The sequence below is a fragment of the Myotis myotis genome, unplaced genomic scaffold, assembly GCF_014108235.1.
Source record: "Myotis myotis isolate mMyoMyo1 unplaced genomic scaffold, mMyoMyo1.p scaffold_m19_p_6, whole genome shotgun sequence".
NCBI lineage: Eukaryota > Metazoa > Chordata > Mammalia > Chiroptera > Vespertilionidae > Myotis > Myotis myotis.
This window is the reverse complement of record NW_023416368.1, coordinates 21,149,825-21,273,532: the sequence shown is the minus strand read 5'-3', so window position 1 is coordinate 21,273,532 and position 123,708 is coordinate 21,149,825. Positions and strand designations below refer to the sequence as shown.

Sequence of the window (123,708 nt, the reverse complement as noted above, 5' to 3'; positions counted from 1 at the left end):
CCAGAGAAGCTCTCAGTACCTCTGCTCTGTTTTTCCTGTAAATAGAATCTAAATCGAAAGCTCCAGAGGGGCAAGGAGGCACGGCTGGATTCTTCTCCAAGTCCCATGCAGACCTGGCGCAGTGTCCATCCCAACAACAACAGTAATAACAGTAACAAGAAGCAGGAGCTGCCACTATGAGCCATTACAATGTGTCCAGAACCCCACTAGATGAGAAGCAATTCTCTCCTTTAATCCTACAGCAGCATTGTGAAGTAGGTATTCTCACCCATTTTATAAATTAGGAAGTGAGCCTAGACAGGCTAAATGATTTGCCAAGACCAGTGATGGCGAACCTATGACACGCGTACTCATTTTTTTGGTTGATTTTTCTCTGTTAAATGGCATTTAAATATATAAAATAAATATCAAAAATATGTCTTTGTTTTACTATGGTTGCAAATATCAAAAAATTTCTATATGTGACACGGCACCAGAGTTAAGTTAGGGTTTTTCAAAATGCTGACACGCCGAGCTCAAAAGGTTCGCCATCACTGGCCAAGACCATGTTCTTAGAGAGTGACTGAGTCATGGTTCACCCCAGGTCGGACCTCAAAGCTCCACACCCTAATGTTCCGCCGTACGATCTGAAGTGACCTTTGGTAAATAGCGCCTGGCCCAGTGCCGTCATTTTACAGATAAGGAGGAGGTCTAGAAGAGTGGGGCAGTGAAGAGTGTGGGCACAGGCCAGGGTGCCCGGGTTCCGATCCCCACGCTGCCCCTTTCTCTCTGCAGGACCCTGACCAAGTTACTTAACTGACCTTTCCAGGTTTCAGTTCCATCCTCTGTAAAACAGATATAGTCAGAGTGTGTCATAGACCGTGACAATCCTTGTTGGCTACCCTTAAAATCTAGAGAGACTTGAAGGGAGGACACCCCCCAGTCCAGTGATAGGCGAGTCCCCCAGAAAGCTCCCTGGGTGCAGGACCATTACCCTTGGCCCTGGGTGTCCAGGGGAGATGAGGGAGAGAGGAATTCCATGGGAGGTCCCGCCCAGTGTGTTTCAAAGAAAACCATCTCCCACACAGGCCCAACTGTGTGCTGCTTATCTTGCCAAGGAATCTGAGTCAAAAAGAGGAGCCGTTTGAATTCTTCATGGATGGATGTGAAGTCCTGGGTCTGCAGTAACTCCTTAGTGACTTTGAGCAAGCCCCTTCTCAAGCTCTCCTGGCTTCAGGCTTCTCACTCACTGAATAAAAGGTCAATGAGATGATCTCTGAAGCCCCATGGCTCCTCCTCTTTTTAACCTTAAAATCCTTAATTTGAAATAAAGTCAGAGGTAAGATGAGCACAGAGACACAAACTTCGAGGCTGGATCTTGGAAATGACCAAACACAGGCTCCTGGTTTAGCCAGTACAGCAATAAATGGGAACTGCATGGGCCTTGCTATCGCGGGGCAAACATTGTCTTAGGTGAGAATGTGTTAGAGCAGGGGTCCTCAAACTTTTTAAACAGGGGGCCAGTTCACTGTCCCTCAGACCGTTGGAGGGCAGGACTATAGTTTAAAAAAAACTATGAACAAATTCCTATGCACACTGCACATATCTTATTTTGAAGTAAAAAAACAAAACGGGAACAAATACAATATTTGTATTTGCATGTGGCCCGCGGGCCATAGTTTGAGGACCCCTGTGTTAGAGGAATCGATCCCTTGGACTACACGGGTTTGAACTGCATGGGTCAACTTATACGTGGATTTTTAAAACCTGCACAGTTCAAACCGTATTGCTCAAGAGTCCACTGTATGCCATATGACCTGGTTGTGAATCTTTCATGCCAAGTGTTTACTGGGCATCTGCTGGATTCTGGGTCCTGAGATAAAGAAAAGAAAAAGGCAGGCATGGTCCCCGGCCCCCAGGACTTACTTATTGTGGTAACGGGTGTTAGGAAGGAGGCTGTAACAGGGATCTGGGATGGCCTCCTGGAGGAGGTGACCTTTAAGCTGAGATCTGAAGGATGAGTACGAGTTGGCCCTGGCAGAGGGCTATGGGGAGAGCTGCATTCAAGGGATTTACCCCCGGAGATCAAAGAGGTCTTTGTCAGAGCTGCCAGTAGACTCCCACACAACGCTGGACTCTTAGAAGAAGGAGCCGAGTGCTCAACCAAGTGCTCGATGCTAACATGTCCAGGAATGAGGCAGACTGCCATCCTGTCTACTGAGTTAACACACGAAGCAAAGCACCACCTCACCTCGGTGGTATCCTGCCAGAAACACACAACCTGAATCTAGGCATGAAAACATGTCAGACAAGCCCACATGGAGGGACATTCCTGTAAAGTATTTGGCCTGTACCCTTCAAAAACATCCGCATCATGGAAAACAAAGACAGACTGGGGGACTCCTACAGATTCAAGGAGACAAGAGACAGGGCTTCCATTGAGACGACTGGCCAAAAGGAATAGGACTGTTCATTAGATAATAGTATTGTGCCAGTGTTACATTTCCTGAATTTGATCTTGTACTGTGGATACTTAAGATCTTTTCCTGGTCTGGAAATACACAACAAAGAGCCCAAGGTTAAAAGGGCATTTCTCTGCAATTGACTCCCAAATGGATCTGAAAGAATGGAGACATAAAGCAAGTGTGGCAAGATATAAACAACTGATGAATTTAGATGAAAGGTATACAGTTCTCTGTACTATTTTTAAAATTCAACTCTTAAGTTTTTCCCCCCAAATAAAAAGTCATAAATAAGTAAATAAATAAAAAGAAGCACCAAGTCATCACCAGCTCAGTCATAGTGGCCAGCAGCTCCCCCATCCCAGTGGGCTTTGCAGTCAGAACGCCTCCCCCCCCCCCCCCAAATAATGCCTCCCTGCTATGGGGAAGAGGGTACCTCTTCTGTGTTGGGGACGTTGGTGAGCTTTTTAGAGTGTGCGACGTGGCCCACCACGCCCATGTCCAGAGGGAATACAATCTCGGAGTCGGGCACCACCAGACACTCCTCAAGGACAGCATCTTTGTGGACATTGAAGAGGCGGGTGGCTAGCTCCGCGATGCCATTTCGGGCCCTGTACATGAACAGGCTCATGCGGTCTGCCTGCAGGAGGAAGCACAGCTTCTTCATGACATTGAAGATGCATTTCTCGGCCTGCAAGTTCTCCTGGAAGTCCCGCAGGAGGTCGAAGATGATTTCACTCTCCTCCACACTGCTCAGCGGGTGGTAGCTGCTGAAGTCCACGGCTGCCTCCTTGGCCCCCAGCAAGTCTGAGATGACCTTAGCTCGGTAGCGGAGGTCGTAATACTGTTTGGCAAAGCCGACATTTGAGTCCAGAAACTTCTCCACCTCCTCTTCCGTCACCTCGTCCATGGCCGGGAAGTTCGATGGTTACTTCCGTGGAGGGGCTGAGGCTGGCCTTCTGAGGACAGTTTGGTCGTCTGCGGCAAAACTGAGTCAGGATGCGTTCTGCTCCACCGCGACTTCTCTGGGTCTTGTCTGCAAATCTCACAGATGTGGCTGCATAGGACAGGGAGTGAGCTTGGGAGATTAAATCATTAATATTCCCCAAGAAGAAGGATTACGAGGATCAGAGTGTTCCAGATGCCGCTGGGCCCCAGATGGGAGAAGGTGAGAGTTCTCTCTTCACCTTGGCCCACTAATAACTGAGAAGAGATTTTTGCACAGAGCAGGAAGTGAGCTTAACTAAAAAAACAGACATTGAAGCAGACGCTGCAGAGTAGGTGGCACAGGGACCATCTACTCCTACAGATTTGTTTTCTCTGCCCTGTGTAGTGTTTCTCAACAGTTGACAGCATCCTTCAATTACTGCTTAGATGTGTTTGGCTTCTCTTGGCGAATCGGAAGACGTAGTAATTGTGTTCTCTTTCCTCCATGGCAGGAATGGTTAGAGCTGAGAGGCACTGCCCACCCAGCTCCCATCCCCCAGCACCTCACCCCTCCTCTCCATGGCCCCTTCCCCAGAGCCTCCCTCTCCAATTTGGAGCTTCAGGCTGCATTGCTAACCACTAAGACAGCTTCTCTCATGTATATTGTGGATCTGGCGCCTCTGGGCCCCTATTTCACAATCTCTGCATCAAAGTCTTTCCCAGCTTTAGATTTCAACGATTCTCTTATTTTCAAATTCAAAGGAGCCTCATAAATACAACAGCAGGACAGAGATATTATAAGAAGGCAGTTCCCAAGTTGCTAAAGGTGGAATTTTGGGAGTTAGACCTGGAACTGAGTCTGGGCCTGTCATTTGCTACCTGTATAAAGTATTTAATTTGTCCTAGACCTCACTTTGATTATCTGTAAAATCAAAGTTATTTTAGAGGGCTGTTGTGGAGATTAAATGAGATAATATGCTGAATGGTGCAAAGCTATGCACCCAGTGTTTATTAAGTTGAAGCATATGAAATTGCCCCCCTTGGACCCTTCTTATCCTACACAAGTGGCAATTTCATACTGTTCAATTTAATAGGAATCATCTAATCATTATTAGTTATCATAACTATCCAAGATTAACTGGATTACCCTGTCATTGAAGATATGGGAGAGAGAATTCAGACATCATTACTTAAATAAGAAGCTGAATCTAGGGATAGAAAGTTAGTAAGGAAGCTGTTGCAACCTTTCCAGAAATATGAGGAACTGGCCTGGGATGGAGCTTAAGAGAATGGAGGGAAGGAAGTGGGTACAGAAGCAAGAAGAGCGTGAAAGGCACAGTGGCTGACTGGGGTAGTGAGAAACAGTGGGTAACTTGGGCCCCAGTGGTAAACTTGGCACTGAGTGTCCCCCTTCAGGACATTTCTCTGGCATTAAATGTTGATTTAGCCTCTATGTCAGTGGTTCTCAACCTGTGGGTCGTGACCCCTTTGGCAGTCAAATGACCCTTTCACAGGGGTCGCCTAAGACCATCCTGCATATCAGATATTTACATTACGATTCATAACAGTAGCAACATTACAGTTATGAAGTAGCAACGAAAATAATTTTATGGCTGGGTCACAACATGAGGAACTGTATTTAAAGGGCAAGAAGGTTGAGAACCACTGAGCTAACCCTTAGGATTGCTCGAACAGCCTGCTTGGTCTGCCCCCTCATTTTATACTACCTTGGTGCACTCCCATATTTCATTTGTTTTTACTCTTAACCTGGAGTTGATAGAAGTTCCTAATAGTTCAGCCACCTGTTGACTTGGTGACTTTTTGCAGTTACTTGGGTCTGTCCCTGGAGTGTGGTGAGTCTGTGAAGTTCTCCTTGTTTTACCGTAAGGGTCTAACCTAAGTTAATAGATGAGCCATGTACTAAAAGTTTGTCTTTATGTGCATTTTAACCTCTGTGCATTTTTCGAAAGCTCTGATTCTAAAAGGGATCTGTAACTCAAAAGCAGTTAAGAACTTTGGGGAGTCCTAAAAAATTAGGTAAAATTGGCTCCTAAAAACAAGCTTTGTGATTATACTAGTAGAAAGGCAACAGGTAGAAGGGTATACTTGGGCTTTAGGACTGGAGTGAGCTGAGTTTGAATCCTCTCCTGTAATTTAAAAACTTAGACATTGGGCAAATTACTTAATCTCTGGTTTCAATTTTCTCATTTGCTAATAATGATTAACAATGATATTTATTTTAGAGAATTGTTGTGAGGATTAGAGGCAGTATATGTATTGACTTTGGTTGATGGACAGTTTGCAATAAATGTAGCCACTAATAATGATAATGTAAGCTAAGCATACTTATAATGTAAGGTAAGCAGTGATATTTTGTAACAAGCAGAAGTAATGCAAATATATTTCCCTTTGTTTTGGGGGATCCTCGCCCAATGCTATTTTTCCATTGCTTTCAGATAGAGTGGAAGGGAAGTGGGGGGAGAGAGAGAAACATCGATGTGAGAGACACACATTGATTCGTTGCCTCCCACATGCACCCCTACCAGGGCCCAGGATCAAGTCTGCAACCAAGGTACATGCCCTTGACCAGGAATTGAACCCATGACCCTTTGGTCTGCAGGCCAACGCTCCAACCACTGACCCAAACTAGCTAGGGCTATTTTCCTTTTTTTTTTTAAACCAAAACTTTTATTATTTTTCTCTTTGGAAAGTAATACATCTTTGTGTTGTAGAAAATTGAGAAAATGCAGGTAAATAAAAAGAATGATTACCACTCAGAAAAATATTTTGATATACATCTTTCTTTCCCAATCATCTACACTAATAAAAGAGAAACATGCAAATTGGTGTCACTCCGCTATGCCCACCAGCCAATCAGATGAGTATGCAAATTAAACCAACAAAGATGGTGGTTAATTTGCATACGCAGGCATGGAGCAAAGACTGGAGACAACGTAGAAGGAAGCCAAGCGCTACAGAAGGGAGCGAAGCTGCAGAGAAGCAAGCGGGGCGGCGGAGGTGGGAGGGAAGCCTGCCTCTGTGGGTTTCGCTCCCTTCTCTGCTTTGCTCTGGCCGCAGGAAGCCCTATTCTTGCAGGAATCTTCCTGCAATGGGCCTCTAGTCTAAATAAAATTTTTAAAACAAAACTATGACTGTGCAATATATATTTTGTTTGTTGAATAACATATGTAAACATTTCTGTGCATTATATATTCTTTTACTATGTGATTTTTAATGGCCCCATAGATTTCTATTGGGTGACTGTAACATAATTTATTTAACACACATCAACTATTGGTTATTTAGCCTGTTTCTAATATTGATGTTCTTAATGAACATTTGTGTTGTTAAATCTTTACACACTTGCTTGGTTATATTCTTTTTTTTAATTGATATTTAGAGAGAGAGAGAAGAAAAGAGAGGAAGATGGAGTGAGAGAAACATCAGTGTGAGGGCAAAACATCAATTGGAGGGAACATATGTGATACTTTCAACAATAAAGATTTTAAAATTAATTAATTAACTAATTAATTAAAACATCAATTGGCTGCCTCTTGCACGCCCCTCACTGGGAATCAAGCCGGCAGCCTGGGCATGTGCCCTGAACGGAAATGGAACCAGCATTCCTCAGTGCATGGGACAATACCCAACCAACTGAGCCACACTGGCCAGGGCTGATTATATTCTTGTCTTCTTAATAAAAAACTTGTTCAGAAAGACAGAATAGTTTCACTACTAATTCTTTAAGAAGTTGTTCTGGCTATTTAAAAATATGAGAGTTTAAGTAAAAAAAATAATGGGAAAGTCAATATTTTAATGCAAAGATCATGTTCCATTTTGAATGGCCATCTCCCATAGAACCTAGCACATATCTCTGAAAGAACAAATCTGGGACCCCAGCTTGTGATAGCCAGGAAATGTCAAATAACAGATCACTTTCTGTACCTAAATATTTGTGACGAGAGTGAATTCTGCTCCACCCCAGGTATAAGAGTCGCATTTCCTTTCTTTCTCCAAATCAAATGTTGTATGTTCCAAACGCCCACAATTCTAGCAGAATATTCAATCCTGATAATTATGGTGACCGCTGCCTCACCCCAGGGTCATGTGAAGGGCTGTTGGTCTAACTCAGTCCAACCAGGAAAAAGCCCTCTGGCCTTCAGTCCACCCTGCTACCACGAATGTGCCCCTTGTCCAAGCTGGTATGGACCCTGGCAGGCCAACAGTTCTGCTCCTCACTGGGCTCAGGGGTTGATTGTTATGGCTCCAGCTTCCCATGTCAGGGAGAGGCACAGATCCTTGCCACTCAAAGACCCTGAAAAACCTAGGCCCCATCTCAATCTTGGGGAGGCTTTCAAAAACCTCCTTTCCCCTGATTACATGGCTCTCCTGCCTTTCCCCCTCCAGGACAATCAGCCTAACTTCCCTCAAAGGTCCAAAGCAGGAGGGGATCTCTTTTTGAGCCTGAGAGTGGTTGCTTCCTGCCCTGCCACACAGTGGCCCTGAGAGGCAAGAGATCTAGAAGGGCCAAGCCCCCTCTGGGGATTGGGACCGAGGTGGCAGAGGAAAAATACCCATAATCATTCAAAGTACTATTTGTAATATATTTATAGAAAAGAAAACAACATGAATGTCCCAAATCAATGACAGTACACCCAAACAATGGAATACCATGCAGCTACTGTGGCCAAAGATGACTACAGCAATATTTCCCATACCACATGTTCTTCTTACAATGTGGCTTTGACACTTCTCCCATTGAGACTTGGGGTCTATTGCCCTCCCCTGAAATCAGGTGGGCTTTTACAACTTTCAACCAACAATGTGCAATAGAAGTGAGGCTATGTGACGTCTGAGACTAGATCGTAAGAGGCTATGCAGCATCCTCTTTGCTTGCTGGAATGTTGGCTCTTGAGGCCTTTAGCTGTCATTTAAGCACAGACTGCCCTGAAATTTCCATGGTGTGAGGAAGCTCAAACTAGCCCACACAGAGAGACACAAAGAGAAGCCCTAAGACTACCTGCCGAGAGATGTCCAGACAGCCTTCAGCTGCTTCATCCCTCATTCTCTGTCCCAATTCTAGCCACTCTCTCACTATAGCTCTATGCGACACCACCAATCAAGCTTTTACCAAATTCCTGACCCACAGAAACCACGATAAATAACAGAATGCTTATTGTTGTTAAAAGCCACTAAGTTTTGGAGTGATTTGTTACTCAGCAATAGATAGCCAGAAAGCAATTCTGTATGCTCTGACATGGAACATCATCAAGGTATAATATTAAATTTTTAAAATTGTAGGATAGTGTATATTGAATGTCCCCTTTGTGTGTGTGTGTGTGTGTGTGTGTGTGTGTGTGTGTGTGTGTGTGTATTCTTGTATATGCATAGATCGCTGGTTTGCCAACTGTGGGTGTTCATTAGAATCTCCTGGGAGCAGGGGGACTTAAAAATATTACCAATGCTTGACCCCACTCTACACCAATTCAATCATAATATCTGGGGATGGGACCCAAACATTGTTATCTTTTAAAAGGTCTCCAAGAGCCCTGGCCCGTATTGCTCAGTTGGTTGAGTGTCATCCCATGCCCCAAAAGGTTGCCAGGTTAGATTATTTGACAGGGCATATGCCGGGTCTCAGACTTGATCCCCAGTAGGGGGGCATGCAGGAGACAGCCAATGGATGTTTCTCTCTCCCTCTCCCTTTCTCTCTCTCTAAAAATCAATTAAAAATTTTTAAAAAAGTCTCCAAGAGATTCTGATGTGCAGCCAGAATTGAGAATTCTGATATAGAATAACCTGGAAGGCACCATAGGAAACTGATGCTGTGTTTGCCTCCGGAAAGGGACACTGGGCAGAAAGGGACACTGGGGTAAGAATGGGAAGTGTTGGAGGGAGATTTACTTTTCACTGTAAACACTGATTTTTTAAATTTGTTTCATCTGCTTGCACGTGTTACCTGTTTCCAAGAACAATAAGTGTGTGTGTGTGTGTGTGTGTGTGTGTGTGTGCGTGTTTAAGGAAAGCACGTAGAGCAGTGAGAATGAATCAGAATAGCAAATTAGGAATAACCCATTCAATCATGGGAGTCAGTTTGGGGCCCACTATTTTGGGGCCTCAGAGGAAGTGACTGTCCTTGGGAATCCTGAAGTGGCCTCTGTCCTGAAATGACTTATTTGCTGGCCCAAACACCCCCCACTTACCACACCATTAGTTTCTCATTAGAAAGCAGTTTGGGACAGAGTAATGGCTATAAAATGTGAGCCTCCGGCTGCCAGTCACCCCTGTGAACAGGAGGAAAAATACTCAGGCTTAGATGGGAGGGATAAAGAGACCTGGGTTCTGGTTGGCTGGGGTGCTGACCTGCTGTTATCAAGGAAAAGCAGATTACTAGCCAGCTCTCCATTAGCAGGGATTTGGTTTTCTGTTTCACCTTAGATTCCCACTGCAGAGAGCTGGGGCTTTGATCAAGGTAAAGTAGGAGTGGCAGGCCACAGTTCAGTTCCATGGAGTCCCAGGGATGTGTACATGGGGAGATGGGGGGGAGGGGAGCATGGCACTAAATAGCAGCCTGGGTGGCTGACTGGAAGGGAGATAGGCTGACCCAAAGCTTCCTCTCTGGAACCATCCTGGCATTGGGTCATTGACAGCGCCCAGTTCTAAAGGCCACCTCAAAATCACTACTTATCCATTGCATGACCTTATTAAGTAATTTAATATTCAGAGCCTCAGTTTCCTCATCTGTAATATAGATTAAATCATCTGAAATAAGAGAAAGAAAATAACCATTATTAAATTGAGCCAGTCTTTATCGGTGTCTATTCCAGGCAAACATGGGGGTGGATTCTTCCATTTGAATAACACCGTGAGTGTAGTGGGTAAGAGTGGGCTTTGCAGTCAGATGTAAATAGGTTAAAATCATGCTATTGTCACTTATTAACTGTGGGAACTAGGGCAAGTCACCTAACATCTCTGAGTCTCATTTCCTCACCTATAAGGAAGATCATAATACAACACCTCCTTTTGTCAAAAAGCTGCTGTGAGGATTAAATAAGATAGTGAATGTGAAGAGTTTGTGCATCCATAAGTAAATATCCAGAAACTGGCAGCTGTTGCCATTCTGCTTATCTTGCAGCTTATAGGTGTGGACACAGTACTTTCCATCTTGTCTTACTTGACCCTCAAGACTCTGGAGGCAGGCTCTATAAAAGGTGAGAACACTGATGTCCATTGAAAAGAAGTGATTTGTCTCCAGTCATAAGCGGTAGAGTCAGGAGTGAACCCGGGTGTTCGGTTTCCTGATATGGCTTCTGGCTCTGGAAGCTCTGTATCTGGTGGGTGACAGAAACTTGAGGATCATCTCTAGATAAGAAAGGGAGTTCCTTAAATGACTGTGACGAGGTTCACTGGAAAGGGAAGGAAAGGAAGTTAACCATTTTGCTTCCTTCACAAGTCTTCTTCTTTTACCACCCAGTGGGCTTCCATAGGCTATAAACAAGAATGAATAACTTAATATATATACTCAACATCAAAATCAAATAAAAGTCATGTTTTGGGCCCTAAATTTAGAATGCCATATCTATGTTTAAATTAAAAGCAGGTACACCGGGGAAAATATAAAGATTCTTCAAAGAAAACTTGAAAACACACTCCAGTGCACTCTTGGGTCAACAGTGAAAAAGACTGTCAGGCTGAACAGTTGACTAATGACGACGCTCGTTGAGATGTCTGCTCTTAGCTATGTTTTCAAAAGCATCCAAGTCATTCTGCTGGTAAATTGTCAAATCTGCCTGGAATTACTGTTAGGTTCCAGTCATAGCTGTCTATTCATGAAAAGCTAAAAACAAACAAACAAACAAAACCCATAAAACTAACAATAAACTTTGGCCTTTGAATTTGAATGAATATATATATATATATTCATTCTCTCTCTATATAGAATATATATATTGAATATAGATAATATACATATATATATATATTAGTCAGAGAGTGGACAGTTCCGGCTGATTAAAACAAGATTAAATCAAGAGGGCATAATAGGATGTGACTGGCAGAGAATGTGTCGCTGAGGGGGGAGGCCTTAGGCTGAGACCTGAGACCCAGGAAGAAACCAGGTACCCAAAGCTCACAGGCCCCCGCAGAGGTCCGGAGGGGGGGGGGGCGGGGGGGGCGGAGCCAGAGGACATCCAGTACCTTAAAGATAACAGGGACGCCGAAACCGGTTTGGCTCAGTGGATAGAGCGTCAGCCTGCGGACTGGGAGGTCCCGGGTTCGATTCCGGTCAAGGGCATGTACCTGGGTTGCGGGCACATCCCCGGTGGGGGATGTGCAGGAGGCAGCTGATCGATGTTTCTCTCTCATCGATGTTTCTAACTCTCTCTATCTCTCTCCCTTCCTCTCTGTGAAAAACCAATAAAATATATTTAAAAAAAAAAAAAAAAAGATAACAGGGACGATTTTAGTTTATCTGTAAATGTCAAGGAAAGCCACTGAGGGCTTTAAAAGGGAATTGGAATGACATTTTATATTTATTTTACCTTTTTTTTTTTTTCCATTTTAAAAAGAGCCTCTGGCTCTTGGGCCCTTGGATGGAGAATAAGTTACATTCGGGTAGGAAAATCTAACTTTCTAGGCGGCCTTTCCCATTCAGGGCCTCCATTTCCCCGTCTGTAAAGGGGTTTGGGAAGGAACCGGGTCCCACGGCGTCAGAGACCCGCAAACGCGGAGCACTTTCCGGCTCCGGGCAGCGCGCTCCCGCGCCGTTCGGGACAGTTCTCCCCGCCACACCCCCGGGTTAAGGTGGAGACGCCGGGAACACCCACTTACGGACTCACCACCGCGGGAAGCAGCAGGGACCGCCCCAGAATCCGGGACGCGTGGCCTTCCAGCCAGGACAGCCAATCGCGAGGAGGAGAGCGGCGGGGGGGCGGCACCCCCTCCAGCCCGGCCCGGTCATTGGCCGGCGGCCGCGTCTCCTGCCAGCGGTGCCACGTGACTGCTACGGCCTGGGCGTTCGCTCAGGATTAGCTCTCCGCACCCCTCGGCGGCTACCAGGTCTCCGCGCCCCCGGGTCCCGGCCCCCGGCCGGCCGGGCCCCGCCTCCTCGGGCCCGGAAGATGGGCGGGGAAGGGGACGAGCCGGTAAAAGGGAGGCTGGCTCCGGGCCGGCAGCCACTGCCCGCGCGGTCGTGTGCCCTCGGCTCCGCACCGCGGAGGACGCTGCGCGGGGCCTCATCGCGCGGGGCGGCCCGGACCTGAGAGGTGAGAAGAGGGGAGGGGACGCGAGCAGGGCGGGGGGCCGGGGAGCGATGCCGGCCTCCACGCGGCCAGCCGGCTGCCCTTAGGGTGGTCCCGGCCTGGGCCCCAGGCGTGCTGGGAGGAGGCCCGGACCAGCTGTCGCCGTGGGCGTCGCGGGCAGCCCGCGGTCGGGGTTGTTCCGTGGGTGGGCAGAGGCGGGGCAGGGCAAGTGTCAAAGCCCCGCTCCCCCGCCGGCCGGCGCCTCCGGCTGAGTGCTTGGCTCCTCCCTCCAGCCCACGCGTCGCACCGAGTGCCCCAAGCACGTCGCAGTCACAGATAAAAGAGTTGCGCTTCGGTCGGGTCCTCGTCAAGCCACGTCGAACCCAGATTTCCGGGAGCAGAACCCAGGAGAATGAGCTGCCACCACTAACCCTCTTTCTCCTCCCCCACAAACGGGCGACTGAGACCTGGACACCAGAGAGGACTTGATTATCTTGGTCTTTAAAATCACACACCTGGTTAAGTATAAATCAGGACCTGAATGGGCTTCTTGGAGATTCATAGACTCACTTGAAATTCTCTCGTGGATGGATGGGGACCAGGGCCTTGCCTAGAATTACACAGCAGATCCTGTGCAGAGCTAGGGCTTGTACTCCCCAACTCAGAGAACGGCAGACGGGGCCCTTTCCTTGCACGGATTGGGGACTATGGAGAGTTAGAAGCATTCAAGACTTAAACTCCTTTCTGGTACCTGTTCTATTACCACCACCCCTCTCCTCTTCCCCTCCCTCCCCGCCACTCCCACACCTTTGTCCCTAGGGCTCTGTATGTGAAATCTGGAACTAATGTGATTATCCAATAGTGGGTTAAGCAGAAGTTCTTGTTTTTGAAAATTGAGTCGAGCCCTAGCTGGTTTGGCTCAGTTCATGGAGCGGGGTGGGTGGACTGAAGGGTCAGGGGCATAGGGGAGGCAACTAATTGATGTGTCTCTCTCACATCCATGGTTTTTTCTCTCTCTCTCCCTCCTTCCCTCCCACTCTCTCTAAAAATCAATGGGAAAATATCCTGGGTGAGGATTAACATACACACAAAAAAATAATAAATAAATAAATAAATAAATAAATAATTGAGTCAAGAAATGGAGAGTTAAACCTGTTGGAAATGAGCCCTTTTTTTTGCCCCTTCATGACTCTCAAGGGTCAGAGACTAGTAGCTATCATTTATTGAGCAAATGCTATATGTCAGGCACTGTGCTAGGTACATTACTTGTGTTAGCTTTTTAACACGCCTGCAAGTAAGTGATGCTGTCCCCATTTTACAGGTGAGAAATTGATGCTGAGTAAAATAAAGTTTTTCACCCAGTTCCATATTGCTGTTAGACAGTATAGCTGGGATCTGTCTGACTCCAGATCATACCCAGTATTTCTCCAAGTTTGGCCTTCAGCTCACTGGCTCAGAATCATCCAGGCTGCAGAGTCTTAGATCTCATCTCTGGACTTGCCTGGGAACCTGCATTTTAATAGATCTCTGGTTTAATATAGTAAGTACAGTACTATAATTTGCTGCCTCCTAGGGGAAGATCTGGAAATGACACAGGACTTTGCAGAGATCTAGATGAGATTTACTAGGGGTGATTTTTTTAAAATATATTTTTTATATTTTATTGATTTTTTACAGAGGGAGAGGGACAGAGAGTTAGAAACATTGTTGAGAGAGAAACATCAATTCAGCTGCCTCCTGCACACTCCCTATTGGGTTTGTGCCTGCAACCGAAATTGAACCCGGGACCCTTCAGTCCACAGACCGACACTCTATCCACTGAGCCAAACTGGCTAGGGCTAGGGGTGATTTTTGATTATTGACATAACTTTTAGTGAGCATAAACCCCCCAGGCAGATACTTGCTAAACTGTATAACGTCTTGACACAAGCTTGGTTATTGTGTGTGGAGGGTGGACAGAGAGGGGTAACTCCTTTTTACAAGACATTTCTTTCATTTATTCATTCAACAGTATTTGCTAAGAATTTAATAAAACAGCAGGTTATTGCTCTCATGGGAAAGATAGGAAAAAAAAGTAAATGCATGGTAGGCAATGATGAGAGGGTCAGGGAGAAAAATAGAGCAAAGTAAAGGAGATAGGAGTGGAAGGCAGGGATGTGCCCAGGCGGGCAGTGTGGTGGTGGCAGCAGTAGTGCTATTTTATATATCGTGTCTAGCAAGGAACTGATTAAGGCAGCATTTGAGAAAAATTCTAGCATTCCAGTTAGAGGGGCAGCCAAAGTAAGTGGAAACAAGAGCCTGCTTGCCTTGTTTGACTATTGCCTGGGATACAAGTTATTCTAACCAAAATGTAGCTACAGACGTAAATTTTACAACATTGTTCCTAATGGAAAAATAAAATGAAAATATTACCAATGCAGGTGTGTAATATGAAAGGTCAAAGTAACTATTCTTAACCTTTTACCAAACCTATGTCAAGCAGTGTGCTCCCTTCACCAATTAAAATTAACCATAATCCAGAAATGAGTTGAGAACTTGGCCACCGTATGTGCCCTTTTTTCTCCTATTGACCCTTTATAACCCACCCCCTGCCATGGGGCCATGTGGTATTTTAGAGAGTTAAGCTTGGAAATTGGAAGATGAGGTTTGGGAATCTGGTTCTACCAGTTGAGCAAGTGACTAAACTTTGACTTTGCTCATATTAGAGATAGGAATTCATACACTGTTCTCAGATTTATTAAGGAGGCAAATGGGAGGTGTATTTGAAATCTTTTTGAAAGCAGGGAATTATTGTGCATGTAACTAGCCTTTATAATAAAACCCTAATATGCACATCGACTGAACGGTGGAACGACCAGTCGCTATTATGTGCACTGACCACCAGTTGGCAGACGCTCAATGCAGGAGCTGCTCCCTGGTGGTCAGTGCACTCCCACATGGGGAGCGCCACTCAGCCAGAAACCGGGCTCACAGCTGACAAGCACAGTGGCAGTGGCGGGAGCCTCTCCTGCCTCTGCGGCAGCACTAAGGACCCCTCAGGGAATGTCTGACTGCCTCGGGGAATGTCCTGGACTGCTAGAGGGCACTGGCCGAGCTGAGGGACTTCCCACCACCCCCCCCCACACACACAGTGCACCTGGCCTCTGGTTCTATATAATAAAAGCCTAATATGCTAATTGTCTGGCCTTACGACCTTTCAACCAGTCGCTATGGCACACACTGACCATTAGGGGGCAGATGCTCCAACCGGTAGGTTAGCTTGCTGCTGGGGTCCAGCCAATTGGGACTGGGAAAGATGTCCTGAACATACCCTGGAGCCCTCCTGTAGTCTCTTCCTGTCCCAGTCGTGCATTGATGGGGTCCCTCAGCCTGGCCTGTGCCCTCTCGCAATCTGGGACCCCACGGGGGATGTTAAGAGAGCCGGTTTCGGCCCGATCCCTGCAGGTCAGACTGAGGGACCTCACTGGTGCACGAATTCGTGCACCAGGCCTCTAGTTTAATATATTTGATCATGATTTTACATTAAGTTATTTTCTTCTTGGGTATTTTATTATTTTGTCTTATATTGGGCTTTATACTAGAATCAGTATGTCATAGTGCTTGTAGTACTGATATAAGCCCTATGGTGGCTCTTTTTGCATCACACATAAATGAACAGTGCTAATAATTTGTGATAAGAGAATATAAGGAAGATTTTTTGTCTTCATTATATTTACTTGAAACTTCACTAAAACTTCAGCAATATACAGATACATAGCCATACATATCAGGTGTGAGGCATCGTGTTAGTGCTGGGTTATGTGGAAATGAGAATGACTTGGTGTCTGTCCTTGAGTGTATACTCTAGTTCAGTGATGGCGAACCTTTTGAGCTCAGCGTGTCAGCATTTTGAAAAACCCTAACTTAACTCTGGTACCGTGTCACATATAGAAATTTTTTGATATTTGCAACCATAGTAAAACAAAGACTTATATTTTTGATATTTATTTTATATATTTGAATGCCATTTAACAAAGAAAAATCAACCAAAAAAATGAGTTCATGTGTCACCTCTGACACGTGTGTCATAGGTTCGCCATCACTGCTCTAGTTACTCTAGTGTGAGAGACACGTAAACTTAAGTGCTAAATAGTTATATGTTACGTTTTTCTTATGTCCCTTTTGCATATCTTAGGTTTGGAAAAGACTTTTGACCCACAAATCACCAAGAGTTGTCCAAAACAGAATGACAGGACATAAGTGCACTAGAGAGTGGCCTGAAAGTAGGAAGTGAGAAGAGAGTTACAGATTGGTTGCATTGAGGAATGAAGACCTGTGTGTATCCACCAATCTGATTGACTTGCTCAGGGTATGTAGCCATCTATATCTATTATTTTTTTCCTTATATACTTTAAAAACTATCAGAGTAGCTATTATTTTACTTTAGTTTAGTGGGATGACCCTTCATCCTAAACAAAATTAATGTGTGTGGTTTTACGTATCTTGTGTCCTTAAATGGGTCTTGGGTCCTGGATTATGACATTTTGGTAATATTACGTTTATAGAACCTCACAAGGTCCTATTTTTCTGTCAGTTCCAAAACAGAAAACTTCCTGAGTCCTCCATCTAGTATATTTTATCTCTTTCTGGCTATAGTCATAAATTTGTTTATTCATTCAAACATTTTGTAAGCCTGTTCTCTGAGAGTTACAATATTTCATTCATTGATTATTACAATGATGAACAAGATGTCCTTTCCTCCCAGAGCTGGAGAGAATCCTACTGAACAAATACAAGAGTGTAGTTAGTACTATAACGGAGTGCAGAATGCTTTGGGACAGAGAGGATATAATGATTCATTTGGGCCAGGAGAGATTGGTCAGTGCTTTGTATAAGAGGTTGAATTTTAAATGGGTTTTAACAATGATTAGGATCTTGACAGGCAGAGAGGTGGATGGCCATGCTAAGTTAAGCAAGCAGCTAATACAGAGACACTGATTTGTGAATTATTTGGTAAACAGTGTAATACTTTGAGAACCTCTTGCTTTTTCCTCTTCGTTTACTCTTATTACAAGATTTTTCTGTTGTTATAGTTGCCCCTTCTTTTTGGTTCATTTTATTTTCTTCGCTTTCCTATAGTTACTAGTGGAAGGTCTTATGGCACTAGTTCTGTAGTTTAGGACCCAGAGATGCAGGACTACCTAGTTACCCTCCAAGTAGAAGTACAGAGCAGCATTATATCTCCCTTCAGTGTGTGTACTTAGAACAGTAAAGTGAATCTTTATTTGCATGAACACGGCAGATATGACTCTATACTAAAAGAAAGTAGAATAGACCAAAACTTTCCAGAGCATATATCGGACACTTGCCCAGTCAGCCCACCCAGGCTCTTGACATTCATATGCTTTAATAATCTTGTATCAGCTTCTCTATCTTCTTTCCTACCAAGCAAAGGAGTGTTGTTCAAAGACCTAAATGCATTCTGCCCTAGTTTCTTTTAAAAAAAAAACAACACATTTATTTTTACTCTTTCACTTGCTTTTTCTTCTTTATGTTTTTTTTTTTATTCAAGAGAAACATCAAAAATGTTTTATTCAAAGTAATGTCCATCTCTAGCTACACATTTCCCCCATATTTCAGGTAATTTGTGGATACCGTCCCAATAGAACTTTTCTTGTTTTGAGGCAAACCATTCAGAGACCCAATTTTCCACTTCTTTGTATGTTTTGAAGTGCTGCTCAGAAAGTGCGTGTGCCATCGATCGGAACAAGTGATAATCTGAAGGAGCAAGGTCTGGTGAAGGGGGTGGGTTAATACTTCCCAGGCAAGATCTTTTAATGTGTCTTTAACTGGTTTTAAAGTGTGTGATGGTGCATCATCATGAAGCAAAACTACTTTGCCGTGTCTTCTGGCCCATTCTGATCATTTCACGATCAAAATGTGGTTCAATTTGATTATTTGTTGTTAGTAGCAATCAGTATTAATGGTTTCACCTGGTTTTAGAAGCTCATAATACACCACACCTTTCTGATCTCACCAAACGCAGAGCATTGTCTTCTTTCCGAAGCGATTTGGCCTTACAGTCAATGTTGATGGTTGACCTGGATCAACCCATGATTTTGTGCATTTGGGATTCTCAAAATAAATCCACTTTTCATCACCAGTCACAATTCAATGCAAAAAAGAGTTTCGTGCCATTGAAGCAACATTTTGCTGATGACTTTTCGGTTTTCCATTTGTCTTTCGTTCAGTTTATGTGGCATCCATTTTCATTCCTTTAAAATCTTTCCTATTGCTTGTAAATGACCAGAAATTGTTTGCTGAGCAACGTTTAATCTTTCTGCAAGTTGTTTTCGAGTTTGACACGCATCTTCATCCAATAATGCTTGTAATTGTTGGTCTTCAAACTTTTTCGGTTGGCCTGGATGTTCTTTGTCTTTCACATCAAAATCATCACTTTTAACGTGTTTAAACCAGCGTTCATAAGTATCTTGAGATGGAGCATGTTTACTATAAGCTTCCTGAAGTATTCAGCAGCACTTTTCTTCAAAATAAAGTAATGAATTAAAACTTCCCACAAATGCTCTTTTTTTGGCATGAAATCCAACATTTTTAAGTGTAAAAATATCTATGATGTTAAAACCTTCAGCAAATTTGACATATGAAGTTTTGAAGCTTGTTGTCAATACAACAAAATAGCATACATATCAAATCGCATATATATCAACATATGTGTAACTCCATCTATTGAAAAAAAATCCACATTGTTAACCAGTACACCTAGTAAATATCCCAAATTTAATGCCCTCGCAGTGGCCATGCCTATTCTAGCCAATGACCTGTTCCCAGATGTGACTGATAACCAAGTATCTTCCTGATATAACCCTAACTTTACTTGGCATGTCTATCTTTGCCGGGGTCCAACCCCAGCAGGTCCAGGGGTCCCCAAAGGTGTGGACGGAGTCGGCGAAGAGGGAAAGACTCAGAGGCAGCGTTCAGATGATCAGCAGCCTAGCCAGGATCTCTAGCCAGGATCTCCAGCCAAGTTCTGGTCTGGATCTCCAGCCAAGTTCTGGTCTGGATCTCCAGCCAAGTTCTGTTCAGGATCTCCAGCGAAGTTCTGGTCAGGATCTCCAGTGAAGTTCTGGTTAGGATCTCCAGCCAGGTTCTGTGTCCATGTTCTCTTGCTAGTTTCTCCATCCAGGTTCTCCAGGTTCTCCAGCTAGGTTCTGTAGCCATGTTCCCTCACTAGGTTCTCCAGCCAGGTTCTGTCCAGGTTCTCCAGCCAGGTTCAGTCACCAGGTTCTCTTGCCATGTTCTATCCAGGTTCTGTAGCCAGGTTCTGTCTCTAGGTTCTTCAGCCAGGTTCTCTCGCTAGGTTCTGTCTCTAGGTTCTGTGGCCAGTTTCTGTCCAGGATCTTTTGCCATGTTCTCTCGCTAGGTTCTGTCTCTAGGTTCTGTCTCCAGTTTCTGTCCAGGATCTTTTGCCATGTTCTCTCCAGCGAAGTTCTTCTGTCTCTAGGTTCTGTGCCTAGGTTCTGTGTCTTATGTTTATTTTCAACAATTAGGAAGTTATTTAAAGAGCCGCCCTCCTTTCCCCCACTCACTCCCCCCAAAAAAACAACAAGACCATCTTCCTTGTTTTAGGGACTTGCAGGTAGGGATGAAGGTTTGGGACCAGATCCTATTTGCAGTATATCTGGGTGTGAAAAACCTGAAAAGATAATTGATAGCATACAGAAAGGAGGAAATAGGCTACCCTGATACCTTTTCTGAAGGGAAAAACTATAGGGGGAACCAGGCAGGGATGGAAAAGAATCCTTAAATGATTTTTACTCTCAGTAAGTCCTGTATCCAGTGAATTATTTGCTTTGACTTGGCTGTTTATGGTCTGGTTCTTTTTTTTTTTAATCAAGACAAATGAGGCTCAACTAAATGTGACTGTAAGATACCTAACCTCAAAACTGAACTCCTTTTAACTCTCATGAATGACAAGTAGGGCTGTTAAAATGTTGAGCATTGAGAATTACTTAATGAAGTAACTCTGGTATTTTCTCTGGGGTAGGAGGCTAAAGCATCTGTCTTCAGAAATGTCTTCGGAAAATACAGAGCAACATGACCTTTCACTTGAAGGAAAAGACCAATACAGTCCTCCATCTGTGATCCATGTGGAGCTTGAAAAGGAATCAAGTACTGACTTCCAGCAACTTGAAGCCACAAATCAATGCAGACATTATCCTAGGATCCACATGGAGCCTCAAGAGAAATCAAATACTAACTTAAAGCAATTCATCATCAAAAAACTACAGAAGAGTTGCCAGTGCAGCCCAAGCAAAGCAAAACATACGATTTTTGGTTTCCTTCCCTTTTTGCAGTGGCTCCCAAAATATGACCTGAAGAAAAACATTTTAGGAGATGTGATGTCCGGCTTAATTGTGGGCATCTTGTTGGTGCCCCAATCGATTGCTTACTCCCTTTTAGCTGGCCAAGAACCCATCTATGGTCTGTACACATCTTTTTTTGCAAGCATCATTTATTTTCTATTCGGGACTTCCCGTCACATCTCTGTGGGCATTTTTGGAATACTGTGCCTTATGATTGGTGAGGTAGTTGACCGAGAACTACACAGAGCTGGCTTTGACACTGCCCATATTGCCCTGTCATTAGGAACGGTTTCGAATGGGAGCATATCATTAAACCAGACATCAGACAGGATATGTGACAGAAGTTGTTACGCAATTACAGTGGGCAGCACCGTAACCTTTATGGCTGGAGTTTATCAGGTAAGAAACAATGGGATGAGATTGGTGGTTTCTGGCCAAAGAAATCACTATGCATGAAATCTCAGATCTGAAAGGGATCTTAGCTATCACAATAATTAAAACTATTATTTATTGAATGCTCAAGATATGTGAGGAGTAAAGCCAAAATTCAAACCCTGGTTTGACTCTCTAGAAAGATAAAGCTGCTTCTCTTTTCTCAACTCTAGGCTGCCCCTTAACCAATGAATTTCAATCAACCAGATTTTAATTATTTGACTGTAAAAATTTAGACCAGAAAGGGACCTCAGACCACCTAATACAACTCCTTGATTTTATATCTTAAGAAAAATTGCTTTGCTTGAGATTATGCAGGTTGGTTATTGGCAGAGTCAGCATTAACAGGCAGGCAGGAATGGTAACAGAATGGGGATTAGGAGAGGAGGAGTGCAGGGGTTTTTCAAACTATAGATGACCACCCGCTCTTTCCTATAGAATTGTTAAGATAGTAATTCTCTTGGATTGTTGCACAGGAAAAAGTTGAACACTATATTATATTATCAACCAGGAGAAAGGATTAGAAATGGAATTCTTCTTGGGTCTCCTATAGAATCCACTAATCTGCCATTGTCATCATGCCCCTGCCTTCTGGCATCAGGAGTCAGTGCCAACATTACATCTCTATTACAGGCATTTGGAACCAATAAGGGAAGGGGAAGAGTAGCTCGCTTTATTTGGTGCTTGGATGAAGCGGAGAGGTGGTGTACAGAGAGTTGTTTTAGGAGTTTAAGAAGGTAGGAATCCTAAGTTATTGTCTCATCTAGGCTAATGAGTGATAATGTGCTTAGTCCTCTGAGTGTCAGTAAAATGAGCCCTGTCTCTAAAACGAGAGGATTGACATATGAGTGTGTTTTTCTCTAGCTCTGATATTCTGTGATGCTCTGATATGTCTCCATGCAAAAAAAATGCCAGGGTAATACAGGATTTAGTGACTCTTTTCCATTTATATTTAACACTTGTATATCCTTCCTTCCAGGTAGCGATGGGCTTCTTTCAAGTGGGCTTTGTTTCCGTCTACCTCTCAGATGCCTTGCTGAGTGGATTTGTCACTGGTGCCTCCTTCACTGTTCTTACATCTCAGGCCAAGTATCTCCTTGGGCTCAGCCTTCCTCGGAGTGGTGGCGTGGGCTCACTCATCACTACTTGGATACATATCTTCAGAAACATCCATAAGACCAATCTCTGTGATCTCATCACCAGCCTTTTGTGCCTTTTGGTTCTTTTGCCAACCAAAGAACTCAATGAGCGCTTCAAGTCCAAGCTTAAGGCACCGATTCCTACTGAACTCCTTGTTGTTGTGGCAGCGACATTAGCCTCTCATTTTGGAAAACTAAATGAGAAATACAATACCAGCGTTGCTGGACATATTCCCACTGGGTTTATGCCACCCAAAGCACCGGACTGGAACTTAATTCCTAATGTGGCTACAGATGCAATAGCTATGTCTATCATTGGTTTTGCTATCACTGTATCACTTTCTGAGATGTTTGCCAAGAAACATGGCTATACAGTCAGAGCTAACCAGGAAATGTATGCCATTGGCTTTTGCAATATCATCCCTTCCTTCTTCCACTGTTTTACTACTAGTGCAGCTCTTGCAAAGACGTTGGTTAAAGAATCAACAGGCTGCCAAACTCAGCTTTCTAGTGTAGTGACAGCTCTGGTTCTTTTGTTGGTTCTCCTGGTAATAGCTCCTTTATTCTATTCCCTTCAGAAAAGTGTCCTTGGTGTGATCACTATTGTAAATCTCCGGGGAGCTTTATGTAAATTTAAGGATCTGCCCAAGATGTGGAGGGTTAGCAGAATGGATACAGTTATCTGGTTTGTTACTATGCTGTCCACTGCACTGATAAGTACTGAAATAGGCCTGCTTATAGGTGTTTGTTTTTCTATGTTTTGTGTCATCCTCCGTACTCAGAAGCCGGAGAGTTCATTGCTTGGCTTAGTGGAAGAATCGGAAATTTTTGAATCCACATCTGCTTACAAAAACCTTCAGGTTAACCCGGGCATCAAGATTTTCCGCTTTGTAGCCCCTCTCTACTACATAAACAAAGAATGTTTTAAATCTGCTTTATACAAAAAAACTCTCAACCCAATCTTAGTAAAGGCAGCTCAGAAGAAGGCAGCAAAGAGAAAGATAAAAAAGGAAACAGTGACTGTCAGTGGAATTCAGGATGAAGTTTCAGTGAAACTTTCCTGTGATCCCTTGGAACTCCATACCATAGTGATTGACTGCAGTGCAATCCAATTTTTAGATACAGCAGGGATCCATACGCTGAAAGAAGTTCGCAGAGATTATGAAGCCATTGGCATACAAGTTCTGCTGGCTCAATGCAATCCCTCTGTGAAGGATTCCTTGGTCCGGGGAGAGTATTGCAAAAAGGAAGATGAAAGCTTCTTTTATAGTGTACATGAAGCGATAGCTTTTGCAGAAGAATGTCAAAATCAGAAAGGAATATGTTTTCCCAATGGTCTGAGTCTTTCCAGTGATCAGCTGGATAAATAGATGAAAAGAAGAAAAATGTCTAGCCAATAGCAACTTGCATACTTGAAATTTTATACTATTGGCTAGACATTATTCTTCCTTCGAAGCTGATGGCCTTCGTAGATACAAAGCAGAGCTTCGTAGATAGTGCAGCAGAGCTAATACTTGGGCAGAATCAGAAAGAAGAAAACATTGTGGTTTTAAGCTTTCTTGCAAATAGGGAGTGCTCTTGGAATTACATGTCTATTGAATTGAACTGTGAAGTAGCCCTTAAACTTAATGATCATCTTTTTTTTAAAAAAAAAATAGTTTTATTGATTTTTTTAGAGAGAGAGGAAGGGAAAGGGAGAGAGAAATAGAAACATTGAACGTGAAAAACAGATCGGATGCCTTCGGCACGCCCCCTACTGGGGGTCAAGTCAGCAACCTGGGCATGTGCCCTGACCAGGAATTGAACCAGTGACTTCTTGGTGCATGGAACAACACTCAACTAACTGAGCCACACTGCCCAGGCATGACCATCCTCTTTGAGGAGATAGGCATGTGGACTCTTCCTTCTCCAGGAGGTAAAGGAGTGGAGTTGGCATTTACATGAGATATGCTCTAGCCTATATGATATGGCTCTTTGGAGAGAGAGTGGAAAGGAGGCAGGGAAAGAATTGTTGTGTCTGGTATTGTACCAACAGATCAAGAGGCCTCTGGAGCACAAGGTAATAGCTATTCAAGTTTTTTTCTTATTTATACTTCTCCATACCCAGTTTCTGCTCCCCAGATGGCAGTGAGATCTCTGACTTTTAGTAGGAAAGTACTATTCCTTTCCTAAAGGCAGGAAACCATAGGCACAGACCCATCAGGCGACTGATGGTTGAGCATGTTTGTGAAATCCTACCAGCTAACTTCACATTATACAGAACATTCTTTGTAAATCAGTTGTTTTCGTCATACCTTTTTGTTTAGGGTAAGTAGGTAAGCAAAGAGCTCTTCATAATCAGCAAAAATAATGAGAATCCCCCCCCTGACTTTTCTGTGATCTCTGTCTCTGTTTCTGATTATTTCTCAACTTAAAAATTGAGTCCAGGAGTTATAATGATAAATTCAGGGTCTTTCTAGTCATCAGTTGGATAAGTAGATGAAAAGAAGAAAAATGTCTAGCCAATAGCAACTTGCATACTTGAAATTTTTGTGATCCTTATTAATGTTTTAAATGAATTTTTTTCCTTTATGTAGTGCTATAGATGAGCTATAGGTTCTTTTTGCACCAATGCAGATAATTCCTTAGCTTTCAGTAATTTAGTGTATTTTCCATGGCATCTGTCCTAAACTGCTATGTCTCATTACCAGTGACAAGCTTGCCAGATAAAAGGCAGAATGCTGACTCTGCAATTCTATACAGTATTTTAAATGAGCTCGAGGCAAACTGTTAAGGACAGATTACAAATAGGAATGATTGACAGTTTCCCTTAAGAATTTGTTACTTAGCAGTGATTTCTTTGCTTCCCATGGCATTTTAGCAAGGGTCAGTTGGGGATTGATAGTCTTTCTGAAATAGAAGTGCATGCAGTAAGCATTAGCTTTGTTTTCACTAAAACATGTACAAATTAATTATTGATGTTCCTTTGGAAGCGTCTGTGCCTTCTTTTCTGTTGGTTAATCATTTGTTTTAATCTTTCTTGCCTTCCTCCCCAAAGCTAGGTTTGAATCCAGACCATTATAGCTGTCTAATGCTGCCTGACAGAGTAGAGTACATGTTTAAGACGACTCTATAATTTAGCAAACACTAGCACAGTAAAAAAAAAGTCCAAAAAATTTGAAAAACTCCTTAGCAAAATGGAGTAACAGAATTTGACCTTTACCTAACCTTTCTCTTCATATGTGGATATGAACAATTCTGGAGCTTTGTGCATTTAGCAAAGTCTTGAATTGTGCTCTGATTAGTACAGTGGGGCCTTGACTTACGAGTGTCCCGACTAACGAGTTTTTTTGAGATATGAGCCGTCTCTCGGCCAATTTTTTGCTTTGAGTTGCAAGCTCAAAAAAATTCAGGTTACAAGCCAACTTCAGATACCCCACCGCTAGTTGGCGCAGTGAACGTCACAGTAATTTGACATAGGAGTAATTTGAGTTATGAGCTCCGTCACGGAACGAATTAAACTCGTAAGTCAAGGCCCCACTGTACCTCTTCCACTCAGACAAACGAGATTCTACTTTTGGTAACTAATTGTAAAAACATTTAAGATTTCTCAAGAATGTATACCTTACCCTTTCTGCGTGGGTAGAGTTTGGCTTATACATACATGTCTTAAAAATTTTTTGCTGGTATTTAAAGAAATCAAACGTGAAACCAAAGCTTAATTCACTAGCAAAACCAATGTTTTCATTTCCTTTGCTTTCTTGCTCAAAGCCTTGGATTTTCAGTTCACTATGCGATATTTTACAAGTTTTATTGATACAAAAATACCTTGCTTACTCTAGACTTCAGTGTCTAAATGAACATTTTCTCATTGCTTATTGACAAACGTACAAAATTCTGAATATCTTAAAATGGTCATTTAATTGAAATGTATTGTGTACATACTTAATGGTTAAAACTTTACAACCTTATTTATTTTTAAATTTGCTACAATAAGAGGAGTGGAGGGTACCCATGCACAGAGAGACGAAGGATTGACATTCAGGAGAGGGGTGAAAGGAGTAGATCATTGAAAAGACCACCGCTGACTAAATAAGGGAGAAAACAGAGGCATTCAGTTGAATAGGATCCAATCCCTGGTTAACCCCACACAACAGTAGGGAGGTCAGGATTAGAAGCCACACCTTAGTTTGAGAGCAAGGTCAAAACTGGGTTCTGTTTCTAGAAGGAGAGGGGCACAGATTCACCAAAGATGAGACAGTTGAGAAGCATGCATTAGCCAGCGTTGGGGCAAAAGCCCAGGTTGACCTACTGTGGAGCACTAGTGACTATAGTACTATCCGTGCCTCTGATGGCAGTAAAATGGACAGATGTCTAGTTGACAGTTACTTTAAAAAATTTTTCATTAGGACCAAAGGAAAACAAGATTTAGGTAGACTGACTTAGCTTTTAAACAATAGTAGACATTGAAGCCAAATTTGTCACTAAATTTACAGTATGGTAAATGGTGGTCTTTAAATGTATATTGTGTTCTCTTAGTAATTTGGGTGTTAGCTCTGCTCTTAGAAAAGGGCTGCAGTGAATTTCTTGGGAACTTAAAATTAAATCTAGGAATTATAATGATAAATTCCAGGTCTGTGAGCCTTATTAAAGTTTTTAATGAATTGTTTTCCTCTCTGTAGTGGTATAGATGAACTATAAGTTCTTTTTGCATCAATGTAGATAATTCCTCAAACACTTCCTGAAGACCTATGCAGAACTCTAGAGTTCTGTGCCGGGTGCTGGGACTCTGATACTAAATCCAGTAGGCGAACCATGTGGTAACTCAGTGACACAAGTGGCACTTGGAGGTGCTTTATGGAGGAGCTGAACTGAGCCTGGACAGAGGTCTTAGCAGGAGGCAGGCAGTTGAGGCAAAGAAGGAGGCAGGGATGCCTCCGTCTATTCAGGGAATGATTCCACAGTGACGTAGTAAAAACTCAATCAATAGGATTTAGACTTTGCTTAATTTTTCTGTTCTTTGATGTTTCTCTCCCCCAATGTTTTCTTTATCTGTTATAGTGATGCCTTATTTGAAACTGGGCTTAAAAACTGCAAAAGGAGGAAATTGGATCTAGAAAGCTTATAGGCTCTGAAGTAATTTGGCTTTTTTTTTTTAATAAAGATTTTTTGTGTGTTTGTTTCAGATTAAGTTTATTTAGGAAGTTACAGAGGTAATAGAAGTGAGCCAGCGGGGCTACCTGGGCTCAGGAAACATGTTGCAGAAGCAAAATAAGGGCCCTTGGAGCTCAGGAGAAAGAAAGGCAAAGGTAACTGCCTGGTGGGGGGAGGGAGGAAGGAAAAGGCTCAGGCATGCTCCCAAGAGGAGAGCGCTGGTAGAAAGATTTTAGATAATCATAAATGGAATCATTAATTTGAGTGCTAATAACAAGAATGAAAATTATAATGGAACAGCCCAAAATAATATACCAGCTGGTTTGTTATCCTAGCCTATTATTAAAGTAAAATTCTATTTAAAGGTACATTTTAGTTTTTTTAAAAAAATATTTTAGTAACTAGGAATGGAGAATTTGGATGTGGGAGTGGTGGAGATTTATTTTTATAAGGTAATTTTTATCCTGACAAGGATTATTTTTTTAAAAGTATTTTGCACTTTAAATTTTAAAGTAAATGTTAAATAAGCATTATATTAGATTGTAGGGTGTTTGGTATGTATTTTCTTTTCCTCTTAGTGATGTAAAATAGGAAGGATATATTGAATTATGAAAACTGGAATAATGACACCAAATACCTTTACTGGAGATAGTATGTTTGTAAGTCTACACTGGAACCAGGCATATAACCTTTCTTTGGACTTGAATTATGACTGAAAAAGGCCATATAATCACAATCTTACTACAAAATACCAGTGACTAAATTTCTAACTGAAGGTTTTTTAGTTGTCAAACAGACAAGCAGCATAAGCCAGAAAAGATTTTTTAATTGCAGGTTTAATAAACTTATTTTAAGAAGTTCTCTTCCACTGCCACATTCTCCATCCCTAAAATAGTAAGATAATACTTGGAGTGAAAAAGCTGTTATCTTTTCATTCAAATCAGTTGGGAAATTACTGTTTGAATTCTGATGCTGCCATGATTTCTCAAAAATTAGTGTGAACAGATCAATCTTTATAAAATGCTACCTTTTGTCTCCTTGCAATTTTATACACAAATTAAGACAATAACAGGGTGATATATGAGTTAACTCAAATTCTGAGTCTTGTCACTTCACTAAAAAAGTATACTGCCTTTTTTTTTTTCAATTATTCAAGGTTAATGACTTTTAGGAATATGTTTTATACCACATATATCTTTTTTTAATTAAAGCAAGTGCCTTGATGCTGTTACACATAAATCATGTTTAACCCTCTATGGCAGTGGGGGGGTGGGTGTCCGGCCCAAGGTCCGTATAAGGCCTGCGAAATCATTTGATCTGGCCCTGCCAAAACATTAGGGGTGAATTAATTAAATATGGCAGGCTAATTTTTAAGTTGGTAATTTTGTAGGGCCTGCAAATGATGTTATAAATATCCAAATGGCCCTTGGCAGAATAAAGGTTCCCCACCTCTATAGAATGAGAATGAGTTATTGATGATTGCAGCCTATTGTAGGAGAGGGGGAGTTGGTTAATAGCAGATCCTTTTTCTCTGGAAGTATATGTTCATGATGTTTACTACATAAGATCCTATATGTGTTATGTCATTTGCTAATAAATTGTTATACTAATTAAATATTCTGTGTCTAAATTATTTAAGTGCAAGGTGGGGTTCTAACTAAGAAGTACACCAGTGAGCTTTAAAATACCATTTCTTTACCTTTGGAGAGTGATTCAGTCATTAATTTTTCTCAACTGTAACAAGAGGATCTGTCCTTATAGAAAGCCATAAAGCATAAAGAAACCCAATTCTTTTCCTTTTTGCTTGTGATCCTGATGAGTAGGTCAACACTTTGGGTACTAATTTTTCCATCAATGAAGAGGAAAGGAGGACTAGACTGTTTGAGGACCCTTCCAGTTTTCATGTTACGTGACTCCTAAATCTAACTCATGTTTTACTACTGCCCAACCTCTGCATTTTGGTAAGTGAATTTGAGTCACATTTTTTTCATCAGTCAATTGAAGCTAACATCTTATACTGATTAAGAGAATTGGGAGTGGAATTCCTAACTAGAGCGCAACACTTTGTGAGCAATAATCTGCACCCCCATCATCTCCCCAAACCTGCAGTGAAGCCTCTTCCCAGATGTCCTCCCCTTTCTACATCTCTCACCTCTTTGGAAGAAGTAGAAGTGTGGATAAAGGGATAAGGACAGTTCTCAGTCTTCCTTTTGCAGTACTTTTCCTCTCAATCTCTACTTTAAGAGAAATTACAAGTGACTGCTCCTAAGGTATCTTCAGTTGGCTAAATTGTCTCCTTTATGTAGTCTACCTCTGCCCTCTGGTGGCCAGAATATGCTACCACCATCTATTTCAAAGAACTGGCCTCAGCATGAAGTTCTTCAGTAGGTCTGCAACATTGGAATTACATTATCTGAGCCTATTTGTCCTTTTGTATTATGGTTTTCTTGAAATACTAATAAATGAAACAGTGTTTGAGATATAATAGGCAGTCAATAACTCTTAGTTTCCTTTTTTTTTTTTTTGCTGCAAAAAACTTTATTAATATTTGGCTCAAAACATGGGAGAGTTAAAAGGATACCTAATGGTTTCAGGGAGAGGTTCAAACAAGAAGCCAGACACTATCGGGATGCAGAGGGGTCCTCAAAGGCCTCTAGGTTCTAAAGGTTCCTAGTCATCCTTGAGGGTGAGCCATTTGAAAGGATGCTCAACCTGCTCAGCCTTGGGGCTGGCCAGCCTATGGAGGTTAGTCAGGTGGTCACCCATCTTCCGGATGATTTTCACCTCCTCATCCAGGAAGTGGTTCTTCAGGAAGTCACAGAGATGAAGGTCTGTGCTGGTAGAACACAGGGTATGCAGATCCAAAAGGGCCTCGTTCAGGTTTTTCTCCAAGGACATGGCAGCTTCCATGGCATCCTAAGTTTTACCCCACTCATCTTGAGAAGGCTTCTGCACCTTCTGGAAGAAGGCCTTGCCACCACGCTGGTTTTGCATCTTTAAGAGACAGTCAGCACCCTTGTGCTTTTCCTCAGCCAACTCACAGAAGAAATGGCCCATGCCCTCCAGAGCCATATCTTGGTGGCTGAAATAGAAGCTCAGAGAGAGGTAGGTGTAGAAGGCTTGCAGATGCAGGTTGACCAGACAATTGAAAGCAGCCTCCACCCTGGTGGAATAATTCTGACAAATTTGGGAGCTCATGGCTGCTTGGCAATAAGAAGCTCAAAAAAACGATGTTGGCTGGTCTCAGGGACTGAGGATGGCTGAGATGGTTCTGAAGGAGGTAACTGAAAAAGAGGTTGGTGGGTGGTCAGAGGCTAGAAGAAGGAGTGTCCCTGTTTCTTTTCTGCCCAAACACTGTTGAGGCAAGAAACAGAGCCAGGGGACCCTGAGGTCACTGCCAATTTCCTTCTTTTTAATTAAAGAGTCCTTAGGAATAGGGCAAAGAAAACTCCTAGAGTTTTCTATTATCAGGCTGGGTGGTTCTGGAACACAACACCAAGGTCTGTTAGTGTTAGAAAGGGCTGGTATGTGCCCTGATCATTGATAGTGCAGGGAGAGGATTGCTGAAAGGAGTTTCCCCCATGTTTGAAGGGTCCAGCTGTCCCTTCCAAACCCTGGAACTTTCAAACAGTAGCAAAAGAAAAGAAAGGGCCAGTAAGGCAGGTCCCTGTCTCTAGATGGTATTGGTAAAGTTCTAGACAAGGATGGATAGTAATGACAATAGTATTTATAGAACACTTAGTCTGTGTCAAGTATACCTTTTTATTCTCATGACAGCACAGTTGAGGTAAGTGGCTAATCCCAGAATATTGGCTTATGGAGTATATTGATCAATGGGGGCAAAGCTAAGTCCTCAAGAAATAAAGGGGAGGAAGGTGGTGGCCAGCAGTGAGGGAGAGAGTGTGAGTGACTGAGGGAGCGAAAGGGGAGTGTGTGGATGTGTGGGGTGTGTGTGTGTGTGTGTGTGTGTGTGTGTGTGTATGAGGGAGGGACAGTTAGATCCTGCAGGACTTTCACGGGCTGGTGGACCGGACTCTCCTAGATGGACAGCCCCTGCTACCACTGAAATCACTTCTGGGGTGGCCAGCTCTGACAGAAACTACGCCATCTTAAAGGGGAGAGCTGCTGTGACTAGGAGCCCCGCCTCAGCATCACCCAGACGGGCCTCAGATGCCATCCCTGACCTTACAGGCACTCTGGCCAAAGACCAGCTACCTCATGTGCAGAACCACGGACACCAGGACTCCAGCCTCCCTGGACATGGGTTCCTGTGGGTCCCGGAGTGCGCCTCCCTCCTGCCTGCCCACTGCATCATTCCTGGGCATTGTGCAACCCGCCGGTGAGTTTCGAACTGTGCCCCCTGTCTGCCAAGCCCACAGCATTGGCCCCAGCCCTGTGCATCCTGCCAGCAAGCCTTGGACCGATGGTAGCAAAAATGGGAATAACCCCCAAAGGAAAGAAAAGGAGGAATTGCCAGAAAGGGAACTAAATGAAATAGAGGCATGCAATATGTCAGAAAAAGAATTCAGAGTAATGGTCATACAGTTCATAAACCAGATGAGAAAATCAACAACTTATGTAAGAATCAAGAGGAAATCAAGAGTGATATAGCGACAATAAAAAAACACGATGGAAGGTTTCAACAGTAGACTAGAGGAAGGGGAGGACCAAACTAGTGAGTTAGAAGATAGGGCAGAGAAACACGCCCAATCTGAACAGCAATTGAAGAAAAAAATTAGAAAGCAGGAGGAGAGTCTAAAGGAGTTTTTGGGACAACATGAAACAAGTAACATATGTGTGATAGGGGTGCCAGGATGACAAGAAGAGGAGCAAGGATTAGAAAACCTATTTGAAGAAATAATGAAAGAAAACTTTCCTGATTTGGGGAAGAAAAACGTCACACAAGCACAGAGAGTCCCAAACAAGATGAACCCCAAAAGATCCACACCAAGAAATGTAATTACAATGGCAAACGTTAATGACAAAGAAAGAATCTTAGGGGCTGCAAGAGAGAGACAGAAAGTTACAAAGGAACTCCCATTAGACTATCAAATGATTTTTCAACAAAAACACATCAGGTCAGAATGGAATGGAATGAAGTATACAAAGCATTGCACAGAAAGGGGCTGAACCCAAGAATACTCTATCCAGCAAGGCTATCATTCAAAATTGAAGGGGAAATCAGGAGCTTCACAGACAGAAAAACGCTAAGGAAGTTTATGACTACTGAGCCAGCAATGCAAAAAATGCTAAAGGGACTATTGTAAAAAGAAGAAATAGAAAGTCAAGAAGGAACACAGGCACAAAGAATAAAAGTGGCTACAAATAAGGACCTATCAATAATAACCTTAAACGTAAATGGAATAAATGTTCCAATCAAAAGATATCGTGTGGCTGAATGGATAAGGAAGTATGACCCATACATATGCTGTCTACAAGAGACTCACCTCAGAACAAGGGACTCACACAGACTGAAAGTAAAAGGAATGGAAAAATATATTTCAGGCAAATGGAAATGATAAAAAAGCTGGGGTAGCAGTACTTATATCCGACAAAATAGACCTCAAAGTGAAGGCCATAACAAGAGATAAGGAGGGCCACTTCATAATACTAAAGAGATTGATACAACAAGAGGATATAACTCTGGTAAATATATATGCTCCCAATGCAGGAGCACCCAAATACATTAAAAAATAATAATAAATTTTTTATAAAAAACTTCTGGAAGATATCAAAGGAGAGATCGGTAGCAATACAATCATAGTAGGGGACTTTAATACCCCATTGACATTACTGGATAAATCCTCTAGATCAGCGGTTCTCAACCTGTGGGTCACGACCCCTTTGGGGGTCGAATGACCCTTTCACAGGGGTCGCCTAAACCATCGGAAAACACATATATAATTACATATTGTTTTTGTGATTAATCACTATGCTTTAATTATGTTCAATTTGTAACAATGAAATTGGGGGTCACCACAACATGAGGAACTGTATTAAAGGGTCACAGCATTAGGAAGGTTGAGAACCACTTCTCTAAACAAAAAATCAGCAAAGAAACAGCAATCCTAAATGACTCAGTAGATCAGATAGACTTAATTGACATCTTCAGAACATTTTACCCCCAAGCTACAGAATATACTTCTCAAGTGCACATGGGACATTTTCAGAGATTGGTCTATCTCTGAAAGTCTATCTCTGATAGACCAATCTCTGAAAATGTCCCATGTGCACTTGAGAAGTATATTCTGGCAAAGTCTTTCTAAATTCAAGAAGATTGAAATATCAAGCACCTTCTCAGATCACAATGGCATTATATTAGAAATCAACTACAATAAAACCAATAAAAAAAATTCAAATACTTGGAGGCTAAATAGCATGCTATTAAACAATGATTGGGTTACCAAAGAGATCAAAGAAGAAATCAGAAACATCCTGGAAACAAATGAAATGAAAACAATACAATCCAAAATCTATGGGACACAGTGAAAGCAGTCCTGAGAGGGAAGTGCATAGCACTACAGGCCTACCTCAAAAAATAAGAAAAACTTGTAATAAATTACCTAACTCTACAACTTAAAGAATTAGAAAGAGAGCAGCAAGAAATGCCCAGAGTGAGCAGAAGGAAGGAAATAATAAAGATCAGAGCAGAAATAAATGACATAGAGACCAAATAAACAGTACGAAAAATCAATAAAACTAAGAGCTGGTTCTTTGAAAGGATCAACAATATTGATGAATCCCTAGCCAGGCTCAACAAGAAGCAGAGAGACAGGACCCCAATAAACAAAATCAGAAGTGAAAGAGGCAAAATAACAACAGAAGCCTCAGAAATACAAAGGATTGTAAAAAAAAAATACTATGAACAACTCTATTCCAACAAACTGGTCAACCTAGAAGAAATTGACATATTCCTAGAAAAATACAACCTTCCAAAACTCAATCAGGAAGAATCAAAAACTCTGAATAGGCCGATAACTATGGAGGAAATTGAAGCAGTCATCAAAAAACTTCCAGCAAACAAAAGCCCTGGGCCAGACAGCTTCACAGCGGAGTTTTACTGAACATTTAAAGAACTAAAACCTATCCTCCTCAGACTAGTCCAAAAAATTCAAGAGGAAGGAACACTTCCAAGCTCTTTCTATGAAGCCAACATTATCCTAATCCCAAAACCATAAAGACACTACAAAGAAAGAGAATTAAAAGCCAATGTTTCTGATGAATATAGATACTAAAATCCTCAACAAAATTCTAGCAAATTGGATCCAGCATTACATTAGAAAGATCATACACGTATGACCAAGTGGGATTTATTCCAGGGTGCAAGGACAGTCCAATATCCACAATTCAATAAACATGGTATATCACATAAACAAACAGATAAGAATCATGCCCTAGCCAGTTTGGCTCAGTGGATAGAGCGCAGGCCTGCAAACTGAAAGGTCCCAGGTTTGATTCCGGTCAAGGGCACATGCCTGGGTTGTGGGCTCGATCCCCAGTGGGAGACTTGCAGGAGGCAGCTGATCCATGATTCTCTCTCATCATGGATATTTCTCTCTCTCCCTCTTCCTTCTTCTCTGAAATCAATAAAAATATTTTTAAAAAATCTTCAATGAATCATCTTGAAAAAAAAAAAAGAATCACATAGTCATAGCAATTGATGCAGAAAAAGCATTTGACAAAATCCAACATCCTTTCTTGATAAAAACCCTCAGCAAAGTGGGAATATAGGTATCATATCTCAACATAATAAAAGCCTTATATGACACAACTACAGCCAACATAATACTCAATGGCAAAAACTAAAACCATTTCCCCTAAGAACAGGAACAAGACAGGGATGCCCACTTTCACCAATCCTGTTCAACATAGTACTGGAAGTGCTAGCCATAGCAATTACACAAGAAGAAGAAATAAAAGGTATCCAAATTGGAAAAGAAGTAAAACTGTCATTATTCACAGATGACACGATATTGTACATAGAAAATCCTAAAGACTCCATAAAAAAAACTATTAGACCTATGAATTTGGCAATGTAGCAAGATACAAAATTAACACTCAGAAATCAATGGCTTTTTTATACACCAATAATGAACTTACAGAAAGAGAGATTTTAAAAAATCCCATTTACCATTGCAACAACAACAAAAATGAAGATACCTATGAATAAACTTAACTAAGGAGGTAAAAGACCTGCACAGTGGGGCCTTGACTTACGAGTGTCCCAACTAACGAGTTTTTCGAGATACGAGCTGTCTCTCGGCCAATTTTTTGCTTTGAGTTGCGAGCTAAAATTCGGATTACGAGCCAGCTTCAGATACCCCACCGCTAGTTGGCACAGCGAACGTCACAGTGAACGCCACAACATCAGCCCAGCATCATGTGTCTCACTCATTCACTTTAAATGGTTAGCTCTTAGTTGAAGCATCAGTGTTGTGCTCGCAGTTATTTTGCAAAACTTCGTTTTTTCAACCATGGATCTGAAGAAAGTAAGCGCGAAGGACAGTGCTAAGAAGAAGAAGTGGATGATGTGCATTGAATTAAAGAAAGAAATTACCGAAAAACATGACCAAGGTGCGCGTGTAATCAACTTGGCGAAGCAGTACGAGCGTAGCACTTCTACGATCTGCACCATACTGAAGCAGAAGGGTGTCAATACAGGCTACAACTCCAGCCAAGGGCGTTAAAATAATTTCTAAACAGCAGACATCTATCCATGAAAATATGGAGAGCTGTTAATGGTGTGGTTAACGGAGAAGCAGCTCTCAGGAGATACCGTGATGAAGGCTATAATCTGCGAGAAGGCACGAGCTATTTACGCTGATTTGCTGCAGCAGACCCCAGGCCCTTCAATGGACGAGGCATCGGGCGAGCCGTTTAAAGCCAGTCGGGGCTGGTTGAAAATTTTAAAAAGAGGACCGGCATTCACTCCGTTGTCAGACATGGTGAGGAGGTTATCTCTATAAGTGAGATAAAGGAAATGTTGGGAATGTGGGAGAAACTTTCAGACTTTATTCAAAAGAAACACCCAGAAAAAATTGCAACTGGGTGTGCGATGGAGCTATTTAATGACACCTGCCTAACTCATTTCAGAAATATTCTGAAAGGGAGGATAAAACAGATCTCATTGAACAGGTTTTTATCGAAAGCTCCTGTAGATGAAAGTGATGAAAGCGTGGCAAAAAGGGCAAAAATCAGCAAATAAGGTTCAGTTATTCAGTTATTCAGTTCAGCCTTTCTCCTCCAACTCCATCAGCATCTTTAAGTCGTTTGATCTCCAAGGCAAATGCTGTACATTAAACTTAATAAAATAAGTTTATTGCACTACAGTCTATTGTTCAGTATTGTGTTTTTATACAATATTCGTCATTTTAAAATACATTTTTCTTATTTAAAAACATTTAACAAAACAACTGCGGTGTTTTTTTGGGTGTCCAGAACGGATTAATGGCATTTCAATTCATTGTAATGGTGAAAATTGATTTGACATACGAGTAATTTGAGTTATGAGCTCCGTCACGGAACGAATTAAACTCGTAAGTCAAGGCCCCACTGTATTTGGAAAACTACAAGACACTGAAAAAAGAGATAGAGGAAGACATAAACAAATGGAAGAATATACCATATTCATGGATTGGTAGAATCAACATCATTAAAATGTCCAGACTACCCAAAGCAATCTATAGATTCAATGCGATCCTCATTAAAATACCAACAGCATATTTTACAGAACAAGCTCTCCAAAAATTCATATGGAATAAAAAAAGAGCTTGAATAGCCACAGAAATCCTGAGAAGAACAAAGTAGGAGGGATCTCAGTACCAGATATCAAGCTATATTATAAAGCCACTGTCCTCAAAACTGCCTGGTACTGGCACAGGAACAGACATATAGACCAATGGAACAGAACAGAGAACCCAGAAATTGACCCAAGCCAGTATGCTCAATTAATATTAGGAGGCAAGAGCATACAATGGAGTCAAAACAGTCTCTTCAATAAATGGTGTTGGGAAAATTGGATAGATACATGCAAAAAAATAAAAAATAAAAAAATAAACTTGACCACCAACTTACACTATACACAAACATAAACTCAAAATGGATAAAGGACTTAAATGTAAGGTGGGAAACCATAAAAATCTTAGAGGAAACCACAGACACCAAAATCTCAGACATATATTGTAGCAATACCTTCACCAATATAGCACCTAGGGTAACGGAAATTAAAGAGAAAATAAACAAATGGGACTACATCAAAATAAAAAGCTTCTGCACAGCAAAAGAAATCATCAACAAAACAATAAGAAGACTCACTGCATGGGAGAACATATATGCCAATGTTATCTCTGATAAGGGCCTAATCTCCAAAATTTACAGGGAACTCATACAACTTAACAAGAGGAAGATAAACAATCCAATTAAAAATGGGCAAAGGACACTTTCCGAAAGAAGACATACAGAAGGCCAAGAGACATATGAAAAATTGCTCAAAGTCACTAATCATCCAAGAGATGCAAATCAAAATGACAATGAGGTACCATCTCACACTTGTCAGAATGGCTATCATCAACAAATCAACACACAACAAGTGCTGGCGAGGATATAGAGAAAAAGGAAGCCTCATGCACTGTTGGTGGGAATGCAGACTGGTGCAGCCACTGTGGAAAACAGTATGGAGTTTCCTCAAAAAATTAAAAATGGAAATCCCATTTGACCCAGTAATCCCACTTCCATGTTCGTAGCAGCACAATTTACAATTGCTAAGATTTGGAAACAGCCTGAGTGCCCATCAGCAGATGAGTGAATTAGAAAACTGTGGTACATCTACACAATGGAATACTATGCTGCTGTGAAAAAGAAGGAACTCTTACCATTTGCAATAGCATGGATGGACCTGGAGAGCATTATGCTAAGCAAAATAAGCCAGTCGGAGAAAGATAAATACCACATGATCTCACTCATTTGTAGACTATAATGAATAACATAAAATGATGAACAATAATAGAGACAGAGAAGCATTGAACTGACTGTCAAATCTCAGAGGGAAGGCAGGGGTGGGGGGTGAGTGGGGTGTAAGAGATCAACCAAAGAACTTGTATGCATACATATAAGTATTACCAATAGACACAGACACTAGGGGGGTGAGGGCATGTGCTGGGGGGTGGGAGTGGCTGGGGAGAGGTCAATGGGGAAAAAAATAATATTGTAATAGGTATGTATGTACAGGCCGGGGTGGGGGGGATACTTGAAATATCAGGGGGACCACTCTGTAAAGTATATGATTGTCTAATCACTATGTTGTACACCTAAAACTAATACAGAATAATATTGAATGTGAAAAAAAATAAAAACATCCCCATTTGCCAAAAAAAGAAAATCAAACCAAAAATTACTTTTTTGAGAATTAAATAAAAAAAGTCCCCAAGTGGAGTTAATGAGACCAGAGGGGCAGGGAGAAGCCAGAGAGGGCATGACAAAGACAGCAGATTAAAAAGGATTAATAACCTCTCAGTTTAAAAAACAATGCATCAAACAAAACCCTAATGCCCAGTAGAATCAAAGGTTTAGCCAATGTAAACCTGACTGCAAAAGCTCTCTTTTGGATATCATTTCCATCTACTGGGCTCTAATTCATATGATAGGTGAAATGAGTTAAGAATGTCAGTTATTTTTTAAAGCAAATTTAAGCATATATTTACTGAATACTACTAATGCAAAGCACTTAGACACCTTTAATACTAAAATCTTGTGTGTATAAATGGAGACTCCTGCAATGATGTTCATTGGAAGGAAACAGTTTAACTTTATATATTAGAATTCTTCATTATCAAAGAACATGCTATAACCTGGATTAGAATAATATATTAGGCAATGATATTCATAGAAACTTTCTGCAAATTCTTCTAAATAGAGGAAACACTACCTTATCTCCAAGTCATTTTCTAGTAGAATCAATGCTTCATACAAATTAAAAAGGTGGCTTTGCATATTACAGGTATGTATCAATGTATACACAAGTGTTTATTGAAGTACCTGTGATGTGCCCAGCACTGTATTAGACACCATTAAGGTCACAAAAGACTAACTGATCCCTGCTCTCATGGAGCTTTCAGTCTAGATCAGCAGTTCTTAGCCTGTGGGTCGCAACCCCTTTGGTGGTCGAACGACCCTTTCACAGGGGTCGCCTAAGACCATCCTGCATATCAGATATTAACATTACGATTCATAACAGTAGCAACATTACAGTTATGAAGTAGCAACGAAAAAAATTTTATGGTTGGGTCACAACATGAGGAACTGTATTTAAAGGGCCAGAAGGTTGAGAACCACTGGAGATAAAGAGCCACAGAACATTGATAAAACATTTAAGTGCTTAACTGAGTGGTAGAGACAAAAAGTGCTGAGGAATTGAGGGAAAGAAGGGTAAAGTAAGTACTAGAATCTCAAGAATGCTGGAAGAAAGAGGACTCACATTCTTTAAGAATGTGTGGCCTAGCTTGGTAGAGAGAAGGACCAGGCAGCCTGGCAAAGGCAAACTCAATGGAGTGAAAGGACATAAACACGATCCAGCTGTAGCAGTTTTGGTAATTGCTTGCTTAGACCTTTTATCATGAGACTCCTCAAAGGACAAGAAAAACTGTTGTGGCATTATGCTGACTGCCTCTTCTGAGGAATGGCTTCTACCACCACCTCCACACATCTGTCTATCTATTCATGGCATCCTCTATGTGTTAAGTATTGTGTTCCATGCCAGCCATACAGAAATGAAGTATAGTGCCCACCTTTGAGGAGCTTACAGGGAAAAAGAGAAGAAAAAACTGAAGTGTATGGAATGCTATCAGAAAGGTTACAAAGTACTATGACTAGAGCAGCCGTGGGCAAACTATGGCCCGTTTGAAATGAATAAAACTAAAAAAAAAAAAAAGACCGTACCCTTTTATGTAATGATGTTTACTTTGAATTTATATTAGTTCACACAAACACTCCATCCATGCTTTTGTTCCGACCCTCCGGTCCAGTGTAAGAACCCATTGTGGCCCTCGAGTCAAAAAGTTTGCCCACCGCTGGACTAGAGCATAGAAGTAGGGATGATCAACTGGGTAAGGATATTTCCTTCATGAGCTAGAAGGAAATATATGTAAAGGCAATGAAGTACTATAGAAAAAAATAAGTCCTTGAACACAAAAATCACAGAAAGGCCTAAAAAGGAATTTAGGTTGATAATGGGACAATTGGAGGCCCTTATGAGTTAATTTTTAAAAATGATATGATCAGAGCTGTACTTTACAAAGAGTCCTTTGATTGCAAAGTGGAGAACCTAATGGGTAAAGTCCAGTTTCCTAAGAAGTGGCGCTAAATCTAAAGGCTAGTCTAGCAGGCCACGTAGAGTTTGGAATGTTCATTTGAGTCCACAGGATCTTAAGCAAGAAGAAAGATGACTGCTGTGTGAAAAATAGAACTGAAGGTGTCGCGGAAAAAGCAGGGAGACCCGTTAGAAGGCTGCTGCAGGAGACCAGATGTGGGATAATGCTGGCTTGGATTAGAGTAATTGTGGAGATGGGAGGAAGTAGTCATTTCAGGGCTATGTTTTTGCAGATCTTGCTGATGGACTAGATGTGAAGTGCATGAGTCAGGGATAACGCCCAGATTTCTGGCTTGAGCACTGAGCAATCCAGTGGATGGTGGTGCCACTTACTGAGACGAGAACCAGTTATTGAGGATCTACTTCATAAACATAATTTGTTATTTTACATGCTTAGTGCAGCTTATGGTACATGTGGCAGGATTGGAATTCAATCCCAGGTAAGGCTCACCAGTGTTCTTAATACTATAGAGTGTTATATAGCTTGTTCTGGGAATTGACATGGACAGAGAATGAACCAAGAGGCAAACCAAAGTGTTGCAGGTCCAAAACCAAGAAATTTGATTTATAGTATAAGAGAACAAAAAGACTCTGGAGGGTTGTTTAAAAAATATATATATATATATTGATTTTTCAGAGAGGAAGGGAGAGGGACAGAGAGCCAGAAACATCAATGAGAGAGACGCATCGACCAGCTGCCTCCTGCACACCCCCCACTGGGGACGTACCCACAACCAAGGTACATGCCCTTGACTGGAATCAAACCCAGGACCCTCCAGTCCGCAGGCTGACGTTCTATCCACTGAGCCAAGCCGGTCAGGGCTCTGGAGGGTTTTAAGCAGGGAGTGGCTAATCAGATTACAGTGCAAAAAGCTCAGTCTGGCTATCGTGTAGAGAATAGAGTGTAGAGGGACAAGAGGGAGGTGGGAAGAAATTGCATCAGTCCAGGCAGGAAGGCTATGATGGTGACTAGGAGAAGCTTGGGTGACAGTGGTAGCTAGACAAGAGTAGGCATTTTGGAAACACATTTGCAAGATAGCGATGGTAGTGGGTGGGTGGAAGTGGAAGAGGGCATAGAGGGCATAAATGGTGTTGGAGAAAAATAAAATCTATACTAATAAAAGGGTAATATGCTAATTAGACCGGGAGACCTTCCGGACAAAGCCATGGTGGCGGGCCAAGGCAGAGGTGGTTAGGGGCAATCAGGCCAGGAGGGGAGGGCAGTTGGGGGTGATCAGGCTAGCAGGGAGGGGGACAGTTGGGGGCGAGCAGGCTGGTAGGCAGAGTGGTTAGGGGCGAACAGGCAGGCAGGCAAGCGAGCGGTCAGGAGCCAGCGATCCTGGATTATGAGAGGGATGTCCGACTGCTGGTTTAGGCCTGATCCCTGTGGGCAGTCGGACATCCCCCAAGGGGTCCCAGATTGGAGAGGGTGCAGGCCGGGCTAAGTGACTCCCCCCCCCATTCACCCCCCCACACACACACACACGAATTTCATGCACTGGGCCACTAGTAAATATATTAAAAAGATAGTGAGGAACGTGCAGGGACTTGTACAAATGTGGGACAATCATCTGAGACATGGGCGGGAAAGGACAATACAATCCACATCTGATTCCGGAGCCTCCCCATAGGGTCCTTCAGTTCAGTTTGAAGCACTCCAGAAAACTCACAACCGTAACTGTGTGGGGAGCGGGGACAGGGATGGGTTGAGGGCAGAACGCCACAGTGAGGAGGACGGCTTGGTGCAACACTAAGGAGAACCCTATCCTGAAGGAGCCGGGACTGACTGAGGAGTGAATCCTTCACTCTCCGCACAGCCCCGCCCAGTTACCTGAAAGCCCTACGTCAATGCCTGGGGGCCGGGCAGCAGGGACCTCCCACAGCGGGCGACCGTAGCTTCCTCCTCCTTCCAGAACTTCCGGCCGGAAGCAGTCCGTCCGCGTTAGCGGCCCCCTCTACATCTATTAGCAGTTCCTACGGGCCCGCCCCTCAGCTGGGGCTGGACTGCTGCGCTTGCGCAAGGGGTGCACGCATGCACTCCGGTGGCCGCTTCCGGTGCGCCGCGAGGGCCGCCGGGACGGGTCTCCCAGGCGATTCGAGGTTACTGTTGCTGCTACTGCTGCTCCTACTGCTACAGCTGCTGTCGCCCCCAGCGCCAACCTGGTGCCGCGGCGACGCCCGCGTTTCTGCTGTCTTCCTCGGGCTCCCCGGGGCCTGACCCCGGGGCCCTCTGCAGGCGTCGCTGAAGAGCCTGCGGAGTAACCTGTGCTCCCACACCTGCCCTCCAAGACCTCCTATCGCGACTCGGAGGAGGAGGAGCAGCGAAAGGGACTGTCGCGACTCCGCGCCGTGTGTCGCCGGGCGGGGCCGCGGGGCCTGGGCTCCTCCAGCCCCCGGGATGCGCGCGCGAGCCCTCGCCTCCACTTCCTTGTTGCCACTGTCACGACTGGAGCCGCCTCTCGCCGACAGCGGGGAGCGCGAGGGCGCGGGCCAGCCCGCTCGTCGAGCCCCCGGGCCGGGTGCCTCCGGGAATGTGAGCCGCGCGGCGTCCACGCTCCTCGGGGTAAGTCCCGCCCTTGAGCGCCGCGCTGCACCGCGCCGCGACCGGCGAGGCGACCTCGAGCTGGGTGGGGTGGCTCCGGTGCCCCGTGCCTTCTGCAGAGTAGGAGCTGTGAGCCGTAGTCTCCCGCATTCGCATTCGGTACCTTTGGGATATGTGGGACGCAGAGAGGGGAAGGAACTCATCCAGAGTCAAACCGTGTCCATAGCTGAGCCGTCAGCGCTGTCGCACGAGGTTGGGAGGAGGGTATGATGGGGCAGTGGAAGTGTTTCGCAAATTTCAAGGACTGCCCGTAACTCTGCTTTGCAGGTGAGAAAACTGAGACTTAGAGTAAGTAGATTGCCCAAGGTCATAGAGCTCTGCGGGCGCTGTTAAAATGTGTAACTGAAATTAGAATCCTGTTTTTCTGCCCTTCCAAGCCCTTGGTTTTAACCTTTATATTGTCCTGCATTTTTTTTTTTTTTTTTGGGTGGGGGAGGCATTGCTGTACTGAGGCCTAGGATCTGGGTGCTAAAACCCTATGTGATCTCTTGCAATTATTGCTTTTCTCTGCAAGACTCTGCAGGGCTGAGAAATCAGTTAAGGGCAAAAAAGTACGGTACCCACATAGCTCTGGTTTGAACTCTAGCTTCCCTTACCCATTGAAGGCACTGGCCTCTTACTTACCCAGCCAAATTGCGGGTTATGTTCTCTTTCACTATGACAGACAGTATGTAGGGGTGTGTGTGTGTTTTATAATGGGGAGGGAAATAATTTAGAGATGACACAGAACTAGAAATAACTTTGGGAATAGAATAATGACTTCTTATCCTAGAGTATATCTTTAAAATTATAGGTGAAATATTTTTTTGTCTGTATTTTCTACGAAAGAGGTTTTTAGCTTTCACAGCATTCTCAAAGGGGTTCTTGCCTCCCGAAAAGTTAGGAGCCATTGATTCTTTATGTCTCACTTGAGGAACAAACTGAAATTTACGGTTTGTCAGAGATGACATAGTTAGAGCTCTAGACTTGGATCCAGGTCTCCTGACTCAACATGCTGTGCTGTCTTTTTCATTATACCCCATATGGTACTTATCATTTGCGTAGGGAGGGCTAAATGAGATGTGAGTGGGCTTGGTAATGCACAGATCAGCCCTGGGTTTACTAGCACAACTCCTTCTTCCCAGAATCCTAAATTCTCTGCAAAAATTGACAGATTTTTAGGAGCAAGAATGTTATTTCTTTCTCATAAAATGCACTTGGTTTTTGGGAACCTTTCTGCCTCCAAGGATTGAGTCTCGTGGGTGAAACTCCAACTTAGAATGTAGTAGCCACAGCTAACTCATTACGCTGTTGTATGTCTTTCTTTTACCAGGAAAAGCTGTTGGTAGATTTTCTGTTTCTTAGACCAGTGGCAGAAAGCTAATGTTGGCCTGTCAGATTACTCTTTACACCGGTGCTACCCAATGCCGTACCTACTATTTAAGTTAATTACAATTAAAACAAGATTAATTCCTTAATCATACCAGCTATATTCCGGATGGTCATTAGCCATAAGTGGCTACCATATTGGAGAGCACAAATAATAGGACATTTCTGTCATCGCAGAAGGTCTGTTGAACTGTGCTGGTTTAGAGGGTTGCCAGTGGAGGTGGGGAGTAGTGTAGTATAATGAAAGAAGGCCTAGGTAATTGGGTTTTTGAATTGAAAAAAAAAATCTGTCATGCAAGTCCTATTTGCTACGGTGGCCTTGGGCAGGTCATTACCACCTTGGCCAAAGATTATTCATCTTTCATAATGAACCCTTTCTTTTGTACAGCAGTCGACTATTCTCAGGTAGGATTGTAGCTATGATGTCCTTGAGCCTATCCAGTAAAAATCTGTAGTAAGGTGGGTGAGATATCTTTTTTTATCCATGAGAACTGAACCTGCAGCTAAAGGACCCGCCCGAAGTCACACAAGTTGGCAGAGTGTAAAGAAATCTCTCATATACAGTGGGGCCTTGACTTACGAGTTTAATTCGTTCCGAGACCGAGCTCGTTAAGGAGCTCCTTAACTCAAATTACTCTATCAACTCAATGCAAAAAATCAGCCGAGAGATAGCTGGTATCTCAAAAACTCGTTAGTCGGGAAACTCGTAAGTCAAGGCCCCACTGTATAGGCACTTACTGCATGTTTGAATGAATGACTGAGTGAATGAAGCAGTTTGCTTAAGTTGATGAAGCATGAGGAAGGGAACTTCTGACTCCTGGCCACGTATTCTTTTTACCTGTTACTATATGGGATTCTTATAACGTGGCACTAAAATCTTTGAGCCGAAGCTTTACTGTGAGTATCCCATCAGTGAAAGGGCTAAAAGTTAGTGTTCCCACATTTGTCTGGTCAAAGGACTCACCTGGGGCGCTCGTTAAGCATGCAAATTTTCATACCCTCTAGAGATTCTGATTCAGCAGGCCAGGGGGAATCCTGAAATCTGTATCTAATAAGCACCCCCCAGGAATTTCTTAGACCTACTGAGTTTGGGAAATGACTCAGCCTTACGGCCCTGGCAGAGCTAAGGAGTCATTTGCTGTTCCCTTTAAGGTGGATTCTTGAAACATATTTGTGTTTGACTGTCTCCTAGCCATGGATTCATCATATGATGGTACTGAGGTAACTGTTGTGATGGAGGAAATTGAGGAATCCTACTGTTACACCTCCCCTGGGCCACCCAAGAAGAAGAAAAAGTATAAAATACATGGAGAAAAAGCCAAGAAACCCAGGTTAGTCAACATGTTTTGGTAGCTGGCATTTATGAACAGTAGCTGCTTGGAGAGCTATGTTGAGGAAGACTTTAAAGCTGCCATATTAACTGAGAGTGCCATGTCAGTAGAAGTCTCTGGATGGGCATTGGGGTTGTGGGAAAGGGAGATGGGGAGTGGGGATGGGAGACTGATGCCAGCAGTTGCCATTCCTGGCTAGATTTTGGTCACGTTTCCAGGCTGTCAGAAGAAATTGTACCATACCAATGGTGGAAGCTATGTACAGCAGGTCCTCGAATAACATCAGTTTCTTCAGTGTCGTTTCATTATACCACTGATGGGATGCTATAGGGCAGCGGTTCTCAGTCTGTGGGTTGCGACTCCTTTGGCGGTTGAACGACCCTTTCACAGGGGTTGCCTAAGACCATCCTGCATATCAGATATTTACATTACGATTCATAACAGTAGCAACATTACAGTGATGGAGTAGCAACGAAAATAATTTTATGGTTGGGTCACAACATGAGGAACTGTATTTAAAGGGCCAGAAGGTTGAGAACCACTGCTATAGGGACTTAACTCTTGTTTATATCAATTAGCCTATGATAAATTTGGTTTCATTTTACATTGTTTTGTCACAATTCCAAGAACCTGTCAGTGTTCTTGGGAAGATTTACTGTACAAAATAACCATGTTATTTATTATTACCATTGTTACTATTTAAATATTTAAAATAAAGCATGAATAAAAACGTGGCATTATAAATAGTACCAAGATACCTATAAAAACTATTCAAATTATAACTCTGTTTCCCTCTTAATTGTGAATACTTCTAACTTCGTGCTGCATTGGGTCACTGTGATAATTCTACTTGCTTCCCTCTCTCAGCCTGAGATGACCAAAGTCTGTAAAGGCAGTGAGTGGTGGTCTGACTATGTAATCAGCCCCCTAACTAACCTTCCTGAGGGTGGAATGACAGGGCAGCTGTGTCTGTCTTTGCTCATATTGGGTTTTAACGCCAGTCATCCTGCAGAAAAAGGTCCATGGAAGTAAACCAGACAAGCCTTTGCTTCCTGGCTTCTACAGAGATAAACCTCTGATGCACCATCTAGGGGTCTTATTTAAATGTTTCTTTGCTCCAGTTCTTATTTAGTTAAATGCTTTGAAATGAAATACTGAGTTTTGTGTCTACCTCTTCACTGTTCAAAACTAGTTAAATGAGGGAAAACCTTAAGAAGTCATTACTTCCTCAGGTCGGCTTACCTTCTGTACTATTATGACATCTACCTGAAAGTTCAGCAGGAGCTCCCCCACCTCCCACAGTCTGAGATCAATAAGAAGATTAGCGAGAGTTGGAGGCTTCTCAGCGTGGCTGAAAGGAGTTACTACTTGGAGAAAGCCAAACTAGAGAAAGAAGGTTTGGATCCTGTAAGTAATTTTTCCCCCAATTTATTTCTCCTTTGGTTCAATGATAAAGGCCTAAGGGAGATCAACCCCTGTTCCCCTGTTTCCTCTTCTTGGGACTTTGAATTGAATTGAGTCATTTTTCTTTTGTCTAATATTGCCTGCTTTAATTTTGATGATATGTACTCTTTTGTCCTCTGGTTGCAGCAGTACATGGAGATGGCATTTTCTGAGTTATCTGCAGCGAGCCTTAGATTCCTTTTCTGAATTTTAGCATATCTTGGAGCCCTTTTATTCTTATGGGTAATAAATATTTTCCTTTATACAGGGCAAAGGTAGGTTTACAATTGGTATGGAAAAATATAATACCAGAATAAACTCTGTTTCATGTACTTACAACTGTAAATCTACTTTTGCCCACCCCCTATTGGCATTTCTCCTACATCAAGAATGGTCATGTTATAAGTTGAACATAATATAATTAATTTGTGTTCTAATGATTACTGTCAGGTATAATGATCAGCATTTGGGCTCTGTGTTTAGAGATAGGTATAGTAGCTTTGTATAATATCATCACTGATGGCTCTGAACTTTGCTAGAAGCAGAAATGCAAGGTTAAAGCAGAAAATGATGAAGGAGAATGAAGGTTTGAGTGCATAGATTAAAGAATGAGCAGGGAAGCGTTTGGGTTTGTGTCCCTCAGCCATTCTGTTATTCTAGTTCACAATAACAAAATTCACTGACAACTGTTAACACCGCTATGTTTTTAAAAACTAAAATTCCTTTAGGAAAATAACCTTGTTATTGCTTGCTGAGACCTTTTAACTTTAACTCCATTTTTTTAATTGAAACAATTGTCTCTAACTTCTTTTTTATAATGTAAAGCAGAGGTTCCCCAGGAATGCAACTGTTTGGCAGAACAGGCTGTATTTTTCCTTAGTGGAGCTCATTCCACTGCCAATTAGATATTTTGTCCTTATTGGCTTGGCATTCCTCTTCCATGAACAGCTTTGTGTTACCTATAGTGTTGACGATGTCACTGTGTACTTCCTCCTCCAGATAATTTGTTTATGAACTGTGGATCTGGGAAACAATCACTGCGGGGGAGTGGGGTTGGGGGAGAGGAAGCCGAGGCTAGAAGAAGTACACATACTCCCTTTGGTTTACCCATTATAAAGTCAACAATCTTTTAGCCCATGATACCAAAAAATTTTCACCTAATCTGTAGTGATTTTTTTTTGCGGGGGGGTTAATTCTCACCTGAGGATATTTTTCTATTGCTTTTCAGAGAGAGTGGAAGTGAGGGAGGGAGGGAGGGAAAGAGGGAGGAAGGAAGAGAGAGAGACATCAATGTGAGAGAGACACATCAGCTGGCTGTCTCCTGCATGTATCCTCACAGGAGGCGGAGAACGAACCTGCAACCCAGGTACGTGCCCTTGACCAGGAATTGAAGCTGAGACCTTTCGGTGCTCAGGCCGGTGCTCTATTCACTGAACCACACCAGCCAGGGATAGAGTAGAGATATGGTTCTTAAAAAGACATTACTGTAGGTCTTATTAAGACGTTAAAAAACATAAAATAAATCCTCTGCAGTGATTCTTTGTTATCCATTTTTAATTTATATCTACCATTATTTTACCTCTGCCACCAGAACATGAATAGATTAGCTCTGATACTGACTAGCTGTGACCTGGGAAGAACCACTTAACCTTTTGAGTTTTGGTTTTCTCATTTGTAAAATGGAGATAATTGTATCTGCTCACAGGGTTTTAAGTAGATAATGTAAAGCACCTCGCTGAGTTCTTGGCACATGCTGACTCAGTCAATAAATATCACTCTTTAGTAGATTAAATGTCCAGTGACCATATAATAAGAAAAGGTGGCATTTAATGAGCATCTGGACCAGCGGTTCTCAACCTGTGGGTCGCGACCCCTTTGGCAGTCGGACGACCCTTTCACAGGGGTCGCCTAAGACCATCCTGCATACCAGATATTTACATTACGATTCATAACAGTAGCAACATTACAGTTATGAAGTAGCAACGAAAATAATTTTATGGTTGGGTCACAACATGAGGAACTGTATTTAAAGGGCCAGAAGGTTGAGAACCATTGATCTGGACTATGCCAAGACTGGTGAGGCTTTAGGTCAAGGGTGGGGAACCTTTTTTCTGCGAAGAGCCATTTGGATATTTATGACATTATTCATGGGCCATACAAAAGTATCACCTTAAAAATTAGCCTGCTATATTTGGTCAAACATTTAATTAGCTCACCCCTAATGCCTTGGCAGGGCCAAACCAAATGATTTCAAGAGCTTTATAAGGCCCACGGGCTGGACGTTCCCCACCCCTGCTTTATGTGCTGTGTTTGACCTCACCCACATTGCCTGGTGTGAAGGTGAGACCCTCTGCCTGCATACTTTGAAAGCGTATCAGCGTACTTGTGGCATGCTGTCTCCTCAGCAGCCCCTCAGGTCTCCTACCAAGGGGTAGAGGCCATAGTTCCAGTGTTATTCCTTCCAGTTTGTAAGATGAGTGTCTTTTAGGCCAGTGGTCACCAGCTGGTGGTCCGGGAGGTCCAAAAGGTTGGTGAGCGCTGATTTAGGCCATCCTGATTTCTCTATCCTTGAATCTGTTGATTAAGTCCAGACCATCCTGTGCATTTGCCATTAGTTAGTTTTGTTCTCCTGACCTGTCTGCTTCAAAGGATGACTTGAGAATATCATTTCTCCATTATCTCTTCAGTAAAGGTTCCATAAAGGATTCGGTCTATCTGCTTTGCTGTTTCATCTGAGTGCTTCCTTTGTACCTTAAGTGGACTCATTGACTATTGCTTTTGATTTAAGATCCTTTTGTAATTGACTTAGTGTTTCTTTTAAAGTTGCTTCTGAAATATTTTTTGTTCCATTTCAGTTCTCACTTAACTATTCACTTTGAGCTTTTCTATTTTTCTTATTGGGTAACTTTCAGTTTAAATTGAAAAAGAGGAAAAAACCACAAAAAGGAAAAAACGCACAAAAGCACCCTTTTCTTGGTGCCAATTAGTCATTCAGGGTTGTGCTTCTAGTAATACCTGGTTTCCCTTAGTGGAGCCTGTCTGTCACTGCCATTTAGATATTTTGTCCTTATTGGCTTGGCATTCTTCTTCCAGGAACAGCTTTGTGTTACCTACAATATTGGAGATGCCACTGTGAGTCTGGGAAACAGTCCTTGTGGGGGGGAGAGGAGGCAGAACATTTTAGTAGACCTGGCCTGGAGTTCCAGCTTTTTACTTACTAGTTTTGTGTTTTGGGAAAGGTTACCTCCTTGAGCTTCAATTACTTCATTGCCATGTGGGAATAATAGTATCTAACTTAATAGTGTTGTTTTTAAGGTTAGGAAATTATTTTCTGAATTTGAAGATCCTAGGTCAGTGTTAATATTGTATTCTTTCCCCCACCCCCAATGTATTTAGGCCCTTGTCAGATAACCCCTCCCAAAAGCACGTTCTCTCATGAGGCCTTGTTAGCTCCATGGTCTCTTCATCCTCTTCTTTGTAATTTGGGAGAAACCAACAATGTTTGGACTCTTGCTGCCGTGAGTTCCAACTAGGCCTTGACTTGTAATTTAAGCTTTTTGCTTTTTTTATTGCACATTATAAATTCTGTTGTTTAAATTTTCTGTTACTGTGGAATCCTAAAGTATCAGAGATGAAAAGGAACTCATAATTAGCCAGATTCAGATCCCTCATTTTACAGTTTGGGGAGCTAGTCCAAAAAAGGGGAACGGATTTGCTTGAGACTGTGCCAAACATGGGGTTCCCATTCACAGTTTTGGATGCCAAGATCAGTGCCCTTTTAATCCATGTTCTCAGTCTCCTGTGTGAATGAGCAAGGAAACTATATTGGTTAAAGGGAGATTCAAATGAAGATGGCATTGCTGTTATAGAGGCTGAACCTATCTAAATCTTAAGTCAAGAGAGTAGAGTCTTTCTGGTCCCTTTTGCAGGGAGAAGAAAAAGCTGAGATACGTATATCCATGTTACCTTACTCCATTTATCTTTGCTTGTCTCCTTTTTCCTGACTTCCTCATCTTCAGAACTCTAAGCTCTCTACACTGACCGCTGTGGTTCCGGACATCCCAGGTTTCCGCAAGATCCTACCCCGCTCGGATTACATCATCATCCCCAAGAGCAGCCTGCAGGAGGACCGGAGCTGCCCTCAGCTGGAACTGTGTGTGGCCCAGAACCAGGTCTCCTCCAAGGGACCATCTCTCGTGTCCAACACAGCCCTGGAGACAGTGCCCAGCCATGCAGGCATGGCAGAGCAGTGCATGGCTGTGGAGGCCCTCGCTGAGGAGGTGGGAGCCCTTGCCCAGCCGGGTGCTGTACAGGAGATCACCACCTCAGAGATCCTCAGCCAGGATGTGCTCCTGGAGGAGGCTTCCCTGGAGGTAGGGGAGAGCCACCAGCCTTACCAGACAAGCCTGGTGATTGAAGAGACCTTAGTGAATGGCTCACCAGACCTCCCCACCGGAAGCCTGGCTGTGCCTCAGCCCCAGGTGGGGGAGAGCATGTCAGTGGTAACAGTCATGAGGGTAAGTGGCTTTGGTACTGATGTCTTTTACTTCCTCGAGAATTACTAAAAATTCACAGCCAGCACCCTGCCGTGTGACTCTGGAGATATGGACTGGAGAGAGCTGCTGACGGGGCATTTCTAGTGGGACTGGAGTCCTCCTGAACCTTCTTGCCCCTGGGCTTGATCCAAGTTGTTTCCTGTTTCTCAGGCAAGTTGCTAGCTCCTCTTGCCCAGCATAGGTGGAACTTTCCCCATATGAGGTAGTACATAATACTTTAGCAGGAAGGAGGAAATGGTATGTGGGCTACCCATGAGATAAAGCCAGGGTCTGTCAGGTTTAGTATCAGTCAGGATTTTATGTTTCCTGAAGATTGTTTCAACAAACAAAGTGGCACCTTGAACTGTGTAGGAGATTTCCACATGGTCTTCATGGGTGCGGGGTAGGTAGGAAGAAGGGGGAGTTCTCTTCAGGTTGATGGGACTAATCATTGAGGAAGAAGAGGCAAGTCTCTCTCCAGAACTTACATGTTATGCCCAAGTGAGGGGAAAGAGCAGTATCAGTGATCCCACAGCCTGGACCCCTGAAGTAGGAAGATGCCATCATGCCCTTTGTTACACTTGGTAGGATGGTATCCTCAGAGGCAGGACCAGCATGCTGCAGCCCCTGTGGCCTGTAAAGGTGAGAGCAGGTACCTCTGCAGAAGAATCCATGCCAGGCCTGAATCCATTTTATTGTTTGTTGCCTCAGTGCTGCTTATGATAACGAAGCATGCACTGGCCAGTAAGGACATTGGATAGGGTCAGAGGGTTGGGTTCGTTCACTAACTGCTTATGTGATCTTAGGAGATCTAAGTCTCTGAGAACCGTTTTTTTTTGTTTTTTTTATCTGTAAAATGAGGATAGTATGTTCCCTGTGGTAATGTTTCTTTCCTACTTTTATTTGCTCTTAAGTAAACTTCTTATTTTGAGACAATTGTAGATTCTTTATTTTTTTAAATAAGCACATTGTGGTTATTGGACTCGATCTGATCTTGGTGTTGGGGGAGGTCCTCGGTGTTCTTCACTCTCTCTCTCTCCATGTGCCCACAGGATTCCAGTGAGAGTAGCTCCTCTGCGCCAGCCACACAGTTCATCATGCTGCCTCTTCCTGCCTACTCGGTTGTGGAAAACCCCACCTCCATCAAACTGGTCAGTGTGTGGGGATTGATGGAGGCTAGGCCTCCAGAACAGTTCTCTTCCAGGTAGTTTCCTAGGAGTCTTAGACCTTCGGACGCTGGGACTGGCGAAGTTCTCAGAGATTATCTGGTCATTCAGGGTGTTGGTGGCCAAGCTGCAATCCAAAGCTTGGTCTTTTTTCCTGGTGCCACACCACTTCACACTCATTCTTGCCCTGTTGTTACCATTATCATAATCACCTTTTCCTGGATGTCCTGAAAGAGGTAGCCAGGTGGCAGCTGGGTGTTTTCTCAAGGGAGGTTTTCGGTTTTTTTGGGCCAGGCTAGGGAAGCTGGGATTGATAGCTGAATACAAACTCATAAGTGACAGAACAAATCTGACAGGGAATGTTTTCTTTCCAGCATTAATTTAGAAATGGTTCATAGCTAATTTCTACTTATAACTGCCATGTAACAGCCCATTGTAATACAGTCTGTAGAAAGGGAAATCAGTAGGGATGGTGAGAGCCAGTGGCCGAGTATATCCATATGCAAATAAAATTGACCCTTGGACAGCAAAGTTGACCACCTGTACAACTTTGAAAATCTAGGTATAACTCAAGCAAGTCTGCCCTCTGCATACTTGGATGGCCAACCAGGTATCAAAAATAGTACTTAAATTCTGGGTTCTACCGGAGTTCCCTCTTTTTTTAGTGACCATGGTCTACTTTTTTTTTTTTATCTCTGAACCCTAGGTTCCCTGATTTTTAACTAATAAGAATGAAGATGAAGCACATTCTTTGAAGTATTCAGAGCCATAGGGTGCAGCTGGGTGCGTGGAAATCGTGGACCAAGAATTAGAGAGATCTGGTTTCTAGGTTTACCTCTGCCCTTGAGTTACTACTATTTGAGGCAAAGCATTTAACTACTCTGAACCTCAGTAGGAATGAACTTGAGAGCATTGTTAAGAGCATTATATGAGATACTATGTAAAGTGTTCAGCACTGTGTGATTCCCTGCTCAATTAATAGCAACCACTCTTATCACAAGAAAAAAAATTATAATTATGTGTACTCATGGGTATTAACTAGATTTATTGTGGTAATTGTTTTTGCAACATACACAAATATTGATCATTATGTTAGACATCTGAAACTAATATGTCGGTTATATATCAATTTTAAAAATAGCAGCTATTACGATCTTTATTTTTCTGGTGCCTAACTATAACCTTGGACAGCTCTCTTTTCTCATTTGAACTCATTTGCTCCATTTCTTTTTTTTTTTTTTAATATATTTTATTGATTTTTTACAGAGAGGAAGGGAGAGGGATAGAGAGTTAGAAACATTGATGAGAGAGAAACATTGATCAGCTGCCTCCTGCACACCCCCTACTGGGGATGTGCCCACAACCAAGGTACATGCCCTTGACCGGAATCGAACCTGGGACCTTTCAGTCCACAGGCCGACGCTCTATCCGCTGAGCCAAACCGGTTACGGCTGCTCCATTTCTAAAAAGTACACTAGTTGTAGCTAGTCAGACCTTTCCAACTCCAACCATTTATACCATGAACTAGAGGCCCGGTGCACGAAATTCATGCAAGAGTAGGCCTTCTTCCCCACCTCCCCCCTCCCCCCGGCTGCCAGCACCGGCTTCCTTCGGAGCCCCGGCTTCATCTGGACGGTCGTCCAGAAGGAAGTCCGGTCTAATTAAGCATATTACACTTTTATTATTATAGATTGCCTATCCTTCTACAAGCTGCTATCCTGCTGGCATTGTTGTGGTGATAATGGTCATCAGGATCTGAGAGAGGTTAGACTGTGGTGTTGATTCTGACCCCCCCCCCCTTTTTTTTTTACAGACCACTACATACACCCGCCGAGGCCATGGGACGTGCACCAGCCCAGGTTGCTCCTTTACATATGTCACAAGGCACAAGCCACCTAAGTGCCCTACCTGTGGTAACTTCCTAGGAGGGAAGTGGATCCCAAAGGTAAAATCTATTGGCCATTGCTGATTTGGAAGTCCACAAAGTAGATTTTCCTTCAGAACAGATAACTTTAAAAATTAATGTTTATTTTCATTTTCTGACCATACAAGTAAGTCAATTTCATTGTAGACTGTTTTAAAAAGAAAGAATAAAATGTTACCCATAAGCTTATGCCATCCAAAGAAAAGCTATTATTAGTTAATATTTTGGTCTTTTTGTGTGTGAATATATAAGTTCTGTATCTTGCCTTTTTTCATATAATATATTATGCCTTTAAATATTCTTCAAAAACGTTTTCTGTAATGGTTTTATAATTTCCCATGGATGACTATCCCATGTTAATTTATTCATTTTCTATTAGGGTTAAATTTTTAACAGCCCATTCTTTACACTGACTGTTCTTGCTATTTAGATGTGTAGCGCACATTTTCTCACTCCTTAGCTCAAAGTCCTTTTAATCTGTGCTCCTATTAAAAGTGGAGGTACTTAACTAATACTCAAGATCTTTCATAGTCTAACTTTCCAAACATATACCATTTCTCTAGATAATTGATGCTTTGTAAATACATGAGCATCAAAGCTATGCCCTGTGAAGTTCAGTTCAGCACATGTTGTATGCTTGGCATTTAACTATATAAATCATACATGCTTGTCACATTTTTATATTAGACTGTAAATTATTCAGGGCCCAAAAGACTAAAATAGTCAGGGATGGTTTTATAGAGGGGATGGTCTAGATCAGTAGAATTTGGGTAGATAGAAAAGGAAAAAGGGCATTGTCTTTGTGAAAATAGCTTAGGCTGGGATTGTGTTTGTAATGTGTTTAACTCAGCATAGTCCAGGTTTATTTGTGTAGATAAAACTTATATTGCAGTATACTTATTAAGTTTATCTGGGGCAATTTCCACACAACATCTCCTTGAAAAATACTGGGATGATGATTTTTGCCCTCTGGCTCCGTGTTGAAGCTCAGGATAATACCAGTTCCAGGAAACAGGCCAGGATAATAGGTAGGAAAACAGTCCTGGAGTTAGCTTCCTCAGTTCAAACCTCTGCTTCCCAAGTTTTTAGCTATGCAACCTTGGGCAAGTCATTTTATGTTTCTACTCTTGATTTAGGTTTCCTTTCATTTGTAACTATAAGTAAACAACATTACCTAACTCATTAGGGTTGTTGCAGGAGTCCAGTGAGATTATGCATGGAAAATGGATGACACATTCGTGGCATTATTAAATCCTCAGTGAGGCTTCATTCCTGTCGTCGTCATTGGCAGCAATATAATTATTGTCTCTATTATTGTTAGTAATTCGATCTTTCAAGGGGCAGGAAGGATCTAGTGCTAGTGTGTCTCAGGAGGTTTTGTCCAGTGTCTTGTGCGTACTTCTGGTGTGCCTCTGTGAAGCCATCCCATTTATTCCCACCCTAGTTAGTCTTCCCAAAACGTACTTCCCCAGTGGTAGTAGGGAGATTGAATTGGATAGTAGTCGAACCTTCCTTGGCCTTTCTTCACTCATGCACAGAAGGTCTGTCTGTTGACCTTATTTCCTATGCTTTTGCATGGAACAATCTTAATGACCCTGTGCCCTTCACTTGAGATTATGTTTTTACTTGGCTTTCTTTTCTTTTTCATTTTATGTCTTTTTTCCCACCTTTGATTAAAATAACTTTGAGCCTTGGTTCTCTTTCTGAGATGAAACTCATGACATGAAGACAGTTGGTTTTTTTATCTACTTGTCCTCATATTGACTTGCTAAGTCAGAAGTTTTCCCCAAAGGTTTTTCCGAGTTACTGTGTAAAGGGTAGATTCTATGATTTCTAAACCTCATAGGAATGAATAAGTGAGTACAAGAAGAAAAAGAGTAACATTTTAGCATTAATGTACTTTGAATTTTGGAGTTAAAAGTGACTTTGGTTATCAGCTAGTTCAACTCCAAGGTTTCAGCTGAGGGGAAATAGATTCAAGGGAAGTGACTTGTTAAGTTCACTAATTATGCCAGCGCCTTTTCTTCCACTAAAACACACTTTTTAAGCATTGCTAACATTTTTTAGTTCTGATTTTTTGAAGCAAGTATAAATAGTTTCTAAAAGCTCCAAATGTGTCCACACCAGTCAGGAAACGACTCAACCTTTTCTCGTATTGTTCTGGAGCTCATACTGGCTAAAATTAGCCCCAAAAATGTGTGGCATGGTTCCCAGTGAGTTGGATGGAACAGAGGATGGTATAAAAGGCTCTGTAGCTCAGCGCCTCACTCCTTTGTTCTCTGATGGTGCTAATTGAGGTCTCTGAGTGGGCAACTGGTAGTATTTGCCTTTCATCTTGAAAGAAAGGTGACGTCTAAAAAGGGGAGGCTGAGTAAGGAAACCTGAGATCACCAACTAGAATTTTAGCTTATTGCTTAAGTTATCCAGTTTTCCTGCCAAGGATCTTTGTCTAAAATAGTCTACTTAAGTGGGCAGTGTTTTGCTCAAAGATCTCATCTTAGAAGCTTAGTTTAACTTGTCTCCTATTTTTCTGCAGACTTTTCCCTCTTTAGCAGTCAGTAAGCCCTGTATCCTTTACTCATCCTTATGCGCCAGTGGGTGTTAGAATCTGAGAATGCTTTATGGAGATTTCTTAAAGTTCTTAGCTAGAGGTGACATGCTGCCTGAGGGGCTTTGGAAGGGTGAGTGGTTTTTGCAAATCAGTCACTGGAAGGTAGTGATAAAATTTAATGACAGCACAGATGCTGGTGGAGTGGGGTCATCTGAAAGGTTATCTTGCTGCTGTTGACAAACACTGAGAACCCAACTCTCTTATTTTATAACTAGAGGCCTGGTGCATGCCATTTGTGCACTGGGGCACGGGGCCGGGGGGGAGGGTCCCTCAGCCCGGCCTGCGCCCTCTCACAGTCTGGGACCCCTCGCTCCTTACTGCTTGCCTGCTCGCTCGCTGCTCCTTAGTGCTGCCACAGAGGCAGGAGAGGCTGCCCACCACAGTCACTGTGCTCACCAGCCGTGAGCCCAGCTTCTAGCTGAGTGGTGCTCCGCCTGTGGGAGCACACTGACCACCAGGGGACAGCTCCTGCATTGAACCTCGGCCCCCTGGTGGTCATTGCGCATCATAGTGACCAGTCCTTCCTCCATTTGGTCGATTTGCATAATAGCCTTTTATAGGATGAGGAAATGAGGCTTCAGATAGAGCTTGCCTTGGGCCACTTGAGTAATTAGGAGTGAAGCTGAGCTTAGATGGAACCCAGCTTTTATGTTTCATGTCTCCTAGTTTACAGTGCCTTTCACTACACACATAAAAGAAAGAAACCTTTCTGAGACCTTTCCTGGAGACAAGTACTATTTAAAAAATTTTTTTAGAGTGTGTATGTATATAATTATAGGGTGGAGCAAAGTAGGTTCCCAATTGTGAGTATGTGAATCACAGAGTTTATTCTTATATTATTTAGTCATTATTATATTACTTTCCATATGAACAACTGTAAACCTACTTTTGCTCCACCCTGTGTATACATGTATGTATATATGCTGATTGCATAAAAGCTAAAGCACCAAGGAATTTTTAAAAGTAGTTCTGAGATAGAAGCTGGTATTTTTAGTGATTTTGAATATTTTCTAGCCCATAAATAATAAGTATATGAGTTATATTGACCCAGGGAGGAGTTTGTAGCATATGTGTAAGTCAGGCTTAATATTCACCTGGAAGAATTTGGGACAAAAGATAGACTTTTCCCCAACAAAGTTAGAGGCCTCCAGTCTGTCTCTGTAGATTGTGAGCACATTGGGATTAACTGAATCTCATGAAGGGACCACCAAGATAAACAAATTAGGACTTCCGGGCCCAGTATGATAGTGTGCCAGCCTCTTCCTACACATAGAGGAAAGTAGGCTTTGAACAGTCAAAGGTCAAGGTAAAAAATGTCAGTGTTTGTTTGCTGAAACCTAAAGAGGCATGCCAGTAAGAAGTTTGTGAGGAGAAGAGCTTTATCCTAACTCGGGCATTAAATACTGTAGTGAAAGGGACCTGGAATCATATGACTTAGATTCAGGCCAGTTTCATACTTGGGACCTTACATTAGTTTCCACCTCTCTCTGGCCTCTGCTTCCTTATCTGTTGCCCATACATTATTGTTATGAGGATCAAATGAGAGAATATTTGTGAATGTGTTGTCAGTTGTCAAGTGGCATATGCATACAAGGTATTTTTATTTTTTCTAGGAAAAGCCAGCCAAAGTCAAAGTGGAATTGGCTTCTGGCATCTCCTCCAAAGGCTCTGTGGTTAAAAGAAATCAGCAGCCTGTCCTCACTGAGCAAAATGCCTCTAAGGAAACCACCTCCCAACTGACTCTGGAGAACTCGGAAGCTGTAAGCCAGCTCTTAAGTGTAGCTCTTCCAAGAGAAGTGGGTGAGGAGAATGAGTGGGAAGAAGTGATCATCTCAGATGCCCATGTTTTGGTCAAGGAATCTCCTGGGAATCGTGGTACAGCAGTCACTAAGACGCCAGTGGTCAAGAGTGGTGTGCAGCCTGAGGTCTCTCTGAGAACAACCGAGAATGACAGTCCTAGCCCAGACATGCCACCACCAGCCGAGGGGACCAGCACTTCCAGTCCACTTCCTGCTTCTAAAAAACTTACAGGGTAAACCACTGTGTTTATACATTATAGGATTGCCTTTAGAGTAACTCATGTTTGTTTTGTTCCATGCCCTTACAGCATTCCTGAGAGGCCACAGAGCCATTAATGGCTCCTATTTTGGAGGTACAAAAACCAAGGCCTAGAAACATGGAATGATATACCTTTCCTCTTATACTCTGCTGTCAGGTTCCTTATACATCTCTTCCTGTCAGTTTCCCTAAAGCCATTATCAGGGTCTTGTTGGTACAGGCTATGGGCAATATTATAAACTATTCAGTCCTGATACTGGATTGGAAAGAGAAGCTCTGTTAAGGCTACCTTACAGAATGATTCCTGTCATGGTGGTCAGAGAACTCAGTTGTTTGTGACTGTCCCTGGCTTCCATTTGACCTGGGCATAGTCACTTCATGCCTCTTTGTTCAGTTCTCTCCTCTGAAAAATCTTGAATTGAGTATTGAAAAAAATCTTATCCTCAGTGGCTGACTATATGGACGGAAAAAGATTGTAGGCCTTGCAGATGGGAGAAAGTCCATAAGTGTCAGCTTATCCCCCCAACCCCCCTTTACCTCTTTTTTTAAAAAAATCTTTATTCAGATTATTACATTTGTTCCTCTTTTTTTCCCCCCCATAACTTCCCTCCATCCAGTTCCCACCCCACCCTCCCTCACTCCCCATCCACTGTCCTCATCCATAGGTGCACAATTTTTGTCCAGTCTCTTCCCGCATCCCCCTCACCCCTTTCCCCCCCAAGAATAGCCAGTCCATTCCCTTTCTATGCCCCTGATTCTATTATAATCACCAGTTCATTCTGTTCATCAGATTATTCACTTGATTTTCAGATTCACTTGTTGATAGATGTATATTTGTTGTTCATAATTTGTATCTTTACCTTTTTCTTCTTCCTCTTCTTAAAGGATACCTTTCAGCATTTCATATAATCCTGGTTTGGTGGTGATGAACTCCTTTAGCTTTTTCTTATCTGTGAAACTCTTTATCTGACCTTCAATTCTGAATGATAGCTTTGCTGGGTAAGGTAATCTTGGTTGTAGGTTCTTGGCATTCATCACTTTGAATATTTCTTGCCACTCCCTTCTGGCCTGCAAAGTTTCTGTTGAGAAATCAGCTGACAGTCGTATGGGTACTCCCTTGTAGGTAACTTTCTTTCTCTTGCTGCTTCTAAGATTCTCTCTTTGTCTTTTGCTCTTGGCATTTTAATTATTATGTGTCTTGGTGTGGTCCTCTTTGGATTCCTTTTGTTTGGGGTTCTCTGCGCTTCCTGGACTTGTAAGTCTATTTCTTTCACCAGGTGGGGGAAGTTTTCTGTCATTATTTCTTCAAATAGGTTTTCAATATCTTGCTCTCTCTCTCTTCTTCTGGCACCCCTATAATTTGGATGTTGGTACGCTTGAAGCTGTCCCAGAGGCTCCTTACACTATCTTCGTATTTTTGGATTCTTTTTTCATTTTGCTTTTCTGGTTGGGTGTTTTTTGCTTCTTCGTATTTCAAATCGTTGACTTGATTCTTGCAATCCTCTAGTCTGCTGTTGGGAGTCTGTATAATATTCTTTATTTCAGTCAGTGTATGCTTAATTTCTAGTTGGTCCTTTATCACAACCTCGAGGGTCTCATTAGATTTCTTGTACATCTCATTAAGTTTATCGGCAGTTTCTAGAAAATTCTTGAAAAACCTTAAAAGTGTGGTTTTGAACTCTATATCCAGTAGTTTGCTTTCCTCCATTTCTGTCATTTGTGTCCTTTTTCTTTGTCTCCACATTTTTTATGCTTCCCTGTGTTGACAAAGTGGTTTTCTGTGCTGAGTGTCCTGTAGGGCCCAGTGGTTCAGCCTCCCCAATTACCTGAGGAGGACACTCTTGGTGCACCCCCTTGTGGTCTTTGTGCACAGTCTTGTTATAGTTAAGCCTTGATTGTTGTAGGTATCACTGAGAGGACTTGACCTCCAGGCCAATTGGCTGTGAGAATCAGCTGTGTCTGCAGTGGGAGAACTTCTGTGCTGGAGACACCCCTCTGGGGCAAGACTTGCTTCAGTGGGGCTTTGGTGCTCACTGAGTCTGCCCCCTGAGTGTGTCCTTTATGGTTCCACGGAGCTGCAAACTGGATGGTCCCACTCTGACCTCTGGGCTTCCTGGCTCCTGGATCTGTAGGGAGGTGCTAATCTAGCCTTTGCCTGAGGCTATCCAGCAAAAGCCTCCCTGCAGGGCTTGGGCGGGGCGGGTCCCACGGGATCAACAGGGCGGGGCTAGCAGTTATGGCTGCTCTCAGTCCTGCTCTCAGAGGCTCTGCTTCTCAGTGTCCCGGTAATCGCTACAAGCCCCTCGGAGAGAAAGCTGCCCTCGAGTTCCGACCACTGCCAGATAGTCCCACTTCTCCCGTATGAGTCTGGGTCCCTAGAGACTCGCCCAGAACTGGAGCTCAGAGCTTGAGACTCCCTCCCGATTGAAAACGACAACCGTGCCCTCAGCCGCCAGCCCGCTCCGCACGCACCTCTGCACCTTAGTATTTTACTTCCGCACTGCGCCTCCTCTGAGTCTTGGTATGCTTTTCTCTTTCCTTCTAGTTGTAGAATTTCCACTCAGCCAGCCTTCCTGTGGTTATGGATGATGTCCGATCCGTCTTTTAGTTGTATTTTTGGAGTGGTTGTTCAAGGCAGCAAACTCCGGTGTTTTCCTATGCCGCCATCTTGGTTTCTTCCTTCCTTTACCTCTTTTAAGCCTTGACTGGATTCTCCATGTAGCCCCTTCCAAGAGGGGGTTGTGGTCTTGTAACTAGAAGTCCTTACTTATTCATACAGTGGTTCACAATGGGGAACATTTTGCCTTCAGGGGACATTGTGGCAATGTTTAGAGACATTTTTGGTTGTTACAACTGGGTCTTAGGGTAGGGATTACTACCAGCATCTAGCGGGTAGAGGCCAGGAAGTATCTTATCTTACAATACATATCTTACAATACATAGACTAGCCCCCACAACGAACAGTTTTCTGGCCCATAATATTAAAACTGCCCATGTTTAGAAATTCCGATTTATGTTATAATTTAAAAAAAATCTTATTGTTGAGTAGGAAATATACTTACATGGTTAAACTCAAAAGGTATAAGGAATATATACTGGAAAAAATCACCCTTCTGTCCCATCCTCAGTCATCCATTTCCATTTCTCGGAGACAGTCAGTATTCTCAACATCCTGAACGATATATTTTGAGATGGTTCTGTATCCTTAGAGGATGAAGCTCTGCACTTCAGACCTTTTGTTTGGGCAAGTGAGTCACTTTAGCACACATGGATTGAGGCCTTCTATGGTACAAGCTCTGTGCTCAATATGTGAGCTACAAAGATGAAAAGAACAAAAACGAACAGACTGTTCTCCTGGGTCTCTAAGTGCTCTCATATGGGAGATTGATACACTCTAATTACAGGCAGATGAGATGTTACATTATTTAGGCACTGTTTTTGCACCTTTTTATCTTCATAATAAACCCATGAAGTATATGTAATTACTGTCCCATTTTACATATTAGGAACTTGAGGTTAACGGAAGAGTGAAATTACTTGCCCAGGGCCACAAACTACTTCAAGGTTTTATTTGAAGCCTTCTGTCTAAAGTTTGACAGTTTAACCACGAAATTATCCCTCCAATAAAGTGCTATTTAGAGACTGCACTTTTCTTTTTCTTTCTCTTGGTTCTGAATTTCTAGATTTTCCTTCTTGTTTTCTTCAGAGTTGACCTGATCACCCCTGGTCCCAGAGCTTCAGAGCTTAAAGGCAGAGCACGGGGCAAGCCTTCATTACTGGCTGCAGCAAGACCCATGAGAGCAATTCTCCCGGCTCCAGCTACTGTGGGCCGAGGCAGCAGCATGGGACTGCCCAGGGCCCGGCAGGCCTTTTCCCTGAACGGTAAGGAGTGGGACAGACCTGGGAGGAGGGACTGTCTAATGGGAAGGGGACAGGAGTGGGGGGTTGAGAATAGAGATGAGAGACTTAGGGAGACAGAATGCACTTAAGTTACCAGTTTGGCTCCTGGTTGTCCCAGATAAGACTCCCTCTGTGAGGACTTGTGGCCTGAAGCCAAGCACGCTGAAGCAGCTGGGCCAGCCCATCCAGCAGCCATCTAACACTGGTGAGGTGAAGGTAAGACGCATTCCCTTCCCTGAAGGAGCTGTTGCTCCGAGAACAGGGGTTCCATTTAGTGTCCTAAAGACATGCAAAAAGCAGGCCCTTATTCTTACACTGTGGACCTCTGGGAGGAGGTTAGCATAAATGAGTTACTGCTTTTTAGTTCATTTCTTTCCTTGTTTTAAAATAAATGTATGTTTTAAAACTATCTAGAAATAATTGAAAACTTAGAAAAACACTTGCACGAGTAAAAATTAGCAAAAACACAGAGCACCCATGTACTTGTTACCCAGTCACCTATTGATAACGTATTAGTCCATTTTGCTTTATAATATTACTCGTGTGTCCTCCCATATATGTGTGTGTATAAAATATACATAAGTTATGGCCTTTTACTTCTTAATGCTCCAGTATGTGTTTCCTAAGAATAGGGATATTCTGTTACTGAAACACTGTTACAGTGTTCCAATCCTGTTAGTTTTACTCAATTATGTCCTTTATAGCATTTTTCTACTGGAGTACAAGGTCTGGACTAAGATTAGATACGGTGTTTAGTTGTCATGTCTCCTTAGCCTCCTTTAAAAAATGAATGCATGGTACTAGAAAATATAGAAAATTCAGGTAAGGCAGAAAGAAAATAAGTCCCTTGAGATTCTGTCACCCGGAACTAACTCCTATTAACAGTCCAGTGTGTCCTCCTTTTGCCTTCAAGTCATTTCGGCACTTGTGTGTGTGTACTTCTTTAATACAATTTTTTAAACTAAAAAAATATAGCTCTTACTCTGTGTACTGGTTTGTAGCCATTTCAGTCCAATTTAACAATATATAGTTACTTAAGATTTCCGAGGTTCAAAATTCCATGTATTCAAGCACATTTATTCTTAGATTTATTTTTTAGTTCTTTTGCCATTTGTGGCTAGAATAGTTATAATCAAAATTCCCTTAATCAGCATTGTTCACCAGACTGCTTTTTGACCAAGATCCTCAATAGGAAACACATTTTTACATCACAGCCCACTAAACATACATACAGCCACACATTAAAAGTTTAATGAAGCAATGACCTTAATTGTTTCCAGTCACTGAGGTGTTTTCCATTTCTTTTTTCAAAGTGCTAGTTTTAGCTCATTAAATTTCACAACCCCTCAGTGGATTATGGCTTATAGCTTGAAAACCCTGTCATGGACCAAACTGAAGCAGGAAAATTGGTCTACCATCTCCCTTGCCATGTGCACTGTTGGGTAACTTCCTTTGTCTGATAGTTCTAAATTTGCCACAACAAATATATCAGCTGGCTTTTACTTTGAAGGCTAACCTGCTTGTCATCCAGGTGTTGTCAGCACTGAGTGCACCACTTTGTAGATTTCCAGCCCTTAGATCAGTCCCTTTATTTTGTAAACTTCTCGTCTTCTCTATAAATAGCTTTCTTTGGTTTAAAAAATTGTTATTTGTTAAAATAAGCCCTTTTTTGTAGTCTTAAACTTTAAATACATGAAATTTTATGTTCTGTAAATCAACTTAAATTCAATATTACAAAATACTTTTAATTTAGAATGCTTTCTTCATCTTTTCTTTTTTTAAGTACATAAGTAGCGTCTACATTGAGTATAGAACATTTGACACTTTATAGATAGTGGTAAAGGGGAAACAATCATGATATCCTCTCACCCTGGAGTACTTTAGTGAATAATCCTTCAGACTTCTTTCTATGCCAACATTATTCAACCACACTGCTATTAGATGCTTTTCTCCCTTGATAGTATTTGTAGATCTGATTCCTAGTGTTTCTAATGTGCAGTGTTAGAAGCTGCACAGAAGAGTGTGGCAGTCTGTGAACCTGCTCCTTTGGAGCATGGCTCTGCAAATTTCCTTGGAAACTGTTCCCTCAAGCTATTTTTGAACACAGGATCTCAGGAGTTTGAGGTTCAGACACACTAAATAATTTGTTCTGATCCACAGCTACCAAATGGCTCAGCCAACAGGACGTCTCAGTTCAAAGTTGTAGAAGTCAAGCCTGATATGTTTCCTCCATATAAGTACAGCTGCACTGTCACGCTGGTAAGTGCAGCCTGGAGACGGGCCCAGAGGTGGATTGATTTTTGTGGTTCAGGGTGAGTAGAGGTCTGGTGGGTGGGGAGTAGTGGCAGTCAGGAGTGAAAGGAGGGTCAGGGGTAGATCACTGATTTTGAACGCCCTGTCACTAATACCAGTGAGAGCTCCTGGGCAAAGTAGCTAGATTTGTTTTTCCCAGGAGAGATCAGTAAAGCTGAGATCAGGGTATTTCATTGAAAGTAGTTGGAGATGAGAATCTAGTCCAGTTTAGCGTTCAGCAATCTTTGGACCTTTTAGCCTCAAAAGTGTGTTCCATATACAAGTTTGGGAAATGTATTCTTCCTCCCCAAAATAGAATCTCATTCCATCCTAGTATCTTACAGGGTTTGAAAAGTACTTTTAGTAAAGCAAGTTATTTTCGTTAGCCTGGCATTTTCCACCAAGGTTTTCCCTTTCCCTCTTTTTTATTTTTAACATAACACAGATGTGTGACTCTGGGGTCATTCTTCTGGAGGTAAGCATTGTGGACAGTGGAATAAACACTTGATGTCTAAAAATCCTAGTCCAGAAGTGGACCTGGCTCTGCTGCTAGCATGCCCTCTGACCTTGGGCAAGGCTCTTTCCTTCTCTGGTCCTCAGTTTTTATTGTCTCTAACATGCTGCGTTGGTTTCTCTTGTTCTTAACATTCTCGGATTTTGTTGATCCTTACGATGTCAACCAGCCTTTGACAGATTCTCTGGCTAAGTTGAGTAAGATACATAGCTTTTGATAGAGCAGCTACATTTTTATAAATTCTTACCGGATAAAGAGTCCTTCACTCAAAAAAAGCTGTATTGAGCACCTGCTGTGTGCCAGGCTTTGTACTGGGGATTCAGTAGTGAACGAGACAGCACAGGATGGTAGTTTAGTACGTAGTCTGGCCTGATCTTTAAGGAGAATGTGTCTCTTATCCCGAGATCTCAGGTTTCTTTTTCCAAAGGCTTAATTACTGCCTTCTGCATGCCGTGCATATTCTCGTCACGCCCTCCCTTTGGCTACAGTTGGCACTCTGGTTACCATCTGGTGCAAAGCTGCCCAGGACCAACCCACTCTGACTGATTAGACAGCATCTCATCATAGGAGACTAAATGCCAGAGCTTTTAGCTTCAGTATTTTAGAAGTTACAATTTCTATGTAGACAGGGCTGGAAGTCTTTAGTACACCACAATCTCTTTCACTCTTCGTTAGAACAGGCCTGCTTCATTCTGCCAGCTGCCTGAGCCTTGGAGGCATTCGAATCTCTGACCTTGGACAGCCAACTCACTTGTTTGACACCGGGAGAAGGACTTGACAAAATGATACAGGCTGTATTAGAGTAAAGGGGAAACTGCAGAAAAGGATCTTGCTTCAAGGCTCTTTGGAAATTAGTCTAAATCTGGTTTTGCATTTGCCACTTTCTTCTCTGATTTATTGATAGCTGGTCATCCTGGTTCTTGGCTCTGTCCAGGTTTAACTCAATTTTTAAAGAATTGAACATTGGTCTTACTTTTTTAGGATTTGGGCCTGGCTACATCAAGAGGCCGGGGAAAGTGCAAGAATCCCTCTTGTAGTTATGTCTACACCAACCGGCATAAACCACGGATTTGCCCCAGTTGTGGTTTTAACCTTGCCAAAGACCGGACTGAGAAAACCACCAAGGCTCTCGTGAGTTCCTTCCCTAAACACATCCCTTGGCCTTGGGTTGGGCTCTGTTAACAAACCTATTTTAGTAGAAATAAAAGGATGCCTTAGTACATGATAGTACCTAGAGCACCAGAACTGGAAACAGATTATAGGTTCTGAACCTGGGCGAGTGCCTCCTTATCATTGCCAGGGTGAGGGAATTGATCAGATACCTTGATCTCTGAGACCCTTCTGGCTCCATGAACCAAAGAGAATGGTAACACAGGCCTTAAATAGGATTCAGAAGAAGAGGTGGAAAGATTACATTCTTTTAGCTCTGAGGTCTGATAGAGGGCCTGTTAATAGTATTTTAGTAATTAGAGAATGCCAACCCTAAGACTAGTTTAAATCGCTGCCTCTCACATTCCTTGCAGAGCTTTTGGCTAATCACAGAGCTGTACTCCTAGCAGCCTTGTTAGCAAGCCTACTTTCTGAAGTTGAATCAAACTATTTGAGTGATAAAACACTTGGTATCCTTAGGGCTTGCTTTTTATTATTAGAACGAGGAAAAATGGGCTTTTTCAGAGGTTTTGTGAATTTCCATATGTGAGTTTTCTTAAGTGAACAGAAAGTGACAACATCTTTGGCAGCAAATAGAATGACTAGGATGAGAGTTATTAGAGGAATGTCAACTGATCTGCCTTGCAGGGGAAGGATGGCACATGGTCAAGGTCCAAGTTGGAGCCTGGCCACTCCACATCTAAGCTGGGTCTTGCAAAATGGGCAGGATTTGGATGGAAGGGGAAGGCATGCTGTACTCACGGACAAGCGTGAGCAAAAGTGAAGAGCCAGAGAGTTGGTGGGTGTTCACATGGCCAGAAGAGAGGGTGTATGGGGAGGAGTATGAAAAGTAGCCTTGAAAGTCACGTCAGGGCCCTGTCATGGAAGATCTTTAATGCTGGACTGGGCAGTGTGTCTTTTAGTCCTGGGGTCCCACTGAATGTCCTGGAGCCAGAGAGAGGCCCAGAAGAAGTTTAGGTGAGGAGGGATACCTGTATGGCTAGAACTGAGAAGCGGAAAGGATTGCTTCAGGCTTCAAGGTTTCTTTGCATATGGGGAGAGGCCTTTCTAGCAGGCGAGTCTCATCCCCTTGTCTCTAGGTCTGTTTCTGTGCTTGGGGTGGTATTCTGAGGTTACTGTCTTTATGAGAAAGGGAATGTCTGTGGACATTCATGGTTAGTGGAAAAAAACACTGGGAGTAGGAACCAAGAGACCCTGAGCTGGAAGCTTTTGTTTTCCCCATCAGGTGTATTAGATTTGGGCATTTTATTCTCAGGGCCGTGAGCCCTAGAGAAGACTCAGAATTGAGCATCAAGCTATGTATAACCCCCTGAAATAGCATGTAAATGGCTCCACAGTTTCCATCACATTCTGCTGTTCCACTGGTGCCCTCTGCTGGCAGTGAGCTTTCTTCCTGAATTCTCCATGTGTGTATTCGTTCCTCTTCATTAGCGTTTAATTCCTTGTGAGATTAGAATCTCCTTTAGGCCAAGTATATCTGTTTCCCCTGTACCTTCTAACCCTGGAGCTTGCATACACAATACAATAATGTATTGATCAGTAACTATGGGATGGAATTGCATTCTGTGTAGGTAGACACTCTGAACATTCCTTTCTCCTTCTATAGGTGTTGGTTTGCAGCATGGAAGTGGGTGTTGGTCTCTAGGTCTTGGATGATGAGGTCACTTAACTTTCCAGGTCAGGCAGGAATTGTCTAGGGACCTCTTGCTAATTTATTTCAAATTCCACTCTCATTTATGTTCTTCTGTCTTTGACTAGCTAACTACACCAAGAACCCTCATCTTCAGCCATTCCCTTACCCTCCAATATCCTTAATTTTAGGAGAAATAAATGTCATTATGGTTTTCTATAACATAAAACATTGGTTAGAAACTTAGGGACTTTGTGTGTATTGCTCTTTGGAGCCTCCTGGCAGCCATACATTTCCTATGCAATTTTTCTTGGGCTGTAATTAAGATTGCACCATCTTTGGCTGGAACAGTCCTCATTCCTTTCCACCTTCCAACTGTGGTTCAGAGCCAAAGGATAGTATTCCTGCCAACTTATATCCCAGCCTATGGTTCAACATAGTGATGACGGGGAACACACACCTCCCAGGGCAATGCATTTCTAGTGTTATTCAGCTCTTCATTCATCCTTTCAGGCATTTCATATACTGAATACCTACCATGGGTCAGGTTTTTGAAGATACAAAGCTGAGTAGGACATAGTCCCTTTGCATAAGGAGCTAATGGTCTAGATAAGTAACCAAACTATTCTAGACAGTGTAGAGGATGTAGAGTTAATAGAAAGCTTCTTTTATGAAGCACATAACTTCTACAAAGCAATGTATACTATGTCCAGCAACTATGAATTAGTATCTTTTGTGTACTCTGACCTCATGCAGGTATTGGGACTTAGTAATTAAGCAGGGACCCTATACTCACTGAAGAGGAGAAACAGTGGTTTACCAACTGTGAGACAGTGCATTCTGCAATAAAGGAATGGACTCTGGGAGCATGGAGAAGGGAGTATTCAGGCTGCATTTGCACAAGGAACCTAATGAGCATTTCAGAACCTTGTTCCTGGAAGCCTCTGATTAGTATATAAAGTCTTCTTATACCTAGAAGCCACAAATATTAAAGATAAACTAGAGGCCCAGTGCACGGATTCGTGCACTGGTGGGGTCCCTCAGCCTGGCCTGCGCCCTCTCGCAATCCGGGACCCCTTTGGAGATGTTGGAGGCTGGGGCACGGATTCTGCCTGATCCCCACAGGCCAGGCTGAGGGATTCCATGCACCGGGCCTCTAATATGCATATAAGCTCTTTGGTTAATCTCTTCCTGGCCTCCCCTACCCCCTTCCTCTGAGATTCATCAGTCTGTTTGGTGTTTCCATGTCTGTGCATTGAGTATCTGCCCCCTGGTGGTCAGTGAACATCATAGCTACCGGTTGAATGGTCGCTTAGGCCAGTGGTGGCGAACCTATGACATGCGTGTCAGAGGTGACACGTGAACTCATTTTTTTGGTTGATTTTTCTTTATTAAGTGGCATTTAAATATATAAAATAAATATCAAAAATATAAATCTTTTTTATACTATGGTTGCAAATATCAAAAAATTTCTATATGTGACATGGCACCAGAGTTAAGATAGGGTTTTTCAAAATGCTGACACGCCAAGCTCAAAAGGTTCACCATCACTGGCTTAGGCTTTCATATATATAGGTTCTGTAATATGAATATTTGTTTATATATGAAAACTACCATTCATAGAGTTTTTATTGCAACCCAGGCACTGTACTAAGTGCTTTACTTACAATATCTTCTTTACTCTGTACAACTACTATAGGAGATTACTAGTACTTTGATCCTCCATTTCACAGGCAAGGAAATTAAAGCTCAGAAAGATTAAGTAAATTGCTTTGGGTCACACATGTACAGTTGTTAAATGGCATAAACAGAACTGAAGACCTGGTCTGTTACCCTCCAAATCTCCTACCTGGTGAATGTGAGCTGACACTTGAAACCTTTACTAAGAGATGTGTTGTGTATAGTCTTCTCATTTTATTGACAGAGGAACTGAGTGCCAGAGGGAGAAAGCACCTGCCATAAGTCACAAGTGAGTTATTAGCTGAGCTGGTTAGGAACCTAGTTTCCCACCTCTCTGTCATCGCCCATCCCTCTGTCACTCACAGCCTCTCCTGATGTAGCCCACTCTGGCTCTTCTTGCCTTGGGTTCTTGGTGATCAATCCACTCTCTTCCCAGGAGGCAAGCTCAGCACTCCCAGATGGGCTGAGTGTCACAGAGCCCCTGAGTGCGGCCCAGAGGGAGATCCAACGCCAGTCCACGTTGCAGCTGCTGCGCAAAGTCCTGCAGATTCCTGAGAATGAGTCCGAGCTGGCCGAGGTCTTTGCCTTGATTCACGAGCTCAACAGTTCTCGACTCATTCTGTCCAGCGTCAGTGAGGAGACAGTCACCATCGAGCAAACCTCTTGGTCAAATTATTATGAGTCTCCATCCACGCAGTGCCTTCTCTGTAGCAGCCCATTATTCAAAGGGGGACAAAAGTAAGCAGCCCTTTCACATTTCCTGCCTCTAATTGCCCCGTCTCACTTGGCCTGTACAAACAACTTTCTTTCTTCAAACAACGTTCAGGCTGTAACCTTTGAATATGTTATTCTCTGTGTTTCTTAGGTTTCCCTTACTTTTCTGATTGTTAATTAATAATAATAATTAGTAATCATCTATTTCCACTGAAAAATGCCTGAAAGTTATTGTCACCAATTTAAGATTTAGTTTACATCTGGACTGCCCAGCATAATGCTTGGATTTGGGAGTTCAGTGGGATTGGTTAAATTGGTAACAAATTGAGAATTATATTAAATTTGAGGGTGATTCCCCAGACCAGGTTCCAACAAAGTGGAACACTTACCTAGAAAAACTTGAGGCACAAGCTCTAGCACCTTCCTTTTCCTACTGTAGTAAGTCTTGAGAATTTTGCTATTCATCACTGAATCTTGGAGATTAATTATTAAGAGGTTGATATTCCTTCTGTTTTTGTTGGTGATGTTTTGGGTTCTAGCTCCCTGGCTGGGCCTCAAGAGTGCTGGCTGATGACAGCCAACCGACTGCAGGTGGTGACTGCCCAGGTGAAGATGTGTCTGAATCCCCATTGTCTGGCCCTGCATAGCTTCATGGACATCTATACAGGTGGGTGCCAGCCTTTCTTCCCTCAGTAGGCCCCCAAAGCAGGTTTGAGAACAGCCCCTGGGGTCAGACTCTGGTCCTGTGAGTCCTAGACCTTCTCTCAGATGGGGATTTTTCCTCCTGGATGTCTCAGCCCCAGTATACATGTACCTCTCAAGTGTTAGGATTATCCAGGATCTTTTTTTTTTATTATTATTAATATATTTTTATTGATTTCAGAGAGGATGGGAGAGGGAGAGAGAGAGATAAAAACATCAGTGATGAGAGAGAATCATTGATTGGCTTCCTCCTGTACAGCCCCTACTGGGGATCAAGCCCATAACCCAGGCATGTGCCCTGACTGGGAATTGAACCGTGACCTCCCAGTTCATAGGTCAGTGCTCAACGACTGAGCCATGCTGGCCGAGCTCAGGATCTTTAAGCAAAGTTACTTTTTAAATAATAGATCATGACTGTAGAAAAACTGGAAAATGCTGACAAGTAGAAAGAGGAAACTGAAAATCAGTAGTAATACTACCATGAGATAAAGACTTAACATTATGCCCTCTAACCCCAGGTATATTATTCATCACTGCAGAATATAAGAAAGTGTGGAAAGATTTATAGGTTTATAGCTTTTCTTCCAACAAAAATGTGGTTGTGCTGGATTTGCTTTGGAATGTGCTTTTTAAAATTTAGCAGTACATCATTGGCATCTTCTTGTGCCAGGAAGTGGAGAAATACATGGCCATTTTAAAGAAGTGGCACTCCAACTTCGAGTCCTCTTTATAATTAAATCTTTGTGTACAGCCTCACTTATTTCCCTAGGGCAAATACTCAAAAGTGAAATTGCTGTGTATTCACCCGTTTCCCCTCTGTTCATCAGCATCAAACATTTATTGAATATTCATTATGTCCCAGTCATTGTGAGAATTTGAATCTTGAGTTTTTTATGTATAATTGGGTGCTGAAGATTAAAAAGTGTTTGTTATTTTGTCTTCAGAACCTTTTGGTGCCTGATTTTGAATTCATGCTTTCAGAGTCTTGCATTGCCAGATTGAGTTTGTACTATTTTATGCTCTTGCCCACAGTTAATGGAATGCCATTTCCCTGCATTCTGTCTAGGCCAGTAGTACCTTAGGAATATATATAACAGTTTCATCATTGTGAGAATTTGAATCTTGAGTTTTTTATGTATAATTGGGTGCTGAAGATTAAAAAGTGTTTGTTATTTTGTCTTCAGAACCTTTTGGTGCCTGATTTTGAATTCATGCTTTCAGTGTCTTGCATTGCCAGATTGAGTTTGTACTATTTTATGCTCTTGCCCACAGTTAATGGAATGCCATTTCCCTGCATTCTCTCTAGGCCAGTAGTACCTTAGGAATATATATAACAGTTTCATCATCCCAAAATACTGTCTTCTACTTACTTTTTGTGATCAAGCCCATCCTCTACCCCTAACATCTAGCAACCATTTGATATGCTCTTCATCTTTCCAGAATGTCATAAATCCAATAATAGAATGTAGAATTTCTAGTCTGGTTTCTAAGCATAAGGCCTTTTAGTCACTCATGTTTTTTAATGTGTCAATAGTTTGTTCCTTTTTATTGTTGAGTAGTTTTGCATTGTAAGCAGCACCACAATTTGTTTATCTGTTCACTCATTGCAGTTGAAGGACATTTGGATTGTTACCAGGTTTTGGGAATTATGAATAGAGCTGCAATAAACATTCATGGGCAGGCTTTTGTGTGAACATAAATTTTCATTTCTTTTTGGTAAATACCTAGGAGTCAGATTATTGCTGGGCTATATGGTAAATGTATGTTTAATTTTATAAGAACTTTCCAAACCATTTACCTGATTATATGTATGTACCATTTTGCATTCTCTCCAACTATGGCTGAGAGTTCTGGTTTGCTCCACTTGCCAGCACTTGGTATTGTCTATTGTTTGTTTTTTAACCATTCTAATAGGTATGTGAGTGGTTTTTCATTGTGGTTTTAATTTGAATTGACTTGATGACTAATGTTGATCATATTTTCATGGGTTTTATTTGCCATTTGTATTTGTTCTTTGGTGAAGTATCTGTTTGATCTTTAACTCATTGAATTGGGTTGTTCATTTTCTTACTGTTTAGTTTTGAGAGTTCTTTGTATATTCTGGATACAAGTCCTTGCCAGATAAGTGATTTGCAGGTATTTTCTTAGAATCTTTGACTTGTCTTTTCATTCTCTTAACAGAATCTTTCACAGAGCAAACATTCTTAGTTATAATAAAGACCGTCCTTAAAATTTTTGTTGTTGTTTTATCAATTTTTTCTTTTAGGGATTTGAGAAAGGAAGGGAGAGAGAGAAACATTGATCAGTTGCCTCCTGTATACATCCTGACTGGAGATGGAACCCATGTCATAAGTATGTGCCCTGACTGTGAATTGAACCTGCAATCTTTTGGTGCACCGGACGATGCTCCAACCAATTGAGCCACCTGGCCAGGGATAGAAATATGTTTTTTGTTTGTTTTTTTGTTTGTTTGTTTGTTTGTTTTTAAATATATTTTATTGCTTTTCCACAGAGAGGAAGGGAGAGGGACAGAGAGCTAGAAACATTGATGAGAGAGAAACACCGATCAGCTGCCTCCTGCACACCCCCCACTGGGGATGTGCCCGCAACCAAGGCACATGCCCCTGACCGGGATTGAACCCAGGACCCTTCAGTCCACAGGCCGACTCTCTATCCACTGAGCCAAACCGTCCAGGGCTAGAAATACGTTTTTGATGTTCTATCTAAGATTTCTTTACCTGGGTGAGAGTCATAAATATTTTCCTCTAATAGTTTTATAATTTTTGTGGTTTACATTTAGGTCTGTGAATTAATTTTTGTAAAAAGTGTGAGGCTCAGATTGAGTTCATTTTTTTGTTTTGACCTGTGGACCTCCAATACCACCATTTGTTGAAAAGTAGTCCTTTCTTCAATGAATTACCTTCATTTCTTTGTTGAAATCAATTCATCATACACATATGGGTCTATTTATGCATTCTATTCTGTTCCTTTTCTTTATGTTGTTTACTAGAGGCCCAGTGCATGAAATTCGTGCACGGGGGTTGGAGGGGTTGTCCCTCAACCTGGCCTGCACCCTCTCCAATCTGAGACCCGCAGGGATCAGGCCTAAACCGGCAGTCAGTCATCTCTCTGGCAATCTAGGACCACTGGCTCCTAACCACTCACCTGCCTGCCTAATGCCCCCAACTGCCCTCCCCTGCCAGCCTGGTCGCCCCCAACTGCTCTCCCCTGCCAGCCTGATCTCACCCCCAACTGCCCACCCCTGCCAGCTTGGTTGCCTCCATTGGCCCTCCCCTGCCGGCCTGGTTGCCCCCAATGGCCCTCCCCTGCCAGCCTGGTTGCCCCCTATGGCCCTCTCCTGCCGGCCTGGTTGCCCCTAACATCCCTCCCCTGCCAGCCTGGTCTCCCCCAACAGCCCTCCCCTGCAAACTTGGTCTCCCCCAACAGCCCTCCCCTGCAGGCCTGATCTCGCCTCCAACTGCCCTCCCCTGCCGGCCTGATCACCCTAACCCGCTGCCAGCCTGATCTCACCTTTAACTATTCTCCCCTGCCAGCCTGATCTCGCCCCTAACTGCCTCTGCCCCGGCCCCCACCACCATGGCTTTTCCCAGAAGGAAGTCGGACATCTGGAAGATGGCCATTTGACCTGGTCTAATTAGCATATTACCCTTTTATTAGTATAGACTAGAGGCCCATTGCACGAAGAGATTCGTGCAATAGGCCTTCCCTTCCCCTGGCTGTCAGCACCAGTTTTCCTCTGGCACCCGGGACCCAGGCCTTCGCTCCAGCCGGAGCCTTCAGTCTTCACGGCTCCGGCTGGAGCCTTCAGTTTTCGCTCCTCCACCTCGCCCCTGAGTATGCAAATTAACCGCCATCTTTGTTGGGTTAATTTGCATACTCTCCTGATTGGTGGGTGAGTGTAGCGGAGGGATGGTCAATTTACATGTTTGTCTATTATTAGGTAAGATTCTTTTGTCCCTATCACACTCTCTTGATTACTATAACTTTATAGCAAATCTTATAATTAGGTAGTGTGAGTCTTTCAACCTTGCCCTTACCTGAATTGTTTCCTGAATTGTTTTGGCTAGATTGGTTCCTTAGCATTTCAATATAAAGTTAAGAATCAGCTTGTTAGTGTCTACAGAATCTTGCTGGAATTTTAATTGGGATTGTATGGAATCTATATATCAATTTGGGGAAGTTTGACATGCTTAAAAAATATTAAATTGTCCCATTCATGAACATGGTCTGTCTCTCTGTTTTATTGGGCTTTCTTTTACTTATTTTATCAGTGTTTTATACTTTTTAGCATATAGGTCCACACATGTTTTGTTAGATTTATTTTTTTAATATATTTTTATTGATTTCAGAGAGGAAGGGAGAGGGAGAGAGAGAGAAAAACATCAATGATGAGAATCACTGATCAGCTGCCTCCTGCACATCCCCCACTGGGGACCGAGCCCGCAACCCAGGCATGTGCCCTCAACCAGAATTAAACCTGGGACCCTTCAGTCTGCAGTCCGATGCTCTATCCACTGAGCCAAACCAGCCAGGGCTAGATTTAAACCTAAGTATTTTTTGTAGTAACTTTTTATAGATTATTACAGTTTTTAAAGTTTATCAATTTAATAGGTAAAAGCTGGTATATAATTTATTAATTTCTTGTATTTCTTTGATTACTAAGAAGATTGTCTATCGTGTGTGTGTTTTCTATTTTCTCCTCCGTGAATTTCTCTTGTGAATACTTTCATTCTGTTTTAGGTTATTTTGTTGACAGAATTCTTCCTCAGTTTATCAGTTATCCTTTTTTTATTTTAATTGGTTCAAGTATAACTTTATTTTTTTTAATCTTTATTGTTGAAAGCATTACACATGCCCCCTTTTTCCCCCATTGACACCCTCCAGCCCAGCCCCCAGCCCCCCCCCCCCAGGCCTTCAGCACCCTATTGTCTGTGTCCATGGGTTATGCATATATGCATACAAGGTCTTTGGTTGATTACCTCCCACTCACCCTCGCTTTCCCTCTGAGATTCCTCATTATCTGTTGTCTTTAAAATTGTGATTTTTTAATTTTTTGCTGTTTGTTTTTTGTTTTAATTTTTATGTAATTATTGTTTTGATCTTCTCCTTTATGGCTTCAAAATTTATCATGCTTAGAAAGGGGGGGAAAGGGGGCATGTGTAATACTTTCCCTATTCCTTATACAAGCATATAATTCATAGTATGCTTTTGTGCAAATTTGTGCATTATGTATTGTGCAAATGTAAAATCACCCTTTTATTTGTCTTAAACTGTATTTAAATTTCTCTGAGTCTCTTATCTCAAAATTTGGGTGGTTTTATAGCCTGTTTCACATTCTCCACACACCCCTGAGCTAAAAGATACTCCTGGTCTTTACCCTCGGTGCAGCTGTGAGAGGTCATGAGGACTGAACTGGGTGGTAGGAAGATGTTCCTTTTTTTCTTGTATGTATTTTATTATTTGCTTTTTTCATTTAATAATGTATTATGGACAACTTCATGTCATAGCATTTAGGTCTACCTTATTCTTTGTAATGATGCAGAGTTTGCTATTTTATGAATGCACCATAGTTTATTTAACTGTTCCCCTATTGGGCATGTAGTTCCCAATTTTTTGCCATTGTGGATGATGTTATAGTGAATTTCCCTGTTGCCTTTTCTTAACCTTCAGGTCTCTTTAATGTGGGGAACAAGGTGCTAGTGAGCCTGGACTTGCTTTTTGCAATCCGAAACCAGATTAAGCTGGGAGAGGATCCCAGAGTGTCTATCAGCGCTGTTCTGAAGTCGGTGCAGGAGCAAGCAGGTAAAGGTTGGCTCCCTCCCTTCCCCAAGGTTAGGTCTAAGCTCCCTGGGAATTTTCAGTGATGGGCTGTAGTTGAAAGAGTCCTCTTGGGGGCAAGGCTGATATTTTGAAAAGGAGACATTTTTAGCCTCCTAACAATTCTCTTGAATTTCACAAATGCCAAACTAAGTTTAGAAAGCGTGAGTCTGTGCATTGAGGGACCCTCAGCATGAGGCTAAACTGACTTTTAGAAGTTCGTCCTTTGGTCATAGGTAGACTTGACCTAACTGCATGTTAATCAGACTCATTTTGAATACACAGTTTCTGGAGGTCCCAGGGCTCATGCTGAGGGACCACCCTCCTTACTATTAGAAATTATTTCTGTTTGTGCTTTTCCCATCCCATCCCATCCCGTTCTTACAGACTCCAGTCCTGCACTTTTCCTGCTCTGAGGTCAGATGTATTAGAGCAAAGGTGCTAGAGCCAGACAGGCAGGCTGGTGCTTGAGTCTCGGCTCTGCCACTTAGTGTCACTGTGATTTTAACCAAGTTATTTTCTCTGTGCCTCAGTTTCTCCAATTATAAAATGAGGAAAATAATAGCTCCTCATTCAGAAAGATATGAGTTAAATGAGAAAATTTGAAGCTCTGCACATTATCTAGTGCCTAGTAGGTGCTTAGTACAGGCAGACATAACTGATTGGAATTGCCCTCCAGGTTGCCACCTGAGCACTTGAAGGCCAGGGTGCTTGACCCTTGGAGTGGTTAGTACTCTTGGGTGTTCTGCAAGAGAAGCCACCGCAGAATTACTATTCTTGCTGGCCATTAGCTCATCCCCAGTGGCTTCGGGGTCTTTTTCTGTGACCTACTCAGAGCTCTTGCTTTTCTTCCAGAGAAGACGCTGGCCTCAGAGGAGGTAAGCCAGCTACAAGAGCTGCTGTGCAATGGCTATTGGGCTTTTGAGTGCCTCACTGTCCGAGACTACAATGACATGATCTGTGGCATCTGTGGTGTGGCCCCCAAAGTGGAAATGGCCCAGAGGAGTGAAGAAAACGTGCTGGCACTGAGGAGTGTGGAGGTAAGTGCCTCTCAGTCACTGTGGGTAACATTTAGAACTGTCCTCACACTTGGCTGCCACCTCCTGCATGATGTATGTCCCCAGGGACAGACACCTCCAGTCCTGTCCTGTGTGAGAAGAGAGGCTTTTTCCTGCCACCACCCAGGTTTTCATCTAAGGAAGATCAGGTGGAAATAGAGGCATTAGTTATTCAACAAACTTATCAAACATGAACTAGGTACACTTTTTAGACACTTGGGAAATGGCAGTTAAGAAAAAACCCACAAAGTTTCCTGGTTTGAGTAACCAGGAAACAAACATTAACAATTTATTATAATAATAAAATATATGCCTATATTATAAAGAATAAATTAAGAAACGTGGTAACAATGAAGCCAGGGTGTGGTGGGAACGGGAATTCCTCTTTTATACAGGGTAGTCAGGGACAGCCTCTCTGATAGGAGGGTGTTTGAACAGAGATTGGAGCCCATGTTCTCCTCTGGGGGAGGAACATTCCAGGCAGAGGGAGCAGGAAGGATCTAAGGTGGGTTTGCAGGCATGGTTGAGGAACAGCAAGGAGGCCAGGGTGTGGCTGGCATGTGTGGGCAATGGAGAGAGTGGTAAGATAGTGAGGTTCAGGAGGCCAGACTCTGTGGGGTCGTGTGGGCCATTTTAAGGATATGCTGTGGAGGAAATGAGAGTCTCTTAAGGGTTTTGAGGATCTGATCTGATCTGTTGTCTTTGTGTGAACATTTTTTAGTTAAGAACCTAACACCAAACTCAGGTTTGCATATTAACTCTAATAAATATCCAAGAAACCTGTGATTCCAATCATAGAAGAACAGCAAATATACAACTCATTGTATAAGGCCATATAACCTTAAAGCAAAACCAGATGTTTACTATAATAGAAAAAAAATGGGACTGATTATACTCATGAAGATAGATGTTGAAGTCTTGAATAAGATAATAGCAAATCACCTTTAACAACAAATAAACTAATCCATTGTGACTAAGTTTATATAGGAAAGCAAGATTGCTTCAATATTAGAAAATACACTAATGTAATTCACTACTTAACAGATAGGAGAAAAGCCATATGGTTATTTTATTAGATGTAAAAGAGGCTTTCAATGTTGTTCAACACCTGTTTATGATAAATCTCTTTAGCAAACTGGAAATAATACTCTTCCTTAACCTAGTACAGGGGTTAAAAAAAACCCCATAGTTTGATTAACTCTTCCCCACAATCATGTGCCGTTAGTCTGAGTCTGCACATAGTTGCTCTGGGGTTCATAGATGTTCTGAGTTTCCATCTCTGAACTCTGACCCGAGGGCTGGAACAGGAAGTGACTCTTAAGGCACCAGGCCTGTAGCTCCTCCTGTTCACCACCAGGGGAGGTGTGGGCTCTTCCGAGAAAAGCTTTAGCCTGGCCAACTGAGCATATTTGAGATTTAGTTCATATTCTCCTTTTCTTCCCAGTTAAAAAAAAATTCATATGTTGATCAAGTATTTATACTTGAAGAATGGTAGTATATAATAAGACATATGAAAACAACATATGAAGACATACTGCATGCTGGAGTTTTCTAAGTGTTTCTTGTAGATAAAATGAAAGGAAAAAAATTTTGCTCTGTGTGTGATCTCACTGAGAGGCTATTCTACATTCATTCACATCTGCTTGCCTAATGGTAATATTAACAGTAATGCAGCTATGATTTATTGAGCATTTTATTACATATGCCAAGTTCTTATTTTGTGCTCAGTGCTTTAATACATACTGACTTCTCACCCAATTCTGTGAGATTTGTGTAGATGAAGGGACTGAAGCCCAGAGGGTCTTGCCAACGCTCATTCAGCCAGGAAGGGTTGGAGCTGGGACTTGGCCTGGTTCTGGTTGTCTGACTCCGGAGTCTGAGCTCGTAAGGACTGCCATGCTCACCTGTACCTCCTGGGTCTCTGAGCTCTGATTTTTCTAAACACATTGGCCTGCAGAGACTTTGGTTTCCAGAATAGACAGAAGCCCTCTTCCCCACAAGGCTCACGGCTCTTAGTCCTCCCAGGGCTCTTGCTTCATGGAGTAGCGTTCCCTTCATTCTCAGTGTGCGTGAGTCTTCTCTTCCATGGCATTGTTATTTCTTTCTAGAGACCAGGGCTTACTTTATTTTCTCCCTTTTGTGCATGAACAGTGGTGTGCATGTGGGGAGAAGGGGGTAGGGGTATCCTGAAGTTACTGACAAAGCTTAAATATGCAGTTGTCTATGAGGAGACCGGTTTGGCCCCTTCCCTCAGGGACTGTATAGAGGAGGACCTTCCGGACTAATGACAGCAGCCATGTCAGTTGCTCACACAGCATACTTAGTTGGCATTTCTTGTCCCCTGTTCTTTGTGAAGAGTGCGGGTTCAGTTCCTTATGAAATTGTGGTGGGAGACTTTGTCATGTACTCACAGCATGCGCTCGTGCCCTGTGAGGTAGGGAAGGAAGGGGGAGTGAGATGGCGAAATAGATGTCTTGTGTAGAGCAGTGGCCCTCAGATTAGTGGACATAGGAATTACATTGGACAGTGGCTCTTAGTCTTATTAGTGTGGAGGGCTTGCTCGACCCTACTCACAAGGGTTCTGATTTAGTAGGTTTGCAGTGGGCCTGAGAATTTGCCTTTCTAACCAGTTCCCAGGTGATTGATGCTCATGCTGCTGGTCCAGGGGCCACACTTTGAGAACTGCGCACCTGGGGAATCTGTTTAAAGTTCACACTTACAAATATAGTTCATACAGATTGACATGTGCCCTGGTATAAGCATTGATAAGTAACATAAATGACTGCTCCAGGTAATAGGATCTGGGTCACACTTTGAGGACCATATAAGGGGGATACCAGGAGTAAAACTGAATAACACAACTACTAGGTGCCTACAATAGATAAGTAAGTGCTGCATGAGGTAGAGGAGATAGCTGTGTTCTGGCAAGGCCTGGAGGCCTTTCTGCAGGAGGTCAGGGATCAACAGGGCCTTGGAAGTGGGTAGAATATCACATTTTATTCCGGTGATTCCTGCCAGCCAGTATAGGCATTAAGGGCATGGGCTTTGGAACTAGACCTTTGTTCGCATTCTGTTCTACCTTTCTCCAGTAGTCTCACTCAGACACCCCAGGCTCGTATGTGGCAAAAGACAGGTACTGAGATGTCAGGTTTAGGGGCATCCCAGCAGTGCATGGCTGTCGTAAACCCCCTCCCCAGCCTTAGTTGCCCTGAGCGTATCAAGAGGGTAGGCTTTTGTGTTGCTAATATTCTGTGGCTCCTACAGTTTGACCTTTTTTATCCTGACCTTTTAGTTCACCTGGCCTGAGTTCTTGGGCTCTAGTGAGGTAAACGTGGAGGACTTTTGGGCCACGATGGAGACAGAGGTGATTGAGCAGGTGGCCTTCCCTGCCAGCATCCCTATCACCAAGTTTGATGCCTCTGTTATTGCCCCCTTCTTCCCACCACTCATGAGAGGAGCTGTGGTCGTCAACACTGAGAAAGACAAAAACCTGGATGTACAGCCAGTACCTGGTAAGGCCACCTGGTGGCTGACTGGGGTCAGGGAAGGGCCCAGTCAAGAGTCTAGAACATTGTCCATGGCAAGATGCACAAAATGGCAGAGCGGGAGCCAGGCCCATCCTGGGCGCCTTCTGATAAGAGATAACCTGTGACAGATCCCCTAGAGATGAAAGTCATGGTGTGGAGGTTTGAAGTGCTGCCAGCCATATTGTACAGGACTGACTCACATAGCCCATTGTCAGCCTTTGGGGACGCACTGTGCTGAATAGTGGAAGTCCTCCGAGAAATGCTAATAAGGCTCCAAACCCAAAGGTTCTCACTGAGAAGTGTAGCGGGGGAGGCCAGAGAGTCTGCTTTTAAACAGTCTTTTAGACAGTTTTACAGACTAGCTGTTGAGAGCATAGGTTTCTGACACCCAGAGTTTGAGTCCCAGCTATGCCACTTAGCATTAGTAGCCATGTGACCTCCATCAAATCCTTCATTGCCCTGAGCCTCTGTTGCTTCATTCACAAATGGGGCATGATATGGTTACCCATTTCCTGGGCTGTTGTGAAGATAAAGTGATCTAATTAGAGGATAGCCTTCTACTTTTTTAAAAAAACTGCAATTCACAGTAAGAAATAGGTTCTGCATTACGACCCAGCATGATACTCATAAGTAGTGTGTGTGTATCTGTAACGAAAGCAAAACTTCCATAAAACAGTATTTTTCCTTACCAAGTGCATTATACTTTGTTTTCTATTTTATTTCATTTTTAAATTCTGGATATGACCCACTGAAGTGATTTTTCTCAGTGTTTAATATGTTGTGATCCACTGGTTCTCAAACAGTGCTTCCTAACATTAGGTCTGAGACCCACCTCCCATTTGCTGCTTCAAGGCCCAGGAAGTGTTTTTTAAGGCGCCCCCATATTTCTGTTGATGAGGCAGGATCAGGAACAGTGTATAGAGAGCATTTTAAAATGGGAGTTGCTGCTTGTTGCTGTAGCTGTGGTAAGCATCTGAGATCTTGATGCTGAAAAACCTTAACAGGTTAAAGCTGGCCCATTTGGGAGTTCTTTGCAAGGGCACTCTGCCAGATATATCTCCCAGATGTTCATGGGCACAAAGCAGTCTGAGAAAGTTCAGATCTCTGCAGAAGTCATAGACCTGCCTTGAATCCACCTCTCCCAGCACCCAAGGCAGTGCTCAGGGCAGAGCCTGCTTCCACTCCTTGCTGTACTGTAGGCCTTGCCCCCTTGTTCTCATCCTCATGCATCAGCTACTGCCCATGGCCCCTATGGCTGAGGCAGTGCCCTCCCCCAGCACTGTTGTCTCTTGCAGGCAATGGCAGTGCCTTGGTGAGGCTGCTCCAGGAGGGCACCTGCAAGCTGGAGGAGATGGGCTCCTACAGCGAGGAAGAGCTGCAGCAGCTGCTTAGGCAGTGTGGCGTCCCCTTTGGGGCAGAAGACTCTAAGGTGAGTGTTGGGTAGCAGTAGACAGGGATGTTGGGAGCAGGCTGGTGGTCCATTCTTCTGAGCAGGAATATGAACACCTGTGACTGGGCACCTGTGTTGGACAGAGGATGCTGGCAGTCAAGAGAGGCCTGGGAGATAGTTAGCAGTCAGATTGTAACATGCATGTGAGGCCTTTCCTTCCTGTCAGTTCATCTATTGATGGTAGTGGGTTCAGAATCTGGGGTTGGGAATCCTGGTCTCCTGCCTACTGTGTGTGACCTTGGGTAAGCACCTTATATTTCATATATATATTTCTGAGAGGAAGGGAGAGGGAGAGAGATGGAAACATCAGTGATGAGGGAGAATCATTGATTGGCTGCCTCCTGAATGCCCCACACTGGGGATTGAGCCTGCAACCCAGGCATGTGCCCTGACCAGGAATCGTATCATGGTCTCCTGGTTCATAGGTCAATGCTCAACCACTGAGCCATGCCAGCTGGGCAGCACCTTATATTCCTGAGCCTTGGTTTTCTCATTTTGCAAAGTAACTAAAATACCGACCTCGAGAGATTGTTGTCAGGAAGGAAGGCACTTTGCACAGTGCCTGGGTGTCACCAATCCAGGTCCTAAAAAGTGAGTGCTATGACAGTTCATAGAGTGTGTGTGTAGGAGGGCTTTATTTATGCATTATTTACTTCCCTTCATACTGATAAAGCTGTTGAGCATGTTATGTTTCCTTCAAGTTCATATTCCAGTATTAGCTTCTCTTTGAAGCTTTCCCTGTAAAACGCTGGAACGCAAGTATCAGAGTGGCAGCTCGGTCAGTCAGGCTGGCTCTGTCTGTGACCCTTCCTCGGGGCCCTCCTCTCTACCTAGAGGACGTTGGGATTCTCTCGCGTTGGGTATTGAAGGGAGCATGTGGTGCTCTGCGCAGGCCTGGTCCTTTAGCATTTACTGCTGTTTTTAAACTTGACTTCTGCTCCAGGACCAGCTCTGCTTCTCCTTGTTGGCCCTCTATGAATCTGTACAGAATGGAGCCAGAACCAGACAGCCCCCGCCTCATCTCACCGGGGGGAAAATCTACAAGGTGTGCCCTCATCAGGTAAGAGGATAACGAGGAGGAGCCTGGGGTGAACTTGCTCATGACACATTGCCCGCAGCCTGAGCCAGCTCGTCCTGGGGGAGCTGGCACTTAGCTCACGGGCAGCCTGTGGAATAGTTCACAGGTGTCAGGTGCCACACTCAGGCCAGGCGGGGAGCCTGGGTTGTCATCAGTGAGTGTTTATTAAGCCCCCTACCATGTGCTGGCCCCGCCTTAGCTGTTGAGGGTACAAAGGTGAGCAACGATGTCTTTCCTTCCTAGTTGACCTCATTTTAATGAGGAAACAAAGTCACCGCAGCTTGTGGTACAAGGGAAGTGACAGTGAGGGACCTCCTGTCCATGCGACAGCCAGAGAAGGCTGAGAGCCCAGTGATGAGTGAAGGAAGGAGTGTTCCTGCAGAGGGAAGAGCAGCCACTCCGCCCTCAGTGAGGAAGCCTAGTGAGCCAAGAGAAGGGCGGCTGCAGGGGCACAGAGACCAGATCATGTAAGGCTTTGTAGGCCAGAGTAACAGTTTGGATTTTTTTCTGAGACCAATGACGGACCCATTGAAGGTTTTGAAGAGGAAGGGAGAGGGAGATGGGATGGACATGGCCTGATTTTGGTTTTAGGGAGGTCACTGTCTGTCTGTAGAGGGTGTGGAAAGGGCAGGCACCGGGGTCACTCTGGAAAGGTCGGGCTGTTTGACAGAGTAGGCACAGGAACACACTAGGGCTGTGGTCGGCAAACTGCAGCTCGCGAGCCACATGCGGCTCTTTGGCCCCTTGAGTGTGGCTCTTCCACAAAATACCACGTGCGGGCGCGCGTACAGTGCGATTGAAACTTCATGGCCCATGAGCAGAAGTCGGTTTTCAGCCTAGGCGAGTCTATTCTGAAGAAATACTGTTGATATTTGGCCCTGTTGACTAATGAGTTTGCCGACCACTGCACTAGGGTATAACACCCCGTGCACAAGCACTACATAGCGGGGTGTGGGGGCGGGGGGCGCTGGCAGAGCTTCAGTTCACTGGGATGTGTGAGTGGGCAGGGCGACCTGCAGGTCGTCAACTCCTTCAACAAAGCTGTGTCTGAGGGAGACGCTGGATGCCTCCACCCTGGCAGAGCAGAGCCTGCTCCCAGGAGTGTGTTCATGTGACTGGGGCCATCTCATGACAACACAGGGACAGATGTGAGAGCTAGAGGTCTCAGGGCTCTGATGGAAGAGCCATATCACTTGGAGGTGGCAGCCAGGTCTGGTGGATGTGAAGGTGAAGGTGAAGGTGGAAGCAGAGGCAGAATTCTCCCGTGTACACAGAGCTGCCTGGCTGGGGGGTGTGTGTGGGGGGGGCTGTGGGAGGGCGGGGGGCGTGCTTGGGGGCCCAGTCAGTGGAGGTGTTAGCCTGCATCAGGGTCTGGTGGGGAGCTGCTTCGAATACAGATGCCTTGGGTTTGGGGTGTAGGGCCCAGGAACCTGAATTTTTAACCAGCTTCTAGCTGCCGGTGCTACGCAGTCGGGTTAGGGAGGCACTGGGCTAGGTGGTGGTACTGGGTAGGGTGATGTGTGGCAGGGTGGAAAGGGAGGGTGGAGCAGATGACCTGGGAATTTTTAAGCCTCAGCTGAGGACCTGACATTGCCAACTCTCCTCTCAGGAGGTCAGGGATGAGCTGGCGACTTCATTTAGGGACAGAGGGAAGACAGAAGCAGAATGTTATGGGCTCTGGCAGGATGGCTGAGGCTTCAGTCACAAAACCTGATTGTTCATCTTCCTGGGAAGAAGCCATTGAGGACTCCACTCATGCTGTGCCCTCCATCTACCCTAGGTGATCTGTGGCTCCAAGTACCTTGTGCGGGGCGAGAGTGCCCGGGACCATGTGGATCTGCTGGCCTCTTCCCGCCACTGGCCACCTGTCTATGTGGTGGACATGGCCACACAAGTGGCCCTTTGTGCTGACCTCTGCTACCCAGAGCTGACCAATCAGATGTGGGGGAGGAACCAGGGCTGTTTCTCTAGCCCCACGGAGCCGCCTGTGGTGAGTTTTCTTCTGAGGACCCGGAATAAATTCTGCAGGTCATGTCTCCCCTCCTGGTTCTTCGGGAAGGCCTTATCTCCAGCATCCTTTCTCCACTAGTATTTGCCTTGATGATCTGGAACCCTTTACTCCATAAATTTTACTGACCAGCCTCTGTGTATGTGTGGCCACAGCATGTCACTTAGGGTGCCACCGTTACCTTAGGAGTCAAGGTTGCCTTCCTGATAAGCCTAGGAAATTGCCTTTTTTGATAGTCATCATGGACACTGATATACTAGGCCCCAATCAGCCCCGTCTTGGATTTAGCCATGAATATACTGCATGGCATGTCTGTTATGATCTGGAGGCACAGTGGCTTAGAAGACACCTTATCCCCTTATCCAACCCTCTCCTTTTATTAAAGGGAGGAAGTAAGGCCCAAAGTGGGACATAGACTTGTCCAAGGTCACACAGCATGTTCGTGGCAGAGCCCTTTCTCTGTGTCTTGGTACATTGTACCAAGCAATGGCTCTTAACAGAGGCATGTGCCCTCCAAGGCCAGCTGAACCCTGCACAGATAATAGGAGAACGGCATCATTGCCACACTCACCTTTTCCTTATTCCCTGGGGCTCAGTGGCTCTGGGGGCTTGTGCTGAGCACTGCAGGAGACGTCTGAGCCTCAGTGGGAGCCACTCCCTCCCCACTGCCTTGCAGCCCTGCCTCAGCTGACCAGGCACGGCAATAAACAGCAGCAGCTCAGTTAATCCAGCATCTGCTCTGGTCACTGTCCCCGTTCTCACATGAGGAAACCGAGGCACAGAGATAGAGGAGAGGGGACTTGCCCCAGGAGGCCCAGTATGTGTTGACAGAAGGATTTAAGCAGGGCTGATGACCTCACAGCCTTCACTCTCACCCACTACACAGGTCCCACCTGTCGTTCCCTCATGTCAGAGTGGCTTCTCTCTCTTCTAGAGTGTGTCCTGCCCAGAACTCTTGGATCAGCATTATCCTGTGGACATGACGGAGGCCGAGCACTCTGTCCAGCACCCGGTCACCAAGACTGCCACACGGCGCATCGTCCATGCAGGCACGCAGCTCAGTCCTGGTGACTCCAGTGCTGGGCACCACTCTTTGGCCCTGTGTCCTGAGTTGGCACCCTACGCAACTATCCTGGCCTCTATCACAGACAGCAAACCGAACAGTGTCCGCCAGCGGCCCATTGCCTTTGACAATGCCACCCACTATTACCTCTACAACCGCCTTATGGACTTCCTCACCAGCCGCGAGATTGTCAACCGGCAGATCCACGACATTGTGCAGAGCTGCCAGCCTGGCGAGGTGGTCATCCGCGACATCCTTTACCGCCTTGGGGTTGCTCAGATCAAGACGGAGACAGAGGAGGAGGGTGAGGAAGAGGAGGTGGCCGCAGTGACAGAATAAGCCAGGCTTTTGTACAGGGCCCGCACCATCTCTCTCAAGCCATAGTGATGCCCTTTCCCAAGGCAGATCCATTCAGGGGACCGGCAGGAGCATTCACCTGTGGGGAGGGCCTCTGATGCTGGCACTGACCAAAGAGCTCCCATCTTCTGAGCACAGTGGGGCCTGGGATTCTTGGTTCTCACCTTCTGGGGGGTCGAGGGAGGTACCAGTACACTCCAGCCCCGAGAAAGCACTTGGAGGACATAGTATATTCAACAGAGGGGAAGGGAGCCTGAGGGAAGGCTGCCTGGGCCTGCTGCGGATCAGGGCCAAGGTCGCCGGATGGGCTAAGGCAGAGTTCGGCATTAGGTGGGCAGGCTGCTAAGGTGGCCCTTCCCGCCCCTGGGAATGCTGTTTTCTGCTCCACAGCCACATGAGCTCCTCAGCCTGTTGCCTTTGACTCAGGGCCTTGGGGGCCTCCTTAGCTCTAGGGACCCCTTTGGGCTCCCCCAGAGGAAGGATGCACGCACTTCCTTCCTGCTTTTCCTGCACCCAAGTCCGGGGGACAGAGGAGGGAGAAACAGCCACAGCTCTCTTCCAGGACTGTCCTCTGCGCGAGCTTTGAGGAAGAGGGTCCTCTTCCTCCTTTCCCTGGCCACTGGACCCTCACCGCAGAGGGGATGTGGCCATGGCATGACATAACCTGGCGCAGTAGGAAAAACTCCCTTCTGTGAAGGGGAAGCAGATGGGCTGTAAGGAAATAGTGGGACTGGCTCAAGTGCCCAGCGTTTGCTTAGGGCACAGGAATGGGCCATGTGTTATTTAATTTATTGAGAGGAGTGGAACAGGTGGCTTTTCCCCTCCCTCTTCCCCCAGCAAGGATAAAGTTTATTAAATTATCTGGTTTTGGTGAAGCAAGAGTCAGTTTCATGCTCATTTTTGTGGGGCACAGTGGTTCAGCTTCAGGTGCTGAGCTGGTCACTTGACGTGGAGGATGGTAGGAGGGCCCAGGGCGTCCACAGTCCCCCACGAGGCGCAAAGAACCAGAGGCCAGCTGTGTTAATTCTGTTAGTTTAATGCTGACGGCGGCACCCCGCAGCGTGACGGTTAGTTATGATGAGTCAACTTGGGGAAGCGCGTGCTGCTTGCATGGTGTGGCCAGCCACACGGGTCGCCTGTCTTCCAGCTCAGGAGGACGGGGGACTGGGCAGAACACCCCAAACTTTAGCTGCCATCTGGCTCATTATAGCAGTACCAGGTCCAGGGTGGGATGGGCTGTGGGAAGAAGACCAGAGGGCAGAGACTGGCATGTAAGTTAGATTCTTACAGAGGAGCCACCCTGCTCCGAGGAGTCGGCGCCTAGCAGCCTCTGAGTGGCTGGCTGCTCTTGCTGCTGCACTCGGTTAGAGAGGGGGTCCCTCCACTCTAAGGCCCAGGAGCCTTGTTTTCTCAGTATTGGGACAGTTCCTGGGGATGTCCTAGGTGTGAAATCAGTCCGTTTCCATCAGGAGAGGGTAGGGAAGGAGTTCCTGGAAGTGGGAATAAGGTTAAGAGGGTGAGCTGGGGGTTCTCCCAGTTGGCATAGCGAACATGCAGCCACAGTGTTAAGAACAGAGGGAGGGGAGAGGCTCAGCCCCAGCCCCTGACTGGCAGTGATGACCCAGGTCCTGAAAGCGGGTCCTCTCTGATACCTCAGGGGTCCCACATTCCTGAGTTTCAGGGCTGGGCTGTTGAAATGATCGGAGGGACAGAGTCTGTGTTCTTTGTGGCGCCCCATCCACGGGAGTTGAAGCTCGGAGGAGGGGACAGGCAGTGCCCCCAGGTGTCACCTCAACAAAACTGGTAGTTGTTAGGCTGCAGCAGGGGCTGGGCAATGTCCCCCTGCTCACAGCAGGCCAGCTGCTCGCTAGAGCTCTCCTCCTGCTCGCTGCTGCTGCTGGGCAAGTTGGCATAGCCCTGAGGGAAGGAGAGGCGGGGATGGTCAGTTCTAACTGGACAGCCCCACCTGGCCTGCTACAGCCAGCCCCACCCTGAGCCTGGCCGCACTCACCTGCTCTCTGCTGTCCTCTTGGGCCTGCTCCTGAAGGAGGAAGCAGATCTGCTGGAAGGTGGGTCTGTGGGTGGGCTCCAGGGACCAGCAGGCCTGCATGATGCTGTATCTGAGACAGGACAGAGGCCGCCTGTGAGTCTTGGGATCGTTGCACATGCACGTCCCCTACATACTCTGTAGGGGACGTGCATGTGCAACAATCCCCAGTCAGCTGTAGGGGATGTGCATGTGCAATGATCCCCAGTCAGCTGTTGGGGACATGCATGTGCAATGATCCCCAGTCAGCTGTTGGGGACGTGCATGTGCAATGATCCCCAGTCCCAGCAGTGGTCTCAAAACCTAGTCAAATGAGCTTAGCACGAGACCTGTGCTAAGCCCTTGGAGAAAGGGATCTTCATCATGCCCATTGTGACAGTTTGGCTCAGAGATGCTTTGTTGCTCAAGCTCCTAAAACAAGAGGGGCTACTCTTATGACCAGCAGGTAGGTGTGAAAGGTGGTCTGAAAGAATGAGCAATTGTTGGGCTGTAACGAGACTAAAGTGGAGAGAGGGCTGCCAGCGGCATGAATCCACCCTGGCAGGGAGACAGGAGGCTGCGTTGAGAGGGGCTGGAGAAAGGGAGCAGGTGACTTCATGGCCAGCTGGCCTGTGGTGAATGCAGGGAGCCAGAGAGCAGCTTCCCCATGGTGGGCCGGCGGTGGTGAGTTATCAGGCTACCCCACAGATCACCAGGACAGAAAAAATGAGGGAGTGTTCCTTGAGGTCATAACAACAGTCTGAATTCAAAAACTATCTGCGTTAGGACCGGCCCGTGCTCCCTGGGAAACCAGAGGTAACCCTGAACTCTAACAGGGGCTTGTGATGTAGTCTGCTGTGGGGAGACGAAGCTGACCCTGGAACACTGGGCTGGGAAAGCTGGGTCACATGCCTTTCCATGCCCTTCAACCAAAGTTGGGTGTCCTCCTTCCCTGGGGCCCTTCCCTTACATGTTCTTGGGTGCGAACGCAGGCTGGGCCATTTGGTATCCATCCTTCACCAGCTTATAGAACTTGCTGTTCACCAGGATGCCAGGGTAGGGGTTCAGCCCTGCAAAGGCCAGGATCACACCGTGCTCAGTACTCCCCCATCCTTATCCCAATCCCACACACGTCTTGATGAGGTTGGGGTTCCACGATAAGACAACAGCTCCTCTTAGTGCTATGTGCTAGGCATCGCAAAGGGCTGAGGTTCTAGGAAGCCGAGAGCCATCACCCAGCCTCATCACACCTCACAATTCTAGCACAGCCCTTGGAGTAAGAGGCTCTTAGAGGAGTGCATTGAGGGGCTTAGCCCAAGGCCCTGTGCCTAGCACTCCAGAGCACTGAGGCGCTGTCTTCAAGGTAATGTATATTGTGGGCGAGGGGAAACAGCACTCTAGGAAGCAGAATGGCACAAGCAGACAGATGAGGGAATGCCTGCCGGGATGGAGGGCCTGCCCTGGGCCCCAAGCATCCTTGACTAACAGCCTCTTCGAGGCAGAAGACACTGCAGGGAACCAAACACAAGCCCCTGGCTGAGCCTGCACCAGGCTGGTGCTCACCGAGCGAGAAGATCTCCCAGAGGAGGATGCCGTAGGACCAGACGTCACTCTGAACCGTGTAGACGCAGTCGAAGATGCTCTCTGGAGCCATCCACTTCACGGGCAGGCGGGCCTGGCACAACAGACCCCAGTCACCTTGGGTCCTGGCTCACCCTCTCCCCCACTGGGTCTGTCCCTCCCAGCACTCACGTTGCCCTTGACGATGTAATTGGAGTCATTCATGATGTCTCTAGCCAGCCCGAAGTCCCCAATCTTGGCCACACGCCCACAGGTCAGCAGCACATTTCGGGCGGCCACATCCCGGTGGATGCACTGGGGAAGTGAGACAGGTTAGTCTTGGCCTCTCCCTCCCCTCTCTGAGCCCAAAGTGCAGGAGGAGCAGCCAGGCCTTAGAAGGCCTCAGAATCCTCTGAGGGAGTGGGCATCAGTCCTAGTCCTGACCCTGACCGTGATTCCTGTCCCTACCTTTTACATGGTCAGACAGTGCAGTGTTTAGAAACCACCATTACTCGGGGCCTTTTGCCCTGACCCAACAGCTGACTAGAGCTGTGTGTGCATCTACATGGGCCCGGAAGCAGTGAGCCCTGGCACTAAACCTTCGCTGGCCCACATCAGCTCCTAACAGCCGCTGCCGTTTTCAAGGTCCTACCCTGCCAGGCCCTTCCCTAAGCATCTGCACACATTGTACCGTTTTGACCTCAACCCTGTGATGGTGCCCATTTTAGTTGATGTAGAGACGGAGGCTCAGAATTTCAACATTGCTCCAAGTCACACAGCAAGTAACAGGGCCAGCATTCAACGACGCCCAAGTCATGCTCTTAATCGAGGAGGACGGTCACCGCTCCCACTCCCAGGCACTGCTTCCCAGCCGGGGTGTATTGTGCACATCATCTCAGCATGTATCTATGCAGGGAGGTTCTGTTATCTGAGACCGTGTGCTTCACGCCATTGACAATGGTTGTCACATCCCCACTGTTGACTAAAACTAAAGCCTGTTGTTGAGAATGGGTGTGCCTCAGCCTCCTGCACACAGGCTTCCTGCAGGGCTCTGACACAGCCTCCCACCCCCATCACCCAAAGCCCCAAGGCTGCAGCCCAGATGCTGTGGCCGCTGCCCATTTGCTTCTGGCACTCTGGCTCCTAACCTGCTCCTTCCTGCTCACTTTCCTCCCACACCCTCCAGACTCATGGAGATTCAGTGGCCCCCCACCCCCTGGGAGACCATATGGGGGACCTGATTCCCAACTCACATTCTTGGAAGCGAGGAAGGCCATGCCCTGGGCCACTTGGCACGAGAAGTGGAGCAGGTCCCGCAGTTCCAGTGGCCACTCATCCTTGCCCAGGTCTAGTGTAGGGAGAGGCATCAGGGTAGCCCGCCACACCCCTGCCCAGCCCCCAGCAGCCCCTCTCCCTCTTCCTCCTCACCTTGCTCAGAGAAGGAATCATTTGAAGAAGAAGTAGAAACGGGCCTCATCTCCACATAGGTGTCCACACCCTGGCTGGAGAAGCCACTGTCCCTACATAGAGAGGGCCCAGGGCAGTCAGTTCCCATTACGCACTGCCTAGCTCGGGCCTTGGCCTCCAGCCACTCAGCAGGGAAGAGACCTGCCACATTCTGATCACTGGTCCCTGCTCGGCCATCATGTGGGAGCGAACAGCCTGTTCTCTCGGGGCAGCTCTGCCCGTTAGAAATTTCCTCATCTAATGCCAGTCGGCTCCTGGGATTTTTCTCCTGGTCCTTGCTCTGCCCTAAGGGACACAGAGAATGGGCTCCCTCTTCCTCACCACAGTCCTGCGGGGATCTGAGCGTATTCTAGAGCTCCTGTGAGCTCTCTCTGTCTAGACAGCGGCTCTTACCCCTGGCCTCACATTAAAACCATCTGCAGAGCTTCAAACACTCCTGTGCCCAGGGGCAAAGCTCAGTCATTCAGTCATTCGTCTTTTCATTCCCTCCAGGCAATTCCAATGTGCAGCCTGATGGAGGCCCACTGGTCTAGAGTCGTGCTTCTTGAACTAACACATGTGCATAGACTCACCTGGGGAGTCTTATTTAAATGCAGATTGTGATTCAGCCGGTCTGGTGGCCTGAGAGGCTGCATTTCTAAGAGCTCTCTGGTGATGCCTATGAATGAGCCCATGCTTTGGGGGGCAGGCAAGTTTGAGAGTCGTTGCTCTAGAATGAATAGTCACTACTGCTTCTAACATAGCAGCCAACCGAGTTCTGGGCCTCTCACCCTCCTGACCCCTGGGCAGTAGACATTGTCTATGCTCTAGTGTTCCCCAAAGGAGAACCTGATGTTTCATTTATGGGCTGGCCTGGGCAAAAGCATCCCCTCCCTTGGTCTAGAAACTATACTTCTATTACTGTAGCCTGGGATCCCATTGGCAAGATTGGTTCACATGCCATTTGCCCTTTAATCACCCCACTCTGTGGATCCTTTTCCCACCTGCAGATTTGAGGATGGAAGATAATACTTTACTTTGGTTCTCATTTTGATTTGATCTGGCCTGAGGTTCCAGCCTGCAGAGGCCCAGTGTCAGAGGGGTGTCCGAGAATCAGAAGAGGAAGTAGATGCGGCCAGCCCCCATATTCAAGGGCACTGGATGGGGTGCAATACCCTCCTTCCCCTTTTGCCTCCCCAGGCTAAGCAGCTGACAGTGGCTAGGCTAGGGGCCAGTGTACACCCTTCTTACTTTGATCCTGCCCCAGCCCTCCACAGCCTGGTCCTGAGACTCCACAAGCCCCCAAACAGACTTCCAGGAGAGCAGGGTGGCTCAGGTAGCATGGACCAGGAGTCAAAAGAGCAGCATGGAGTCCAGGCTCCGCCTCTGCCTCTGACTCATGTGTGACAAACTGACCACTTCCTCTCTCTGGTTCCCCATGTGGCTCTGTCCATCTGCCTCTGCGTGGTTTCCAGGAATATCAGCATTACAGAACAACAAGGCTGGAAAGACCCTGGGAGGTTCATCCTCCTGATGACTCGCCTGGGGAAACTGAGGCCCAAGTGCTCCCCATCACCCAACAACCCCACAGACTCTGTCCCCACTTGGTGGTGATGTGGGGACCTGACACTGGCTACTCCTTAGGACAGTGGGTTCTCTGCAGCCCCCAGCAGCACATGCTATGGGGGAAACAGGGCGATTACCCTGACCCGTCTCTGGCTAGGGCTCCGAACAGTCTTGGTTGATCTTTTACATACATTAACACGTTAAGCGCCCTGTCAGTCACCGGTGACTGACACTATACTTTCCGACGGGAAGACATAACAGGCTGGGCGCTTAATGTGTTAAAGTGAGGATTTCATTAACATCCGTCTCCACCAGACTATGAGCTACCTATCTTTGCCTCGATGTTTCTAGAACATAGTAGGCGATCAAATATTGGAGATAATTAGTAGGAAAACACTTGCCCATCTAACGTGGTGTGACTACTCCCCATGGCGCAGATGGGAATGTGAAATGTGAGGGCCATTAGCCGCCCGACCCTGAGCTGGTGTTGGGGACAGACCTGAGTCAGGCCCCACCCCCAGTTGTAGCCTCCTCCTGTCCTTAGCCAGGGCCCTACCTGCGGACGTATTTCTTTTCCAGGTGGATGTTCTTGTAGCCGGGATCCTGGCCTGGACTCAGGCTGGGCCCCAGCATGGCCTCAGCCTTCCTTCGCAGAAAGTTGAGCAGGTCTCCATAGCAACAGTACTCAGTGATGACCAGGACAGGGCCTAGAGAGCCAAGAGAGTGGGTGAGTGCACCCCTTCGCACAGTCCCCGTGGGGCGGGGGCAACGAGGCACCCTGGACTGGGACTTAGGAGCCTCATCTGGCCAACGCAGAGGAATCTCAATAACCAAACAAACGAACAAAATACGCTATAAGCCAAAGAATTCTTCCCTCAAAGCAATCTGCGGCAGCTCCGTAAAGGTCAGCGCTCCTATAGAAGAGGATGGGGTGGACACGGAGTCCTGACAGGCCCTGGGGCTTCACTCCGGACCCGCAGGGCCCAGGCATCTGCACTGTTGGCTCCCTATCCACGTGACTGACGCCCCCTGGGTCTGAGAGCTCAGAGCTCCCAGAGCCGTCTGCCTGCACAAGCAGCTTGACCAGCTCAGGTGTCTGGAATTTACGGGACACTGAGGCAGGGGTCCTACCTTCACTACGAGGAGGTGGGAAGTGGAAGATGGACTGAGGTGCCCTGGGGCCCTCAGACACCTGAGAGGCCCCAAGCCCATGGGCCCCATGCCCCCTAGGACCCCTCACCTCCGTGGGTACAGGCTCCCAGAAGGTTGACTATGTTCTCGTGCTGGCCCAGGTGACTCATGATCTTCAGTTCTGACATGAGGGCCTCCTTCTCATCGGCGTGAGCCGTGGCTGCAAGGAGGGACCACAGGTCCCACAGATGGGGAGAGAGCAGGACATGGAGGGCCACATAGACGGGACAGCAGGGGAGCCGGCAGGGGTACCCAGAGTGCCGAAGCAATCAGGAGCCAAAAGGGGGAGGAGAAATGCGGACACACAGGTGGGTGTTAGGAAGAGAGAGAGGAGAGATGACCAGTCACTGAGTTGGTCTCAGGTAGCAGAAAGTCAAGCTGTGGCCAGGCCATGGCCCAGGCTGGCTTCTGTGTACCTCAGCCTCTATTTACCCCAGCTTAGAAGCCCCCCACACCCAGGAGTTAGAGGGAGCCTGGGACTCACCAAGGAACCCAGGAGTGCTCCCTGCAAACCCCAGGTTCTGTCCCCCAGGCTCTGACAGGCAAAAATGTGCGTGATCCCTCTTGTGACAACAGGGCACGCAGCCCTTCCCCTAGCCTGCAGCACTTCCCACCGGCTCCCTACATTCCCAGGCCCCTTCCCCTCACTCACATTTCAGCATCTTCACAGCCACCTTCAGGACAGCATCTTCCTTGCCCAGTCCAAAGGCTGTGGCCTCTACTACCTTCCCAAAGGCGCCGGCTCCAAGGGTCTTACCTGCCGAACATACAGGCTCCTTAGGTCCCTGGGCGCCTAAGCCCTTTCTCTGAGGACCACGGGATCCCTGCAGCCTATGCTACCCTCTGACGGGAGGGCCTGCTGGGCCGAGACCCCATCTCACCGAACTGCAGGTTGTTTCGGGGGAACTCCCACTTCTCATTGTAGGGCAGCTGGGTGGGGTCGATGAACGTGTAATTGTTGCCCTCGAAGCTCTCGATGATCTTCCAGCGCACCTGGTACTTGGGCTTCTGCAGAGGGAGAGGGAGGAGGCATGTGGCAGCCAGGCCTGGCAGGATCTTGGATCTCATTCCGACCCCCGAGGGGCAGGGGGAGTGGGCAGTCCCGTGGCCTTCGGCCTGAGATATCTGGTGAGAGTGGCCGTGTCTTCTCATGCCCATGGCACTAGAGTCCAGTCCCTTCCTGGCTTGGCCTCACCGTGGGACCGTCCCTTCCCCGAACCTCAGTTCCCCTACCTGTGTATTCACTGACTTGGAGGGGATCGCCTCTGAGGGCCTCGATGGACCTGATGATTTAGGTAATTCCTGAGCTGGGAGGGAGGTTGGAACTCGAGATCCACCCATCCATCCTCTCATCCAAATACGGTTTGTTTTTATTTTTTAATCGCAGTAAGATACACATAACATGAAATGTATCGCCTCGATCACTTTTGAGTGTGCAGTTCAGTGGAGTTAAGTACATTCACATTCATACCGACGTCCAGAACTCTTCATCTCGCAAACTGAAACTCCACACTCTAAACAACTCGGCCCCAGCCCCAGCCCCGGCCCCGGCCCCGGCCCCTGGGCCCCACCACGCCTTCCACTCAGCTCAGCACTCTGACTATTCCAGGACCTCTTGTAAGCGGAACCAAGCAGGATTTGTGCTTGTGTGACACTTTGCGCATCTCCAAGGTTCACCCATGAACCTTGGGACTGAATGTCCTTCCTTTTCAAATCTGAATAACATTTCCTTGCGCGGCCCTCACTGAGCACCCACTGTGCCAGGCACTGGGATTCAGAGTGGAGCAAAACAAGTCCTTGCCCCCACGGAGTCTGCACGCTGGTGGCTCAGACAGACATTTACCTCCAATAAACAACTAGACAAGCAGGAAGTTTTCAGAGCGCTGTGAGAATAAAGCAGGGAAGGGGGGTACGTCAGGGTAGAGCAGGAGCAGCAGAGAGGGAGCCAGCCCAGCCCGTGACCACGGGAGGGAGCTCAGGGAACAGATGCGGAGGCCTGGGTGGGAAGGATCCGGGCAAGTCTGAGTGACTGCCAGGTGCTCATCCCATGGCTGGAGGGGAGCAGGGGAAGGTTCCAGAGTCAGGAAGGCCTTGAGGTCTGTGGTGAGAGGCTCTGCCCACAGGCAGTGTCTGGAGGACCTGGCCCTTTCTCTGGCTTTTCATGCTGTGCCGACCACCGGCTGGCACAGGGCTGTTTCTGGGGAGGAGGAGTGGTGGCCTCTCTCTTTCCTGCCCAGAGTGGCAGCTGCTGGGGGCACCATGCCAGGGGCTGCCCATGAGAAGTGCTGATGGGAGATGGCATGGAGGGGGAAAGTGGAAGCCGGGCTGGGGCAGTGGAGGACACGGAGGCCTCGGGTCAGCAGTCCAGCTCTTTCCTGTCAGTCCCCTTGGGCCCGGGGACCAGCTGGGCTGTGCTTTGCAGCTGGACTCCTTCCTGGGCACCCAGCTCGGGAGCTACAGGGTGAATGTGTGGGTGTTGGGAGGAGGGGCCTGTGGCTGTGTGTCTCGCTGGGTTAGAAACGAGACTCCAGTTGCCATGGGGAAGAACTTCCCGGGGTAGTTTGGAAGAAATGCACATTTAGACACAAGGAAGAGCTTCCAGGTTCTGCTGGGGTGGGGGTGGGGGGTAGGGGGGAGTCCACAGATGAACTTAGACCCTCCCATGCTGGGGCTCAGGAGGAAAGTCTGAAATGGGACAGAGGAGGGACTTTTAGAGAGAGAAACATCGAATTGTTTAGCTACTTATTTATGCATTCATTGGTTGGTTCTTGTATGTGTCCTGACCAGGGATCGAACCCACAACCTTGGCCATACTGGGTCGACCCTCTAACCAACCAAGCTGCTCGGCATGGCAAGGAGGGACTTTTGAATCCCAGAGGACTCAAACCTTGCACATGGTGGCTTTCCAGCCCAAAGACAGCGAGGGAGCCAGGAGGGGGGTCTTTGACCCACCCCCACCCCCACCCCAGGCCACTTCCATCTCCAGGAGCCTCTGTGGCCAAGGCCTGTTTATCGCCTCACCACTTCCCCTTCCTCTGTCCCCCGCAGCTGGGCCTGAGTCAGCCCCCTCCCCACCGCTGCCCAGCCAGGCGGTCATCCTGGGGGAGGAGGGGGTGGAAGGAAGAGGAGGTCTGGCTGGAATCTCAGGCCTCTGGATGCCAGGCTCTACACCTGGAGGAGGAGGCCCTCCAACCTGCCTCACGCACCTCCTCGCCTCTTCCTGGCGGGCGGCCCCAGCTCTGCCCTACACCACGCAGGCTGTCCCTGGAAAGGGCTCAGACTCCTCCCAGGGCTTCCACCGGAGGGGCCTCTCCGCCAAAGGAGAACCCTTACGGAGGCCAGATTCCCACCAGCAGTGGTGGTCACTGTAGCCACAGCAGTGCCCACGGCCTCCCCACTAGGCCTGCTGGTTCTGGGCGGGTGGATGTTCTCGGTCTCAGGAAGGTAGAGACCTCGTAACTCCCACAGATACCTAGAGGACCCTCTTTCACCCCAATCTGTCCCTGGTCCCCACAGCTCAGTTCTGACCCCCAGAATCCCGGCCTCTCCCGCAGCCTCCCCATCCCCTTCTCTCCTCCCTGCCTCCTCCTTTCCTCCTGTGCCCCGCCTCCCTGCCTGCTGACTCCTGCCTTTCTCTTCCCCCTTAGCCCTCCTACCCTGTGGTCTCTCTGGGGGCCAGAAAGGCGATGACTCAGCCTGAGGCAGGAACAGCCCTTCCTCCAGACAGGGCCACCCCACCACCCCCAGCCTAGGCAGTGAGGACTGACCAGGCTGAGGCCCCAGTGAAGGGGCAAGTCTCAGATCCCCAGGGGGCAAAACAGGAGAACTGGGCTGCAGGCCCTGAGACGGACGATGGGCCATCTTGAGCCCTCAAGGTCTTGTCCCATGGGATGCCCTCCTGGGCCGTGCGTGGGCTCAGGGGGCAGTTTCATTTCCTGGGTGGGAAATGAGGTGACTGGGAGTACATCTTCCAAAAATGGTCCCACAGAGAGAGGATAATGTGTCCCGAAGCCACGGCTAGCCAAGGGGACAGGCAGCCCGAGGCAGAAGGGCTGGAGGGGGAACTGGACACTTCTCTGGAATCTCTGCCGCTGGCCTGGGCCGAGGACGATGCTCTGTGGGGCACTGGGAGGCAGTTTCAGTTCCATATAAGGAAGAACTTTGAAGTCAGAGCTGCTCAGACAGGGAACGGGTGGCCACAGGGAACGGGTGAGTGAGGTCCTGCCCCTGGAGGTGGGCGAGCAGGCCCAGCACCACTTCGGGTGTGTAGTCAAGGAGATGCCCAACCTCAGACGCCCCTCCCATCCCAAGAGCCATGAGCTCACTTGGGTCTCCGGGCAACTTCCTCCTGGGACGAGGGTGTATAGCTCCCATTCTGAGCACTGTCTGTGCCCAGCACCCTGTGGAGTCCCCGTGGAGACAGCTGGGGGGTGGCTGCCATTACTGACTCCATTTCACAGATGGAGACAACAGAGGCTTAGAGACAACACTTTTTCCTAGTCCCACAGCCAGAGACGCAGGCAGAAGAAGGATTCAGACCCAGATCCGTCCAATTCACAGCCCCTGGCTCTTAGACCATCAGCAGGCTCGTGGAATGTCAGAGGAAGAGGGCTGTTAAAGGCCCCCAGTTCCAAGGTACAGGTGGGGAAACGGAGGCCCGAGAGAGCAGTGAGTCAGCCGAGGTCATATGACAAAACGGTGTCAGAGATGGACCCAGATCCCCAAAGTCTTGACCTGGGGCCCTGGTTTCTTGGGGGCTCTGCTCTGAGCTGGTGCTGGCATGACAGAGAGAGCCAAACCCATATCCCATCCAGCCTGTCTTCTTCAAGTCCTCTTCTCACAAGGTAAGTGTAGGGGAATGTTTCACCCCTAAGTCATATCACTACCCTGTTCAACCCCCTGATGGCCCCGAGCCTACAGGATGAGGTCCAACCCCTCAGGCCCCCAACCTGTTCCCCGCTGCCTCCTCTTCTGGGTGCCAATGTCTCCAGAACTCACCTCGGGCTTCCCCACCCTTTACACACATTGCCCTCGTCCCCAGAGACACCCCTTTCCCGAGTCTGCCTCTCCTGCTGCTCAGCCTTCCCGAGCCCCGGTTTCCTTATTGTGAAATGCTGACTGCGATAGTCCCTGCCTCGGGGTGTTGTGAGGATAAAATAAGGTGATTCAGTGTTTCACAGAACGGTTACAAACTGGCTTTTTACAGACCAGCCTCTGCCACTGACCAGCAGTAGACCAGGGCAGCTGTCTCCACCTTTCGGACCCTCAGCTCCGACTGTAAGTGGGGTTAATGATACTACCTGCATGCGTGGCCTCTGCGGGCATCGAGTGAGAGGGTGTGGGTAACACACTATAAAAAATGCCCCCGAAAGCACATTCCTGATTGTGCACTCAAGGTGACAGGCACTGCACTAAACGTCAACGTGTGATAAATAGCAGCTTTGAATAATAACATGAAATAACGAAGAGGCTGCTGATGGTCAGGCCTTCCTCCTCCACTAGACCTTCACTGCCTGAGGGTGAGACACAGGCTCTCCCGTGTTGTCCTCTCTGTGCCTGAGAGCCCCTGGCTGGGACAGGATCCTGTGCTTACTCTTTGGCCGCACCCGTCCCTTTCCTCAGAGCATCTTTCGTCCTCCCGTCCTGGTGAATGGATTATCGACCGCATCCTGCACTAGACAGTGAACCCCAAGAGGGCAGAGGATCCCAGCACCCAGCCCACATTGGTACAGAGTAGGCGCCCGCTAAAGAGCTGCTGGCTAAATGACTGGAGGGCAAAATGAGTGGGTGCTCGGGGGCTGAAGGGGCGCAGGCGGCCTGCAGGAGGCCTGGCGGTGCTGCCTCAGGTCCACGTACTCGGGGCCTGGCTGCCCGCCCTGCACAGACTCACCTGCTTGTACTTGTACAGAAGCAGCAAGAGCAGCAGCAGCAGCAAGGCCATGGTGGACATGCAGGCGACCAGCACAGGCGTGAAGAGGGGCTCACCCAGGAGCTGCATGCTGGCTCCTGCAGGGGGCAGTGGAGGGCGGGGGGGAGAGGAGTGAGTGGGCCTCTGTGACCCCCTGACTCCACTGAGAACAGGTCGGTGCCTGGCCTGGAACACAGTTGGTTCTCAGTAAATGCTTTGAACCAAGTGTCCTCTCACCTGGAAGCCCGCCGAGCTTCAGGGAGCCTCTCGCAGACCATCCCCAGCCAGGCGCAGGGAGGATGGGCCCCAAGCTCTGCTCATTCCCAGAGTCACAGCCTTTCGTGTCTGGGGGAGCCCCTTATCACACAGTGCCCCCCTGCCAGGGCAAGGATCCCCTCTGCAGTAGCCTGGCCTAGTGCCTAGCCTTGGCTTGCGCACGCGCATATACACACACGCACGCACATGCACACGCACACACACACGCACACGCACACACCACCCCTCCTGACAGGGTTCACCACTTACACCTCTGGGCAGCTCAAACAGAAAGACCTAGACTTTAGACTGAAATCCACCTTCCTGGCTGTCCCCTGCTGCTTCCCTGAGTGCCCTTTGGAACCACGCAGCCCTTCTGAGGTCTGAAAGCCAGGCTCATGGCCCCTGGGCCTCCTCTTCTCAGGTCAGTAACCCCCCAGTTCTCTCCATCACCTTGCCTAGATCAACAGCATGGGTCTGAAGCCAAATCTCACCTCCGCTATGTAGCGGTGTGTGACATTGAACTTGTGACTTCTCCCTAAGCCTCAAGTTCATCATCTCCAAAGTCAAAGGAAATTAGTGCTGACCTCCTAGGGGCGAGCCGTTTCACTGAGACAATGCCTACAGAGCTTAGCACAATGCCTGGCCCAGGGAGACTAAGGCGGCCGCAGCAGCTGCGTGTGGAGTCGGCCCTGCTCAGGGGCCAGCTCTGAGCCAGACAGAGGTTCCCGCTCTGTCCTTTCTGGGCCCAGAGAGCCTGCTAGGCCTGGCACACGGGTGCTAAGACCTGCTTGTCAGAAGTCCGAGGGTGCTGTGGGCCTCTGCGCAGATCGGAGAGCTACCCACATGGAGCCTTTGAGCAACCCAGAGAAAGGCATCCCTTCCTCTCTACAGGGGCAGCCTGCGTCAGCCGGGGCTGGACAGCGGACAGCCCACACTCAGACAGGGGCCCCGAAGGACGGGACAGTGTCTGGCAGGAAGGGGCTCGGGGAGGGATGGAGAAGGCCGCCAAGGCTGGCCTGGGGTGGGCTTGCCGTTGCCTGGCTCCCTCGCCAGGCTCTAAGCTGCATGGAGGCATGCTCCCTGCACGTCCTGAGTGCCTGGGACGCAGCAGATGCCAAATACACACCCGCCAAGTAATGCATGAGTTCAAGTGCAGGGCATGAGCAGAGGGGCCGGTTAGGGTGTGCTGGCTTCAGGATGCTGTCTCTCTGGACATCTCTCGGCCTCCCCTCCTCTCTCCCCCTACCTCCAGTCCTGGGGGTTCTGGACTCCCCATCTGGCCCTTTCAGGAGGGGCCTGGAGTGGGACCCACAGAGGTAGGACTTGGTTCGGTTGGGACGAACTCCATGTTAGAACTCTGGCTCCCTGAGCTGGGCAGTTTCCTGGGCCCCACTCCTGTCCCACCTGGAGGGGCGGACGAAGGCTCACCTACAGAGATGGGCTGGAAGGCGTGGGAGCTGTTCCCCGCACGGTTGTGGGCCCTGCACTCGTACGTCCTGTTGTGTTCCAGGGTCCCCACAGGCAGCTGGCTCTGGACAGTCACCTTGTGGAAGGGCTCCTGGCTCAGGACCTTGGTGTGTGGGTTCTCGAAGACCTGCAGCACCTGGGCCTCATCGCATCTGGGAAGAGCAGAGTGTGGTTCAGGGTTGCAGGGTGCCCACCCCTCATTCCAGGTGAGAAGGCAAGAGGAGTCCACTTACCTATCAGTATGGCCCCTGCACAGCAGCCATGTCACGTTGGGCTGGGGGTACCCAGAGGCGTCACAGATTATGGCACCAGAGCCATTGACAGGGCTCCACGTGACCCTCACCTCAGGGGGGTCTGAGGAGGAAAGGAGGTGTGAAAGAGGGAGGGGTCAGCCCAGTAGCCCCAAGTCCCGTTGCCTGACCCCTGGCTCTGAGCTTCCTCTCCCAGCTGGTTTCTCCAGGACCTCATGTCCCAGCCCCCACTCCATCACTCACAGAGAAGGGTGAGCTCGAAGGTCAGGGCATCCTCGCCACCGGCGTTCCTGGCCAGGAAGGAATAGCGGCCGGCCTCAGAGGGCTTCAGGCGAGGCAGGGAGAGGGTGGAGGTGTACCTGCAGGAGAGGGGCAGACGTCTGGGTGAGCCCAGTGTGGTCCCCACAGGACAGCGGGCTCAGTCAACCACCCTAACAGGCGTTTTTTTTGTTTTGTTTTTTTAATATATTTTATTGATCTTTTACAGAGAGGAAGGGAGAGAGATAGAGAGTTAGAAACATCGATAAGAGAGAAACATTGGCCGAAACCGGTTTGGCTCAGTGGATAGAGCGTCGGCCTGCGGACTGAAAGGTCCCAGGTTCGATTCCGGTCAAGGGCATGTACCTGGGTTGCGGGCACATCCCCAGTAGGAGATGTGCAGGAGGCAGCTGATGGATGTTTCTCTCTCATCGATGTTTCTAACTCTCTATCTCTCTCCCTTCCTCTCTGTAAAAAAATCAATAAAATATATTTTAAAAAAAGAAAAAAAAAAAAAAAGAAACATCGATCAGCTGCCTCCTGCACATCTCCTACGGGGGATGTGCCCGCAACCCAGGTACATGCCCTTGACCGGAATTGAACCTGGGACCTTTCAGTCCGCAGGCCGACGCTCTATCCACTGAGCCAAACTGGTTTCGGCGAGGCGTTGTTTTATTTTTGGTGAAGTGTCCAGGCCACAGAAGCCTCGGCTGAGCCAGGAACCCAGGCCGGGTGCCAGGAGACACGGGAAAACCATCAACCCGATTTTCTTCATCAGCTCCCTTATGTGTAAAGCAGTTTTTTCTGAGGTTTAGTAGAGGAGAGGTCTGGGAAGTGCCGACACTGGGAGGCACATGACAGGCCCCACTGAGTGCACCTGCTTCCGCCACTACCACTGGGCTAAGCCATCCCTACTGAGAACGCTAGCACCAGGCCAGCTGCCATTCCTGAGGCTCCAGTCCTGCCCAGAGGAACTGGGAGAGGAATGAGAAGCAGAATGTAGTTATGGGGCTATAGAGACCAGGGGCCAAATCCTGGTGTTGCCACTTCAGCTGTGTGACCTTAGATAAGAACTTAACCTCTCTGATCCTTCTCTTCCTTTTCTGTGAGGCAACACTGATGGAAATTAATTCACAGACTCGGCCTGAGGATTAAAGGGCTATGTATTCAGAGTGCTTGACACACTCACTGTATGCACTAAATTTAAACAGCTGATTGCAGGTAAATTTTTTTTCTTACTCTCTACTCTAAAATTTATCCACAATGGGCATGTATTGTTTAGGCCATGAAAAAGTTTTAAAAAATAAATTATAGCAAATTACCAGCTCTTCTTTATAAAATGTCTGTAATCACGAACCAAGACTATAATACACTAGAGGCCCAGTGCACCAATTCATGTATGGGTAGGGTCCCTTGGCCTGGCTGGCAATTGGGGCCCATTGGGGCCATCTCACCCAGTCCTGATCGGGGATGATGGGGGCCGGCCTGCCGGGGAGGGACCGTGGGAAGACTCCAGGGTGTGTCTGGACCTCTTGCCCAGTCCCGATTGGCCGGATCCCAGTAGCAACCTAACCTACTGGTCAGAGTGTCTGCCCCCTGATGGTCAGTGTGTGTCATAGCGACTGGTTGAGGGGTCAACCAAATGGTTGACCGATCGGTCGTACACTTAGAATATTACGCTTTTAGTATTATTATATAGGATGGTATTCAAAGGACAATCTCGCCCAGACCTTTGGCTGAACCTCTCTGCATGGGTCATTTTTTGTGATAACTAACATTTACCTCTTAAACTGAAATAATTAAACTTCTATGGATGACTCAAAGTCACCATTAGGAACACACCCATCACATGAGCCTAGTGCCGTGGCTGTTTGGTGCGCAGGCTTGACTGCCTTGTGATGCATGGCCCCAGACTACTGTTTGAGGGCTCCCCCTGGTTCCTTTCTGCAATGTTCCTGTTGCATATGGATCCCTAAAATCTGTCCATAAACCCCCTTCTCAGGGGTCTTTAGAATCCAGATTCAGAACTTCTGCTTTAGATGAGAGGAAGCTAGGAATTCTGGCCATAAAGGGTAAAGGAACTGAGAGGAAGAAGATGAGGACAAGGGAACATTCTTATAGATTCTAATGACTGACAAGCAAGAGTCCAGGAGCCAATGAGGCCTGGGTTCAGGAGCTAGAAAGAACCCCAGAGAGTTTGGGATTAGAAAGGTGTCTGAGGGATTCTCTAGCCCAGGGATAGCAAACAGGTCTGCTCTCGTGAGCCAAATGTGATGGAAATACTGCCTGGAAACTGTTGAGAAGGACTCTGAGGTTACATCTAGACTCTGTAGGCAGCAGCTTAGGGGCATCTGTCATGAGTATGGAAGGGGATGTTATCACACACACACTATATACTTGCTGTCCTTGATTGAACTGTATGCTCTCATTCAAATAGATCTGGGTAAAGAAATATTGATTTAACCTTTTTTTAAAATCATTAAAGAGTATTAGTGTTCCCCTTATGGAGGAAACGCTTGTTTAGAAAGCTACCTGGTTAGCCCACTTTGGGTGGGAAAATAAGACCCAAGGACACAGTCCACAAGAGACAGGACAAATAGATTCCTAGGATGTTGTGCATGTGGGAAGAGCAGATTCTTGGAGAAGAGAAGATGTTGTCAAATCGCACTTTATGAGAAGAGTTTGAGCCTGCTGTGGAGTGGCCTGTGAGAAATGACCAGGGCTGGGTAGTCACAGGCCTTTAAAGAACTTTAGATGTATCTGTGACTGGGTGGTGTGAATTCCCTCTGCCCCACCCCGAAACCTGTGCATCTGGCAGATACCCTGTGCAGTCATTATTAGGAACATGTCGAGGAGTGGAAATCACGGGCATTGTCTTCCAATTTGGATCAGCCACGAAGGAGGAGGATGAAAGAGACCGAGTCCTTGCATAACCATGAGAATGCACATCCCCAAGAAATGGTAGAATTCTTGAGGGCATTTCCCGAGGATGTGGTGTTTCCGTGTTGGAGGAAGACTTAAACAGAGGGGTATGCAAATTTGATCTAAATCTCAAACATAGATGACTGACATTTAGTTTCTACACAGTCAGGGAAAGTGAGAGACAGAAAGGGGAAGGGACTCACTCCAGGTCACACAGCAAGGTTGAGACATGACCCAAATGTCCTGACTCCTGGCTGAAGTATTCCCCATCCAGCTGTGGGGCTATGCAGATGGGAGCTGTAGTTGGTACCTGTATGTTTCCTTGCGGGTATTAAAATTGAGCTTGGGCTGATGGTCAGAGAAGGGTCCCCCGTAGGTCCAGTTAAAGCCTTGTAGGTCCGGGTAGGCCTCCACTGTGACTTGGAGATTGAGCTTCTCACCCAAGGCCACCTCCTGGAGGAGGTTCTGCTTAGAGGTCAAGTTCAAGTAGGCACTCTCTGGAAAGCAGAACACATAGAGATCTGGCATTAGTGGGATGATGTTCTGGTTTGCTTGCTCATTTGGTCATCTACCCATTGATCCAATCATTCAGCTGGACCCTCCTCTGTGCCTACAACCTATCAGGCCCACAGTCCCCAACCCGTTAACCAGTGCTTGCCCCCTGACATCTCTCTTTCCACCACCCACCACAGAAGCCCAGGGTTCCAAACTCTTCTCCTCACTGAGTCCCTGGGAAAACTCCTATCCTCTCTCCTTATTTTCATAATTAAGAGGTTGAATATATTTGTGGCTATCACTTTTTGAAAAAAATTGTAGCAAGTAATGCCCAACTGATGTGGCTCATTGGTTGAACCAGGAGGTCATGGTTCGATTCCTGGTCAGGGCACATGACTGAGTTATGGGCTTCATCCCGTGTGGGGCATGCAGGAGGCAGCCAATCAATGATTCTCTTTCATCATTGATGTTTCTATCTCTCCCTCTCCCTTCCTCTCTGAAATCAATAATATATATATACATATATATGTATGTGTGTGTGTATATATATATATATTTAAATTATAGCAGTAAAAAAAGTCTTTTTTTTTTTCTCCACATGCCCCCATCCATTTCCCCTTCTTCTGGTAATAATTAAGTCAATGTAGCTTCCATATCCAGCTCTAAAGTGAGCATGTGACTCAGGCCAGCCAATCAGAGTAATGTGTCACCTTTGGACCATTGATTGATTTGGGGTAGGCACGTGAGTCCATGAATTCAGGACACTCATTTTCATGATGTTTGTTGGGACTCTGGGAAAAGAGAAGACCTCATTCTACTGGGGTTATCATCTCTGGTGCTTTTTGGGAGTTCTAAAAAAAAAAAAAATTACAGCTGAGTGTTGAGAAGGAACAGAATCTTGTCCGCATCATTTGAACACCTAGATCCAACTGTTCCTGAAGCTCATATCAATGGGCTTTTTAGCTATAAGGCCTATAAAACACTCTTTTGATTAGGCCAGTTTGAGTTGGTTTCTGCTCCCTGTACCTAAAAGAGTCGTAACTAGTTTGTTCTAATTAAATCTTGCATAAATTAAAGTCAGGCTACTCTGGGAGTCTGAGGAGGAACGGAGAAGCAGAAGAGAGAGGGAGCTCCAGAGGCCTTAAGTCCCCTCGGTATTGTAGGACACCCTGCACTTCCCCCATGATCACACTGGGTGAGCATTGTCTGTTCACGTGTTTATGTTTCGGGAGTGTCCCAGGCCTAAGGTAAGGGGGTTCTAGCAGAGATATTCTCAACAGTGCCTTCTTCTCTGCCATCAGCTCCCTCCTCAATCCCTAATGTGCCTCCCTCACCCCAGGATCCCTGCTAACCCTCCCCCACCTTCCTGATGCTCACCTACCACCCGGAAGACCATGGAAGTGGAGCGGACGCCCTGGGCATTGGTGGCCACACAGGTGTAGTTGCCAGCATCTTCAAAGTCTACTTGATGGAGGTTGAGGGTCAGGACTTTTTGGTAACGGTCATCATGAAAGTCATTGTGTTCAAAGATATTGAGCTGCAGCCAGAAGAAATGGAAATGGTATATACCAAGGTTGTTTAGGGGTTAGGAAGATTTGGGTTCAAATCCTCATCCTTTAAGTGTTATTATCTTCCTTTCCTTGGGCAAGGGACTGAACTCTGAGCCTCAGTTTCTTCATGTGTAAAATGGGACTAATGCTGGCCCTGTGCTTCCAGGGCTGCAGTGAAGCGGGAATGAGATGTTATATGCAGATGTCCCCGCCGGCACATGGTAGGCACAGTGGGATGGGAGGGAGTTCTCAGAAGCAGCCCAATGCCATTTCCCGCTGGGAACACTCCTTCTCCTCCCTCTCTCCCGAAGAAAGTCTTTCTGAAGTAGCCCTTACATCTCTGGGCTTCACAGGTGGCCCAGGAACCTCTTACTAAGTCAGAAGTGAGCCAACATCTGGCTCTTGTCTACAGGCTGGGGCAGAGGTCATGGGTCAAGGGAGTAGAGTATCACCTCCCCTGCCACCCCACAATCTTCAGCAGCACGAGCCGGAGTCCTGGTTTTGGATGATCGCTAGTGACATCCTGGGTGAGTCCACTCCCCTCTCTGGACCGGGGCCACCTGCTCAGCCCAGAGGGCCAGCTAGTGGCGGGGCTGGGCTACATCCTGCAGGGCCTGGTACTGGGAAGATGGGCAGGCTCCACCCTGCTGTCCCCTCGGGGGCTGACCTTGGTGTTTCCACGTTGGAGGAAGACCTCAAACTTGATATCGACGTTACTGGCTGAGCACACGATCTGGGCAGCCTCTCCTCGAATCCGCACCAGCTCTGCAGGCTCCAGTGTCACAGTCGGGGGTCCTGGAACAACTGAGGCCGGGGAAGCGACCCATGAACACTCAGGCCAGAGCTGTTGCTCTGCTCCCTGCCATGGGCCAGGCTACTGGCCAGGGCCCCCACCACATTCCCATCTGAAATCCTGGGGGGCACCCTTGATGCTTCAATTTCCCCGCCACCAAGTCTTATCTCCTAAAGAGACTTTGAAAAGTCACTTCTCTCCATCACCCCCTCTCCCCAGCCTCACCGCCCTCTCTGCTCTGGACCCCTGCAGCCGCCACCCGGAAGGTCTCCCTCTTCCCCTCCGACCCTCACAGCAGCCACAGTGAGCACTGGAGAAGGGAAATTGGGTCGGGCCTTTCTCCGGTGCCAATATTCAGTGGCTTCCTGTCACTCTCAGAATAAGAGTCATCGTCCTTCCCACATGCCCAGGGCCCCCGGGCCCTGCTCCTGACCACCCCCCACCCTGCGCTCACACTGCAGCCACAGTGGCCTTCCCACTGCAGACCCTGGCGCCCGACCCTCCCCCCGGGAATGCTCTCCCCCCCACACTCCGAATGGGCACCTGTTCTCACCCTTCAGATCTTTAGCTCAAAAATTCCTCAGAAAGGACTTCGGTGACCAGTTAGCCTCACACCTCTCCCTACCCCCCCCCCCCACCCCCCTGCCACACACACACAGCCAGCTTTCTCCAGCTGGGTTTCTTGTTCATCACAACTGGTACATTATTTACTTTCTCTCTGGTGGATATCCCCAGCCGCTAGCCCAGTGCCTGGCACAACGTAGGCACTGAATTAATATCTGTGGCTGTTGTTGAAAGGAGATCGAACCCAGTTTCCTAAGAAATACTAAAGGATGCATCCAAGGTCCTGACATGACAACCGGGGTCCAGGGCAGCCCGGGGCTCTGCAAGATGAAGTTGGGAGAAAACACCCTCATGGCCTCTGCCTGCAGAGTGGGGTCCTTTGACTTCCTGGGCAGGTTCTGTGGCCTTGAGCCCAGGGCCTTGGGCCAGCCATGCTGCTCTGACCCTGAGCCTGGGCCTCCTTACTCACAGTCCTTCCGGAAACTAGAATCTCGTCCCCTAGTCCAGCAGGGGCGAGGGGGAACAGTGAGCCTGCACCACCACTGCCGCTAGCACCCCTCCCCCCAGTTCAAGCTGTCCTACCTGCCCACCACCACCTCCCCCTCATAACCCCTCCTTCAGTGGCCCAGTGCCCAGCACCGGGCTGGCACTGAGTGGGAAATCCATGTCTGAGTGTGTGGGAGAGCTTCGGGCCCTCCTTCCGTTCCTGGAACGTTCGGAGCTTCTTCCCACCTCATGACTTTGTGCCTGCGGTTTCCTCTGCTGAGATACCCCTGTGAGGGCACCTCCTTCTCACCATTCACATTTCTGCTCCAATGAAATGTCACTCTCTCAACAGGGCTCCCCTCCCCCGTCCCCACACACCCGATTCCATCACCTCGTTAATGGCTTTCCCAGCATGTTCCCTGGACTGAGCCGGTTCTGCCCACTGAGTTATTTACTTGCGTGTGGTCTGTCTCCCTCCCAACACACCTTGCTTGTCTTGCCCCACTGGGTGGCCCCTAGGTGACTGTGGCACAATTGGAAGGAAGAAGCGAAAGAAGGGGGGTACCCCGTACGTCCCATCAGGCCCAGCCCAGCTACCACGAGCATGGTGGCCAGTCCTCCGTCCCTGGCCACCAGGCCTGGCCTGCCCCTCCCGGCCCACGCACCTTTCTGCACTTTGAGACGGATGGCGTGCGTTGTCACCATCCTGCCGGCTACTCGAGCGCTGCATTGGTAATTCTGACTCTCAACGAACTTGGCCTTGTGGATCGTGAAGCCGTGCCGGGGTGAGAAGGAGTAGTTGGTTTGGCGCAAGACCTGCCGGTTACGGTCCCGCATCAGCGTGACACCGGCCTCCAGCGCCGGGTCGGTGAGCAGGCAGGGCAGCAGGGCATCCTGGCCCTCGAACACCTTCACTTCCTGGGACAGCAAATTCCAGGGCCGAGCAGGGTCTGGGGTACAGCGGGATACAGGGTCACAGCTGCCCTCCCTCTACCAGGCCAAACAGTCTCTGGACCTTGGTGACAGGGAGGCTCAGAGACGCTGAGCATTAGCCTGAGGTCACCCAACACCAGGGAAGCTCCGCTGATGCTTCGGAGTGGGGGTTTGGAGCCAAGTCCAGCCCTACTACCTGCTGCTGTGTGAGCTCGAGCACATGACTCAGCCCCTCTGAGCTCTGAGAAGTGGGCATCATATGGAACCTACCCCACAGGGTTATTGTAAAGACTACAGTAAATTAGAAGCGCCGCCACAGGTCCTCGTTTGTGGCAGACACGTGATGAGGCGGAGCCGGTTTTTTATGACGGGTAGCATTAAGGCCCAGCCCTCCTGCCCATTCCTGCTGGGGCTGCTGGGCCAGGCCTCTCCTCACCTTTGACGTAGAGGTGAATGCTGGCGCTGCCCCCTAGGGAGTCTCCAGCCTCTGTGCAGCGATAGGTCCCCGTGTTTTGGAAAGTGGCATTGTTTGTGGTCAGGATGCTGCTGGGGGCATCTGGGTCCAGGGTCCAGTGGGGGTAGGAGATGGGGCCGACCCATTCCACGCTGCCGTTGCCCACACATCGCAGGGTCACGGTCGCGCCTGGCTCCACGACCAGCTCAGGGACACTGGGTTCTATCACCGGGATCCCTTGAGCTGGTGGAGGGAAGAGAACAGATAGAAGTGAGGCCTCAGGTAACAGCCCCTGGGCCGTTCCCTGCCTCTGAGATGGGTGGTGTCCTGGCAGGGGTGGTGCTGGGGCAGGGGATCAGCTGTGACTTGCAGGATCACCTTGAACAAGTCTCTACCCCTCTCTGGTCAAGTCTCTGACGTCTCTGGCGCCCAGCAGGCCCCTCCTCTGAGAAAGGAGGGCTGGAAACTTTCTAGGCCTCCACCAGCCGCTGTCCCTCGGGGGCCCCTAGCCCCTGCCTCGCTCGGACTTCCCAGCTACGACTGCATCGTTCTTCTCCCGGGAGCAGAGTCCTCCTGCCTCCTGAGGGGGCTGCAAACTTAGTGCCACACGTAGGGCCTGGCTCAAAGCTGGGGCTTGAACAGGGAAAGGAGGCGACAGATGGATGGGAAGTTCACGGCCAAGTCCTCCGACTTAATTCACACGAGGAAGAAGAAGAAGAGGTGTAGGATCTTGGCCCAGCAGAATGTAAAAGGTTTTAATTCTTCTGTGTGCCCGCTCCCAGCACTGGACGCCTGGTCTGCGGCACAGTGGGATGGTTCAGAGGCTCCGTGCCTCAGTTTCCCCTCCTCTAAAACGAGGGCAATAATTGTACCCATGTTTTGGGGATGTTGGGAGGTTTAAGTGCATAGAAAGCCTTTAGAACAGTGGTTCTCAACCTTCTGGCCCTTTAAATACAGTTCCTCATGTTGTGACCCAACCATAAAATTATTTCTGTTGCTACTTCATAACTGTAATGTTGCTACTCTTATGAATCGTCATGTAAATATCTGATATGCAGGATGGTCTTAGGCGACCCCTGTGAAAAGGTCATTCGACCGCGAAAGGGGTCGCGACCCACAGGTTGAGAACTGCTGCTTTAGAACAATGGTTCTCAACCTTGGCTGCACATTAGAATCACCTGGGAATCTTTTTAAAATCCTGATTTCTGGGCCTCATCCTCCGGAAATTCTGTTTCTTTGTTATGGGGTGGGGCCACAACATTAGTAACAAAGAAACAGAATTTCGGGAGGATGAGGCCCAGGTTGAGAACCACTGCTTTAAAACAGTGGTCGGCAAACTTCGGCTCTCGAGCCACATTCGGCTCTTTGGCCCCTTGAGTGTGGCTCTTCCTAAGCCGTAGGAGTACACTAATTAAGTTAATAACAATGTACCTACCTATATAGTTTAAGTTTAAAAAATTTGGCTCTCAAAAGAAATTTCAATCATTGTACTGTTGATATTTGGCTCTGTTGACTAATGAGTGCTGACCGCTGCTTTAGAAGGTCACCAAATAAGTACTCAGTAAGAGTTAGCATTGCGCTTATGATCCAGTCTACCCGACCCCTAGCACTGTTGTGTTTACAGAAGAGCCAATCTCTTTTAAGGAAACTGTTTTTGAAGGAGAAAAGAGAACTTGAAACCCGTATCAGGCCCTCCGGGAAGAAGGCCCGTTGCCTCTGCAGGGTCAGCATTTCTCCAGGGCCGAAAATAGGGGCGGAGGAGGGAAGTGAGAGCTGATTTAAGGCCTCAGAGGGGCTGCCAGGCGCCCTGGCCTGCGCCGGCGGAAACACATTGCTGGCGCCCGGCCGGGCCCCCGGTTTCCGCTCCACCTGTGGCCCTTCTCCCTGGGATGCTCTCACTTCTGCTTCCTGACCCTCCTGGCCACTGTCCCCTCTCCAGGGCAGAGACTCCAGGAGAGGCAATGCCACCTGCTGGGGGGCAGAGCACCCTGGGCTTCGGGCCTGGCTCTGCCGCTGACCCACTGGTGCCCCTGGTGAGTGCAGCCCCTTGGCTCTGACGGTGGGAAGCTGGACACTTACAGCCCCGAGGGCATTCAGGGCATCTCCACTGTCCTTCCTGCAAGCATCTTAAATGGATCTATCCACCCCTCCCCTGCCATCAACCCCAGGGTCAGGAAGTTCTTCTCTGTCAAAGATTGCAGAAGGCCCTGGCCCTGGCCAGTGTTGCTCAGTGGGTTGGAACATTGCCCTGTGCACCAAAAGGTGATGGGTTTGAATCCCAGTCAGGGCACATACCAGGTTGGGGCACATGTGGGAGGCAACCAATTGATGTTTCTCTCTCTCAGTCTCTCTCTCTCTCTCCCTCTCTCCCCCTTCCTCTCTCTAAAAACAATGAAAAACATATTCTCGGGTGAGGATTTTAAAAGATGACTTCAGAAGGGTTTAATTTATATTTTGAGTTTGTACCCATCAGAGGTGGGCAGCCTCCCTGACTGAGCTTCTTTTTTTAAAATATATTTTCATTGATGTCAGAGAGGAAGGGAGAGGGAGAGAGACAGAAACATCAATGATGAGAGAGAATCATTGATCGGCTGCCTGCTGCACACCCCCTACTGGGGATTGAGCCCACAACCCAGGCATGGGCCCCTGACTGGAATCGAACCCAGGACCCTTCAGTCTGCAGGCCAACGCTCTATCCACTGAGTCAAACCGGCTTGGGTCTGCCTGAGCTTCTGATCAACACAAGGGGTTGAGGAACTGGTGGATACTGCCAAGGCCAATATGGGGGCGGTGGGGACCAGCCCTCCTGTGCCGTGTGACCAGTGTGGGGAGGGCAGCAGTGTCACCCCTGGCAGGCTGTCCGCTAATCCCCCAGAGCTGGCGCTGCCCTGGAGCAGCTCAGTGACGCAGGCCCCGCTGGGGGCTTCTTGCAGGGAAGAGCTCGGACTGTGGGTTCCATGGTGCGTTGGAAACTTGGTCCTCCCTTACAGGCTGGGTACGTGCCATCCCCTGTCTGCCCCTCAGGCCGCCCTTCTGTCCTCTGGGACAGTTCAGTGAGCTACAGCTCCTGTCCCTGCGCTGCCTCGATTGCTGCATTTCTAACCTCCCTTCTGGTTTTGACACTCTGATGTCTCAAGTTTTAACCTTTAAAGGTCAGAGTCAGACTGTAATCTGTGATCTCATCTGGTTCACAGGCGCCTCCCTCTCCCTCTCCCTCTCCCCTGCCCCGTCCCGCTAGTCTAGCAGATGCCTTGGTCTCCTGGAAATGCGGTCAAACAGAGGCACCTGTCCTGTGTGGTCCTGCCCTGTTGTCCTGGGCATTCACGCAGGACAGGGATGACATCCTCCACTTGGCCCCCTCCCTAACTCTCCTCCTGCTGGCTTAGCTGGGAAAGGAAGGCCTGCTCAGGCCCCGTCCTCCAGGGTGGAGGCTGGGCATGGTGAACACTGACCGAGGCCCCCTTCTACGCCTGTCCAGCTTCCCCCTCTCTCTCAGCTCCCCAGTCCTCCCCATGCCCCAAGTCCCTTCCTCCCACTTATTTGAAGGACCCTCCAAATCATCTGCTCCCAGGATGTCCCTCGACCTCACTCCTCTCCCTAACACACACACACACACACACACACACACACACACACACACACTACACACCAAGGCCTGGAACACTGTCCCTAGCCCAGGGTCATAGCAACCCTCTCCCCATCTATGGTGCTCTGACCCCGTCTCCTGACTCCCTCGCAGCAGCACTCCACAGCCTTGCTCACTCGCCTCTTCTGTCTCCTTCTGACCCTTTACCCAAGTCTCTCAAGGAAGGGCCCCTGCCTCTTTGGGCCTTTCCAACTCAGGTCCTGCCTACAGTCAGTGAGCCACAGGCCCGCAGGGCTGAGCCCTCAGGGCTCTGCAGGGCCTCCCACTCAGTGCAGTCCAGCCCAGCAGCTCTGGCGTCTGCTACGAGCTTGGTAGCAATGCAGTCTCAGGCAGCACCGGAAACCTACTGAGTCAGATCTGCGTTGTAACAAGATTCCCGGGTAATTTGTACGCACAGTAAAGTTTGAAATGCTTTGCTTTAGTCTAGTCCGTCACTGCCCCCGACACCTGCCATCCAATAGGTGTGGACACTGAAGCCCTGAGAGCAGCAGGGGCTTGCTCAGGACACACAGAGTCAACATCTGAGGTGGGACTGATCCACCGCCCTGGCCAGGCTGCTTCTGCCCCTTCAGCACCTTTCCAAAGCAGATAGCCCCAAACCTGCAGCCCAGGCGGGGAGATGGAAGCACTGAGTGGGTACACCCAGTGAGGGGCAGGGGGTTAGAGTCCTTCCGCAGGGAACCTCTCTGTCACAGCCCCCCACCCCCAGGGCCCTCAGTTCTGCTCTTACCATGCCAAGCTGTGGCCGCCAACAGGACCAGCAGAGGCCCTGGGCCCATGGCTTCTGCGGGCAGGCGGCAGGCTGACGCAGGGCTGGGGGTGCGCAGGCCCTGGGCTCCCGGCTGCTAGCTCTGCAGGGACCAGGAACGCTGGCTGGACACGTTCCTCTCACGCACCAGCTATTTGTCTTGCTTCCCTCTTCTTCCTCCTCCTCCTCCTGGGCTCATCCTTTTCTTCCCCTTTTAGCTGGGCAAGGCAACCGCAGAGTTTGGAAATCTTGGGTCTTTAGAAGAAAACAAAGCCATGACCCCCAGGGGGAGGGGTTGGAGTCTGGGGCAGGGCCAGCGGAGTGTGAGGGAGCTGGTGAAGGTTGGTGCCCTCCGAAGCCACCTTCAAAGGGTCCTGGTGAAGGAGATACCCCCAAGGTCAAGCCGTCAGCCAGTCAGTAGCACAGAGAGGTGTTTCCAGGGTGACCAGGTGGCTCTGGCTAAAACATGAGGGAAGTTAGGTTGGTTTGGGGGAACCTGATAACAGCAGCAAGAAACTTCAACTTGTAAGACACTCGTCAGCCAAGCCCTTTACAGTCAAGACCTTTGGTTCCCACAAAAAACTCTGTGTGGTGGGCACCGTTATCATTATCATCTCACAGACGGAAAAACAGGTTCAGAGAGACCAGACACCTGAAACTTGCTGTGTTTACACAGCTTCCCAATGGTGGAGGTGGGATTGGGATCCAGGCAGCCTGGCTTGTAGAACTGCCTTCTCATGGATGCATTAAGTTACTGCTATATTTCTTAAGAAAAAATAGTGCCCTAGCTGGCTTGGCTCAGTGGATAGAGCGTTGGCCTGCGGAGTGAAGGGTCCCAGGTTCAATTCCGGTCAAGGGCACATGCCTGGGTTGCAGGCTCGATCCCCAGTGGGGGTGTGCAGGAGGCAGCCAATCAATGATTCTCTCTCATCATTGATGTTTCTATCTCTCTCTCTTTCCTTCTCCCTTCCTCTCTGAAATCAATAAAGAAACATATTTTAAAAAAAAAAAAGAACAAATAGCATTCTTCTGCCCTTCCCTTTCCTGGAGGCAATTACTTTTATCCCTTTTAGTTGATTGCTTAGTATTTCCTTTCTTATTTCTAAATAACATGGCTGTAAAGTTACTTCCTAAAACTGAAAAAATTCCAATATAACATTAACTCAGGAAAATGATTATTCTTTCCCTGTACTGAGATATATGTAATATATTTCATATATACATTTTTTTTTCAAGAACATGTTTTGAACCTTTGGTAATCATGAATAGCAAGCAAAACGGACTGAAGAAGAAATAGAAAATTGGAATAGATATAAAACTAGCAAAGAGATTAAATCAGTCATCAAAAACCTCCCAAGAAAGAGAAGCCCAGGACTAGATAGCTTCCTTGGTGAGTTCTACCAAACAATTAAAAAAGAATTAATCCCAATTATTTTCTAACTTCTTCAAAAAATAGAAGATGAGGGACTACTTTTCAATTCAGTCTATGAGACCAGTATTACCATGACACTAAAGCCAGACAAAAATATCACAGGAAAGAAAACTAGACCTATATCTCTTCTAAATATAGATGCAACATACTTGAAAAAAATATTAGCAAACCAAATCCAAAAACATATTTAAAAGATTATACATATAACCAAGTGGGGTTTATGCAAAGATAGCCCAACACATGAAAATCAATTTAATACACCAAATTAGTAGAATGAAAAAAATTCTGCATGAGCATCTAAATTGGTGCCGAAAAATCTTTGACAAACTCTAACATGCTTTCATGATAAAACAGCAAACAAACTAAGAAAAAAGAGCAATATTCTTAACATGATTAAGGGCGTATATAAAATATGCACAGCTAACTCAATGGTGAAAGATAGAAAGCTTCCCCTCCTTAGGTCAGAAACAAGACAAGGAAGACATTTTCACCACTTCTATTCAACATTGTGCTGGAAGTTCTAACCAGAGCAATCACAATGAAAAAGAAATAAAAGGCATCCAAATTAAAAAGGGAAATGTAAACTATCTCTATTTATAGATGACATGACTCTATATTCTAAAGAATCTATAATAATAAAAGTGTAATATGCTAATTAGATTGGACAGCCAAATGACCTTCTGGATATCATTCTGGACATCCTTCCTGACAAAGCTGCTCCGGCTGAGGCAGAGGCGGTTAGGGGCGATCAGGCAGGCAGGCAAGTAATTAGGGGCAATCAGGCAGGCAGGGAAAATGGTTAGGGGCAATCAGGCAGGCAGGCAGGCGAGCGGTTAGGAGCCAGCAGTCCCAGATTGCAAGAGGGATGTCCAACTGCCAGTTTAGGCCTGATCACACACACAGGGATCAGGCCTAAACTGACAGTTGGACATCCTCCGAGGGGTCTTGGATTATGAGAGGTTGCAGGCCGGGCTGAGGGACCTCCCCTATGCACGAATTTCATGCACTGGGCCTCTAGTCCTAGATAATAAAAGCCTAATATGCAAATCAACTGAACGGCAGAATGACTGGTCAGTGGGGGGTGAGGCCAGCAAGTGGGAGGCACCAGGCCAGCCAAGGCAGGTGCCAGTGGGCAGAGAGAGAGGACAGTGATTGGGGGCACCAACCGGCAATGGCACAGCAATGGGGGGTGGGGCTGGCCACTCCCCAGCTGACGCTGTCTCCCAATCGGCCCACTGGTCACCCCCTGCAGGTCACAGGGAGCGGTCCTAAGCTGTCAGTTGGACATCCCCTGAGGGATCCCAGACTGTGAGAGGGCCCAGGACAGGCTGAGTATCCCCCCTCCCAGTGCATGAATTTTTGTGCACCGGGCCTTTAGTCTATCAGAAAAACCCTACCTACTAGAGCTAATAAATGAATTCAGCAAAATTGCAGGATACAATATCAACACACAAAAAACCTCCACGTGGTATTAACACTAGCAATGAGCAATCAAAAAAAAATTTTTTTGGTTTGCCACAACATCTAAATGAATAAAATACTTGGGAATAAATTTAACCAAACAGATGTAAGACATATACACTGAACACCCCAAAACAATGCTGAGAGAAATTAAAAAGACTAAATAATGGAAAGACATTTTATATTCATGGATTGGAAGATTTAATAGTATAAAGATGGCATATCCCCCAAAGTAACCTACAGAGCCAATGCAATCCCAATGGCCTTTTTAAAAAAATGAAAAATGGAAAAGCTGATTCTCACATACACATAAAATTTCAAGAGACCCCCAAATAAAGCAAATCAATCTTGAAAAAGAACAAAGTTGGAGTCACACTTTCCAATTTTGAAATTCACTACAAAACTACAGAAATCAAAAGAGTGTGGTATCAGCATAAGGATAGATATATAGATCATCAAAATAAAATTGAAAGTCCAGAAATAAACCTTTATGTCTATGGTTAATTGTTTTTAACAAGGGTGCCAAGACCATTCAATGTAAAAAGAACCATCTTTCCAACAAATGGTGTTAAAAGGTTCTGGTCAAGATAGTGGAGTGATGGACACTGTACTCACCTCCTCTCATGACCACACCAAAATTACAACTACATTATAGAACAATCACCTGAATAACTATCTGGAGATGAGCTGAATAGAAGTCCTATAACTAAGGATATAAAGAAGCCAGGAGAGACTGGTAGGCGGGGCTGAGACGCAAAACAAGCTGGCCCTATACCCATGTGTGGCAGTTGAGAATCTGAAGGGGTATCTCAGCTGCAGTGGTCCCCCCTTAGAAGCAAGGGGACCAGCCCCAAGCCGGGCTCCCCAGCCTGGAACACCAGTCCCAGGAAGAGGAGCCCCCATAACAACTGGTTGTGAAAATCAGAGGTATTTCATCTGTCCTGGTAAGACGGAAGGCTGCTGGAAACTCAGGCATCTTCTTAAAAGGCCAGTGCACAAATTCTCGCTTGCAGGCACTCACCTTGGGCTCCAGCAGAAAAACAGTGACTCCAGGGGCACCAGAGACTTGTAGGGGGAACCTGAGTTGTACGGCTTCAGAGTGAGGCCTGGGAGGATACCCACTGTTTTCCTGTGTTGAGCCCTCCCTCCGCATGACCACATCTGAAACCTGTCACTGCTCCTGCATGACCCAAGGCTCTCCCAGCGACAGTCAGTCTGGGCCTGTGTTGCCATCATTCTTAAAGCTCTCAAGGAATTTCTGCAATCTTTCTTAAAAATCTCAAGGAATTTTGGTCAAGTTTGGAGGTTCCAGAAACATACAGGGAAAAACTGAGTTGTGTGACTTTAGGGCACGAGCAGGAGGGACAACTGCCATTGTCCCCGTGTGGAGCCCTCATCCCACACATTCAATCTGATTCTGCATTCGCCTGGTGAACTCCCCTAGTTCCACCCTCATGACTCCTTCAGACACTGACCCACTGCCAAGGTCTGCAGGCCCCACGCAGGTGGTGGCTGGGTTCAGTGTACTCTGAGATCTTTGCTGGGTGGCCTCTGGCTCAGGACTGGGGCCAAATTTAAGTCTGTATGAACCTTATAAATACCACTTACCCCACCCTGGCGACTCCCTGAGTGGTTGCCTCACTCAACTTGTGTAACACTTTATACCCTTAGGCAGCTGAGTTTTGCTGGCAGCTGGCCGGTCGTGGCGGTTCTCAGAGTGCCTTGGGCCTTTTGCTGACCTGCTGCAGGCCCAGTACTGGTGGCAGCCAGCCTTGGTTCACAACACGGCCTCTTCCATGTACGTCCAGGCCCAGCACAGGCAGCTAGCAACCATGGATCGCTTTGTAGCTCCCAGCAGGTGGCCGCAAACTAGTCACAGGCAGTATATCACACTGAACTGCACCGGACCCCCCCAACAGTGCCCCCAAAACCAACACACCTGGTGGCCAGCTTCAGACCACCACAGAGCACCACCCGGTCAGCCCCACAGGCAGCACACCCAAAGGGTAGCCTTAGCAGGCACCAGACCCTGCTGTGACGAATCCCTCTCCATGGGGTCTGCGGCCCCACAGCAGACCGTACACCGTGGTGACGGCCAATCCTCAGAGCCAGTCAGCCTGAGAGTCAGTCCCACTCACTGATGTGACAACAGCAATCAAAGGTCAACTACAACAGGAGGGCACATGCCACTCACACAAGAGACGTTGCTGGAATGCACAGCTCAGGTGATCAAGGTGACTATGTCACTGGGGTCCACGGGATACCTACTACGTAAGGCCACCAAGCCAAGACTGGGAGACGTAGAGGTCTACCTAGTACATAGAAACAAATAGAGAGGGGCAGCCAACATGGGGGGAGAGAGAAACATATCCCAAACGAAAGAACAGGAGAAATCTCTAGAAAAGAATACCCCATTTAACAACTGCAGAATACCCATTCTTATTAAGGACACATGACATTCACCAAGATAGACCACGCCGGGGCCCAGCCCCAGCGGTCCAGGGGTTCCCAAAGGTGTGGACGGAGTCGGCGAAGAATGTTTTACATGGAGACAGTGTTCAGAACTCTCTAGCTCTCTTTAGTCTCCGTGGATCTTCCTGTGCCTGACTGAGGCCACAGAGAAAGATCCCCAGGCAAGCTGAGCCTTTATTTTATAGTCAGAGGTAAACAAGGTAGTGGTTACCAAAGTTACACTGTTCTTGTGAGTTTCACTTGTTTACACTGTTCTTGTGAGTTTCACTTGTTTTTGTTCTTGTTGCACTTCCCTCAGCCCATTAGCTTCCCAAGTAAGATCTAGGGAACGTTATAAGGTCAAGCCTAATTATGCTAAAAGGACTGTGCCCTCTAAGCTGGGACTTGTTTGTGACTTTGCCAACAGGTCAGTCCAAGGCTTAATCCTATATCGGCTCCCCACAAGACCATTTCTGGGCCATAAAAAAACACACAAAAAACCCCCCAAAACATAAAAAGTTAAAATAACTAAATTATACAAAGTTTTTCTTGTACCATAATAGAAATTATTGGCAGAAAGATATCTGAGAAATCTCAAATATTTGGAAATTGAACAAACAATAAACTTATAAACCTTGAGTCAAAGAGGAAATCTCAGGGAAAATTAGAAAATATTTTAAATTGAATGAAAAAGTAATCATCTGAGTTTTACTTTAAGAAACTAGAAAAAAAAAAAGAAACTAGAAAAGTGAAGAACAAATTAAACTCAAAGCAACTATAAGGAAA

The 123,708-nt window shown here is 46.3% G+C and overlaps 3 protein-coding genes, 1 non-coding gene and 1 pseudogene across 16 annotated transcripts; 3 read left to right on the top strand and 2 right to left on the bottom strand.

Annotated features, from left to right (window-relative positions):
* The first annotated feature begins 12,383 nt into the window (after positions 1–12,383).
* SLC26A2 (solute carrier family 26 member 2) lies at positions 12,384–25,950 on the top strand. Of its 4 annotated transcripts, XM_036312513.1 has the most exons (5): positions 12,384–12,631; positions 12,901–13,125; positions 16,782–16,955; positions 20,652–21,369; positions 22,382–25,950. In XM_036312513.1, the coding sequence occupies exons 4-5, from the start codon at positions 20,677–20,679 to the stop codon at positions 23,909–23,911; spliced, it is 2,223 nt and encodes a 740-aa protein (XP_036168406.1). In that variant the 5' UTR covers positions 12,384–12,631; positions 12,901–13,125; positions 16,782–16,955; positions 20,652–20,676; the 3' UTR covers positions 23,912–25,950. The 4 variants fall into 4 exon arrangements, with proteins under 4 accessions (XP_036168406.1, XP_036168405.1, XP_036168407.1 ...); XM_036312512.1 differs by lacking the exon at positions 12,901–13,125; XM_036312514.1 differs by lacking the exons at positions 12,901–13,125; positions 16,782–16,955.
* Positions 25,951–30,204: 4,254 nt separating this feature from the next.
* On the bottom strand, positions 30,205–42,994 carry LOC118657650 (annotated as a pseudogene).
* On the top strand, positions 31,175–31,304 carry LOC118659441. Its single transcript, XR_004968559.1, has one exon. It is a non-coding gene; the product is annotated as a small nucleolar RNA SNORA71 (small nucleolar RNA).
* A 302-nt stretch (positions 42,995–43,296) lies between the features above and the next one.
* On the top strand, positions 43,297–89,937 carry HMGXB3 (HMG-box containing 3). Of its 8 annotated transcripts, XM_036311935.1 has the most exons (21): positions 43,467–43,600; positions 46,200–46,338; positions 47,571–47,745; positions 51,801–52,298; positions 53,369–53,467; positions 55,296–55,427; positions 59,631–59,777; positions 59,874–60,049; positions 63,782–63,957; positions 64,094–64,191; positions 66,136–66,234; positions 67,763–67,912; positions 71,698–71,999; positions 72,515–72,642; positions 78,369–78,500; positions 79,371–79,555; positions 82,866–83,085; positions 84,396–84,529; positions 85,494–85,610; positions 87,409–87,618; positions 88,571–89,038. In XM_036311935.1, exons 2-21 carry the CDS (start codon positions 46,202–46,204, stop codon positions 89,036–89,038), a joined length of 3,783 nt encoding a protein of 1,260 aa, XP_036167828.1. In that variant the 5' UTR covers positions 43,467–43,600; positions 46,200–46,201. The 8 variants fall into 8 exon arrangements, with proteins under 8 accessions (XP_036167826.1, XP_036167828.1, XP_036167832.1 ...); XM_036311933.1 differs by having other exon boundaries at positions 43,297–43,600; positions 59,631–60,049; positions 88,571–89,937; XM_036311939.1 differs by having other exon boundaries at positions 59,631–60,049; positions 88,523–88,660.
* Positions 89,938–90,072: 135 nt separating this feature from the next.
* CSF1R (colony stimulating factor 1 receptor) lies at positions 90,073–117,795 on the bottom strand. Of its 3 annotated transcripts, none has more exons than XM_036311942.1 (21): positions 117,561–117,793; positions 113,167–113,427; positions 112,463–112,747; positions 110,622–110,758; positions 109,782–109,941; positions 108,220–108,406; positions 104,973–105,088; positions 104,712–104,832; positions 104,440–104,630; positions 102,736–102,851; positions 97,727–97,853; positions 97,498–97,602; positions 96,895–97,005; positions 96,211–96,361; positions 94,071–94,162; positions 93,896–93,990; positions 92,835–92,957; positions 92,646–92,757; positions 92,053–92,152; positions 91,068–91,176; positions 90,077–90,292 (listed from the first exon to the last, which is right to left on the bottom strand). In XM_036311942.1, exons 1-21 carry the CDS (start codon positions 117,607–117,609, stop codon positions 90,242–90,244), a joined length of 2,799 nt encoding a protein of 932 aa, XP_036167835.1. In that variant the 5' UTR covers positions 117,610–117,793; the 3' UTR covers positions 90,077–90,241. The 3 variants fall into 3 exon arrangements, with proteins under 3 accessions (XP_036167837.1, XP_036167835.1, XP_036167834.1); XM_036311941.1 differs by lacking the exon at positions 90,077–90,292 and adding an exon at positions 90,702–90,973 and having other exon boundaries at positions 117,561–117,792; XM_036311944.1 differs by lacking the exon at positions 92,053–92,152 and having other exon boundaries at positions 90,073–90,292; positions 117,561–117,795.
* Between the last annotated feature and the right edge of the window lie 5,913 nt (positions 117,796–123,708).

What these genes read in the sequence shown, in the direction of transcription:
- SLC26A2 (XM_036312514.1), top strand. Translation starts at nt 20,677, where the DNA reads ATGTCTTCGGAAAATACAGAGCAACATGACCTTTCACTTGAAGGAAAA. An exon ending in TTATGGCTGGAGTTTATCAG is followed by an intron (nt 21,370 to 22,381) that starts GTAAGAAACAAT and finishes CCTTCCTTCCAG; the next exon opens with GTAGCGATGGGCTTCTTTCA.
- HMGXB3 (XM_036311933.1), top strand. Translation starts at nt 46,202, where the DNA reads ATGGATTCATCATATGATGGTACTGAGGTAACTGTTGTGATGGAGGAA. An exon ending in CTAACACTGGTGAGGTGAAG is followed by an intron (nt 64,192 to 66,135) that starts GTAAGACGCATT and finishes TCTGATCCACAG; the next exon opens with CTACCAAATGGCTCAGCCAA. An exon ending in GGATGTACAGCCAGTACCTG is followed by an intron (nt 83,086 to 84,395) that starts GTAAGGCCACCT and finishes TGTCTCTTGCAG; the next exon opens with GCAATGGCAGTGCCTTGGTG.
- CSF1R (XM_036311941.1), bottom strand. Translation starts at nt 117,609, where the DNA reads ATGGGCCCAGGGCCTCTGCTGGTCCTGTTGGCGGCCACAGCTTGGCAT. An exon ending in TCCAACGTGGAAACACCAAG is followed by an intron (nt 109,942 to 110,621) that starts GTCAGCCCCCGA and finishes TTCTGGCTGCAG; the next exon opens with CTCAATATCTTTGAACACAA. An exon ending in GGCTGTGAAGATGCTGAAAT is followed by an intron (nt 97,006 to 97,497) that starts GTGAGTGAGGGG and finishes CCCTCCTTGCAG; the next exon opens with CCACGGCTCACGCCGATGAG.